General features: G+C 44.6%; 3 protein-coding genes across 4 annotated transcripts; 1 reads left to right on the top strand and 2 right to left on the bottom strand.

Moving 5' to 3' along the window:
• Positions 1-17687: 17687 nt before the first annotated feature.
• On the bottom strand, positions 17688-110304 carry LysRS (Lysyl-tRNA synthetase). 2 transcript variants are annotated; one of them, XM_084588560.1, is made up of 14 exons: positions 110168-110291; positions 98835-98968; positions 93128-93278; positions 87419-87678; positions 84409-84491; positions 69928-70031; positions 64113-64238; positions 63769-63888; positions 57014-57176; positions 43159-43332; positions 37602-37750; positions 29648-29797; positions 23030-23177; positions 17688-17819 (listed from the first exon to the last, which is right to left on the bottom strand). In XM_084588560.1, the coding sequence occupies exons 2-14, from the start codon at positions 98960-98962 to the stop codon at positions 17731-17733; spliced, it is 1845 nt and encodes a 614-aa protein (XP_084444686.1). In that variant the 5' UTR covers positions 98963-98968; positions 110168-110291; the 3' UTR covers positions 17688-17730. The 2 variants fall into 2 exon arrangements, with proteins under 2 accessions (XP_084444686.1, XP_084444687.1); XM_084588561.1 differs by lacking the exon at positions 98835-98968 and having other exon boundaries at positions 110168-110304.
• Positions 110305-110407: 103 nt separating this feature from the next.
• Positions 110408-112760, top strand: AIMP1 (aaRS-interacting multifunctional protein 1). Its single transcript, XM_084588563.1, has 2 exons — positions 110408-111380; positions 111907-112760. The coding sequence occupies exons 1-2, from the start codon at positions 110568-110570 to the stop codon at positions 112027-112029; spliced, it is 936 nt and encodes a 311-aa protein (XP_084444689.1). The 5' UTR covers positions 110408-110567; the 3' UTR covers positions 112030-112760.
• A 3798-nt stretch (positions 112761-116558) lies between these two features.
• Positions 116559-118650, bottom strand: LOC146203201 (cellular tumor antigen p53-like). Its single transcript, XM_084588562.1, has 2 exons — positions 117810-118650; positions 116559-117726 (listed from the first exon to the last, which is right to left on the bottom strand). The coding sequence occupies exons 1-2, from the start codon at positions 118557-118559 to the stop codon at positions 117427-117429; spliced, it is 1050 nt and encodes a 349-aa protein (XP_084444688.1). The 5' UTR covers positions 118560-118650; the 3' UTR covers positions 116559-117426.
• Positions 118651-122772: the final 4122 nt, after the last annotated feature.

The raw sequence follows: 122772 nt of genomic DNA, 5'->3' as shown, positions 1-122772 counted from the left end.
AACGCCGTGACAAATTATTGGAAAGATTACCCTCCCTTCTACTTATAATAATTAACGGTGAATTTTCAGCCCCAAAACATTCCTTTTATCATTGATGTAAGTTAAAGAAATAATACGTTGGATTAGGGATAACGCGCACATTACCTTGAGATGCCGAGAGAAGCTCAAAAGCTGGTTTCCTTGTCCACACAGTTTCTTGTCGCAGTGAATGCATTCCAAGTTTACCGTGCATTTCGTTTCTTTTGCGTGGCTATTGTAACGGAAATGGCCTTAGATGTCTTTCAATTCGACAACTGCGCGCGCGCACATCATCGTCGGTATATTTAGATTTTTTTTCGCTATATCTGCCATAACCACACCTGCCATAACCGCAACCATGTCATGCACCCTCGACGCCGAACGCAACAGTGCCATAGACCTCGAAGGAGAAGGGCAGACCTCAGCTGGAAAGGGCGGAAACTTCCGTCATAAATTACAGCAAGTCGCCGACCATGGCATGGCTGCGTGTCTTCGCTTGAAAAAGACGGCCACGGTAAATGGCGAAGAACACAGCACGTTGTTTAGATGCTGCCTTTTTTTTTTTTTTTGACGATTTCGGGCGGCTCACCGACGCCGTTTGGGGGCGACTTCCAAGCAGATGTTCCAGGAACGATTGGTGTCGATGAGAACGTGGGGCTGAGACACCAGCTTCTAGTCGCGACGAAAGAACCACGCCCACTGGGAGAATGAAGCGCGAACACTTAACCCATGCTACGGGAGTTGTTTCGTTTTTCTTCGACTGCACGATATCCGTCAAGAGAGGAAGACTAGCGGGTGGTGAGCAGGGTGGCAACGCGTCTACACGGAGGAAGAGCAGAGTTTGAACACTGACTCGCGTGTCCCTCCTGCGAAACGATGAGATGGCTGCATGGTCGACAAGCGACAGAAGTCCGCGCAGCCGCCGCGGTGTTCCGAGAAGCGAGAAGGGCCTGTCTTTATATTTATTTAGACCAACAGGAATACGCCAGTCGGAGGAATAGCGCACAACCAAAAGCTAAAGAAGCAAAAAAAAAGAAAAAGAAAAGAATGTTGCCAGAGGAAAAATCTCAGAATTGTATCTTCTGACTTTTTTTTTATTTTTTTTCTTAGGCGGAGGGAGGGGGGGGGAAGGGGGACGACTGGCCGTACCGCAGAAAAGCGGCCGGTTGCGAGTAAACGCGGGTGCACAAACGCGAGAGGGGGCACTGGTAAGTGACCACACAAAACGAAACTAAGAAGTGAGGAAAAATAGGGGTGGTGCAAGTGTACTGAAAAACTAAAGAGAAGAGGAGACGCAGATCTTCACTCGCGCATTCACAAGCTCGAGCACCGCGCACACATCTCGCTCTCTCGCCCACATTGCCACTGTCCTTGTAACTCTCGGCCCCGTTGACAGAAACGCACTTAAAAATACCTAAAACTCACAAACTCTCAGAAGCGCGCGTATGTGCAGTGGCTTACTTTCAAAGAAATGCCGAGGGGTCCCCGGGTCCGCGCTTTGTCCGCTAGTTGAGATCGGACACCGGCTGCGGAACCGAAAGAGCAGAAGCCAGCTTACGAACAAAAGGCGCGCCCGCCACTAGCTGCAAGCTGTAAAACGGAAGGGAGGCTCTCGATAAACAAACATGTAAATGAAAAAGGCGCAAGCTCATGTAGGGTATGAGAAAGGAATGACTGCAAGCAGTCGTCAGTCACATGTCTGTTCTTCAATTATTCTTCGAGAAGGGCACATTAAATTTATATTTTTATGTAAGGGTTAATTTAATGTCTAGTGACTAATAATAATAATAACAATAATAATAATAATAATAATAAAAGAGTGGATTGCACTGATACAACTACGATCTACCGTCCTATTGCTTTTTTTCGTTTTAACTCGTACCATATACAATAGCAAAAGCAGATTTTATTTACTAAAATACAGTCTTCGTGGGGTGACTTCTCGTCAAACCATTTATCTCTGGTCTCTTCTGCATCCTTGTTCTTTCCATATGCCTCCCTGAAACCTCCTCTCTCGTGCCATCCTCCCCAAGCAATTCCTTGGTTGCTGGATCTTGCGCTTCCCACTTTTCTACTATTCTAGCTTTTTTTTTCCCCCGAGAAGCCGACACACCCACGGGTCTGGAAACCCTTCGAGTTTGCGCAGACTCTTTACTTCCCAAACTCGCTCGGAATGGTGGCGGGATCTTGTTTCACCTTCTTTCGAGTCTGCAGCCGTCGTCCGACCCTACTCGTTTGCCGCGCTGCACTTTACGCCCCCCCCCCCTCCCTTTTTTTTCGTGTCGAACGCAAGCGCACAGACGCAAACTGTTAGTTACGTGCGCGTTGGTAGCCAAAAGAGTGACACGACACGCATTATGAAATGTGTTTTGCGGGCTATTTTATCGCTGTGGGAAACAATAATTTCGACCTCACAAGCCGACCTCACTAAGTTACGACCTCACTCAACCTCAAACTCACGCATGAGGTTGAGGTCTCATTTGCTGACCTCACTCAAAAATATTTCAGGTATTGCTGACCTCACCTCAACCTCACCTCACTCCGTGAGGTTGAGGTCATTTTGAGGTTGAGGTTGACCTCATGAGGTCGAAACCTCATGAGGTTGCCCACCTCTGCCCAGCAGACGTCCAGATCATCCAGAGCACAAACCTCCCAAGAACATATCGCTCGAGGGTCCACGTCGCCCCAATTCCTAAAAACATGTCGTGCGGAGCCTAATCCGGCAGACGATCAGCCAGAATAAAATACATTGCACGGACTGCGGCACGCAGCCCCCACACACTGTATGTCGACGCAGCAACAAACAGCGAGATCATGAGGGCGACTGCAGTTGCTATGAACTCATCCCACAACAAGGTTGTCAGCGCATCGTTGAAACACACAACGATCACGGAGGCATAAGTTGCAGCGATCCCGTTAGCGATTGCCTAGGTCAGTGTACACGTCATGACAGACTCCCAAGCAGCCTGTCGGCTCCTACTTGCAGGAAGAGTACCCAAGAAACTTTTAGGCTTAACCACCAACTCTCTGAGCGCCAATTCCTCCCTAAAACATCATATCACGTGGGTGCCTGGTCACGCGGGATTACAGGGTAACGAGGTCGCGGACGCACTAGCTCGGACATACCAGCCGAGCGAGCTCCAACGCCGACTCAAGTTATCTTCCCGAAGTTTCCGCTACTTACAGCACACGATCCACTTCCTGAGACTACAGCAACAGAACTCTCCCCCCCCCCCCCCCCCCCCCCCCCCGCACAAGAAGTTAAATGCTCAGGAAGCTCGGGACTGGAGGTAACTCCAGACAGATACATTCCCCAATCTCCGCAAACACAGCATAATTTTTTCCGAGTGCCATAAAGGTGAATGTCCATGGTGTGACGATAGGCCCGAAACATACCACATCGCATGGGGATGCAAGGGCCTGAAACTCCCGGACATCAAAACATATAAAACGAAGGAGCAATGGGAGACCACTTTGCTAAGCTCGGAGCTTGAACTGCAGCGCGCACTCGCTCGCCAGTGGAGTTCTCAAACGAAAACTCTAACCATTAAAATTTTTCCTCGAGTCTTATTTTCCTGGCTAATAAACGTTTTCTACTACTACTACCCGGTCGGCCCCTATAAAGCGAGTTTTTTTTTTTGGTTCCTGCCCGCTCCCTGCCTGCTCCCTGCTAGCGAGCCCCCGGCCCTGCCTCGACGGACGGCGTCGACAAAATCTGTAAAAATGTTTCTTTCACGGGCCGCTGTGTATGTGTGTTGTGTGTGGCTCCCTCGGGCAGAGGAATCGCCCACAGCTTTCATGCAACTACAATGCAACGCTGTGCAGGAACCAGGCAGCTGTGATGATGATTACCATTATCACAGTTCTTATGCAGCCGTCGTTAGCAACTGTACCCAAACCGCCATAATTTCTCTGCACAGATCCCGATTACTTTCCCACAGCCACTTCATTCAAGCGCGCGCCCTGACCAGGCGGCTGCGACCACCGTGGCTGCGACTTTAACAGCAAACCTCCGGCGCCCACTCGTGGTGCTGCCTGTTCACTTCGATCGCTGCCCGCTGGGTTCCTGCACGGTGCTTACTATCGACATTACGCGCTCGTTCGTCAGATGCGCGAGTCGCCATGGAAGACGACGAAGAGGTCGTCAACAAGCGCACGTACTCGGAGTGCATTATGACTTCATTCTTTATTTCATTTCTTTCATCTTTTCATTCCTTTTCCTCTACCCCTCTATTCACTTTCTTTTTAAACAAACATACTTTTTCTGCTGCCCAATTCTTGGCCGATCCCCCTGTGTGGGTATGCACCATATGTTATTTGGTTAACAAGAACAACTCAACGGCACCAACGAAGGCTGCGAGAAGCGCCGACAGACCCAGAAGTCATTGCATGGCACGAGGCCATGCGATGACAAGTCAATCTGCAATAGAGGCTCTACAAAAGTTAGCGCCATCTAGTGAAAGAAACAGAAACTGTGCGCGGCGGCCATGTTTTGCTCAGTCCGCCCACGCCTCCCATCGAGTACACTGTCAACGTGCGCCTTTGTAGAACCTGTGCATGCACCGAAAGGTGCATTGGAATGCTCACAAGCGATTGTTTCATTTCTTAACATCACAGCAGTCTCTGCTAGCTACAAGCTCTATTCGGAATGATGCCAGCATGTTGTTGCGTGCCCTTCTGCAGGCAGCGCACGGAATCAAGGTATACGCGTGTATGCGACCGTTCGTTTGCAGTCCTAATCGGCTCTACAAAGGTGATGTAAAGCATTACTACACGTCCCTCTGACTGGGAGCTAGCTCACAGAATGTGCTATCACCTAAAACAGCAAGGTTGTTTTGCGCGCTATGGAGCCTTGTGAACTTGAAGGATAAGCTTATGCTGCGATGGAAGACACGGGAGAAGGAGCAATCCATGTATAACGAACGCTATTCTGCAAATACGTTCTTTGAAACATTTTGTACGTAGGTGGCATTTACCATTGTGTATTGGATTTAAGATACGGGCATGATTACCGAAACTACTTTTCGCAGTCGCACGAAATGGTAGTGCTTGGTGCAGAGAGCAATACGGTTGTCTAGTGTGCCCGAGGTGCGTGTTTCACGCTGCAAAAGCAAGCGGCTGCCAAACCCGCGGCGTCTAGAAAAGCATGAAAAGATGACATCCCACTAGTGTGTTGTAATATGCTCACGTGCAGCCCGTTTCGACCGGTCCACGTCCAGAGCGCGCAGCTCAGGTTTTGTACCTGCCAGCGCGGCCAATAAAATAACGAAGCGTGCGCTTCACTTTTGTCTATTTTTTCGAGTCACCCGATGGTTCGCTAATTCACAGCTACCTGAAATTCACTGGAATTTTAAAATATGTCGATTTCTTGTTTATTCCTTCTCTCAGAAAGTAAACATTTGAAGCCGTAATCTCATATGAAAGCGCTGACATTGGAAGCTTCGAGGAACTCTGAGGAGGAGGAACTCGGCTGAAACGAAAAGAAATCTGAAAAGTCAACTCACATTACTGCGCAGTGTTTGTGCCTTGTGCAACTGGCTGTGTTCATAAAATCAGATTTATATTATATCATATCGTTATAGAAAAATTAGGGGGTCACTTTAGCTCCGCCGTTAAAGGTATAACGCGATAGTGTCTCTCTCTCATACACACACACGCACGATGTTTTCTTTGTTCACGTGTTATATTTTAGCTCTCTTATTTATTTTATTTACTAAATACTGCAGGTCCTAACTGGGCCCTAGCAGGAGGGGCGAAAAGAATACAATGCAGTGAAATGTGTATTCATCAAAAGTAACATACTACACACAAGTGTAGTATGTTATATGTTGTTATGTATGCTATATTTCTATGGTATGTATGTTATGTTATATTTCTATCATTTCTTTCTTTATTTTTATTTTATTTGACGTTTTATATTTTTAACACCAATACGCATGTGTCAGCAACAATCGGCTTTCCATTCTGAGCAATTTGACACTTTTGAAAACATTCTTCAATTATTTCAATTAATAAATTACACATTCTAAATTTCCTTCCTTAGCATCACCAAGCACTGGTTTTTCATTCTGTCACCTTTAAACCCTTACTTTACAATTTTTCCTTTTTTAGTTTCTTTATTTCACCAATTAATCAATTATTTACAAAGATTTTATTAACTCGTCATCGCCTATCGCACACCAATCAATATTCAATCACTGGAAGCACAAATTACCATGGCACTTTTTTTTTTTTACGCAGACCCCGATTATTTTCGAGACTAATACTGCGTCGACGGCATGGGAAGGAAAGTGCTAAGCGCCAGTCCAACTTAAGTCAAATTACGCAAGATCCTTTTATCATAAAATAAAATGCATCCTGGCTCATTTCACCAACCAAGTATCTTCCAGTGGGATGAGCGACGGTGATTGCGCAAACCAAGCAAACATACTCGCGATGATCTCTCATAGGCATTTAAGTAAACAGCAAAGGCGCACAGATAATAAAAAATCCACATTACAGAACTCTGGATACTGTACCTGGACAGGGATGACGCTGCGGATTGCCGAGGGACTCATACACGACTCATAGAGCAATTTGTAACTGCGCTCGGCAGCGCGGCCGGTGGGCCCCGCCACGTCTCGGCTGTCAAAATACGCTTCTAGGCGTCGCTAACAGAAACCGCCAGGGACCGAAGAGAGGTCCAAGCACAGCACACTAGGTTAAAACGTGAAAAGCGTGAACAGAACGGCGAGCGCTGACGGACGGACACGAAGCGAACGGATGAAGCGAACAAAATATGGCGGCCAGAGCGGGATCAGCCGCTCATAGTTGCCAGACGTACTTTTGTAAACCCTCTATTGTCCTGCTTTCGCTACGCATACCCTGGCGTACGTAGCTGAGCTACGCCACGGATTTTTTTTTTTTTTCAGTCATTTCATAGTAGGTGTTGAGTCGTACAGAACCCAAAGGATGACAAAATTCAAGCACTTGATACATGTGTTTAGCAGCGTGTATAGCACTTGTTGAGCACTTTCTCTATGTTTTGGACTTGTACCGAAGTGCTTAGGCTTTGTGGTCTTTTCATCGCATTTCAGCTATTTACGACTGTGGATGATATGAAACACGCTCTTGTATGGCAAAGTGACTATTTATGCGGCGATTGTGAGCTGCGCGTTCCAAGAGAAAGCATGGAAGCCCATTTAAGCTTTTTTTTTTTTTCCTTTCAGAGAAAACGCGATTGCGTCACCGGATGCCATTTGCTTCGCACAGCATCATAGAGTCGACAATTGCACACTTCGAAACAAATTAGCCTTTGTTTTCAATGAGCAGCGTGTCCGCCTCGTAGTCCGGAACTACTGGGTTCGGTTCCCGCCCCAACAAATCAATTTTCTTTTTCGCTCAATTACTTTCCTTTGGCTACAGGAACCTCGCTGATACGTATGACGAAAATCCGAGAATTTTAACCTGTTGCTGAATTTTATTGTCAGATAGGAATTTTCCTCTCACGGCCAACGACGACGCCGCAGCCGCCAGATTTTCCGAGCCAATGGGGCCCCTAAAATGCCACGGTCCACCCTCTAATCGAAAATATTTTCTTCCCCGGTGAGTGTGAGGCTTGATCCTGAAACGCATGGCCGCAAACATGTTTTTAATAGTAATTAATAGCGCAGTTACAACCACTGCAATCAACCGATTTAGCGCCATGTCCCTTTTCTCACGTTCCCTCTCAAATTTTTTTCACTCTCCTGCCTGGCCGTCTAGCCTCCGCAAGCCAAATTCCTCTACCTCCTCCGCTTTTGGCATGGTATCTGTGGGAGGCTGTAAGAGCGGCGCAGCGACACAGGATTCGGTCTCGGAGCAGGGACTCCGCATGCGCGATAACGAAACGGGCGAGAGCACGCAGCTGGCGGCCAACACATTTAGTACTAATTGTCTCCGCCCACCCTTTGCTCGCCAGTCAGAGCAACACCACCTGTCAGACAGACCAGCGGTACGGCCGCTCAATGGAAGCGTACGCTACCATCGAGCGGCCGTGCCTGTGGATGCAGTCTCCGCTTAATTGTGACGTCACCGCCGAGGATAGAGAAAGCGAGGAAGGGGACCATGAGAGAGCATTGATATGTTTTGCTGCTTTCCGGCGCGCACATCGCTGTAGTATTTTGCAGATACTATATCCGATACCTTATAGAAGCACTGGGCTTGTTTGTTTAAAATACCGTACACTGGACAGTGGCCCTTTTATCGATGTCGCGTTAAAATCTTGTTGGCACGATGCAGTGGCGAGCGGCGCAAAACAAGACATCAAGTCGAGGCGCCTCGGTATGCGCACGTCAAAGTTGCTTGCGATGCAGAATCATGTTTAAAAAACAAAAGCGAAAGGACCCGAATTTCTATGTTGAAGTAATTGAGAAGCTGGGCTCCACATTGCAGCCACTGACGCACATATGAATTAGTTTCTCCCTGATGGCTGCCGCGTTACCAATGTTTTCATTTATGCGCCTTTTATCCTGCAGGTCACAGTAAAGAAAAATCACCAGGAGCCGGAAATAAGACATCGCTGCAGAGCGTCGGCGAGCTTTGCAGCGACGGATGAGCTGCGGCAACTCATTTCCCGGAAGCATGGGGCCTAATATTACTAACTTTATGTTGGAGCACCCCCAAAGAGTTCAGCGGTAACCGTGAAACGAACCCTAAAGGCTAGATGGGCCGTGAAATATTTTGGAGATTCTTAACTCGGTTGCGGGCACTGTCTTAGGCTAAGCTAAACCACCTTTAGCTTGAATTACACGCCGAGGCCACGTGGTTGTGGTGTCACGAAACAGCTAGCCAATCAAAGCGACACCACACGATGTTCAATTCTCATCTCACCCTTCCATATAAATCTTGTGATTTCACACAACCAGCCTACCAATAACACTTCCGGCCTTGTCACCTGCCAGATGCATGCTCGTGACTTCTTGAAGCTGCAAGGTTCAAAGTGGGGTGCTATAGGTCCCGGTGATTGCTATGGCAAAAGCTAATCATGTCATACTAGTATTAATGAGGTCTTGAAAGAGCTTAGCCAATCAGAACGACGGCACATGCAATTCCGATGCTTGGCCTGGGGGACCATATAAGTACTTTTGCTCAGCACTCTAAAGGCAGAATTTGGCAGAAGTCTGATAAAAGGCTAGAAAAACTTAATAGGTGTCGTATTAGTATCTTCATTTTACAGCTCAGCTTAATCGGCTCGTTTGTCGGTTGGGCGTCAGTAGCAGTGTAGCTGCTCGCATGGCCACCCCTGCATGTGCTTCCCGCGACCTGGGGCCAAGTTACGCTCTAATCACATCACAAAACCTGTCAAAAATGTCACAAACCAGTCGGCTAGATCCGTACCTATTGGTCGATCCTGACCGGTGGAGCTGTCGACCAACAGGCGCTGGGGCTGAGTGACAGGTTTGCGAAAATTTCTTGTGATGTGATCGAAGCACAATACGGCCCCTGCAGTCTTCCAGTGAGACGCACCCACGCTCTTTGTCACGTCAGCACACGTTGCTATTGCCCGCGACCGAGATGAGCTTGCTTATATGCAGGCAGTGCCTTGCGAATATAATCTTAGTTTTCATCAGGCCGCCAAACGCGAAAAATCGAGTGCATGCATCTGGCACTGGAATAAAAAGCCTGTCAAGTTTTCTCGGTGTCATTTGTCTTTAGAAAGAGTTCCAAACTGGGAGGATTTCATTCACACGCCTTGCAGCCCATAGTTCATCCATAGCTGTTGATGTGGAAGGTAAAACCTTTAATGAAATTTACAAATGTACAACGTGACCTATTTACTCAGAGATAAAGTATATTCTCTTCCTTTTTGAGACTGCCTTGCACATAATGCATGAAGGTGGCGTATCAGAATGTAAAGGGCTCTACATGATAAAGATAGTTGAACTTCCATATAACGTACGCAGTCGTAGTTTAAAACTTCGTTATATTGCGAACTTTGCTGAGTCGAGGTTTTTGTCTCCCCGTGGCGCAAATGATATCGCGCATGAGTGAAACCCTCCTGTTCTACTTTATATTACCTAAATGCATTCGTGAGGCTAATACAAAAGATTTCAGAATGTAGAAGAAACACCAAGCAGAGCAGGCGGTGAGAGTAATACAGAAGAAACACCAAGCAGAGCAAGCAGCGAGAATAATATGATAAAGCTTCGTTCACTCGACATGTAATATTTCAAAATATTGCGCCAGTACAGAGAGAGAGAGAAATATAATGGAGAATAAAAGGTGGAGAGGTCGGCCGGCGGTAAGGAGACCTTGGCCTGCTACTACACACTGGGGAAGGGGGGAAGAGGATGTTAAAGGAGAGTTAGGGTGTGAATGAAGGGTGATGATGTCATAGTACAGTGAAGTTTCACTTGCGGTCAGAGTTACTGAGGAGCCCATGCACACAACTCATGAAACCCAGCATGCCACACGTCTTGGACACACACCACTTGTCATTGAACAAACACCGCCACAAATGCAAAAAGCTCTGCACTCTCACATGCCAGCCCAAATGCAGGAACACGCAACAGAAAACCTCAAAGTACCACATACACGTGTGGTACTCGCTCACCTAAGGAGACCATGCACACTCGCAGAATGCAACGTGGCGCATATGTCTTGCGCACACACCACTTGTCACTGAACACACATGCAGACACAAATACCGAAGCACGCACACGAGGCACTTCAGCAGAAAAAGTTCAAAGTGCACTGACACATGTTTCAGCACAAGCGCGTATGCACGCATGATACTCATTCACTTCACAGCACACGCAAATGTCACAGGCGAGAATCTTGGCCCGTTTCACTTAAAACATAATGCACCAGTTATCCGTTTGTTTCGCCCTGGCACCTAGAGCTTTTTCCTCAGAGAGAGGGCGGCTGTCCAGCTGCTTGAGTGTATTTTCCAAAGCCCTCCTCACGTCACTATAGTTAGGGCACTCACAAATAATATGAAAAATTGGTTTTCTCCAGAGCTGAGCAGGTCCCCATTGGCGCTGTGTGCATTTAGATATGACCTTCAAACTATTTTCTGACCAAATTATGTATTTCGAATACTCGAGTCCAGAAAATTATCACGAGATTCGCACGTTGATGCAACGACTGCCACAGAGCAGTGATGGCTGTTTTGTTTATTACGCTTAACTACCCAAATTAACCCTGGCTATGAAGGATACCGTAGTGGAGGGCTTCAGAAATTCCGACTCATGATGTTCTTAATGTGCACTAAGTTTCAGCACACGGGCACCTTGTATTTCGTTTCCAACGAAAAGCATTCTCTGTGGCCAGTATCAAATCCGCACCCTCCGGATCTGCAGCCTAGAGCTCTAACCACCGTTCACCGCGGCAGGGCGAGATGGGCTAATCTCAAGCATATAAGCATGAGCGCAACGATTACAAGAGATCGAAATGACGGTCTCAGCGTGTCTTTGCCCAAATTACTCTCTCTAGACAGTGTTGCTCCAACCAAAACGTCATTCGACGTCGTAACATCCCATGCGCTATTTGAACCTCCAAGCACTTACTCCGGACGTCAAAACAACACATTCTGTACTTGAACGCCCGGGCAGATGGAGATTTGCGGAGAGAGAGAGAGAGAAATAACATTTATTGCACCCGTCAAAAGGTTGGTGAGGATCCGAGGCGAAGCTCTGTCCCAACCATGTCCTCCCTCTCAGCCGTCGACCTGGATCCCTTGGATCTTAGCAGCGGCCAGGGCAAGACGGATGACTTCTCGTTGCCCTTTTTTGTCCTGCTTGAGAAGTAGTGCCTCCCAGGACTCATCGGTTCGGTCAGGTTCTCCAAATCTAGGACACGTCCATATCATATGGATCATGTCCGCTATGCCATCGCAACGTTTGCACCTGGGGCTAAAAATTTCCGGGTGCCACTTGCTGTAAAGCTGGGGGTTCGGGAATACTCCAGTCTGTAGCTTACGCCACATAACCTCCTCGCTTTTGGTGAGTTGCTTACACGCTTTTGGTAGTACTGATCTGCCTAATTTGTAATGATTTAGGATATCTTGGTAGGTGTTAAGGTCATCGTCGAACTGCAGGGGCTCCTCATCGCGCAAGGGGTACGGGGTTGCGCATAAGTCGTCACTGAGATCCCGGTATGTAGCTAATCCTCGGGCCAGTACGTGCGCTTTCTCGTTCCCCTTCAACCCCTGGTGCGCCGGTGTCCAAATGAGCGCGACCTGCTCTGCCGGTGGTGAACCACTGGCAAACACTCTTGCTGCTATAGCCGAAATGCGGCCCGCGTCAAAGTTTCTAATCGCTGATTTCGAGTCTGTAACTATAATTTTGACCTGTTGTTGTGTTAGAGCTAGCGCGATGGCCACCTCTTCCGCCTCCGTTGTGGTCGAATTTCTGGTTCTGCGGCATACTACCGAGCCCCCGTCTTCTCTAGTTGCTACTGAAACACGTCCCCTACCGTTCGCGCATTGTGCGGCATCTGTATATAAGACGTCCTGTCTTCCCTCAAAACAGGCTTTTGCGGAAGAAAATTTTCCTATTGCATTTAGAGGAGTCTTAGCTACCTTACCAACATGCTGCATGCTTTTGCGATAAGTAAAAACAAACAAAATTGCTTCCAAGTGGTATTTTTTCAAAATTTGCTTTCTAAGCTTGCAAAAACTTTGCTGTATTGGAACTCCAATGCAAAACTACTTCGTTACATTGACGCAATGAAAGCAAGAAACTGAAACGAAAAATGTTCATTGCATTGTGAGCCTTGTTATATTGAGGTTCGTTACATCGAGGTTCAACTCCTTGTTTTAAGTGTTTTTACTTTGCAACAGCAAGCTCAAATGATGCTGAAAAACGAAAATTCTGAAATTGATAATGAGCATCTGCTCACAAACATGGTTCACAATTGTCCTTATAAACTCCTTATGCCCCAATCAGTGCTTAACAGAATACGTTTTTAACAACTGAAAAAATCTGCAAAACTCTCGTACATATTGCAGTTTTTGAAATTCCATTTCATACCTTTACCCACCCTTGACTCAGCGAAAAAAAATTATGCTGGCCACAATGATGTACCATGGTGACATACTAGTACAGTGCCTAGAATATACTGGGTAGCGAGACGACAAATGGGACCTAAGTGGTACCAAAAGCAATGACTGCCATCAGCTGCCACTGTCATATAAGGGCGCTGAAGACTGCGAGCATATGGAAAGCTTTTACAGCGGCTTTAAAAGTGTAAACTTCTGCCAGCCAGGCAATGGAGATGCTTAAAATTGAATCCCGAGACCCTCTTTCGGCATGCGAGCGTCTTCAATATGCCCGCTCAACATGTCTTTTCCTAGTCTGCAAGTCGTACGGGTCTGCTGGGGCAGTTTCCTTTTTTTCGCTGCTTGCGTAATGTCCCCCCCACACATTAATACAACGCATGCTCATTTTTTGTAAGGCCGCATAACCTGGACATTCTTGCTATGTGACACTCAAATGAGTGATCACTCAAAATATAAACAAACCATGACACTCACCAGAGAAATGACACACACCGACAAAATTATTCACTCTTACACACGATAACGGCAGCTGTGCTAAGCGATATACCATCTGCTACGAGATTGTCTGCTGGGGCTAATATGGCTGTTCCCCTTTGCAGCGAGAAATCATAAAATACTGAAATAGGATAAGAAAAAAATATAAAAAACAGAAAAATTTTTACACCAAATATTGTGCACCAATTTTAAATGATAATCTAGTGCTCACACTGTACGCAATGCCGCCAGTCGGTGAATAGTGGTAGTCACTGCAAACTCAGCCAACCCTTCCTATGGGGTACTGCCACCGCACGGCCCAATAGCCAGTATATTCTTGGCACGACCGTACTAGTGTGGACCGCTTTTCCAGCTCTGCTGTACCCCTGAGCACACTCAAAGAGCAGAGGAAGCATGTGGATACAAGAGAGAGATATGTGAAGTCCTTACAACGGACATCCCAAAATAGAACTGCCTTTACTGGTCGTACCTCAACGTGGCCATTTGCCTCAGTATTCCGAAGTGAACCTGTCCACGTCCGAATTATTTCACACCATAGACTCCCATGGGCGCCAGCCAGGACCGCACTCGTCGTTCCGATTATCTGAATTTTAGATTGAGGGGGATGTGGGAATGTGATTGCGAAAATCTAGAAAAAAAAAGTTGATTTCAGAAAACTCAGCTTTTAGCATTTACAGCACCCATTCGCTCTTGTACTCAAATATTTCACCCAAAACAAATTTGAACTGCTCCCAATAAATATACAGACAACATAGTCTACATAAAATATGTATGCTAGTTTAGAACTTTAAGGCTTTTTTTTTTTTTTCAGAAGTTTGTTTAGAGAATCTCCCCTTGCTTATGGAAAGCACAGCACCACAATTTATACACGAATTTGAATGCTGTTTGTTTAGTTGCAATTGTTGACATATGCAGATTTACCATCTAGGCTCACATTTTTTTTTATTAACGAATAATTAGGCCACGATGCATTCTAAACATTCCCTGCTCTTTCTTTAAAATTAAAGCATGGTTAGACAGCCAGAAGAGTAAAGAGTAAATGTTGGGAGCAGCTTTCCCGATATGTTATCAGCACTCGTTTTTCAGCCTTATTAATTTTAGTATACAAAGCGTGTGTACAAAGTGGGAGTAAACTCATCAAAATAATTAATTTCAACTTTCAGAAACAAAAAATCTGCTTAACATTTCACACAGCATACATTCAGCTTCCCATTGCACAAAATTTACAAGTGGTCGACAATGTATGTTTTGAGAAAAGAGTAAAAAAGAAATGGCAGATTATTTAAGGGACATTTACTGGTGCAATTACTGGTGCAATGCACACATTTACAATTTAAGATGGCTAGAAACCTTCAGAGATGTAGTCTCTTTGCTTTCCAACGTCCAAGTGTCACCTCCTTCATTTTGATTTGCAGTTGTAGCATGTTCAGTTGTCACCTTTTCGGATGCGCGTCACATGCAGGCAGCAACTTTTTTTTTTTTTTTTTCACGTATGTCGTTTTGCCATGCTCTTGCATCAAGATCGTGGTGAGGGACGTTTACTGCGGGAAAAAATATCATCCAGAGCTGCTTGCTGCTTCCCAGTGCTCTGCATTGCACGGGAAGCAAGCGCGTTCACAAGGAACTATGAGCGCGATCCGATCGGCGTAAATGTGCAGCGAGCTCTATGAAGACTACGTGTCTCCGCAGTCTACGCACTGAAGAATAAGTTTGACGGCAATTTCTTATTCACGCTCATCTTTTTCAACGCGAATATCACCACTGCATGTTTTACATTTCACCAGTCTCAGCAAACTGTTTACATCTGACGATCGTGAACTCCGCCTCGCCAAGCGGACTGTCCGCCGTGCTGCCGTCATCATCACGAAAACAATCCTACTACCGCTTCGTCGCTAGAGTTGCCGCGAGTTCAAGCTTTTTCTGTTTGGAGCTTGTCTTTCTGTCCATCTGCGGCCTGCGATATCACTGAGTCGCGGTGCGTGCGACCGCTGGCAGTAGCAGTCTCCCGTGCTGGGGAACACGCTAGGCCTACTTCGGGCTCGTATGCATTTTTCGGTGCACAATTTTCGCCGGCCTAAGCGCACACAGCCGGGGCAAGGCATCACTACTTGAGATAACGAAATAAAACTGCGCAAGGAACGGGACGAAACACAGAAGAAAAGAAACAAGGACACAGGCGCTGACTAACAACTGAAATTTAATTTCGATGCAGGACACATATATAAAGGTACAAAGAGGGGGGTGTAGCCAAGGCAATCCTGCACAATCACCGAAACAGTGTAGTCACGTCCAAGAGGAAAAAAGATAAAAAAGGTGAAAGGGAAAAACGACTAAAAGCGATAAAAACCATGGTTTAAGAAGCCGGGACGGAAACTAAAACCGATAAAAACAGATATACACGTAGCCAAAAAAAGGCAAATAAAAGCGTAAAATATAACGGTGAAAACACGGGACTAAAATCGTGGCACAAGGTGATTAACAAAAAATGGCAGACAGGGGCATTTATGAAAAAAATTAAACATTTACCCTGCCTCTCAGAAATTCCAATTCTTTTTTCAACAAGCACTGACAGGCTCTTCACACAGGATATGGGCAGAGAGTAGACGATGCCGGTTTGTAAAAGTAAATGTAAAGTGTAAATGTAAGGATGATGATCCGGACGAAACCTGCTACCCAGATTTCAATTGCTGCACAATTCTTGGTAGAAGATGGGATAGGGTATCCAGGAAAATCGCAGAAGCTTTCGAAATCCACAGCGCAAAGGAACAATGTGTGAGGACACCCTCCCTGTGTTTGTCGCAAAAAGAATCGGAATTTCTGAGAGGCAAGGTAAATGTTTAATTTTTTTCATAAATGCCCTTCTCAGCCATTTTTTGTTAATCACCTTGTGCCGCGATTTAGTCCCGTCTTATCACAGTTATAACGCTTTTACTTGCCTTTTTTTGGCTTTGTGTATATCTGTTTTTATCGGTTTTACTTTCCTTCCCAGCTTCTTACACCGTGGTTTTTAATCGCTTTTAGGCGTTTCACCCTTTCACCTTTTTTTATCGTTTTTTATCTTTTATCATTTTTCTATTGTTTTTACTCTTGGACGTGACAACACTGTTTCGGTGATTGTGCAGGATTGCCTTGGCTACACCCCCCCTCTTTGTACCTTTATATATGTGCCCTGCATCGAAATAAAATTTCTGTTAGCACCCGTGTCCTTGTTTCTTTCCTTCTGTGTTTCGTCTCGTTCCTCGTGCTGTTTTATTTCATTATGCAGTACCAACCGGCCCGGCATCTTGCACTTCTGTTACTTGAGATGATTAAACAATTTTTTTCTTTTTTCCCTAAATTCTTGCCGTGAATGCACCTCACGGTTTGGAACCAAGCATGGCCTGCATCACGTCTCCGCCGAATCCCCCCAAGCGGCTCGGGCACGCCGAGGAGCAGACACTGCCAGCCAGTTCCACCAATGCGGTGACGCTCTGCTGTCACGTGCACACCGAAAGCCAATGGGATTGCGAATGTCACGTTTTCTTTTTTTGCTATTTTTTATGCAACCAATGGGCAAATGGATACAGCAGAGGCAGCAGAGGCGGCAATTTGAAGACGGAAAGCGGCTCTTTTGAATGAGACCAAGATGGCTTACAGTGCCGCGCACGAAATGGGAGCTACACCTTGCAGAAAATTATTGTTTTGGGGGCCATTTTCAGCCCAAATTCGGGCGACATTGATTATATAAATTGGCACTGACTAAAATACTGATCCTAGAGATGAAAAACTTAGCAGACAGGTAGATAAAGAGCTACTGACTTCGAATGCCACATTTTCTAAAATGCGAGTTTTTCACAATTTTCTGGTCCGAAAGACCAGTGTCCCCCCTTCACTGTACCCGTGGCCAGTAATTGAAATATTATAGAGCGTAAAAATAGGGTAATCGAGAAAAGTGGCTTACAGTGTAGAAAAAAAAAGCCATTCAGAAGCAATTTCATGGTGTACCAAGGGGCACTACACAAACAAATGCAGCGGCTGTTGCCAATAACACATTTTTTAGAAGCCAGTGAAAACAGGTAAATTAGTTTCAGGCCTCCGAGCATCATGTCCCAACTTGTGTAAAGAGCAGGTGATGTATAATGGCTTTTGCAAACAGCAGCAGCATTGCCAGATGTGGCTGGTTCAAAGAGCACTAAGGTAAGGGATGTGCTCTGGATTTATTTTCCCAGTGCATTGACAGCATCAGCCCCTTCCTCGGCACGGTGCTTGTTGGGGTCATCTGGCTTCATAGCTGGGAACAGAAGTACTTCCTGCAAGGGAATAAGGGAATGCAGCCTTCCTCTGTGAACAATGCAAATTTCTTTTTTTTTTTTTCACAGGCTGAGTAAACTTCACCCTTCCATTATGTGCCCTAATTCTGGAATAATTTCAGATATTAAATTCTGTGAGATGGCACAAGCGAAATTTGTGGGTTAGCTGCAAATTTCTACAAAAGCTTACCACCAAAAATATACTGTAGGTCTTCTGTATCAGCCAGACGCACAGGACTCTGGCCGATAATGATTTTTACATAGCCATAATGCACAATTATACTCATTACTAGGCTGTTATGTTAAACTAAGCACCTGAAAGGAACAGAACACAGGCGACACACAGCACAAAGGGTAGCACAATTAAGTATAACGCTTTTCAAGTTTAAAAAAGAAGAACCGAACAAGGGTAAATAGGGTACCCCTCAGGTCGCAGATGAGCCAACGTTTCGACAAGTGGACTTGTCTTCGTCCCCAGATGAAGACAAGTCCACTTGTCGAAACGTTGGCTCATCTGCGACCTGAGGCGTACCCTATTTACCCTTGTTCGGTTCTTCTTTTTTATACCGTGCAAACCATCTTCTTCCTTTCGTTCTACCTGGCTTTTCAAGTTTGGCAGTTTACTCTGTTGATTTCTTTTTCATGACGAAACATAGCAATTCAACTAACATTTACAGCACACACAGCTTTGCCACGTGCAATCACCGAAAAAGTCTGACAGCTGAATGGCTAGCAAGGAAAGTCAGAATCCACATTCTGCAAACTTTTGCCCATGAATGTACATATATTATGATGAGGCTATCCAAAAGTAATAAAAAATAATATGCCTCAGCCCGTGCCACTAGGTCAATGTATATTGAAATGTAGAGGGAACAGCAAAAACATGGACAGAAGAACGCAAAAATATTACCCACTAGAGAGGAAATACAGGCAGGATTGAATAAAAACTTCCAAAGAGCAGTAACCTCATTTTTAGTATAGAAGTGCACTAGCATACAGCTTTGCTTAACAGACATCTTCCTGTTCTACAATTCAGAGTCCATTGTCGCACTAGCAGTGATTGCGACTGCCTTGCTTGTGATTACCCTGATTACATAAGCTTCCATTTGAGTAAAGTACACTTCGTAGCTCTATTATTGATAAAGAAGTTACACCCCAGGAGCAGAAGTTATTGAATGTTGTTTATAAAATACTTGTTAGTTGTACTCAACGTTCTTAGATTTAAACAGTTAAAAAACTGCGCTGTGCGAAGTGGGCCAAAACGATCGCCGGTACGGCGTGAGTTGATCGCAAAGCGACTGCAGCGCCCCTCTCCCCTGCCATGGTAGATGGGTGAAACCAGTTAGCTAATACACAGGCGAAAATTTTAAAATACTAATAACCCTCTTCATTCAGCAATGCAACAGAAAATAAAATTGTGTTTGCGTTTTTTAAACATCTATTTGAACGCATGAAACGCCACCACGTTTGCAGACTTATCTCAAGCAGGCAGTTAGCAGACGACACGCTTGAGTCTCGTCTGCAACCTTCTTGTTTCAAAAGTGTGTTAAAAACACAAACACAATTTTATTTTCTGTTGCACTGCTGCTAGAAGGGGGCATTTTAAAATGTCCGCCTGTGTATTAGCTCAATGGCCTCACCCATCTACTGTAGCGAGGGAGAGGGGCGCTGTGGTCGCTTTGCGATCAACTCACTCCAGACTGGAGATCGTTTGGGCCCAGTTCACAGTGCAGCGTGCCAGCACAGTTTTCCAACTGTCTATATCTAAGAATGTTGGTTGTACTAGACAAACATACTACAGCCAGTCACAATCAATCCTTATTGATGCACTCACTAGCACCAAAGCTCCATGGTATGAGCCCCTCGCATTAAATTCGAAAGTTTCACTAATACACTTATGATGCTGGCTTGAAATTTTGTACCCCCATAATGACTTCTTCTCCACGGAATATAGAGCAAATCATCTTCAACGTGTCTGTCCTACACTACACATTTCTGCACAATTACACTGTTTGTTTTTTTCATACAGTTACAACACATTCCACCTTAGTTTTAATATTGTTTTGATTTAAAATTTCTTGGCATCAATAAATACAGTTAAACCTCGTTACAAGAGACACTCAAGGGAACCCAAAAAAGTGTCTCTTGTAACCAAGGCCTCTTGTACCCAAACATTCCTATCAACTCGTATGTGCGACAGTTTAGATTCCCTTATCTAAATTCTGTTCCATATCAGTGTCTTGTTTTGTTGCAATATGTCAGGAACCAAAAATGAGTGCCTCCTTTTGACTGGGAAGTCAAAATGTCCTTATTGTTTCAGCCACTGCCATCGCATTCCTGTGTGACTGAAACAATAGGGACTCCTCAGTAAAGAGGAGGCTCTCCTCATTGGTTCCCGACATATTGCAACAAAACAGGACACTGATATGGAACAGAATTTAATTAAGGGAATCTAGACTGTCGCACATACGAGTTGGTTCGAGTCAGCTGCATTGCATGAGTGTACCTGGGTTAATTGTGTCTCTTATACAGTCACCGACTGATTTTTCGGACTCCAAAAATTCTGACATACTCGATTATTCGGACTGCTTCACAGCACCGTCACCCTTTCCATAGGCTGTAATGCATAACAAATACCGAAATTTCGGACACTTCGCAACCTCTCATTTGATTTTTCGGACCCTACTCGAGCCAACTCGATCGACAGCAGCTACCCACACAGGCGCTGACTGAAGCATAAAGCGTCATTTCTGTTTTGGAATGAGCCTCCTTACCGCCCCACGAGGTGGCGGTAGGGGCGGAATCCGCTCATCATCATCGTTTCTGTGTGTTCCGGCACAATGGCTAGTTTCAGTCTCGCCCATCCAAATCCAGGTCAAATCCAGTAGCCGCTGGCCCAGTCGTCTCTCCTTTCTTTGTGACGCCGTGCGGTGTAGTTATAGTGTGCAGTGTTCATTCTACTTGTGTTCCTTGTGTGTTGTGTACGCCTAGCAGTGAGACCAACGAAGCATGCGGTAATGGCGCCAACATCGGGGCAGTCAGCGCCGGGGAATTCAGCTAAGAAGCGCGGCAAGTACGCAACGATGACAATGGCGAAGAAGATCGCCGTGATCCATCAAGTGCAGAATGGCCGCCTGCAGAGCAAAGTAGCCCGGGAGTTCGGCATCTCGAAGCAGACTGTGTCGGGCTATATGAAAAACAAAATGAAGATTTTGAACGGATCATTGAAGTCTTCTTCCCAGTGCTTTAAAGAAAAAATTTCAGAGAGGGCAGCCACCCGAAGCTCGAAGAAGTGCTTCACATGTGGCTGTGTGCGACAGTTGCAAAGAAGATTGCAGTGTCGGGCGATCTTCTGACACAAAAGGCGGAAGCCCTCGCACTGCAAATGAGCATCGAAGGCTTTAATTTAAGTTTAGCAATGACTGGCTCCGTAATTTTAAGAAGAGGTACGACCTCACTTTCAAGAAGATGTGCGGCAAGAGTGGTGCCGTGGACCAGACTCTTATAACAAATCACCGCTTCGACAGACTGGAGTCACTGCTGGACCGATTTTCGCCTGATGATGTCTTCAATTGTGATGAAACAGGCCTTTTTTATAAGATGTTACCCGAGAAGACACTGTCCGTGTCTGGCGACCCCTGCCACGGCAGAAGGCATAGCAAAGACCGGGTCACGGTGATGACTGGCAGCAACATGTTGAGAAACGAAAAGCTCCCGATTCTTGTGATTGGGAAATCAAAGAGCCCGAGATGCTTCAAGGGGGTAAAAACATTGCCCATGTGGTATGAAGCTAACTCGAAGGCTTGGATTACGCAGGATCTTTTCGCTGCCTATGTACGCAAGCTGGACCGGAAATTCAAGGCCCAGAATCGCAAGGTGTTACTCTTTGCGGACAATTGCGGTGCACATGGCCACATTGATGACCTGGAATCCATTCAGTTGGAATTCCTGCCACCAAACACAACAAGCGCCCTTCAACCCATGGACCAGGGTGTGATTAAAAATTTGAAGGTGCTATACAGAGCACGCTTGCTGAGCCGCATGGTTCTGTGCATTGACGCCGGCAAGCAGTATGCTGTAACTCTGCTGTCGGCGATCAGCATGCTTGCTGACGCCTGGAAGGCAGTAACGGCAGCCACACTCCGAAACTGCTTTCGGCATGCTGGATTTGTTGGAGTTGGTGAAGCGGATGCCGCGGCCCAGGATCTCCCGTCTGACATGCTTCCCACAGATGGCGAACATGTGCTGCAAGACTTGCGCAGTGGCAGCAGGGTGATCCCAGACGCAGTCATCTTTGAGAACTTTTCAAATGCCGACAGTGCAGCACTCACATGCGCGGAGCTGGACGATGACGAGATAATTCGTCAGGTGTCTGCTGTCCCGCCTGACGACGAATCTGAGTCAGAGGACGACGCACCACCTGTTCCGCTGCCATCGCACGCGGACCTTGTGAATGCGGTGACAGTGCTTGCAGCTGCCTACAGTGACAGCACGACCCTTTCCGAGATTTAAGCAGATCTGACTGCTCGCAAACGGAGGAGCGTCCAGCAGCATATTCACGATTTTTTCCAGCCAATGGCAGGGCCTGAATAAGTGCATAGGGCATGCCAGTGCATAGAAATAGTTTTCTTTTTTTTTTTTTTTTTTCTGATTTCGTTTTTTCGGACTCCTGTTTATTCGGATTTTTCGGCTATCCCCGTGAGGTCCGAATAATCGGTCGACGACTGTAAATAGTGAAAAAATTACTTTAGGGACCTGGAAAAGTTGCCCTTAGTAACAGAGTGTCTCTTGTAACCATGTCTCTTGTATGCAATGTTGTTAACATGGCAAACATAGGAAAACCAACCAAACCATTTTCAAGTGTCTCTTATAGCCGAGTGTCTCTTGCAACCATGTCTCTTGTAACGAGATTTTACTGTATTGCTTAAAGATCTGCCATCACCTTAAAACTAATATTGAAACGGCCTCAGGTACAATGATATTTTTTACCGATCATCACTCGCTATAATTTATGAACTGAGCTGAACGTACCAAATGCTACAAGTTTCAAATGAAATTTAACCTTGCAATGCACAACAAAGGCAAGAGGTAAGAGGAAGAAGTACCACAATTAAGGATCCGTGCATTAATAACAGGCATTTTAACCATGTTTAACCATGCGTCTCATTCAGACATATTGCCCTGATGTGAATAACAGCAAAAAAACTTGCCTTGATATTGTAAGAATCGGTGAGGAACATGACCAATCGGTCAATACCCAAGCCCCAGCCGCCTGTGGGTGGAAGCCCATATTCCAAAGCAGTGCAGAAGTTTTCATCCACAAGTTGCGCTTCATCATCCCCTGCTGCTTTATCCTGCAGAGAACAAGTCACACCTCTTTGCTAGGAGAACAGTAGAACATCACTAGAATAAAACTGAACCGCAGTCACATTTTGCCTTCCATAGATAACAGTACTTTTTTTTCGTTTACTGCAAAAACATCTTTAATATAAGAACACCAGGCCACATGCATAGCAAAACAAGACATCGCGGCATGCACGCAGTCTAGAATACCGTATTTACTCGCATAATGCTCGCACTTTTTTTCGCGGAAAATTGATGCTAAGGTGGGGGGTGCGAAATATATGCGGGAGAAATTTTCGAGCAAAAGTTTTGGAGCGCTAAAAGCAAATTTAAATAGGTGCGAATTGGAATTCTTAGGTGAGCTATTGTAAATATAACCCAAGCATTAATTTCAAGCAGAACTTACCCTTGTTATAAATGTACAGAGTCGCCAAAAGCACAAATTGCTGAAGCACTTTATTTACCGGACGCAGCCTCATCATCACTCGCCGTGTTCCGTGGTATAATGCTCACAGCAGACCATACAGTTCTACTCTTGATCAAAGACGTGATCCGAGTCCGTATCGACACTGCAATCGCTGTCTCCAGTAGCGCACTACACAGAACTCACTGACGCCGAAGTGCCTGCCAGCAGCGCTTGCTATGCTGTAGCCCGTACTTGCAAGCTTTCAGCTTAAAAGTAGCTGTATAACATGCGTACAGCCCCACTGCGATGCGGCACCAAGAACACGGTAGACGGTGAAATAAAGCAATTAACACGGACGAAACGAAGGAACAATGACAACAAGATGCAGACACCTCGCAAAATGGTGACGAATACGCACATCTTGAAGGTAAAAAAAAAAAAGACTAGCATAACCGATTATGATATACCCGAGCACGCTATCGCCACCTGGTAGCGCATGCACACAACGAGGCCAGCTAGGTTCAGTAGCGCTCCAAAGATGGCACTTGTTACTATTAGCAGACGACTCTCGCGGTGGTAATATTGGTGGTGCGATGATTATGTGAGTAAAAAATAAAAAATCAAATTTTTGACGCCCAATGTTGGGGGTGCGAGTATTACACGAGTGCGAGCATTATGTGAGTAAATACAGTAGCTGAGCCAACACTTGGAAGTAAGCAGATATCAAAGACGAATAACTGGCGCTCTATGAGATGGCTTAGTAACCATGCTCTTTGCCAACTTAGCGAAAGCCTTGGGGTTGCGAGGCTAACCACATGTTCGCAACACTGGGCAATGCAAATGATAGGGCAGTCACGGCAAAAGGCGGAGGCGCAATGGCGCTACATGGGTGATTCTGCTGTGCTCAATTTTACCATGCTTTTCCTAAACTAACGCCTCTGAAATGACATCGGGACTGCAGAAGGTGATGCCTTGTTTTCGAAAGGCTTTAGTTTTCACACGGAATCAAACTAGCATTACATCTGCAGCTGCGGCACATCCACAGAAATGTGGTAGTTTCACCAGACGCAAACGCCACTGAAAATGGGATAACATGACAACTGAAAATAAATAATTATTACAAAGAGATGATAAGAGGAAGATACTCCCGAGTTTTTCTTATATAAACGAATACTATGACATTTAGTAAGTACTAAACATCGTCAGAGTCATGACATTACCAACAAGTGATATGGTAAAGATTTCTGCTGGTCTGAGTAACTTTACATTGAGGGATTCCATTCAGGTCCTCATATTTGGGGTCGTTCGTTTTCGGGTTTTATATTTCTTTAAATACAGAAGTGGAGGGGGGGGGGGGGGGGGAATAAAAATCAGGTGCTATTTTACAACTTGATGATAGGGGAGAAATCTGGTTCTTCTTGGAAACATTCCAAAACTCAGTTTTTTTCTAGATTAACATTTACAAACATAATAACTTATTTCATTTTTTTTTATTGGAGGGTAATGATTAGAGCCATGCTTCGGGCTGGTAGGAAGGGAACAATCGGAGTTCTGAAGAAAGCATTAAGGACTTCCATGTTTCTTTGATAATTAATAATTTTGTACTGGCAGTAAAGAGTCTGGACTAGTTTTGGCACATGAAACATGTACACAAGCTGGTCATTGACTTTTTAAATGTCCTTGTTAACATATATAATAATCTGCATGCTCAGCATTTTGGTTTACACATGAGACCTGTCCAGTCCTTGAAGGTATCTCAGCCGAGAGAATGACCAACATCACAGCCACCATCACCTAGGCACAACAAAAACAATGGGGCATTTGTTAGCCCGTGGTAGCACACAGTTGCATCGTGCCAATAGTCCATTTCTTCAACTCCTGCATTACTGGAGCCTGCTTCCAGCAAGTACTGGCTAAACTCCTCGCGCAGTAAGTCTACATCATCGGTCACAAAAATAAAGAGGGGTCTGTAGTTACGCAAACTAGGGCAGAGCAGCTCCGAGGGCACCAGCTTTTCTCGAAATCGTAACGAAAAATTGGGTCTTACCTGATTTTTCAAGAACATGTTAGGGGAACAAGAATCTGGTAAAATTGGGTTCTACCCGAAAACAAACAACCCTACTTATAATCAGTCTTACAAGCTGTTTACAGCACTGTGGAAGCAACAGGTGACCTGGGCCAAGCAGGATGATGCGCACTACATAATAGTGTTCCAACACGCATGTTGTCCCATCAATCTGACAGTGGCTCCACCTATGCTCATTAAAGGTATACCAGCAAAGCTCACCTGGGTGAGCATTGCCATCATCTTGATGAGAGAATTCATGCTGCCCCCACACACGAGGTGGAGTGTTTCAATAGCATCATCATCAGCAGCAGCCTAACTATACCCACTGTAGAGAGAAGGCCTCTCCCATATTTCTCCAATTAACCCGGTTCTGTGCTAGCTGCATCCACTTGACTCCTGCGAACTTCTTAACCGTTTCGCTGTCGGGCGTTTCTGGCCGTGACGCACCCCCATTGTCGGCTTCGTTTCAGGGAACTAGCATAGCTGGGAACGAGCATAGATTTATTTTTGGTTATGATTGCTATACAAATAACATAGTCAACGGAATATGCACATTTCAGTGTTCTGTAGGTGTTGTTAATTAACATCATCATCATTATCAGCCTGATTATAAATTAGATAAATGAGAATAATATAAAAAAAAAAACAGCTCGTTACTTCACTAGAGACCGAATCCGAGCTCGACACTCGTACTTATAATCAAAAGATCAAAAGAGCCATCGCTCCAGTCTGAAGTCGAAGGTCCCGCACGGTCAGCTATATGAAAGTAACCACGCGCACGGAGGGCGTACTTTCGGTAGCCAGCACAATAGAGATAAACAGCACGTTGTGAAATCAAGATGATAGAGAGAGATGGACAGAGGGTAAAACAGCCTCCTTTTTTACTGCTAGCCGCAAGCAAGAGCGCGGCAAGAAAGAGCGAAAGCAGCGATCTAGTCACGTGTCGAGAGGCAACGGCGAGAGCCCTTGAATGTGAGGCGTCGTAGCAGACACACCAACAGAATAAAAATAAAAACCTGCAAACCTGCGGAATATGGCAGAACAACCCTTGAACCCGTAACCGCACGCACGCGCCGCAAGATCACTTAGCGCGATAGAGTAGCGCGCCCAGAGCGACCGCGCCCCCCAGCAAAGAAGGTGGCGGGAGTGGGCGCGGTCGCTCCATACTTTTCAGTGTATACGTATCAACACAACGTGGGGCAAAAATACAAACTTGTAAAAAGATTTGACAGATGGCGCAGCCTGTCCAAGCGCGCGAGCTTCACGCTCAGGCACGAAGTTTTGAATACACGATAGAGAATGCACCGGTACGTCGGTGACAATGTGGGGGTGAAGCGCGAAAACGTACCGGTATGTTCATGACATCCAAAGGGTTAACCTCATCCACCTACCTAACTTTCTGCCGCGCCCTACTACGCTTTCCTTCCCTTGGAATCCAGTTTGTTACCCTAAGCGACCATTGGTTATCCTCTCTTCGCACTACATGTCCTGCCCATGCCCATTTCTTCTTCTTGATTTCCACTAGAATGTCAGTAGCTTGAGTCATTTCTCTGACCCAATCTGCACGCTTCTTATCTTTTAATGTTACCCCTACCATTTTTCGTTCCATAGCCCTCTGCGTTGTTCTCAACTTAAGTAGAACCCTCTTGGTTAACCTCCACGTTTCAGCTCCATAGGTGAGTACAGGTAAGATGCAACTGTTGTATACTTTCCTCTTGAGCGATGCCGGTAAGCTGCTAGTCATAATCTGCGAGTGCTTGCCAAATGCGCTCCATCCCAATCTTATTCTTCTTGTTATTTCCTTTTCATGGTCCGGATCTGCGGTTACTACCTGTCCTAAGTAGACATATTCGCCTACTACTTCCAGTACTTCGCTACCTAATGTAAACTACTGTTCCTTCCCGAGGCTGTTGAACATTACCTCAGTCTTCTGCATGTTGATTTTTAAGCCTACCTTTCTACTTTTCCTGTCTAGGTCATCAATCATTATTTGCAGTTCATCCCCAGAGTTACTTAGCAAGGCAATGTCATCAGCAAATCGCAGATTACTGACATATTCTCCATCTACCCTTATCCCTAACTGCTCCCATTCCAAGTCTCTGAATACTACTTCTAAGCAAGCTGTGAATAGCACTGGGGAGATCAGTGTCTCCTTGCCTAACACCTTTCTTTATGGGAATTTTGTTACTTTCTTTATACAGAACTATGGTTGCTGTGCAGCCACTATATATATTTTCCAGCACTTTCACGTACGGCTCGTCTACCCTCTGATTTCGCAATGCCTGCATCGCCGCCAAGGTTTCTACTGAGTCAAATGCATTTTTGTAATCAGTGAATGCTATGTATAAGGGCTGGTTATATCCCGAGCATTCTTCTATCACCTGGTTGATGGTATGGATATGATCGATAGTAGATTACCGTTTCCGAAAACCTGCTTGATCCTTTGCTTGATTGCAGTCTAAGGTTGTCCTGATTCTATTAGCGATTACCTTAGTAAATACCTTATACGTAACAGACAATAAGCTGATTGGTCTGTAATTTTTAAGGTCCTTAGCGTCCCCTTTCTTATGAATGAGGATATTGTTTGCATTCTTCCATGGTTCCGGTACCGTCGATGACACCAGGCACTGCGTATACAGGGTGGCCAGTTTTTCTAGCACAATATCCCCACCATTCTTGAACAAATCTGTAGTTATCTGATCCTCTCCAGCTGATTTCCCCCTTTTCATAGTTTCTAATGCTTTCTTGACCTCGTCCTTTGTCACTAGTGGGACGTCTGACTGTTTTTCCCTACCACCAATCTCATTACGGTCCTAACTACTTTTGCTACTGCAGAGATTTGTATAGAACTCCTTGGCATATTCGTGATGACGTTGCCCGCATTGTCCCTTAATGCATACATCTGGTTTTTGCCTATGCCCAATTTCTTCTTTACCGCTTTAAGGCTTCCCCCGTTCTTACAGCATGCTCAATTTTCTCCATGTTATACTTCCTTATATCGGCCACCTTGCGCTTATTGATTAGCTTTGATATCTCGGCCAATTCTATCTGGTCTGTTGGATTGGAAGCTTTCATACTCTGGCGTTTCTTAATCAAATCTTTCGTCTCTTTAGGCAGCTTACCGGTATCCTAACTAACCTACTGCCTACTTCTACAGCACACTCAGTAATGATATCGCTGAAATTATTGTTCATTGCTCCTAGGGTAATGTCGCCATCCTCGGTTAGAACTGAATATCTATTCTGTAGCGAGATCCTGAACTCTTCTGCCCACGTTTAACGCTAGAACCCTAGCTAGTGAAGCTAGTTTAGCAGTGCTGTTAGAAGAACTAGAGGGTATGAAATGGGATGTCATGGAGCTTAGTGACGTTAGGAGGCCGAATGAGGCATATACTGTACTGACTTCAATAACATTCAAAGCTAACTGCTTCGCCTGCATGGTGAAAGAAACGAACATTTAACGGACAACCCTCAGGCGACACAAGAGCATCGACCGACGACATGCTGACAAATGGCGGCGCATCACTGCTTTGCATCAGCAGCCTTCAGTGCAATCAAATCAAGTGCAGTCTTCTTCACTTGATTTCACCAATGAGTATAGAACTGCCAGAACGCTCTGCGTCCTTTACCCATCCAAATGATATATATGCTTTAAATTGCTGTGTTTTTCTTGAAGAATACACATACACTGTTGAAATTTTGATGGTTATTCTGCGTTCCTGCAGCCCTGATTGGAAGAGAGAGAGCTCTACCTTCCACAGTGCTGCAAACAGCATGTGAGATTTTTGGAGGTATAAGTTTCTCTCATACATGACCGAGGGTTTTAAATTCCAGAGGTTACTTCAGTCAGAGCAATACAAAGTTCACTAATATCCAATGTCCAACACGCTATGAGAATACATCAGCTTAAAGTAAAATGATGCCAGTTACATAGACAAATGCACAAAAGAGAATGCTGATGGCCCGCTTGACATACAGTGTTAGAAGCAACCTTAACCACACACTTACCTTGGCCTGTTGCTCAAATCGCTGCCTCTGAATCAATGGGTCGTTCAACTCGGTGTATGCATTGACGATTTCCTTGCGAGCAACAAACAGCTCAAATCGTTCCGTGAGGCCACGTACACTACGATGCCATTTTGACAGCGGGCTCATCAGCTGCACCAAAAGAGTGAAAGTAAGCTGTTTACTACTGGAAGAATTTTGTTTGCAGTCATATCAGCTGCATTAGCGATGGGCCATGTTGAAGAAAAGAACAGCATACAGTCAAACCCTTTTTTAACAATACCGCTTAGAACAATATACAGTCTACCCCGGTTATAGTGAAGCCACTTATAGAGAAATATTGGTAATAATGAAAAAAGTTTAATTTCCCACTCCCATTTTGCATTTTCAATACAATTTTGGTACAGTTTTAACAAAGCAAATAAGCGCATGCCAGCAGATATAGCGAAGTGATTTTGTACTAAGTGAAAAATAATGTATCAATCGAGAGATTTTTACGCCTTCAGGAAAATTTTTGTGTGAAAATAAAGACAAAATTTGGCTGAAGGCCGCATTCACAGCGTCATCTGCACTCCCACGAAGCGAAAGGTTGCTTTACTGCCTCGCTTGGCTTGGCGTATTCGCAATGTGGCGCCCCGTCGTGCCGTCGAGCTGGTTGCGCAGGAGGTAAAAAAAAGTAAGAAAATAAAAGGCAATTTTCGATCACATCACAGAGCAGCAGTTAACTTGGTGAATTGCGATTCTTGAATTTCTCTCCACTCAGTTCTGGGGCTAGGAGAGAGAGAGTCAAGGAGAAAACGTCGTGGGAGTGAGAGTGTTCCCTCTGCTTTCGTGCATCTTTGTATGAGCAGCAATGTACTCCTCTCGCTAATACCATTATGCCTTCCTGCCTTGTTCCGCTTCTTATCTTTGATATCTCGTGAACCCCGACTTCACCTGGACAATTTTTAGACAACGGACCTACAGTCGACCAATTTTTCGGACCCTCTAGGGAACGCAAAAACGTCCGAAAAATCAGGCAGGCCGAAAACAACGAATGAATGAAAAAGATGTACCATTTTACTAACATTTCTGGGATCAAAACAGTCAAGGACGAGGTATTAGGCTTCCGAAACACCAAAGCATGAAAAAGAGCCGTTCAAAACAACTGCCGAGTGACCCATGCCTTTTTGTTGGCTTCGTACAACACTGACAGCGATGCCCCTTTAAAGCACCACAGGTTCTTCGACTTCCCAATTACAAGCAAGGGAAACTTCTCGCTGCCAGACATGTTGCTGCCAACGAGAACGGTCAGCCGCTCTTTACTGTGCTTGCCACCGTGACATGGGTCATCAGCAAAAGCAAGCATTCTTTCCGGCAACATCTTATAAAATAAGCCAGTTTCGTCGCAGTTGAAAACATTGTCAGCACAGAACTGCTGCAACAAAGACTGCAGTTTTCCGTTGCGGTACTGCTCAATAACTGCATTGTCGACGGCGCCGCTCTCATCGCACACCTTGAACTTCAGGTCATACCGATGCCTAAAGTGTCTCAGTCACGAATCACTGAACTTAAAATCGTCAATGCCCATTTGAAGCGCGAGTGTTTCCGCTTTTCTTGCCGCCCGAAACCAGCAACCGCTTTGCAGTCATTGAATCAAGCCATACGATGAGGGCTTCCTCAAGCTTTGGGTGAACACCTTGGCTTGCATTCCTTTTTTTGGCACCAGATGGTTTTTTGGCCGCTTCCAGAATCTTGCCCTTGTTCTTGAGAAAATCCGTGACTGTTTGCTTTGAAATGCAAAACTCCTTACCTACGTCGGCCTGCGATCGGCCACTCATTACTTGTTTAATAATGGCGGCTTTCTTCTCCATCGTTAACCGACGGTACTGTTTTCCACGCTTCGATGCCATCGGCGAGGACGACGAGGACGAAGTGGGGGCCATCGCGGGCAAGCAAAATCCTCTTGTTGCGAAGTGTCGAAGCACCTAGGCCTAGCATCGCAGAGCAAACTTGACACAATATGTAGCACATAGCAAAACCATGCACCCGCGTAGCGAAAAAACACCATGTGGTCTGCGATGAGTCTGCGCAAAACGGTCGTGGCATCGACGCCGCTTCCGAAAACTCCAGAAAAGGCGCTGGTAAATATAGCCAGCGTGGCTAGACAAAATCAGTGTGTGACGGCTAGGTACGGCTAGTACGGCTAGTTGCTCAAAGCTGTGACATGGTTAGCAGACTGGAAGATAGCCAAAATGACGGCTTTGTAGGACGCAGTTGCGGTTTCAGACTTTCCGTCGCGTCAAAAAGTCCGAAAAATTGGATGGCGGGGGGTTCAAGCATCTGAAATTTCAGATGCCCTTATACATTGATTCTATGGGGCTCGTGGCGGTGCCGCGAAGATGTCCAGAATATCGGGCATGTCCGAAAATTTGAACGTCCAAACATTCGGTTGTTGACTACTCAGTTATCCCTTTCTCAAACCCAACCCTTCGATTTCTTGGCAATGTCGAGTCTCGCGAGCCCCAGCACCTCAACGGGCAAGAGAAAAGTGTTGTCATTGAAGACTAAGCACGCTGAAACGTGAAGAGTGATATCGTACGGATGTATGAAATCGCACAGTTCACACTCTCAAAGACAATCAAGAACAGCAGCAAGATCGACGCCATTCTCGACAACGACGTTAGGAGCGGGGACCGAAGGAGGGTCCGATGCGCCATATACGCCGACGTAGAACCCGCACTTTACAGGTGGTTCTTGGATGCCCGATAAAAGAACATGCTGCTCAGTGGACCCATCATGCTAGCGAAGGCTAAGAACTTGGGCTTCACCAAGTTGCCAAGCTGCACCGTATGGATCAAGGAGTTATCACTAACTTTAAGGTCTACTACTGGCGCCGAGTGATCGAGCACCTTCTGATTGATGCTCGCTCTGCCAACAACGTGGCCGAGATGAAAGTCCCTTTGGTGAAGGCCATCCATTTTGCAAGCGGAACCTGGAGGGATGTGAAGCATCTAACTATCGCTCACTGCTTAAAGAAAGTTGGCTTCTCTCGAAGCAGCAGCGTGGACAAGGCGCCTCTAAGGATGAAGCTGCAACGGTTGACATCGCTGCAATAGCTGATGGTGCCGCCACAACAGCCAGCTTGGAGCAGCTATGGGAGTCCGTTAACAAGTTGAACCTTGTGCCTTTAGGTCCATCCCACATGGACTTTATTTCCACCGACGATGAACTTGTTGCCACGGAGGGGACAGTCATGGAAGGGACGGACAGCGCCTCCAAGAGTGGCTGCGACGATGCTGGTTGCGCCCCTAAGCCGGTGACCTACGCAGCGGCCAGCACAGCTGTTGACACACTACGGATGTACCTTGGGAGTTCGGAGTAGAACTTAGGTTTGCAGTAGGATGGTATGGAGATCCTGAAGACCGCACTTGCAAAATGTGTTCAGGGAACGTTGGACCATTTCATCCAGCGACGATAAAACAATTTACTCAAATTCGTCTCATTTTTTTCATAGTTTAGATACAACGAAATAGCGGATATAGCGAAGTAATTTCCAATTCCTGGCTACTTCGTTATAACCGGCTAGACTGTACTGGATATAACAATGGGCAGCCGTAGCACCGTCAACTTTGACATACATTCTATGGTAAAATAACCTGCATGTAACAATGCTGTAGCAGTAGATTACTAGTTATAACAATTACAATTGGTTACTGAGAGCAATTCTTAGCAGAAAAAAGCTCACAAACACTGCAACCATGCCAACAAAACAACATCACAAAGTCCTAAGAATGGTCAATTCCCAGCGGGACATCATTTGTGCAAAAAATCTTTCACTCAGCTTTGTGCACCAGTTGGACGCCTTGCACCCTGCAGTCAACAATACTGGTGTGAAGCAGTTAAATTAAATTTAAGCTTAGTGATGATATATTTTTGCCTGCAAATAAGTGAAAAGTGTAAGCTGCTTCCTCTTTAATAAACTTTCTCAAGTTTCTCATATTTTCTTTGTTGTTATGGTTTAGCCCAGTTATAACAATGATATTTTCAAGGCACTGCAATATTGCTATAAGTGAGTTTAGCTTTACAAACATATCAAAGAAGAAACAACATAGAGCATACAAGGCTATGGAAGCAGCCCTCTTTTGGTGCAGTAGTTTCTCCAAAACACAACACGCAAGCCGGCACGTTGCAGCAAGGTACTGTTTTATGTACCTTGTGATGCTAATGGAAAACTGTAATTTGAAGCAATTTTTGGAACATTGAAATTTCCAATTTGGAGAGCTTTGGAGCACTAACACAAAGATTAAGGAGCAGTCTGGAATACTTCGGACCAATAACGCATTGATTTAGAAACAATCTGGAGCATGGGGCTTTTGGTTTACAAATTTCTTACGTAACCAAATGGTGCTGAAAAAGTCTGAGTTCAATGCAAGCACTTCTACTCCATTAAGTTCGTCATTATTGCCATAAAACAGAACCTAAGCGGTCTTCAATAATAAGTTTTACACCACGTAACTAATATCAAGACTCCTTCAAGGTATACAACAGACAAGGGACCAGGGCACAATCAGAACTCTGAGTTACCAAAAGTACAACACACTTAAGACTAAATGCAGTTGGCTTTATGGATATACCTATGCAAAAAAAGAATTTTGAAACTTCTTTTTCTACTCAAGAGCTATAAACAAGTTCAGCATACCAGTGTTCCAGCTAAATGTAACCAAGGTTTTAAAAATATGGTGGTCCTTAGCCCAGTGAAACTAACCGAGAGCTATGGGAAAATGCGCTAAAAGACATAACACACAAGAGAAAGACACATAGAGCATGATGCCTTACCTGTTCTATCCATCTTTCTCTTGCGCATCAACACATAGAACATAATGCTTTTCCTGTTATATCTGTCTTTCTCTTACGCATCACATCTCTTTAGCAAATTTTCCCATGGCTTCTGCAGATCATCACCAGCAAGAACGACAAGAACTCTTGTTAAAGCAACTAAGAGCTCTTCGGAGTCACCTATCCTTATTTGCAAGATGATGACTGAATCTTATTCAAGAGAAGAAGGAGCCTTCTTCGTGGACGCTGCGGGTCCTGTAGCGGGGACATCAACAATATCAGTGGTGCGCCAAATGCAGGTCGTGGACGGCTTTCAGTTCGTAACGGGGATATGCAGGCTATGGAGGAAGTGGCGATAGCCTTAGCCGCAACGCACTCCGCATCGAAATACATAGTTACAGATTCCCAGGCAGATTATAGAAACTATATGCGTGGCAGAATCACGCCGCTAGCCTGTAAAATTCTGAGTCAATGTAGGACTTCAGCTGCACAGAAGAAACTAATATGGGTACCAGGTCACCAGGGAGTTGAAGGAAACGAGCGCGCACACGCTTCGGCCTGATCTTTTCTTCCCAAGAATCCTTTAACGTCCTCCCTTGCTGATTTAGGCTCCCCCTCTCCGTTAACAACATATTCAGAGATATTACAGCATTTGCACCTTGAAAGGCAGACAATCCCGAAGCCCGCTAAGGTCGCTAAGGGTCTTAGTCAATCAAAAGAGTGTCACCTTCGAAGGTTACAAACTATGACATTTAATAATCCAGCAACATTTCACGTCATTGAGCCCGAATCCTTTTCAGCGCAGTGCAAATTTTGTGGCCAGAAGGCAAACTTATACCATATGGAATGGGCTTGCCAACAAAATACCAGTATTGACATAATAAATCAGCCAACATGGGAAGGTTGGGAGGCGGCCGTGCCCAGCTCAGACCGCGAGGTACAATGAGCCCTCGTCGAAAGAGCACGGGCAGCGGCTTTTACCAACGGTGTCCCGGACTAGGGACCCGACCAGGCTTCCCTTAATCTAAGCCAATGTCAATAAATGTATTCATCATCATCATCATCATTCATCAAAGTTAATTAATTAGTACAGACTAAGCAGCTATCTCTATAATTATTAGCTTGAGAAGAAAGTGTTAATGCAAAAGTTGTATGCAAAAGTATATTACATGAATTTGCGAGCAGATGTTAGAAAAAAAATTCTTTGACTCGCACACTGATGGTTCACACGGTTAATGCTACACCACAGCACTTTAGTGAATTTCAAATCAATGAGTGCAAGGTGACTCAGAAAGCTCACACTTAACCCTTTGACTGTCGAATAGTCTGAAAAAAATTCACCCCCAGTGTCAAATTTTTTTAAACACTATGCGCTTAGCGTAGTACCCATACAGAAAAAGCACCGCGGGATAGAATGCGACCGCAGTACCCGTATGCCATTTGAAAAAGTAAGCACAGTAAAAGCTCATTGGCACATTCCCGGACATACGCGCAGCATCCCAGGGAGTAAAAATGCATCACTGAGATACAGTAAAAGCTCGTTAATTCGAATTTCCCGGGACCAGGGAAAAAGTTTGAATTATCCGATGTTCGAATTATCAAATGACCTAAAAAAAAAAAACTGACAAGAACCATTTGCATTACGGTAAATTTACCGTATTTACTCGTGTAACGAACCCCCTTGCATAATGAACCCACCCACTTTCGATTTTCGCCGAAGAATATGAAAAAAATAAAAATGAAAAAAAAAGGCGTTAGCGCGTCCCTCCGTTTCATGCCATCACAACCCAGAACGCATTTCTTGGCAGTGCGCCAAGATGCTGCACAGCAATAACATCACGATGTGTTTATCTTTTGAAGTTAGCTCTAGCAAGGGGGGAAGAGAACTTGGCAGAGTATCAGCGCTTGTACGGCTCTGCAAGCCTCGTTTTCAGTATTTGCTTTATCATGCCATGGGCGTTTGGGGCGGGCGCCGTCTACTGCCACCCAGTTATTGGAACACGCGCGGTAGCAGCAAACGCCTTTTGAAGCAATGATTCTAAAAGTTGTTGTCATAATCGCTGACCGCGTACTATTGTTTACGACAGATGGCTGGAAGAATGAACGACTCTTACCAAAAAAAAAAAAAAAAATTTCTCGCCTGACTCGTAGCGCGCACCCGTCCAACGTAGCTTTTTATGGGCGTTGGCAGGGGCCGTGCTGACAGTACTTACCCGTATTTCGAAATTAACAGGGTTCGAATTAATGATTATTTAGTTGCGAGTTTCAGAGGTTCCGCGGAAGAGAGAGCAGGCAGCCGCGGCCGCCAGCCGTCGCACCGGTCATGGCGCCAATTAGGCTTTACCCACTCTGCCATGGTTTCACATGGTTTTGTCTTCTGTTCCTGTTTTGGACACGCGCAGCCTCTAACTATGCCGGTCTTTCGCGGAGGTGTTCGTTTGTTTTTTTTTTTTTTTTGGCCATGTGCTGTGCGCCAAGCCGCCCAGAGGCGGCGGCGTGTAGTTTGAATTACCCGTAGGAGAACCGAGACGCGTTTAAAATAACTGGCTTTTGTGTACACAGATCTCTATAGAGCTTGGCCGGAATTCAAATTATCTAGGTTCGAATTACCGAGCTTTTGCTGTAGACTATTTTTCTCCCAGTTGATATGTTTCCGGATAACACAACTCCCTGGCTACTATGTTCAAAATTTCTACAAACTGCGGTCATATAATATGTTAGCAATCAACCACATGTACTAACACATGAGCCAGCTGAATCTGGAAACGTTGCGGCACGAAAAGCTAGAAGCAATGGCACTCATCCACCGTGGTGGCTATTCTGCAGTGCCTAATGTACACCGACGAAGCATAGAAGAAAAGACAATTTGCTAGCTGAGGGGGTTGTTCCCGCGGAGACGCAACATGAATAGGAGAAAGGCAGAGGCAGCTTTGCTGTTCCTAGGGGCATGATGGGCACATCTGGGAGCTACAACAACCTCCCCCCGAATTCATTATAAGCATACCAATGAAGCTCAACTGTATTGAAGTGTCGGAAGTGCAAGCAGCACCATACAATTGTGAAACAGTGCCCATGGGCTAATCTACTATACTATACTCAAAGCGGAAGTTCAAGCAACGCAAGCTTCAATGCCACTTACCTCTGGGTGATCACAAAGGAAAGTGGGATTAACAAACTGCTCTTCCAGGAAATGTCCCACTAGCTTATCCAACAGCCGAGCAGCTGTCCTGGGTGCCGGGCACTCCACCTCATGCTTGATGCACAAGTCTGACAACAGGGCCACCGACTCTGCATAACAGCAGATGGACGTATCACTGCCCTGTTTAAAACAGGCCGCACTAAAATAAGTGGTAAAATTGGTGCATTAAACACCACAGAAAGATGAACAGCAGGGCCTGTTCCACCCAACAACACAGGACACACATGAAGATACGCTGCCACAGAAGCAAATTATGAGGCAGAAGCGCAAGTCTCTCTAAAGGCCTGTTCACACTGGCGAGTGCCACAGAGGTCACACGACCCAATTCATCACAGAGAAGACTCGAACAAGCCGCCAGGGGCTAGAGGGTGTCGCTCTCTGACAGATTTCTTGCAATGCAACTTCAAGTCGCAGAACTCCTCAGCCAATCTGCAGTGCTTCAGAATGTGATGTTTTTCCACTTCTACCTCCTTACTTTGGCAGGGAAATTCAAAAGTGCATGTTCGCATGTGTACGACTTGCTGTGCATGCAATTGTTGGGTGCACATCAAGGATTACTGTGAGAATGACACCTACTCATTCGTGTTTGTACTAGTATTTTCTGTCATGAGCTTGGGTATGAAGCGATTTCGTGACCTGCTACTTCACGAGACCGCAAACAAGGGCGCGCCCAGCACTGCCACTGCTTTTGATTTCGTCGAACTAGAGTGCTTTCAGCTGTCGAAACAGCTCTCCCCATGTGAATAACTATGAGAGCTTCTTCCTCGCTGAAATAATTACAGATACCCATGCCTGAATGAAGTCCAAACTGATCTACATCAAGCGCGATAGCACATAAAAAGGGCCGAAAATTTGTGAAAGTCGGCTCTTCGTTCAAAGAGAGGGGTGTCGTGAAGAGAGTTGCATGCCGGTGTGAACACTCGGTGTCGATCTGCGCTTGTCCCGCGTCGACGAAACTCTCTCGCGCAACCTTTACAACTCGCCAGTGTGAACGCGTCTTAACACCATCAATGTGAGCTCTTCAAAGAAACCATTCTAAGGAGCTCTTGGCTAACCAGACATCCCTATTTGTCTGAGAATTTCTTCGGTGCCCTGAAACCTTTAAAGTGAGCAAAGAGAAGTATCAAGTAAAGGTATGAATAGCCATAACAGATATATTCAGTTACGTTCCAGGCCCTGAAATCTTATTTTTAAACAAGCTATAAAAAAGATAATCATGAAATTTTTTTTCCCCACCCCTTGAGGAAGAAACGTGAGTGTAGCAACCCGAACAAGAGCTCAGACTCAAATGCCCCCACCTTGATCATGTCGCCACTGATGGCAAGCATACTTTCATCTTTCTTGAGGACACTAAATGGCCTTAGCTGCATACCTTGATGCACCATTTCTCCTTCTTTCACACATTTTACTCCAAACTACAGAATATTAAATGTGTTAGCATTTACAATATCATGTTTGAGCAAGTTATATGGCTTGCAATGCACACGAACTGTTTGAAGCCACCTGGAATTTGCCCGGAATGACAGCCAAAACATGTCACTTTTGACCTCTGGGACAAACGCAGCATGCAGGTTCAGTATGCTTGAACACAGGCTCAAGCAGGCCTTGCGGACATCAGGCAATTTTGTGAACTCCCGTCAATATTCCCCTAAACCATGCACTATACCTATTACTATTCCTTCCACCTTCTCTAGCATGATATGAGGCAACCTTGGTGCCCCGTCTGTGATTCAAAGTAGCATTTACAAAGCATTATCAATTTGCTGGACCACCCCAGCATGTGGCTGCTGTGGGACTTGTGGAAAGAGAAGTGCTGTGCTGTGCTGTGCATTTGACCTTGCTAACCCCTTCCTGCCGAGAGGACAGCAGCATGGCAATCATCAGTTCTGTAGGCTTGTCATAGCCATATACTGCTCCACATACTAAGGGCATTCGCAATAAGCTGTGACAGCACCAAATGCCCTTTGTGTCTGTCAGTCATGCCTTTAGTCTTTACTTCCTTCCATATTTATCCCTTCCTGCCTTTCCTTATCTTGTTTACCACCATTTTCCTTCACACACACTAAAAATTGCAACTGGATAACAAAGGAAGCAACCGCACATGAGATGCTGCCAGATAAGAGTAGAACACGGTGAATGAACCAGTAGCGAAGGTAGGCGCTCATGCTGCACTGCTGGCATACTGGCTGCCAGGCAAGAGAGAAACTATCGAAGGATATCTGGGACTGAAAAAAATACAAAGAAAGGTAAAATAAACAAAGACATGCAGCCAATATCCAAGGCTGTTCCCAGCACTGCTATGTGTGTGAAATGTGATTGAAGGATCGCCATTAGGGGAAGTGCCACGTGTAAGGGCATGGCGCATGTTTTGTTTGCGGGAAGCTTGACAGACACATTTGGCATTTTTATACTTTCGCACAGGATTTTCGACTGAACTTTTGAATATAAGCAGCATTTTAATATGTCCAGGTTATTCTAGTGAATTTTCATGAATGGCAGAATGCAGGCCTGAAAGAAAAAAGCAAGGATGAATAGACAACGACGTGCAGCCAAAATGTGGTTACCTAAATGTTAAAGGTGCGCTAAACAGCACTGTGAAATTTTGTTTTTGCTTTTGTTTTTTAGGTTTCCATGAATAAGTAGTTTTAGTCACTCAACATAGTGATAAATTAAGCCCACTGTAGTAAAAATAGGCCCGCACTCTTTGCTTTCGTGAGACTCAACTTCATCACTCTGCAATGGCCAATGAAAATCCTCTAATCTGTGACATCCAAGGTAACCTTTATTGGCGTTTTTGGATATGATGCAAATACTATTTTGATAGGACCACTATCTATTTCTCATTCCAAGAACATGCCACCGAAACAACAAGCCTGATGAAAGTGGACTGCATTCACAGTATCACTCCACGCATTACTCCACTAACTGCAGAGCAGCAAGCCGCTATGCAACTGCTGGAAATGAACTCCATACGTTGGGTGACTGTCTGGTGATTTAAAAAAAGAGGCAGGAGCTGGAATGTTTTATCTCATTTTAACAGTCAATTCTGCCACACAGGGCAATAATTAAAAAGTTTATAAGAATACTTGGAGCGTGTAGATCGAGTTCCCGCTGTTAAAAGATGCCCTCAAAGTTCTATTCAGTGCACCTTTAAGCTTGGCATCAAGCCTGATAGCAATCTGATAAACTGTCAGCACTTCTTCGTCTTCTAAACACAATTTGGCAAAAAATGATGCAAATCAAGCATTATGAAACCTGATGCATCTCCAAGCTGAATTTTATTTTAAAGAAATCTCGCTTCTCCCTGTTGCACTTATAGCTGATGACAACAGGAGCCCTACAAAATAAAGAAGCCGAGCCAGCTCCGGAACGTTGGGTTTATTTGAAATATCGTAAAAACCTGTGTATAATACAAACCTGCATATAATGTGAGATGTAATTTCGGGATATCAAAAACGGGCAAAAAAGAAGTTTTCCTCCATGTATATGCGAGAGACAAAACTTTGATCAGCAAAAGTATTTATTTGCACTACATTTCAGTTGCCTCGCGAGGCCTACGCATTCCGTACTTTCGCGTCCAGCACTACCTCGCACCAGGCGTCAAATAGTGCCATGAACCATCATGTGCCGGTGCTGGTTCGCTCCCCTTTACACACAGACATACTTGATTAGAGAATTTCACGCTGTTCTAAAACCAGTAGGCCACTTCCAGCTCGGATGCGGGACACCGACAGCACAAGCTGCCGGCCATCATGCTCCGCACCGCGCCAGTTCGCGTCTAGCATTGCATGCAGGCACGCGGCATGTGAACCCAGGAAGTGTTCTCAGATTCGGGGTCTTCGCAATCGTTGTCGTCCGGCACGGGTATCGTCTGCCAAGAGTCCCTTGCTAGAGACATCTTTCAGTACCAAACTCTTCTTCGGTTCAGTACCTCTAAACAAGTTTAATCCCCCCCTTCTGCTCGAAAGTATGACCGATGCCCTCCTTGTGAATACTGGTGAAATGCCCGTGATTCAGCTGCCGGGCATGGCTAGCATGACTAGCATGGCTGGGGAGGCCCATGAGAGACCCGTGCAATGTGCCAAGTGATCCTTTCACCATACCTACATAGTGCCCTACATCGTGCGAGGTGCGATCGACTTCCCTCTGGTCGCGTGCGCTTTGCAGGCACCACAGTCATGAGGATCGCGAGGTTAGCGTAGTGAAACCGAAACCACCAAAACAGCCGACCTCACCGCTAGACAGAGCCTCCTCTCGCTGGAAGCCTGATGCTGAGAGCACTGATTAATAACAAGGCCGGACTGCGAATTTAGGATGTGTGGGGTTGTAATAGGGGGGATAAATGCGTTTTCCTGGCTTAGTCGTGGCTGACAGTCCAAACCATCAACCCCACCCAGTGATCGCATGCACTACTGAGTGCACGCCGACCACTGCGGGCCGTGCTCTTGGAAACAAATGAACAACACGTGCTGACAACAAAGAGGCATTTATTGCTGCAGTAACAACACCAGCTAGCAATAAAACACGCCAATGAATCATCATCATCATCAGCCTGACTATACCCACTGCAGGGCGAAGGCCTCTCCCATATTTCTCCACTTAACCTGGTTCTGTGCTAGCTGCGTCCACTTGACCCAAGCGAACTTCTTAACCTCATCCGCCCACCTAACTTTCTGCCACCCCCTGCTACGCTTTCCTTCCCTTGGAATCCAGTTTGTTGCCCTAAGCGACCATAGGTTATCATATCCTCTCTTCGCACTACATGTCCTGCCCATGCCCATTTCTTCTTCTTAATTTCCACTAGAATGTCGATAACTTGAATTATTTCTCTGACCCACTCTGCACGCTTCCTATCTCTTAATGAATACAGGTCGTCTGACTCACCAGCAAGGCTGCAGGTGAATGTTCACCCACACTAAGGCAGGAGATAAACTCCGAGGCCAGACAGGGCGAGCAGGCAAGAAAAGTCCAGCGAGGCCTTCGCCCCGCCGGCGAATGCGGAGTCGCACAAGGATACGTCCGCTCACGCAGAGTTCCTGATGCCGAAGAGAGCTGGCTTTCCGGCATGCACAGGGGGAAGGCTCCTGTGGTTCCCCAGCTGCTGCGACGCTGGCGCCATCTCTTGATAGCTAATGTTAACCACCAATGTTCACGCGATTTCACAATAGTAACCACCGCGGGGGGAAAGCCGACTTTAAGGGGACGATGGGAGACCGTTCCCCACAGATGAAAATAGTTCGGATCCACATATAACACGAGGCGAAAACCTGCCATGATAAAATCGGAAGAGCCTCATATTATACACAGGTTTTGAAAGTAAGGAATTTTTGTTGGACATTCATCAAGTTTCACTTAGTTACCAAACCCAACCAGGCAGGCAATAGTAGTGTCAAAATGTTTTGTTTTCAAACCAAACTGTAGTACTAATACAACATACCTATTTAATTAAATTAAGCATTTGCAGCAGCATTTAGAATACTGACGAGAATGTACTCACCAGGTGTACTTAGCTGCTCAGGGGCAGGCAGCTTAACGCCCAAAGCTTTCTCCAAGTCAGGAAGCATGTTAACCCTTCGGAAGGGTGGTGTAAAGTCAATCTCCAAAGCAGGCCCATCAGCCCCCTCCGGGTGGTAGGCGATCTTGTATGATCCAGTCAGAAACTTTACCATGCCTGCAGTAACAAGGCAAATGCAAACTTTGTTCAGTCCAAAACACACAAACTATTGCTTCTACCTCCCACTGCAATGTATAAAAAAGATGTTGAAGTGAATACTGTATTCATGCGAATCTACGACGGCTGCAAATGTAAGACAACCCCCTCAATTACCAACAATGAAATCGGAAAAAATCTTTTTTTTTTTTTTTTTTTCTCCTTTATTGCAACAAACGAGTGCAACGACCATCACTCTCTCTCACTGCTGCTGCTGGCCTCTGTCGCTATCTTCCCACATGTGATCCGCTGTGCTGTTGAGGTTGTTGGAAATATTTCTTGAATGCATGGACGACCATTTCATCTGGAATAGCGTGCGAAACGTCCAGGATGCACCACGCAAGCTGGGACAACAATGCTCGCTTTAACCTCCCGGTAGGCGTCAGAGCGGGTCCCCCTTGCTCCATCCACTTACAGTAACATTCAGGAGCATTGTCCTTCAGAGGCTTGTTCAGACAGGCATCTAAAGGTTGCAGCTGAGACTGGTTGCCTGCCATTAAAGCCGTGCTAGCGTCAATGGTGCACCCCTTGAACACATCCACAATCAGCATCGAACGAAGCCTTAGCAGCACTCCTGGACGACGAAACCAAACGGTGCAAAGCCAGTTGTTGAACATGTCCACAGTCATCCACCCCTTTTCATTACAGCGGATGATCACATCAGCAGGAAAATCTTCTCTTTTCGGCAATGTCTTCCAGTTGAAGATAATGTAGGGGGGAAGCTTTCTACCGTCCGCAGCACAAGCTAACATTACGGTCGCCTGTTGCTTCTCATTTCCCGTCGTACGAACTTTCACGTCTTTAGAGTCAGCTTTTTGGATAGTGTAGTTGATCGGCATGTCAAAATGCATCGGTGTTTGATCGGCAGTGCCTATTTGTCCCAGGTTGTAGTCGTGTTGGCACTGCAGCCTGATGACGTAACGCTGAAATGAAACTAACTTCTCTTCTAAGTCTTCCGAAAGCCTTTGACACAGTGAGGTCCGGTGGTGGAGCGAGAATCCCATGCGGTTCATAAAGTGCTTCCTCCAGCCTTTGCTTGTTTTGAACATTGTGTGACTAATCCCATGCTCACTGGCCAATTCCTTGGCTTTCATCTGTATCATCTCAACGTTGACGGCGACACATCTGTTCCTGAGCTCATTCACATATCGAGCCAAGTTTTCCTTGAGCTCTGTGTTGTGATCATGTAAAGGCTTTCCGTGAACTTGCACACACTGCCGAACTGCTGGCATTTCACAGCCCCCTGTGCACGTTCACCTCTGAAACATCGAAGTGCCTGGTTGCTGTTAGGTTGTTTCCAGTCTCGTTCACAAAAACAATAACTTTTCGCTTGAACTGTGCTGTATAATGGCACCTGATTTCACTCATTACAAAGCATGTGCAAACCGCAACGCTCACATCTGCAAACAAAGAAGGCGTAAACGAAGCAATGGATGCACCATAGAGCCTCCTGCATTGAGAGAGAGATGACTCACGCGCTAGCGCTGATTTCGCGGCGGGTGACATCATTTCGAACCAATCACTTGGAGCCACTCTGCTTCTTTCCTCGCCTCTTCGTTCTCTCTCCTTTCTTCATGCACTGAACAGAGGGAGCATGCGGGCAGAAGAAAAGTAAAAGAGAACGACAGAACAGAGGACGCTACCCAGTTGGGCCCTAGGCTAGGAGCAGCTAGGGACATGGTGGCTAGAGGACGTGGGTAACCTTGAGTGGGTTTTAAGAAACCACAGCCGTTCCCTTTTTTTTTTTTTTTTTTATCGCCAGACTACCACCATAGCCTCTCGTGCGCTTCTCAGGTAAGCTTTTTTCTTTCATCGCACGGACCGATCTTCTCAGACGGCCCCAAAGCTAGGACAACCGCCCACATTGTGAACCAAATTTTAAAAAAGAACTGTCGTCTTAGATTCGAGTCAATACGGTATATCAAGATTCTGAGATCAGAGTACTATACCGACAGGTGTTGCAAAATTTAGTAGAATTACCATGAGTGTTTCAGTCGCCCACTGAAGTACCAAATGTGCTACATGACTGGATTTCAAATGAACATTACAATTTTGGGACACAGGATTGGTTTGGTTTGTAGGGTTTAATGTTTCCAATGCCACGCTGGCTGTAAGGGATGCCATAGTAGATGTCTCCAGAAATTTCACAACTGCCTAGTTAGAGTTCTTTAAGGTGCACTTATATTGCCCAGTACATGGGTGCCTTGAGTCTCGCCTCTGAAATGTAGCCGCTGCAGCAGAGATCAAACCAGCTTTGATGGATCAGCAGTTAAGTGCCTTAACACTTTAAATGCAACTCCCGAGATATCTCGGAGACCACACAGGCACACACCTGGCCACTCCGGAGTATACTTGTGTTGCCTTTATAGCTCCCTCTCTACCACTCCTGGTATTACTAGTGTACAAATAATGATGTGGACATGTCATGCCATCTGTGAAGAAGCCACATGAATGCATAAAACTTGCAGGGTAAATATGAAACAACATATGAACCGGATGTTTCTCCACCGCATCATCACCATCGTCAACACCGCGCTGCTTTCTCGTTGTCAGCAGTGCAGCCATAGTGAGGCAACGTACCACACGCATCCTCTGTTTGAAAGGCAAAAAAAATAAAAACTGCCGACGAATTCTGACTCAAATGAAAGTGACAACGATGAAGCAGCTTGTCAAACGAAGACAGTAAGGAAGAGATCCTACCACCTACAAATACGGGCAACAAGACGAAACTTGCCGATTGCAATAAAAATATTTAATATGGTGAAGGCTCGTCAATTCAAAGCTTGGTCATTCAAATTATCGGATAATTCTAACTGCGCTGTTTGATCTGGCCAAGCTCCATAGAGGTGTGTTTACAAAAGAAGCCCGGTAATTCAATAGCAAGTCGGTTCTACAATGAATAATTCTAACTATGCGGCATCGCGTCTCGGTGGCCTAGCACCCAGCACGTGGCCAAACGCCCCCGTGACAGGACGGCATAGTTAAGATGTTGCGCGCGTCCAAAACGAGGACAAGCCTAAACCAGGTAAACCCAGTGAAGAGTGGGTAAAGCCTGACCCATAACTGGTGCAGTGGCCAGAGGTGCCGGAGGGTACGGGTGGCCATGGTGTTGGAAGAGTTAGGTGTATGAACGAGCCTCGCCGCTGCAGCGCGCCACTGATCGTAGTGTGCCCAGCCTCCTACAGATGACACGACTCTGTTAGGGGCCATCGAAGCCAAAGTGCAGTGCTTGTAAACATGCGGGTAGACTCGCGCGGATTCGAGAAGAGTACAGCCAGTGTGAACCTTTCGCCTTGCCATCAACATCATGCACTATTATAAATTCATTGCAAAAGAAAATATTAGTTTAGGACGTTTACAGTTGCCAAACACACCACGAAATGAGTCAGCTCTATTGCTCTTCTAGCATTAAACGTTGCCAGGGTCAGTTTCCAATGGCGGCCTGTCCAGCGGAGCCAGGCTTTCTTAGCACCCCATGCTGCGTCACAGGTCTGACCGCTGCCGTGGTCAGTTGTTCCGCAGCCGCTGGTGACTGAGGGCTGGGGTTTTATGGAGCTAATCATAGGAGGTTGTGGCCAATTACTGCACCAGGGTGGCCAACTCCTGTTCTGGTGAGGGAGTGCTTTGCCGGAGGTGTTCACCGGCATCAGGTCGCACCCCAAACCTGTGTATGCAATTCCATCGACACGTGGATTTTTTTTTTTTTTTTTATCCGGTGGAGAATTGCGCGGCACCGGGATTAGAACCCCGGTCCTCAATATAATATATAATAAGTATATAGCGGGTAATATAGATGAATTCTATAGTATTAATGAGAGGGTTGCAGGCATCGTAATTAGGCTTAATAAGCGGTATAAACTGAAGGTTGTACAGGCCTATGCACCTACATGTAGTTATGATGACCAGGCAGTTGAAAGCTTCTATGAAGATGTAGAATCGGCAATGCGAAAAGTCAAAACGCAGTATACTGTACTAATGGGCGACTTCAATGCCAAGGCAGGGAAAAAACAGGCAGGAGACAAGGCAGTAGGTGACTATGGCATTGGTTCTAGGAATTAGCAGGGGGGAGTTACTAGTTGAGTTTGCAGAGCGCAATAACTTACGAATCATGAATACCTTCTTCAGCAAACGGAAGAACCGGAAATGGACATGGAAAAGTCCTAATGGAGAGACTAAAAATGAAATCGACTTCATAATGTGTTCAACCCCCGCCATTGTGTAGGATGTAGAGGTAATCCGGAAAGTGCGATGCAGTGACCACAGGATGGTGAGGTCCCGAATTAGCTTAGATCTGAAGAAGGAACGCAGCAGATTAGTAAGAAAGAAACCCATCAACGAATTAGCGGTGAGGGGGAGGGCAGAAGAGTTCAGGATCTCGCTACAGAATAGGTATTCAGCTCTAACTGAGGATGGCGACATTACCCTAGAGGCAAGGAACAATAATTTCAGAGATATCATTACTGAGTGCGCGGTAGAAGTAGGCGGTAGGATAGTTAGAGAGGATACCGGTAAGCTGTCTAAGGAGACGAAAGATTTGATTAAGAAACGCCAGAGTATGAAAGCTTCCAATCCAACAGACCAGATCGAATTGGCCGAGATATCAAAGCTAATCAATAAGCGCAAGGTGGCCGATATAAGGAAGTACATAACATGGAGAAAATTGAGCATGCTGTAAAGAACGGGGGAAGCCTTAAAGCGGTAAAGAAGAAATTGGGCATAGGCAAAAACCAGATGTATGCGATAAGGGACAAGGCGGGCAACGTCATCACTAATATGGACAAGATAGTCAAAGTAGCCGAGGAGTTCTATACAGATCTCTACAGTAGCCAAAGTAGTCAGGACCGTAATGAGATTGGCGGTAGGGAAAAACAGTCAGACGTTCCACCAGTGACGAAGGACGAGGTCAAGAAAGCACTAGAAACTATGAAAAGGGGGAAATCAGCTGGAGAGGATCAGATAACTACAGATTTGCTGAAGGACGGAGGGGATATCGTGCTAGAAAAACTGGCCACCCTGTATACGCAGTGCCTGGTGTCATCGACGGTACCGGAACCATGGAAGAATGCAAACATTATCCTCATTCACAAGAAAGGGGACTCTAAGGACCTTAAAAATTACAGACCAATCAGCTTACTGTCTGTTACGTATAAGGTATTTACTAAGGTAATCGCTAATAGAATCAGGACAACCTTAGACTGCAATCAAGCAAAGGATCAAGCAGGGTTTCAGAAACGATACTCTACTATCGATCATATCCATACCATCAATCAGGTGATAGAAAAATGCTCGGAATATAACCAGCCCTTATACATAGCATTCATTGATTACGAAAAAGCATTTGACTCAGTTGAAACCTCGGCGGTGATGCAGGCATTGCGAAATCAGGGGGTAGACGAGCCGTACGTGAAAGTGCTGGAAGATATATATAGTGGCTGCACAGCAACCATAGTTCTGCATAAAGAAAGTAACAAAATTCCCATAAAGAAAGGTGTTAGGCAAGGAGACACAATCTCCCCAGTACTATTCACAGCTTGTTTAGAGGAAGTATTCAGAGACTTGGAATGGGAGCAGTTAGGGATAAGGGTAGATGGAGAATACCTCAGTAATCTGCGATTTGCTGATGACATTGCCTTGCTAAGCAACTCGGGGGATGAACTGCAAATAATGATTGATGACCTAGACAGAATAAGTAGAAAGGTAGGCTTGAAAATCAATATGCAGAAGACTAAGGTAATGTTCAACAGCCTCGGGAAGGAACAGCATTTTACATTAGGTAGCGAAATACTGGAAGCAGTAGGCGAATATGTCTACTTAGGACAGGTAGTAACCGCAGATCCGGACCATGAAAAGGAAATAACAAGAAGAATAAGATTGGGATGGAGCGCATTTGGCAAGCACTCGCAGATTATGACTAGCAGCTTACCGGTATCGCTCAAGAGGAAAGTATACAACAGTTGCATCTTGCCTGTACTCACCTATGGGGCTGGAACGTGGAGGCTAACCAAGAGAGTTCTACTTAAGTTGAGGACAACCCAGAGGGCTATGGAATGAAGAATGGTAGGGGTAACATTAAGAGATAGAAAGCGTGCAGAGTGGGTCAGAGAAATAACTCAAGTTACCAACATTCTAGTGGAAATTAAGAAGAAGAAATGGACATGGGCAGGACATGTAGTGCGAAGAGAGGATAACCGATGGTCGCTGAGGGTAACAAACTGGATTCCAAGGGAAGGAAAGCGTAGCAGGGGGCAGCAGAAAGTTAGGTGGGCGGATGAGATTAAGAAGTTCGCAGGGGTCAAGTGGATGCAGCTAGCACAGAACCGGGTTAAGTGGAGAAATATGGGAGAGGCCTTCGCCCTGCAGTGGGTATAATCAGGCTGATGATGATGATAATGATGATGATGATTGCTCTTCGCTTCTGCTGAAAGGCGGTCAGTTCGGCATAGTGAAACGAAATTGGAGGAATATGGGAAAGACCTTCGCCCTGCAGTGGCTATAGTCAGGCTGATGATGATATGACGCGCTAAGAAAAAAACGCAAGGTCTTATTGACCTATTTATTCACGTATTACCGCACTGCAGTGGCTTTGTCATTAAGGCTCTCGAGTACTGATCTGAGATATCCTAGTTTGATCCTAGCGGCAACGACAGCATTTCGGTCGAGGTGGGCAGCATGGAAGGCATGTACTTAGTGATGTCAGTGCTTGGTGAAGAACACGAAGTAGCCGAAATGATCCTGAGAAATCTGCTAAGGTATTCTCACAGCATGAGCTGCCTTGGGACCTTAAGGTTTGACGATCTTCAGTTTTTTCAGTTGCGGGGGCTACCTTTTGGCGTGTCGCTTTCTATATTTCGAAGTCTTCGAAGGGTAGACAGGGCAGGCAGGGAATATTGTGGGGACCGCATCCTTTGCCAGCAAAGAGCGACGTGGCACGCTTTGCAGCACACAACCACTGTACTCCGCCGCTCATGTTTTGGACACAAACCTGGGTGCAAAATGCCTCTCACAAACATAGTCCGCTGACTGCAGAGCTTGGTCCTTCGCTGGTATGGCCCGCTGCCACAACTCAAGCGACTCATCATCTTTTAGTATCGAAAAAAAGCGAAAAAATATTTCTTGTAGGATTTGTAGCCCATACTGCAGTGGGAAACAAAGCACTTTTTCCCCCATCACATGAACGCAAAGTATACCATGATCGAAAAAAAGGAATGGAGCCTGGGCATCACCGACATGCACTGTGTAATGAGCGAGGCAGACGAAACGCACGCGCGATGAAAGTTGAGAACTGACTGCCATTCATTGCGGCAACCAGCAGACCCTCGGCCACCAACAGTCAACGCCACCGCTTGGCAGCCTGCGAAAATCCGAGCGTTGGCGTCGCTCGACACTTGCTCTTCGCTGTGGAGCGGCCCGTTCACACACCTCCTCTATACTAACACCATGGGGGTGGTGGCCGTGGCGGCGGCTACTTCCTGCCTGTTCCGCATGATATCCGAGACTTGCTACTCAATACTCATTAAATCTTTGCCTACCGCGCCCATTGAGCATCGTTAGCCCACTAACGATGACTTCGAGCGCCAATTCACACTATACTATCTAGTGCGTAGTTGGATAACTCAAGTTTCGATTTTGACGCTGTTTTCATTTTTTCAATGAAGCGGCTATTTTTGAGCACGCTCCGAATACGCGGCAGGTTCTCAAGTCGCATGCGAGAATGGCGGCATCCGCGGCGACGACGCGCGCTTAGAAACGTTGCAAATCTAACAACTACGCACTATGATTGATTTTATCGACCACCCAAGCAGAAGCGACTCTGAAGATGCTGCCAATTATTGTCAGAATTCAGTTCCGACCCCACTGACGACGGAAACCGGTCCCGAACGCCGGCGTCCGCACTCCTGCCCGCTAACGATGACTTTGCGCGTAAATTTTGAACTTTTCCACATCGCTCACGAACACACTACGCCATCTAGCGTGTAGTCGGGTAACTGAAGCTTAAATTTTATTGCTGTTTACATTCTTTCCTGCGAGGCAGATATTTTTTGAACACGCTCCGAGCACGTGGCAGCGTCGGAGCGGCGGAGTCTCATGCGAGAATGGCGGCATCCGCATCGACGACACGCGCTTCGAAACGTTGCAAATCTAACAATTCCGCGCTGTCTACGACCGATTTTATTGATAACACAAGCAGCAGTGACTCTGAAGGTGCTGCCTTATCGTCAGAATTTAGTTCCGACCCTGATGACGATGGAAGCCAGCCCGGAACATCGGCGGCAACACTTTGTTGGCCTGTTTTGCATGCGTCTGGGACCGCTCTGGATGTTTTGTTTGTGTTGTTGGTGTCATTTATCTCATTCCGAGGGTGTCAACATCATTTGGGCACGATATCTTGCCTTCCGAAAAACAGGGAGTGGCATTCTGCCCAAGGAAACTGGGCTGGCACTGTGCAGCGGCCCTCACTGATTGCTCATTATGCATCAAGAATACTATTCAATACTGACCATTAATTTCTTTACAGGGAGTGGCCAATATAATGAATGCTCTGCATTTTGTATATCTTGAAACATTTTTAAAATTTTTGTCGTTTCATTTACAAGTGAATTTCTTCAAATTTTGTTCAATTTTTTTCTAAAATCTGGTTTTTGGGAAATTATATTGTGTGTTACACACCCACAAGTTCATATTCAAAATTGTATGCCTAAACAGCGAATCTATTTAGCTTTTTGTTTTGTATATTGTATAAAATTTTAGACATGATAGTTCTCACAGCAAAAAAAATCTACTGAAACCCACAAAAACGACCATTTTGCCCACGGTAGGGAAAAAGTTAAAGGGGCGATGACAGGGTCGTTCGATGTATTGCTGTTTTATACTTTGTATGAATAATATACAGGTCTGCGATTCTACTCGCAATGTTTTAGTGCCTAGCGCGCAGCGTATATTATAAAAAAATACGATAGGAATCGGGAAGCCCCTCCCACCTAGAGCAACTGCCATTTTGAAATGCTCGTGTGACGTCACAGAGGATACGCGGCGGGGTGTCATCTGCAATACAGGCTGCAATATCAAAAAACACGTCATTTTTTTTTTTTTTTTTTCTGTTACGATTGACACAGCGGCCAACTCTTATGCAGAAGTGCTTGCTGAAGATGTTACCGCACGAAAGCGATATAGAGTAAGGCATATTCTCTTTAGCATAAGGCACGGTCACAGTCAGTGGGCTGCACGGTTATAGGTTCCTCAGCTTATCGACGCACTGATCTTTCGCATTACACCGGCGATGACGCCAGCACGGCCAACGGTCACCTACCATCGTAGTGTGAGGTTTTTGGCCCCGCGACGCCGACGGAACTGATCAGCGGACGGTCGTCCGATCTGTTTTGGTCGGATAGGAGGCCCAGCGAGAACTTGACACCCGATGAGTGAACGGCCTGAACAGCTGCGCTTGTCTGTAGCTTAACCGTGTTAAAAAGAAGGAAAACAAGAAGGTACATTTTATGTAATCCCCTTTGTCATCAGCAATGACCTTGGCCAGAGATGTTTCGGCGCCGAACTGCCAACTCATTCAGCGACGAGTAGGACTGATTTTTTTGATGACGGACTGATTTTTTATGGCGCAAGGGTATCTTTGGCCAAAGAGCGCCAAACACAAGGTGAAGTGTCAACTGAAGTTAAAAATGTCCGAGATGAGGTGTTTAATGATGTACTTAAAAACAGTGGTGTATAGGGCCTAAAAGATATTTCAGAGTGTATAGTCTAAACGCAGTGGTGTATAGGGCCTAAAAACATTGAATTACGGTGTTTAGTGGTCCGAGTAAAAATGAACAGGAGACATGTACGTGTTAAAAGGCTAAGCTGCCTCAGCAACAATTTTTTTTAAAAGAAAGCCTTTTAATTAAAAGAAACAACCTGACACCCATGTTGATAAATAATTCCATATAAAAAGCCTACTTTTAATAAGTATTTAAAAATTCTTTCTAAAGGAAACATTGGATGATCGCCAAGAAAGATGGATGAATGTGTGGGTATTTGTTTGATGTATAATTCGGGAAAATGACATCTCCTATGCTGTTCAAGTTTCGGACATTCAATTAAAACATGGAGCACTGTCAGCCGGTAACCGCTTCTCGAACAATGTGGTGCAGGAGAGTTTGTTAAAAGGTATGAATGTGTTCTACATGTGTGACCTCAGCCTTCACAGAGCTACTTCTTTGAATCTGTTTCGTTTTTCTGTAGTGTACCTGGCTATCCTTGGTTTTATTGTGTGTAGTTTATTCTCAGTTGCTGTATCCCACTCCTCTTGCCATTGTTGTCGGATCATGTTTTTGATGTGTGGCTTGAGATCCTGATATGATATGTTGTCAATGTCTGTAGTGTTTCGAAGGGCAACTGATGCAGCAAGGCTATCAGCTGCCTCGTTACCTGGTATACAGCGGTGGCCTGACACCCAACACAGTGTAATTTTAAGTTCTAGTTTATGGGCAGACATAAAGGTGTTATAAAGAGAATTCAGGACTGGGTTCTTATTATGCCACTTCCAAAAGCATAGGGACGTTAAAACACTGAGGGAGTCTGTGTAGATGATCAATGTCTGTATTTTCTTTTCTATAATGTGTCTCACAGCTAGCAGGATTCCATGGCATTCAGCGGTAAATATACTTGTATGTCTGTTCAGTGTTTTTGAAAGTGAAAATTGTGGTCCATGTGCTGCACAGGACACTTGAACAGACTTCGAAGCATCGATGCAATATTCATCGCAAGTGTACTTTGCCTGAAGTGACATGAAGTGCTGCTGTATAGCAATAGGAGATGCGTGCTTCCCCACTTCAAGAAATGACAGGTCACAATTAACATCATGCATTTCCCAAGGAGGAATTAAGTCTTTTATGGAAGTTGTATGAAGACTGGTAACCGGAACGTCCAGGTGTTCAATATGCGTGGCAACTCTGATCGGATATGGTGGTGTTAGAGATGGTTTTTTTGAGAAAAGTGCTGTGCTAGTTTTGTCAAGCAGGAGCCGGCGACATGGATTATGGCATAGCACCTTCATAGCACCGTTTAGTTTAATGTGAAACCATTATTAGCTCCTTTACACACAATACTGTCCGAGACGGTTGCTGGTCGTGATGGTTCCAAAAGATGAGCTATCACGCCATCCGACGGGCACAGCACAGCTCAATAACACGAGACATGCGGCCAAGCGCAATACAGAAGGATCAGATGGCACGATGTTTGGGCAAAGCTGTAGAAATAGTCTTTCACTGCCAAGTGCGCTAAGAGGTCGCCCTTTAGCTGAGATCGAAGGCGAGGCCAGCGAACTTCTACATCTACTGCGGCTGTGCACAGCTGCCAGCTACCGTAGATTTTGCCGCCTACAAGGAATGATCGACCACCATGTCGCCGTGAATCCAAACCGACACAGCCTTCTTATACAGGCAGAGACCACTTATGGGAAGATTCAGGGTAATGATCGTCTAAACTGAAAGTTCGGTCAAAAATCGAAAGTCTTCCATGCAAATCGGAAGGGTTGGCAGGTATGCACTAGGCACTTAAAATTTTATATTTGATCCAGATGTAGTCACCTGGTGCGATACATTGATAACGACAAAGTTTCACTACAGGAAAACACTTTAATCTGTCTTATGCGATTCTCAATGTCACATTAAAATTACTCATATTGTACATATTGCACTGGTCTTTAAAGGGACACTAAAGAGAGAAAGGAAGTGGGTTTGCATCGATAGAATGCCAGTTCCTGATTACAAAAAGAACACTCTTACTGAAAATAGAGCTGTTATAAGGTAGTAAAGAAGAATAACAGAAATACAGGTATCGCCACCACAGCCAAACGGCCAAGGCTCGCAACAACAAATCACGTGACGTGCTAGGGATCCCGGAGGCTGACAAATGCGAATTACGTTGCATGTTTGAATGCGGTAGTACGTTTTTTCTCAAACATGATAACACGCTTTTATGATACGTAAACGACGGCGAAAAGACAACGTAAACGTTGCAAGGCAAATACAAAAATATACTTGGAGGCGCCACAGGCGCCCACTTCAGTTTTGGTTATGTTTCGGCTCAGGCATTTCGTGCGCACTCGGATAGTTTGTTTGAACCTGCAGCGCCTGAATTACGAGCTTGGAGCAGCAGATGCGCCTTGATGGTTCCCATTTGAGCATTCGGAGGCACGAGCGAGCGAAATCCGTTACCGCCGACACACTCCTTCGTTCACACTTCTGCGCCAACAAATCGCCGCCGTTGCCGCTTCGACTGCGACCTGACCGCTTGACTGCAGCTACGTACGCCACGAAAAGCATACATATGCTAAGTACCGAAGGAAAAACGCATTATCATTCAATTGTTCACTAAATCATGGCACATCTGACCAACATATAGTACTGCGTCAACAAGACCTTCAACGTGCTATTTGCAGGCGTTGTAAACAAAAGGGGCATACTTGCCGCTCATACCAAGGAGAGCGTCGATATATTGCGCTCGTCGCCCGGCGAAAAAAAGGGCCTCGGGTAAAATGTAAAAACTAAAAATAACGAAGCACCAGAAATACATTACAAAAGGTTAAAAAAAAAAAAAGAAAGAAAACCGGCAGAAGCGGCAAGACTCGAACTCGATACTGCTTGCTCCGTAACATTCGGCGCTAACCGCTCAGCTACGCCGCGCCACAAGAACCTTCGAAATATTTCTGGTTTTTATGTCATGGCCCCATTTATAATAAAGTGTTTCTGCCGCCGGTCTAAAAATTACAACTTCTTGATCATCGGCGCATGCTGCCTGCTCTCACGTCTTGCAACTAATGTTCTGGATGCCTATGCGCACTATATTGTGCACTGGATCCATTTTAACATGTGGAATTTCAAAGCGCTGGCAAATGTAGTGGCGCTGGCACTTCGGTCATGTTCTGCTACCATGGACGTAATTTTCGCTGAACACGGAGCTGTAGCACAAACCTTGAAGGAAAAAAGTGTGACGAAGCTTCAAAACTGACAAGCGCAGCAGCGAGGACACTATTTTGCTGGTAACTAAATCTTATTTGTATGTAAACATGTCAGGAAGCGTTGCGATGACCGAGGGCTCGGTTTGTTTATACACAGTGCAAGAAAGAGCGCGAAAGCTTGAGAAACATGTAAAGTATTGTGCATTACAAGCGCTCTATGTTTTTTTTTTTTTTCTTCCTTTATGAGCCCATCGCTCGGTAAATTACTCTCTTCATCGTTTTATTTATTTCGGCTGAGGCCGTCATTGCGAGTACGCTGTTGCCAAGTTGGCCCTTGAGGGATGCGACGCCGCGGGCCGCGCCGGCTCGCTAGCTATCACGGAGTCTCCGCTTACGTCATAGTGTGCGTCACTCAACTCCAACTACGTAGTTGGAGGCCACAGTTTGAATTCCACCGGCGGGAACAAGAAAAAACCTCAACTTCTTATCGCAATATCTCAGCAATTATTCAATTTTTTGCTGTCGGATATGCGGCGACAGTGTCACCGAATGTAGTTTATTAGATTTTCATACCATCTTTGGCTGTCTTTAGTGTCCCTTTAATAATACAAGGGATGATCTTTATTCCCTTTTTTGGTTAGTTATCAGTCCCTCTAACAACCCATTTGCGACAAAAAGGAAATGGCTTACCTGACAACAAAGATTCCGTGATTGTCATCAAATCATTGTAATCTGCATACGCCATGTAAAATTCACATGTAGTGAACTCTGGGTTATGTGTTAAGTCAATTCCTTCATTGCGAAACTGGCGACCTATCTCGTACACACGATCTAGACCACCGACAATCAGCATCTGAAAGGAGAAATGTGTCATTTAAATTTTAAATGACTGTTTTACTTCTTGTAATAAACCCATTCACACAAGCAATTAACCTTAAATACTTTCAGAGAAAAACCAGTAAAATAGTTATCCGTAAGCATTCATTGAGAAAGCACACCTTTTAAGATTAATTCCGTTAAGTGAGATTCTTGGATTAAACTGCACACACTGGGAGCTGATGTCAGTTTATCATAAAAATAACTTAAAAGAAAAGAATGCACCCCCTCTAAGTTCTGCAAAATGGTTAATGCAAACTTGAAACTAAATTCGTTAAATCAGAAGCTTTGTTAAATTGCACGAAGAATTTCGCAAAATTCTCTGGGTAGAGTAAAATCTGCAAAAGGGGCAAAAACTTTTTGCATTTTGAACACTCTCCCATGGCACAACGGGTGACAGGAATGTGCTAGCTGCAACCACACACTTGAGCACAAAGCGATGCTCGCAGATCACCAACTTGCGGTCGCCAGTTGTGCAATAGGCACCACAAGCAGCGAATGGCGACATGTTTGAAGTTTCGTTCATTGTAGCAAGAAATATGTTACAAAACACAATACAGAGAGAGGTCCCAAAGACAAGGATTGTTGACAGGCCCTCATGTAAGGACTACTAATGAAATATACAGTGAGCAGTTGCAAAAACTATACAGTTTTTAGCGCCAATGGGTTGTGCAGAGAGAAATGTGAAATTATAGCAATCACTTCTGTTTGCACGAAAACAATGTCACACCAAATTACACACAGAAAACACAAGAATAAATCATAATACAGTCGAACCCAGATATATCGAATTTTGGTTATATCGAACTCAAAGAATATCCCCTTGAAAATCCTATGTAAAAGTATAGGAAAGCGCGTCATATATCGAACTCAATTTCACCGGTCGTTCGATATATCGAACTCCGCACCATGCACTGGAAAGTGTGCTTTCCCCAAAGACGATCGCATCACCCTCGGCCGTTTGCCGCGTGACGTTTTCAAGTCACGCGCGGAAGGAATGAGAGGGGACAGTTCAGCTAGGGCAGCGCCGCGCCCATTCCCCAAAGGCGCGTGCATCTGCGATTATCGTTTCCTGCGCGCCAGCACGTGACGTTTGCAGGTCATGTGCGTGAATGAACCAGAGAGAACCGGTGGGAACGAGAGGGGAAAACGCGATAGAGCGAAGCGCAAGGGTGTGCCCATTCTTTTGCCGAGCTATCTCTCTCCTTCCTCTTTCCCGGCCTTCACCCCGCCGGGGTGGCGCAGTGGTTACGGCGCTCGACTACTGTTCCCAAGGACGCAGGATCGAATCCCGGCCTCGGCGGCAGCTTTTCGTTGGAGGCGAAAAGCAAGGCGCCCGTGTGCTGTGCGTTGTCAGTGCATGTTAAAGAACCCCAGGTGGTCGAAATTTCCGGAGTCCTCCACTACGGCGTCTCTCATAGCCTGAGTTGCTCTGAGACGTTAAACCCCACAAACCAAACCAAACCAAATCTTTCCCGGCCTTCGTTCGCAGTAGCACGCGCTACGCATGCGCCAAGCCAGCTCAGCCCGTTTTCAGACAGAACGTCGGACGCCATCTCCAGCGTGTGTTGTGAACCCTCTGCGCGCGGCAGTTGACGTGGCTATGGCGCCTGCGGAAGTTCAAAACCGGCAGATCTATTTTTTCTTTTTTTTGTGAGAGTCGTTTGTTCTTATCGTTGTGCTGTACGCGCAGCGTAGCGTAAGATAAGGCGTTACGTCACGGCTTTTTCTTCTTTTTTTTTTGCGGGAGTCGTTTATCCTTGCATGTATCAATCAACGAAAGCACGCGGTCAGCTGCGATCATGACACCGGCTTTTAGCATTTTTCGCTTCAAACAGCATTTGCAGCTACTTTATCACGCTTTCCAATGATTTTGTGGCAGTAGACTACGCCCGCCCCAAGTGCGGCGTGATAAATCGAACCAGGCTTGTGCAATCAAGCCATCACCGGCAGTCTGCCAAGTTCGCTCCCCGCCGCAGCAGGAGCTATCAAAAGATAAACACACCACGGCGTTATCGCTGCGCAGCATCTTGGCACGCTGCCAAGAAATGAGCTTTGGATGAGACGACCGAAACGGAGTGCGACATGCAAGCAATAACGCTGGCGACTTCTGCCGCGGCGGCACAGAAACCTTGTTTTGAGCTGCCGCGGTGGCTCGTACGGCAGAGGGAGGCAGTTCCAACAAGTTGGAAATTTTTTGCTCTGTCGCTGCCGCTCGTCGCTGAGATCACTTAATCGCTTGCATGTGAGCGAGCTGGCCTTAACGCTTTTTTTTTTTTTCCAAATTCTCGAGTGCAAAAGTGGAGGGTGGGTTCATTATGAGAGTGAGTTGATTACACGACAAATACAGTATCATTTTTTCGCATTGTAAGTGCCGTCCCAAGCAGATTTCTGTATATCGAATTACCGATATATCAAACTATTTCGCGATCCCCTTCGAGTTCGATATATCCGGGTTCGACTGTATGAAATATAAAGCAACACAGGTACAATGTACCTTGCAAAATGCATTTAGGGTGATAGTAAAAACTGACGAAGAGCGGATTTAAGGACAAAGATTTAATGATTGTTGAACAGTAAAGGGCAATGAATTCAAATGTGTGGTATCGAAAATCGAGCTGCTTGTTTTTCGTAATTAGTATTTGGCTTAGACAGTAAGAAATTATTGCCGTAGGCAAAATTTGTGTCGCTGCGATGCGGCATTTGGTGATTGGTGAAAATTGAAGTAACTCTTTAACAGATTTCTACATTAGGGTACATAAACTGTAGTTGATTATTTTGGGCCCAGAAGGAATACTGTGGGATTGGAGGAGACGAAGGACATTTTCAGTGCGGTGACTGTAAGTAATTAATACATATAGCTTGATTTTGAATAATTTTAAGGGAAGATAGATGCGAACGGCATGAGTTTCCCCAAGATGGTGATGAAATATCGAATGTGGGTGTAAAAGAATGAGTAACAAAGAGAAATGAGTGTAAAAATATCAAAATATGTGTGAATTTTAATTTATATACCATACCCTAATGCCATAAGCCATTTTGCGCAAAATGAATGTGATGCGAGTCCGAAACTTAAGATGTTTATCAAGTTCCACCACAGAAAAGACACATGGTTGATTGATTGAGTTTGAGCCGATGCTAACAGACAGAGGTTAGCAAATAAATTTGTGAGGATTGAGTTTGAGCCAAGCTGACAGAGGTTAGCAAATAAATTTGTGAGGTGAGCTGAAAGCTATTAACCTTGATGTGGCTGCATTAATGCACAGCAAATTATTTAAGCACCAGTTCAATAAATTCTCTGCATCTGCATTAAGGTTTTCTTCCAGCTTGTTTATACAGTCGAGTCCACTTATAACGATACCGGTTTTAACAATATATTTGTTACAACAATGAAAAGCTGCTGCACCGTCCACTTTTGTATGCTTTCTATGGTAAAATAACCCGCTTACTACAATGCCCCCATGCCGCATTATCGGTTATAACAATGAAGTCAAATCCTGAGTGGTCGTGCCAAAACGTAGTAGAATGCGAAATCCTTGAAAAGAAAAAAAAAGAAAGAAATTCCAGCTGCTGCGCCCTCCCCGCCGCGCGCTTGTAAAATACAACCTGTTTTCTGGCCTTCTCCGCATTTCCAGCCTCGCACGCCTTTCTCCCGCCTCCCTTCCACCTCTCCGAACACAAATGGGCTGCGCCCATAGCTCTACGCCGCGCCACCCTCCGAAACACGAATGGACTTCGCAAACACACCGGCAGCTATGATCTGCTTGCTCGCTCCTCATTTTGAAGGCAGTTCTGCTGGTTCTGCCAACGGATTTGGTTGTTTGTGCAAGCTGATTGCGTCGAGGTCGTTCCTGGCCACGTGGTTTCTTTGTCTCGTTTGAATCACCACCGAAAAGGAAGATGGCTGATCCGCCCGCTGATTATCAGACGACGTTGCCGGTGAAAGGAAAGCGCATGGCTAACGATTTGGAGACAAAGTGCAGTATCGTGAAGGACTACAAAGAGGGTAAAAAAGTGTGTGACTTGGTTAAGAGGTATGCACTATTGCAACCGACAATGTCGATGATCATCCGGTCAGCTGAGAAGTCCTCGCTTGACAGTGGGCGCAAACGCATTCGACAAGGTGCCTATAAGGAAATGGAGGAGGCCCTCTACGAGTGGTTTCTTGGCGCCTGTGCCCAGAACTTGCCTATCACCGGGCCGATTCTGGCCAAAAAGGCGAAGCAGTTTGCCCTGCTAATTAACAATGTGTACTTCCAGCTAAGTGACGGCTTTTAAATAAAAGTTCTGTCTCTCTCCCTTCACCCCACCATTACTTCGGGATTTCTCAAGTTGAGAAGCGGCTGTAGCAACCTTCTCATATTTTTCACAAGGCCCCTTTCAGGGCCACCAAAACGATGTCTCGCAGAGCTCGCATATCCCTTGCCGTCCGTGACCCCTCTTTGCAGTTATGATTTTTTTCGTGCAAACCGTTTATAACAATTACCGATTATAACAATGGAATTTTCGTGGCACTTGAATATTGTTATAAGTGAACTCGACTGTATGTGAACTCAAGGTTACGACTGTCGTGTCATCTGCATAAAGGAAACAGTTCTAATTATTAAGGCACATGGGGAAGTTATTAATACAGTCGAACCCAGATATATCGAACCCGGATATTTCGAATTTTGGTTATATCGAACTCGCGGAATATCCTCTTGAAATTCCCATGTAAAAGTATAGGAAAGCTGCGACGTATATCGAATTCAATTTCATCGGTCGTTCGATATAGAAGTCTGCACCACGCATTGGACGGTGTGCCTCCCCCAAAGACGATCGCATCACCCTTGGCCGTTTGCTCCGAGCCGTTTTTAAGCCACGCGCGGAAGGAATGAGAGGGCGCAGTTCGGAAACAGCTGGTTTAGGGCAGCGCCGCGCCCTTCCCCCAAAGCCGCGCGCATCTGCGGCGATCGCTGCCGCGGTAGCACGTGACGTTTGCAAGTCGTGTGTGAAGGAACGAGAGGGAACCAATGCAGCCGTGGTGTTCGGGAGAGGAGAAAAACGCAATAGAGCGAAGTGCAAAGGTGTGCCCTCTCTTCTGCTGAGCTTCAATTCCCCCCTTCCTCTCTCCTTCCCGGTCTCGTTCGCAGCAGCACGCACTACGCATGCGCGGACAAGCCAGCTCGGCCCATGGCAGACGCTTCTCCAGTGTGTGTTGTGAACGCTCTGCGCGACGGCTGGCGTGCGATGAGCGTCTCGTGTTGTCGTGCTGAACACACTTAAGCTTCGGCGACCGCGGACGCTAAAAACACGGCAGATTTTTTTTTTTTTTTTTTTGGAGTCGTTTATTCTTGCTGTCGGGCTGAACGCATGCTATGGCGGCTGCGGATGTTAAGAAACGGCAATGTATCTTTTTTTTTTTTTTTTTTTTTTCGCAGTTCTTGTTGGGCTGAACGTGTGGCGCAGCGTAAGCTATGGCGGCTGCGAAAGTTAAGAAACAGCAGTTTTGTTATTTCTTTGTTTTTTTTGCGAGAGCCGTTCATTCTTGCATCTATGAACCAACGAAAGCACGCGGTCAGCTGCAATCATGCCACCGGCTTTTAGTATTGTTCGCTCCAAACGGCATTTGCAGCTATCATGCTTGCCAGTGATTTTGTAGCAGTGGACTACGTCCTCCCCACCCCAAGCACGGCACGATAGATCGAACCAGGCTTGTGCAATTAAGCCATCACGTGGGCACTCTGCCAAGTTCGCTCCCTGCCACCGAAGGATCAATGAAAAGTGTAGTTAAAAGATAAACACGTTGTGGCGTTATCGCTGCGCAGAACCTTGGCGTGCTGCCAATAAATGAGCTGTGGATGCGACAGTCGAAACGAAGAACGCGCCACTGAACGTTTTTTTTTTTTTTTTTAAATTCTCGGGGGCAAAAATGGGGAGTGGGTTCATTATGCGAGTGGGTAGACGACGCGACAAATGCCATATCATTTTTCAAGATTTTCAAGTGGCGTCTCAAGCCGATTTCTGTATATCGAATTATCGATATTATCGAACTATTTCGCGATCCCCTTCAAGTTCGATATATTCGGGTTCAACTGTATATAATGAGAACGAGAGAACCAAGGAGTAAACTTTGCGGAACTCCGATGTTTGTCGTAATGAATTTTGAATAATTCCCTGATAAGAATAGAGCTTGTTTTCTATTGAACAAATAGCTTTTGATAAGTATAAGTGCAGGTCCAAATAATCCAATGGCATCAAGCTTATTGAATAAAATAGCACAACTGAGAGTATCAAATGCTTTGGAGAGGATTAGTGCACCAGCAATGTTACCCGCGTCAATGAAGGATTTAATTTTATCAGTGAGAGAGATCACAGAGAATTCAGTCGAGAATCCCATTCTAAATTCAAACTGGTTAGGTGAGAGAATGTTTACTCTAAAAACAGTAGCTTTATCAATAATTCTGCAGAATAATGACAGAATGGCAATGGGGTAGCAGTTGGTAATGTTATGCTCGTCTCCCCTTCTGAAGATCGAAATAAGCGTAGCCTTCTTCAACGCAGTGCTTGCAACGCAGGCTGCAACAAACCTTGAGGTAGAGTTCTGGGGCCACGCGCATGTACAGATCCATGTTGAGCTCGTTGTGGTGCGTGATGAAAGGCTTAGCAGTGGCACCGCCCGCAATCATATTCATCATTGGTGTCTCAACCTACACGAGGAGCAACAAATTCGTCAGTTTCACTACGGTCAGCCGAAGTACTATAATAAGTTCCACCAAAACTGGTGCAGAATGGACAGCGCTTGCAATAAAATATTTAGTAAAGTCCCCTGCAGGTCAGTCAGAAGCAGTCAATACTGTGGCCATGAAGGCAACAAGGTACTGTTCACATGTGAGAAATGGGCCACACAACAAGACAGACACAAATAGCTCACCTCAAGGAAGCCCATGTTATCAAAAAACTTGCGTACATAGTTGACCACTTTGGAGCGTGTGATGAACTTTTGCCGTGTGCTTTCATTGAGAATGAGGTCCAGGTACCGCTGCCGAAAGCGGGTTTCCTGAATTGGTGACAAAAAATGTGAACAACAGTGTTATACTGACCAACGAAAAGAAATGTCTGGGATAAAAGCAGAAAACACACTGAACAGAATTTATGGCATTGTCTCACTGAGAAGCAAAAAAAAAAAAAAAAAGAACGATAAAAGTAAAATGGACAAATGAATTAATTTCACTTTTGTTTTACAAAAAAACGTTGCAGACAAAAAAATAAAAAGGTTCTTGATGACCACTTGACAGGCTTTGCCACCTGTAAAAGTCAATGATTACAGCAGTGGCAGTTTATGTAGTGTACTAAAATGAACAAGTCACGCTTTACAGAAAAGAAAGTGCTGTAATACAGGAGGAAGAAATATTACACAATGAGAAGGAAAGAAAAAATAATGGTAAACAAACGCGCGTTTCAGTAGATACAACCTAATCAATGAACATTTCTCGAGGGGCAGAAGAAGCCATTTTGTTTAGGTTGCTATAAAGACAAGAGCTCAAACATATTGGTTATATACTTCAACATAGCAAAACCATAGTTTGTTCTACATCTGGGTAGCACAGACATTTCAGGGTTTCTAGTAGTGTAGGGCGTGGCATCAGCTGCACAATGCAGGACAAAACAGGGTCATTTCGTGCCACTGCTTTTTATTGTGATAACTGCGGCAGGTTTCGAGACGTCGCGTATCCCCGGCGGACGCCACGCTTGACATTAACAGCAGAGCCGAGCAACCGCTTCAGCCGAGCTCTGCCAGATGGCGGCACCGTTGCCGTGCCGCGCTAAAGCCCTGCGCGGTGCAGCGGCGTCGCTGCCACACCGAACAGATGGCTCGCCGTTGCTTAGGCCTCGCCGTGACTGTTTTGCTATGCAGGCTGCTAAAGAGAGGTGTCAACAAGCCGCAGCAAGGAAGCGAAAACGTGCACAAGAGATAGTGGAAGAACGTGAAAAATGTCGTGCTAAGCGTCGTGCACAAGATGAAGCTCGGCGACTACGTTCTAGCTCTCCGAGTGCTTCCACCTCGTCGACTATTGATGGACACATGAATGCGCAGGAACGCTGCAATGCCACTAAGCGAAGACAGTGCACTGAAGAATCGTCGGAAGAACAGTCATAACCACTGTGTGTCATGTGTTCCTCTATAGCCAAACTATTGAACCACACAAGCGTAGCCATGAGGCCATTGCTAACGCAATTTACCAGGCTTAACCAGAGCTAAGCCACTGCCAATTTTTGTAAAAACAAGCAAACCTGCATTGAAACACATTAGGAAGTGGAATTATTTTGTATTTTATCTGTATGGAATGAGTTGTGGAGTCGTAGGAGGAATTTGTAATGACTCACAGCATGGTCTTCAGCAGTACAAAAAGCTTTTACAAATTGATGATAGCGGTATTTCCCCATGCCAAGTAACAATACCCAAAAAAAAAAATGCATAATAAAAGTAAAGTTCAATTTTTGGAGATAGAATATATTTATTTCAAGAGGAAATACCTACGAATTTAAAAAATATGGTGCAGACCCTGTTTATGTGAGCATCTCATGACACTGAAAGCGTAAAATCTATGCCGAGTGATTAGCCATACCTGATTTTTCTGCCGCTGAAAAGATAAGCGGAGCGTTCGCTGCCAACTTGTTCTAGCATGAAAAATTACTACTGCCTTTGGTTTTCCTTTGTTTACTGTTTTTTGATTTGGTTTGGTTTTGGGGTTTAACGTCCCAAAGTGACTCAGGCTATAAGAGACACCGTAGTGAAGGGCTCCGGAAGTTTCGACCACCTGGGGTTCTTTAGCGTGCACTGACATCGCACAGCACACGGACGCCATGCTTGTCGCCTCCATAGAAAAGCAGCCACCAAGGCCGGAATTCGAACCCACATCCTTGGGCACAGCAGTAGAGCGCCCTAACCACCATGCCTCCCCGGCAGGGCGTTTACTGACTTTTTTTTTTTGTTCACTCTGTTTGCTGTTTTTAACTTAATTTACACTCCTGAAAAGAAACATTCACGTCAATGCAAACTGCTTGCGTCAGGAGTGTAGTACAGCTGAACTTTGCAGTTACCAGTAAAAATTTCTTTGAGAAAAAAAAAATATATATTCAGATAGATGGACCTTCCTTCCTGATGTTAGCAAAGGTTGCTAGATCGTTTGGCTGGTATGACGAAATTCAGTTCACTGATGACACACACAGCCTGCTACAAATTAAGCAACATCACAGGGAAACGGCATAATGTTAACCACAAGCTCTGATGAAAAGGATACTATTCATAATTTCTTCAGGGTGTCTAGCAAACCACTATTTTCAAAATCCCTGACTTTTCCACGTTTTCCCCGACTATTTCAGTTCAAATTCCCTGACGAGTGAAGAGGCTCAAAAATGTAGCTGCTGATGATAATGAGCATAAATGAATAATTTCCAACAAAAAGCTATTTATTAATCATATTCTGTAATTTACAATAGTGAAAGGCCGCTATTGTGTTAATGGCCAGTAAAAACGTCAAATGTTTACAGAAAATTAAAACAACACTGATGCCAGCCTCAGCAGAGTTCTTTGATACTAAATAAATCTCGCTACAAGAGACACTGTTACAAGAGACACTTGGTTATAAGAGACATTCAAAAATGGTTTGGTTGGTTTTCCTATGTCTGCCACGTTGACAACATTGCATACAAGAGACACTCGGTTACTAAGGACAACTTTTTCAGGTCCCTGGAGTAATTCTTCACTACCTATTTAGAAGAGACACAACCCAGGTGTGCTCATGCAATGAAGCTGAAGCGTACCAACTCGTACATGATGAACTTCAGATTCCATTAGCTAAATTCTGTTCCATATCACATCCTTTTTGTTGTGTATGTCAGGAACTGAAGTGTGCTTCCCCATGACTGGAAAGTCAAAACAACCCTGCTGTTTCAGCCACTGGCATCGCATCACTGTCACCTACGAAGCAAATCAAGATGCATGAATGACATCCAGCATTTTTAACTCCTCGGTGTTAAAATTTGATCACAAGATAAAAGCTCAGAATCCTGGTGTCTTTCTCTTTGTGAACAATGCTTCTTGCAGCACCAAAAGCACCAAAGTTATCGTGCTCAAAGCCACCAAAGCTATTTTTCCCTCCAAACTTCACACCCTACCTTCAACCAACAGACAAAGGCATTATGCACTATATCAAGTTGCTTTACAAAACAACAATGGTAGAACGCCTGTTGCTCGACAGGCAGCAAGACTGTACAATAGTAATTGATGCGAAGTTTGCTTTTCAGGTGTCTGGAGTGGCCTGAGAAGTGAAGCTGTGAAAAACTGTTTCAGACAAGCAGGCTTTAAATGTGGTGACATGGTGTAAGAGGGCCCATATATGGTTACTGTGGAAAGCTTCCTTGAAGATGAAGCTTGAGCGAGCATCCAAGAGACTGCTGAGGTACCAGAATCTTTTGAGGAATTCGTATCTGCAGATGTGGATCTTGCGTGCTCCCGAAAAGCTTACAGACTGCAATTCTCGCGCAAGTAAATGGCACATGTTCTACAGAAGATGACTACGAGGACATTTCAGAGAAAAAGTGTCAGCATCTGAGGGTGACGAGCATGTAGGAGTGCTTCAAAGGTATTAGAGCAACAAGAAGGCTTGCAAGGTGAAGTGCTTTACCTCCAGAATTCGGGAAGGAATACACTCTGCACTCACAAAAATACATACTAGTATGAATAACTTCTTTAAGCTTTCCTGAACAATTTCCTGTTAATGCGTGTGAATGCATTTATATGCTGGTGCACAGTGCACTGATCAACACAGTGCATTTAGAATTTTTGGTTACAAGAGACCTTGCTTACAAGAGCCATCTTTTTCAGGTCCCTTGAGTGTCTCTTGTAACGAGGTTTTACACCAGTTGCGAAACTTCCTTTCGTCCCTATGCATCAAAGAACGGCGATTTTGATTGGTGAAAATTCAGGTGTATAGTGTCTCGATACAAGACACCCTAGGTGCATAATAGTGGCGGAACCCGCGGCCATTAAAGGAAACTGCGTCTTAGTTGCAAACTTTCAGATTATTGATAAATGCACAATCACCTGGGAAATAAAATTAGTTGAACTTTTTATAGCAAACATTCTTAATATAACAGCCGTAGCAAAAATTCTTAAATATAACAGGCGTAGTGTTAATTAAGGGGAATGGTCGAAAATGGTCAAAATTCGATTTGGAGAAAAACTCATTTTCGAACTGTTTATCCTTTCAGGCATCTGCACTCAAATTATTAGCAAAACCCATCCAGTCGTTTTGTGTTCCTTTATACCCTTTTTTTGCACTGATCTTTTTATGTGCTAAGTACGAACATTGGTATGAACCGATTTGCCCAAAGAGCTATTTTGATCAAATTATTGACTCTAAATTCAGTCAGGAAATGCGATAAATTGACTTTCAAAATGTCACGGCAGCCACGAAATGCCCCCTGAAAAGTGGAAATTCGCAAAATTCCCAAGCGCCGCGGTCGTTGCAGCCGGCCTATTGCCGCCATCTTGGGCTTGGTGAAACTGTTTTCTTTGTGTGCAATTTGTGCCATCTCGAAATGGCTTCACTCAAGTGGACTGGTTGCACGTGCCGGTTTTCCGAAGACTGTTTATGGCCTCTGATTAGCTCTCACGCAGCGCGCTTATCAAGCGCACCGGTCCGAGTCTCCCATTGGATGGCATGATCAGTGCGTCATTTTTTTTTCTTTCTGCCTTGCATTCGCCACTGTTGCTGCCGTTTCATGCGCGTCTGCATTTGAGCTCGTGTTTCTCGATGCACCGCTTTATGCAGAGATTTTCGTTGCGATCGAGATGCCGGAAAACAGTAGATTGTAACCATGCCCGCAACGAGCCCTTGGAAGCCGTAAAAAACGGCCATGGAATGAAAACCAGAAGACACCGGCCACAAGCGTGCTGTCAGGACCTGCGTTACAGCCGATGCCAGACTTGTTCGATGTGCAGGGAACATCGACCCTGCTGTCCGATAACGATACCGCGAGTTCAAATTACAACGCAAATGGCATCCCGGATCCCTGTACACTTTGACTGGACGCCGACGCCGTGTACTATGCTATGGCAGAGCCAGTGCACTGTGTTGAGTGGTCGGCGCAAATTCCGTTCTCTCAGGGAAGTCAGCGACCCAACGCGAGGTTCACCTCGCCGTCAGCACGGAATGCGACACCAGCACCGAGTTTGTGATTGTGGGCAGGGAAGTTTTAAGCACGGCCGCGGTGGCGCCGCGCGCTCAGCACAAAAAAAAAAAGAGAAAAAGAAATCTACATAAATAACATACTTGCTGTGTGCCACCTTAAAATGAAAATGCACTGTAGAATATGTCGTGCCATTTTTCCTGACTTTGCGAAATTTCTGATGGTTTCTCAGACATGTCCCTGATTTTTCCCAGTGCATGAAATTTCCCTGACAATTCCCAGTTTTCCCTGTCGCTAGACACCCTGTCCTTAATACATTCAGAACATACAGATACTTCCAAAAGCACAGGCACTGTTTGAGTTGAATCGAACACTTTTTCAAACTGCTAGAAAATTGGAACACACGCACACTACACCCAGTAACAGTGTGTAAAGATGCAAAAGAAACCAACAGCTAACAAGTGCACAATGCCACAGTTCACAACGTGCGAACTCATGGTGCGATTGTCCCTTTAAATTTACACCATGCCAGAAAAGCCATGCGAGCCTACCTTGTCTTTGAGCCCAAAATGCAGGTGGGGCAGCATGTGCAGACAGGGGGCAAGAAGCACCATCTCCACTGGCACAATGCTCAGCTCACCTTTCTTCGTCTTCCCTGCAAAAGAGAGAGACAAACGACTATCAATGCAGCACTGCTAATGTTTTCCAAATCGCTACTAATTAAAACAACAAACGGCCAACTAACTCGTTACTACGAACACCACAGTAACAAAATTTTCAAATTACCAACTGTTTGAAAATCCCAAACTGATTTGCAATGTTTTCACTGTAAAATTATTTCAGAACTATGAATTTCAATATAGCGCATATTTCAGAATAATGTACGAAATTTATTGTTTCTTCTATAATCAAGGAACATCAGTACTACGAATTCACTCTCACGTGAAACAGAAACCACCATTTATGTGTGTATGCTGGGGGGGGGGGGGGGCTATAGCTATCATCATCAGCATATCTAGTGCCAACACCTAGCGCCACCAGAAGGCTGTGGTTTTAATATGCAGTAGCCAGCAGGCCTCGCCACCTGCATTTTTTTCTCTCTTTGTTGCGTGGCGTTCGCTGGTCGGTCATCCGTGCCATTCACGCGTGCAGGCAGGATTTTTTGTTGCAGATAAGTACGTCCGAGAAACAACGATGAACACAGCCAGCAATGACGCAAAGAAGAAGCTAAAACAGTTTTCAATGTAGGAAAAAGTAGCCATATTGCAAGAAATCAACGCAGGGAAAAACAAATCAGCCTCTGCAGAGAACTTGGCATTGCCCCATCGACCGCCGCGGTGATTTTGAAAGACCGTGACAAGATTAACACTGAAGATGAGGTCGTATCGAATTCTGCATTTTATTATTTTTAGCACTCTGAAAATTTCAACCACCTGGGGTTCTTTGGCGTGCACTGACATTACACAGCACACAGGTGTCTTGCATTTCGCCTTCATCGAAAAGTGAACGTCGCGGCTGGGATTCAATCCTGCATCCTTGGACACAGCAGTTGAGTACCCAACCACTGCGCTACTGCGGTGGGCAATAATGCTGTTTCGGTCTGCGAGGGTTTTCTAGGCTCATGGTGAGTCGGCGGAAAGCGACTGCCGGAATGTCAACAGGAAATTTCCACCATGTGAAAACAGCTTAAAGAACAAAAAATGATCGATAGTGATAACGATTAAGAGAGGTTATAATAGTGATTGGTAGAGGTTATAATGACTACGAATGGCTTGCAATGACCCATATGTCGAACGACTTGTAACGACCACAATTGCTTAGAAATGACTAAAATGCTTAGTGATGAGTAGCGACTAAAATGACTACTAATGACTTGTAATGACCAATATATCTAAAGACGACTTGTAGCGACAATTGATTATAAATAATTAGAAATGCTCAGTAATGTGTAGTAAGGACTAAAATGCCTACTAATTACTACTACTACTACTACTAGGCTTTCGCTGTTCACCTGTTGTTTTTTTCTATTTTGCTATGGCTTCATTTCATGTCTTCCCTGTGTGTCCCAGGGGCCAGGAGGCCCCCTTAAATATAAGAGATACAGCTTCAAGCTGCAAAACAAGATGACGCCACCAACGCCATTGCTGTGGCAGCAATGGATATTCATATGTGCAGAGCACAAGATTGCTCCCCGGCAAATGACCTGTACTGACCAGCATGCACACGCACAAAATCATGCTCCGGTGAATGTTATGGAGGGCTTCACTGCCACACTTTACTGGTGTCCCCAGGAGAGCCCCTTAAACCCGAAGAGGGGCAGCTCACGCTGCAAAAACATCTGGCTTTGTGCTGGGTTGCGTTTGGCTTGAGGTATTTAGGGAGAGGGAATAAAGTCCTTCATTCCTGATGATTGTATGAATTCCATAAGCAAATATTATTAGAGTACCTATTGCAGTCTGCTCCATGGTGGTCAGTTATATAGAGTGGCGCGTAAATGGAGGAGGAGGAGGAGGAAGAACTTTATTATGTGAAGCATTCGAGGCACACAGGCCTCCTGGGTCTCCGCCCGACTCCACTCGTCATCGATCTAAACGTTCACGTGATGTTGATCCATGACGTACGCGGCCCGGCTGACGACTATCTTCTGCCTGACCGGGTCGTCCTCCCAGGTTCGGAGAGGCACCGGCCCGGCGGGGGGAGGAGACACCGGGCAGGATAAAAGAATGTGAGTAAGGGTGGCCTTGGGGTGGGAACACAAAGTGCATAGGGGGGATACTGGCTCAAATTTGGAAAGTAGAGCTGGTGTCGGCAGCGTTCGTGTCTGCAGGTGACGCCAGACTGACTGTTCTCTGGTATTGAGGGATGGGTGGGGTAATGGATAGATGAGGCGCTCAGCGCGAGAGTTTGCAGTGAACTCAACAAACGAGCGCATACGCTCCTTCGAGAAATCCCCCACGAGGTCCGCCTCTGCCCAGTTTCTAGACCCTCAGGCGAAGGAATCAGCGGCTTCATTGCCGGGATTTCATGAGTGCGCAGGCATCCAGATGAGCTCAACACGTCGGGGGAGGTGGGGGGTGTTCATATGCAGTAGGTGGTGCGCCGGAGGATGAACCCTGCCCTTGGCATAATTTAGAATGGCAGATCGTTGGCTTCTCACTAGCGTGACAACACATTTCTGAAGGCATGCTGAGATAACAGCTGGTCTCTACGTTCTATAGCTTTTCCCTCTTGCAAAATTAAGAAACATTCTGAATGCTCTGCGCTACGGTCGTCTAAAAATGGCATACTGCTGCATGCCTTTGACACGTGTATTTCCTGCCACTGACCATCATGCTTAGTCGATACATACAATTATCAAAAAATAAGAGTGACTGCAGCACTGTTTAGTAATACCATTTCACATGTAAAAATTAAAGCTGTTGGTTCCAATGTTGTGTGTCATTTGGCGTTGCCTCAGTTCTGATGCTGTCCGCATGGTAAAACTGATAGAGTAGTACATGAAGATTTTAAAAATTTTGTTTCAAGTGCAAATGCCTGGTCCTTTGTCCTAACTTTGAGAAAAACAACTATACCATACAGCATCAGCCTAAAAAGTGAACCGGCTTAGTGCGACGTGAAAGCTGGTTATCATGACTGGCAGTGCAACAGTGCTTAATTAACACATCTCGGCAAAGATTGAAAATCCTTTGTGCACGATGTCCTACAAAAACATCTTTCTCCTTATCTCTTTGAAACCGCCCATAGTCAATATGTGCTCACTATAGTAGTGGCACTGCAACCAATAAAAAAATCTGCTAGCTACGCAATTCATACCAGAAATTAGTTTCACTACACATAGTCTACCGGAGGCAGTTCCCAATAGTACTTTACAATTCTGTAAAGCAGATCCTAAATAGTAAGAGCCAGAATGACGCATGTGTGCAAGAATACCTAACCTCAGTAAGCTCCACAATACACCTGAGTGGAAGAAAACTATAAAGAAGGGCGTCCTTGCTGTGATTAACAGTAGGCTAATTAAAAAAATATGAATGCTCATTGGAATAAATAAAGCTGTCAAATCGCCAACATGCAGTGATAGTTTGGTCAGACACCTCAGAATGGGGCATGTCAATGTGATCGTAAAGCTAAGTGTGCAATTGGACCTAGCACAAGCAGTCTCATAGGATCCCACTCCCTCAACAGATTGTATCATAAGTAGGAACTGGCCAAAGCAAAAAAAAAAAAAAAAAAAAAAAAAAAAAAAAAAAAAAAAAAAAAACCAGTCCCTTTTTGCCTATGTTTCCAGACTGCCACCTGATTGGACCATGCACAACATTCACTCCTGCGTACATGTACAGATATATTCAAACCCAGATAATTCAAATTTTGGTTGTATCAAACTTATGGAATATCCCTTTGAAAATTCCATGTAAAAGTATAGAAAAGCTGCGCCGTATATCGAACTCAATTTCACCGGTCGTTCGATATATCGAACTCCACATCACGAACTGAAAGGTGCACCTTCCCCATAGACGATCACATCACCCTCGGCCGTTTGCCGCGTGATGTTTTCAAGCCGCACATAGAAGGAATGAGAAGGAACAGTCCGGTGACGGATGGTCTAGGGCGCCGCCGCGCCCTTTCCCCAAAGATGTGCGCGCATCTGCGGTGATCATTTGCCACGTGCCAGCAGGTGATTTTTTTCAAGCCATGTGCACATGGAGGAAAAAAAAACTACAGAGGGAGCATGCGGCGATACCCTTGAAACCTAGTAATAATAATAAAAAATAAAAGGGAGCGAGTCGGTCCTTCCACAATTAAACCACGTGATAGCATGCGGTGATATCTACTACAGCTCCGTGCGCGCATGCGCGAATCAGCGCTGTGCGGGGTCCGCCGCGCACTCAGCACCGCAATCTGCACTGTAAAACCCGTGCATACCCATGCTTACCACGGCAGACAGCCGCACGCCCATGCCAGGACAAATGCGCACACTAGAACATACCAGTATCAAAACATTAGGGGTTCTCTGAGAGCAAAAAAAACGTCGGAAGGAACAGCATCCTGGGGCACTTGGCTTGCGAAGATTGGCTGCGTGACGTCACGCTCTCTTATTTTTTTTTTTTTACCTCCATGCATGTGCGTGAAGGAACGAGTGGGAACCAGTTTGGCAACGGTTGGTATGAAGCTGACGCAGCCAATGCAGCCATGGTGCTCGGGAGAGAGGAAAAACATGATAGAGCGCAGTGCAAGGGTGTGTCCATTCTTCTGCCAAGCTTTTTCTCTCCTTCCTCTCTTTTCCGGTCTTCATTCACAGCTACATGCACTACGCATGCGCAGACAAGCCAACTCAGCCCATGGCAGACCGAACGTCAGACGCTTCCTCCAATGTGTGTTGTGAACCCTCTGCGTGCGACGGCTGACGTGCAGTGCATGTCTCGTGTCATCGTGCTGAAAGTGCGCCGTAGCGTAAGCTATGGTGACTGCAGACGTTAAGAAGCGGCAGTCTTTTTTTTTTTTTTTGCAAAAGTCGACCATCCTTATGCTGAACGTACAGCACTACGGCGGCTATGGACGTTACAAAGCAGCAGATTTTTTTTTTTTTACAAGTCGTCTATCCTTGCATCTATGAATCAACGAAAGCAACGCGATCAGCTGTGATCATGACACCGGCTTTTAGCACTGTTCACTTCGAACAGCATTTGCAGCTATCACACTTTCCAATGATTTTATCGCAGTGGACTCTGCCCACCCCAAGCACGGCGTGATAAATCAAACAAGGCTTGTGCAATCAAGCCATCATGGACACTCTGCCAAGTTCGCTCCCCGCTACCGCATGTCATGCCGTGACATTATCGCTGCGCATCTTGCACTGCCAATAAATGACCTGTGGATGGGACAGCCGAAACGGAGGGACACGCCGCCGACTGAAGGCTGTTTCACATGCAAGCGAAAACGTTCGCGATTTATGACGTGGCAACACAAAAACCTGTTTTGCGCTGTCGCGGCAGTTCGAGCGACACAGTTCCAACAAGTTGGAAATTTTCCACTCTGTCGCTGAGTTCGCTCAATCGCTCGCATAAAAACTGGACTTAACGCTTTTTATGGGGTTTTTTTGCAAATTCTTGGAGGGCGAAAGTGGAGGGTGGGTTGATTAGGCGAGTGGGTTGATTACGCGACAAATACGGTATCATTTTTCACGATCACAAGAGACGTCTCAAGCCGATTTCTGTATATCGAATTATCTGTACGTACAATCTCGTTACAAAAGACATGGCCACAAGAGATACTCGGTTATAAGAGACACATGAAAATGGTTTGGTTGGTTTGCCATGTTAACAACTTGCACACAAAATACATAGTAACAAGAGACACTCTGTTACTAACGGCATCTTCTGCAGGTCCCTAAAGTAACTTCACTATTTAGAAGAGACACAATTAACCCAGGCATGCTCACACAACGCAGCTGGCTCATATAAACTTGTATGTGTGGCAGTTTAGATTTTCTCATCTAAATTCTGTTTCATATCAATGTCCTGTTTTGTTGCAATATATCAGGAACCAAGGTGTGCCTCCTCATGACTGGGAAACCAAATGTCCCTGTTGTTTCAGTCACACAGAAATGTGATGACAGTGGCTAAAACAATGGGGACATTTTAACTCCCCAGTCAAGAGGAGGCACCCCCTCTTGGTTTCTGACATATTGCAACAAAACAGGACACTGATATGGAATAGAATTTATATAAGGAAATCTAAACTGCCACACATACGAGTAGGTAAGAATTTTTTGTTACAAGAGACCTTGGTTACAAGCGACATCTTTTTCAGGTCCCTTGAGTGTCTTTTGTAATGAGGTTTTACTGTATATCGAACTATTTCGCAATCCCCTTCGGGTTCGACTGTATAGAGTACATGCATGCATACACACATGCATATCTGTGTTTGATCCTTATCGCTGGCCTAGACTGTTTGTAACACAAGCTTTTCACAAGCTAACAGAAAGTATACTGCAATGTCTTTGAGTAGATCAATACTCTCTAATGCTCTTTACATCACGGCCTCCAGCATACTAAACCACCCTAATCAAGCTATAACATGAACGGCTTCCCAGTAACTTGCCAATTAATCTTAAAAAAAAATGTTATGCACACATGATAGCACACAAATTGTACTCATCCTCTCAATCACCCAGGTTGTAAGATAGGCATAGCACTTATAGTCAGTGCCTGCTGACTGTCACAGCTGCCTAGCAAACAAGACAAAGCACAAGTAGTATAGTACAGATGCCATCTGACTTTTGGGATTCCAATCATTCGAACTAGCACAATATTTCACACATTTTTTGAAACTGTGAACGTATACACAACCAATATTTTGGACTAAAATTGATGCCAAACATACTGTGCAGGTTGTTTTTTGACCAAAAGTTAGTTTTTTCAGCTTAATGAAACACCGAGCAGACACCACAGGGGCAAGCGGGCACAACTAAAGCCCCTCTATTGTTCTTTAGCGCTTTTTTCAAGTAACGCCAATCTCTAAAGAGCCTTATTCTTGCATCTGCATATGGCTTTACCTGTTCCGATTTCAGTCTTCCACCGGCAGCTGTCATTAATTTTTACTTGCTTATATTCGTGCCTACATGCATCTGCTTGCTTCGCCTCAGTATCTTAGTCGCCTCGATGCAGCCCAATTCAAAGTTTAAACAGACACTTGTATCATCACGCTTCTACGCTGTCAGCTACAGACTCACCCCAAAATACAAAATTGCAGCGCCTTCGTTCAAAAGCAAAAAGAGGAAAGCTATATGAGGAGGAAGAGGTGCGGGGAAGAGGAGGTTGGCACTACTTAACCTGGCTGACGACAGAAAACATTAAGAGGTAAGGGAGAGGTTCAGCACAACGAACTAGTTCTTAGCCATCGTGAAAAGTGCAATTTTAGATTTAATCAAAGTCAAATGGATAGACTGGCTTGGATGTAACCGGCCATTATTTCGTCGTTGCCACTCGAGGTAATGGTGTGCATGGTACACTTTTTATTGCCATCAAGGTAGCTTACGTAGAAAAGCTTCTGATTGTGTTAATAACAAGACAGCTGTAGCATCCACTGCAGCTCAGATGACAATGATCGCGATGTGAAGCAGATCAGGACCATGGCAGATAGAGGTAGGAGGCATGTTTGGAGGTGTTTGCTTCTACCCACAAGTTCTCTCTGCCAGTCATCATAATCCTCAGTGCCTACTAAAATAGGCTGTTCTTGCTTCGCTCGATGTTTGCATTCATTCGAGGCATGACCTGCGGCCACATCGCATGTCTGGTATCATGACAAGAGGTTATGCAAACATGACAAAAGCATGCTTTTAGCTCTTATACAGTCTAATACTGTATTTGCATGATTGTAAGTCGACCCCTTTTTTAAAATTCGAAAACCCAGAATGGGCAGGTAGACTTACGATGAAAAACAAAGCATGGCATTGTTAATAAGAGTAAGATAAAAACTATATCAGGGAAGCTACGGTGAATTTATTTGCTCTACGGTTTAAAGGGAGGACTCTGGTCTTAAAACTATTTTCCTTATTTACCAATCAAAATTGATGCAACTTGGTGGGTTTGTGCAGATTCCAAAACTGCAATTATTTCTTTTTTCATCCAATTATTTCATGAGATAATTACACCAATTAGTCTAATTCTTACAAGAACAATTACAAAATGACCACTGAAGAAAAACTTCAGATGAACACATTGCTGGACACTAGGAAGAATGAGGAACACAATGTTGCAAGCAGTTTTTTGATTGAGCAATTATTTCTTGTTTATTGCATAACAAATTTCAAAGGTCAAAATAAGCACTATAATGGTCACAAAAAAAAAAAGCCATTTTAAAAATTTTGAACAAGAAATTGAAACATCTACTTAAAACATTGTGCTGCATTGATGTACCTTTGGCGCCTCCTACTTATTGGTGGTGACGTTGAACCCAACCCTGGGCCCATGAATAAAGCACAAGAGGAAAAGTTAGACAGCGTTGCTCTTGCGGTCCAAAGTATGGAAACTAGCCATACTACCATCTTGGAATCTTTGAATAAGGTCCTTAACATTCACATCAGCCTGAAGAATGACTTGGATGCACTAATAAAGCATGTGGTTGAATTGAAATCCAAAATCGAATTGGCGCCATCTGCACAGTCCTCATTAGCCCCTAACCTAGAAATATCTAGAATGCAAGACAAAATTGATGACTTGGAAAACCGATCTAGGCGGTCAAATGTTCTTTTTTACAGAATCAAAGATACAGACGATGAAACGTGGGCTACTTCGGAGCAAATTATAGGTGAATTTTGTTCCGTTAAGCTTGGTGTGGTGCCAACTTCGATCGTGAGAGCACGTCGTTTGGGTCGTTTTTCGACACAAAAGACGCGACCTATCATTGCTAACTTCTATAATGATAAAGACGTAGAATTAGTGCTGAGCAACGGTTCCAAGCTGAAGGACACAGATTACAGCATCTCTTGTGATTACTCTGAGGCCGTCCGACAAAAGCGCCGTAATCTCTGGCAGTACGCGAAATCTGTAAAAAAGGAAGGTGACTGCATTCGTCTCGCATTTAATAAGCTGCACATCAATAATGACGTCTATGTGTGTGGGACACTCAGGCTGCCCGCGTAGTCTGTGTTTTTCGCCAATCCACAGAAGAGTGACGTTTTTCTTTTATCCCAGATAAAGCACCAGCTTCCCATTCTTCACAAACATCATCATGTAATACCAATAAAACCATTGCTTTTCTTTACACTAACATCAGAAGTGTTGTATCAAGGGTTTTTGAAATATCTTCGCTGATCGACTCATGCTTCGCATCAGTAATAGCACTAACTGAAACATGGCTCACTGACTTAGTTCCTGATAACACCATTTTTGTCACCGAAACACGGTTTAGTATTTTTCGAAATGACAGACAAAATCGTAGAGGAGGTGGTGTACTCTTGGCGGTAAAAGACGATTTGTTGGCTGTACCTGTGATGGTGAATTCTTTTCTTGAATGTGTATGGGTTTCTTTAAAGTGCTTTTCAATTGATGTAATCATTGGTGCTATCGTCCTCCTGATATGACTGTTTGCTTTTCTGCTGAATTTAATCGAATCCTGTGTGAAATTTGTACGCATTTCCCTACCTCTACACTGCTCATATTTGGAGACTTCAACTTCCCAGCATAAACTGGTTTACACAATCCGTCACAGCGAGTGAAACCGAAGCTCATATGTTTCTTCAATCACATCTTGATTTTTCGCTGTCGCAACTTATCATCAATCCCACACGTCGCACATTGAGCACCACCAACATTCTTGATTTATTACTAACAAATAATCCTGATATTTGTTCAGACATAATTCATTTAGACGGCATTTCAGATCACGACGTAATAACAGGACGCATTACCGATTCTTTTAACGAAAACTACTGTTAAACAAATCAGACGTTACAACAGAGCTAATTATGAAAGAATTAACACTGAATAGATTATTTTGCTGTCCAGTTTAAAAATCAATATTTATTGTGCAATGTTGAGCAAAATTGGGATTTATTCAAAACTACCCTTACTAACCTTATCGACAAATTTGTGCCTCTTACGTCCATTAGATGTAGCAGCAATACACCATGGTTTAATCACAAGCTGCGGCGTATGAATAACAAAAAAAAGCGACTTTATCGGCAGGCCAGAAAAAATGGTAGTTTCGGCACGTGAGAAAAGTATAAGAAATGCGACAGAGAATACCAGTTATTATTAAAATCCACTCAACGTCAGTTTTTCAATCATGACTTGTCCTCTCTGTTAACCAACAACCCTCGTAAATTTTGGCGCATCATAAATCCTAGCTTTCATCCTGACATTTTGCTTTCCGACAGTAACGGCGTCATAATCAATGAATCCAATTGTGCTCAGGTTCTTAACGTTACCTTCTCATCAGTTTTTACCAATGAAGACATTAGCTCATCTCTTGTCTTAAATACATTTCATGACATCTGCATGCCTGACATAGTTATTAACGAAGCAGGTATTTCAGCTTTATTAAACAATCTCAAAATTACAAGTAGCTCGGATCACCTTGGCTTTAACAATAAGATACTAAAGAATACATCCAGAAGCATCTCCGCTATCTTGTCCTGTTTATTCTCGCAGTCGTTATCGAACGGACTAATTCCTAATGACTGGCGTGTAGCAAAGGTAATACCTATATTCAAATCAGGTGATCGTTCCTCCCCACTTACCTATCGACCCATCTCGTTAACCAGCAACTTTTGCAAACTTCTAGAGCATATCATTCATAGCCAAGTCATTAACTACCTCGAAGATCATAACATTATTTTCAAATATCAGCACGGTTTTCGCAAGGGTTTTTCATGTGACATTCAACTAGCTGGCTTTGTTAATGACTTACAATCATCACTTAACGCAGGCTTTCAGGTCGACTCAGTTTTTCTAGATTTTTAAAAAGCATTCGATCGGGTCCCTCATCACAGACTTTTACTAAAACTAGCACAGCTTAACATCCATCCTAATGTGCTCGCCTGGATTAAGGACTTTCTTTCTTCTAGATCTCAGTATACCTCAGTTAATAATTCTAACTCTTCTTCGACTTATGTGACATCTGGTGCACCCCAAGGAAGCGTGCTTGGTCCTTGCTTTTTCTAATCTATATTAATGATTTACCTGCCAGTGTAACATCTAGAGTTCGCCTTTTTGCAGATGACTGCGTAATTTACCGTAACATTATTATAACAGTGACCGCCAATTCCTACAATCTGACCTGAACGCAGTAAGCTCATGATGTTAATCCTGGTTAATGACTTTAAACGTTTCTAAAACAAAACAGATATCTTTCACCTGTCGTACCGCTCGCATTTCAACCACTTACATGCTCAATGACAATGCTGTTGAACTAACAAAAACTTACAAATACCTTGGCGTGCACCTTCAGTTTGATCTAACATGGCATCACCATATCGACCTCACCCTAGCTACTGCTAACTGTTCACTTGGTCTTCTTAAACGTACTCTCAAACACGCTCCTATCCATCTTAAAAACCTTGCTTATATCACTCTAATATGCCCTAAAATTGAATATGCTGCGGCTATTTGGGGCTCTGATCAAGCCTATGTTATCATCAACATCGAATCCTTGCAGAACCGTGCTGTGCGTTTTATTTTTTCAGACTACTCACCTTTCACTAGCGTCACAGCATTAAAACAACGTGCTGAACTGGAAGACTTATGTCATCGTAAACATGCCCGGTTAACACTTTTCCATAAGCTTTATCACCATCCACTACTGCGCAGTGATTTGTTTCAGTCACCTGATGTCATTTTTCCACGACTTGATCATGCCTTCAAAGCTAAACGCGCAAAGTGCTATTTATCATCTTATGCCAATTCATTCATACCTCGCATTATCATTGAATGGAATAACTTGCCATCGCACATCGCAACAGAAACTAACATAAAAAAAATTCCAAGAGCTACTTCGCTGTGACGGAAATGTGTAGAATATTTGGTGTTTTTCTTTCCTCTTTTGATGTTATATTTAATAGTTCTTATTGGAATTGTTGCTAATTGCATCGTGTTTTTTAGAATTGTATCCCCCCCTCTATGTAATACCCTCCTTTGGGGGGCCTTTAGGGATAACCTGAATAAACAAATAAATAAATAAATAAATGTGCTTCACATATTTGGCTTCATGCTGAAAAAGAAATTATTGCTCTATCTGCAATAGGTGCCGATATATTAAGGCGACAAAGCTGCAAGTGGTCGATAATGCATGTTTTAAGAAAAGAGCAAAAAAGAAACAGGGGATTAATTTAACGGACATTCACTGGTGCAATGCACACATTTACAATTTAAAATGGCTAGAAACCTCCAGGAATGTAGTCTCTTTGCTTTCAACATCCAAGTGTAGCCTCTTTCATTTTGATTTGCAGTTGCAGCACATTCAGTTGTCACTTTTTCGGCTGCGCCAATCACATGCAGACAGCGACTTTTTTTTTTCTTTTACATACATTGTTTTGCTACGTTCTCGCATCAAGACCGCGGTGAGGAATGTTTATTGCGGAAAAGAAATGTAATTTGGAGCTGTTTGCTGCTTCACAGTGCTCTGCATTGCACGGGAAGCAAGTGCATTCACTAAAGACTATGAACGAGGTACGATCGGCACAAACGCGCGGCGAGCTCTACGAAGATGTGTCCCGCATCGGAGAATAAGTTTGAAGTCAATTTCTTATCAACATTTAAATGCCAATATCGCCGCTGTATGTTATACACTTCGCCAATCTCGGCAAACTGTTTAGATCTGACGATCACGAACTCCGCCGCGCTGCCGTCATCGTCACGAAAACAATCTGACTACCGCTTCGTTGCTGAAGTTGGCACGAGTTCAAGCTTTTTCTGTTTTGAGCTTATGTTTCTGCTCATCTGCGGCCTGCAATATCACTGTCGCGGCGGGTGCGACCGCTGGCAGTAGCAGTCTCCCGTACTGGGTGACACGCTAGGCCTACTTCAGGCTCGTACACACGATCAATTGGCACACGACTTTCATCGGCCTGAGCGAGCACAGCCGGGGCAGGGCATCACTTGAGATGATTAATCAACTATTTTTTTTTCACTTTTTTCTCAAATTCTTGCCGTGAATGCACCTCGCGGTTCAGAACTAAGCGCGGCCGGCATCACGTCTCCGCCGTCTCCCCCGTCAGCCAGCTCCACTAATGCGGTGACGCCTTATCAGCACGTGCACCCCGAAAGCCAATGAGATTGCAAATGCCACGTTTTCTTTTTTGCCATTTTTTATGCGACCAATGGGCGAATGTAAACAGCAGAGGCGGCAATTTGAAGACGAAAGGCGGCTCTTTCGAATGAGACCAAGATGGCTACGGTGCCACGCACAAAATGGGAGCTACGTCGAGCGGAAAATGGTTGTTTCAGGGGCCGTTTTTGGCCCAAATTCAGGCGACATCAATTATATAAATTGGCATTGTGACTAAAATACCGATCCTAGAGATGAAGAACTTAGTAGATAAGTAGATAAAGTGCTACTGATTTTGTAAATCACATTTTCTAAAAAGTGATTTTTTTCGCTATTTTTTGGTCCCGTGCCCCCCTTAAGTACAAAATTCAGTTACTGCGCAAACTTTTACTGCGCAGCACAAACTGCAAGTGCGAGAGTGTTGATAGTTTACGGAAGAGCCGCGATTCGAATCACGGCAACAGTTGTTTTTTGCACATCAGTTGCGTCGGGTCACGTGACACGACGGCACTTCCAGGGAGTGTCGATGGTTGATGGAAGAGCCAACACCGTATATTCGTTGAGTTCGCACGTTAGCACTTTTGACTTTACGTCTGGCCACATGCTTCGTCATGAGCTCTCCAGTTAAAAAAACATTCGGCGCTTATTCCGCGCAGCATTCAAGGAGCCCCCCCCAGCTATCGTTTATAGAAACAACTGCGCTGTGGGCCGCAAGTTCGAAGCTTCTAAACAGGTTACGCGGGAGTGGTGGTGGCAGCAAGACAAAATTTTCAATTGTGATGTCAAACGAAGCGGTTACAGTTGGTATGCTATCCAGAGCTAGAGTCCAATCTTGCAGCGTATATCACCGAAATACATGATTTGAAGTGGAGGCGAGTAGTACAGCCAGGCAATAAATTTTCGTTTTTGAAAGCATCTACCGGTATGTTGTTTTTTTGTTTGTTGTTGTTGTCTTTTTTGTTTTTTTTTTTCGGGACATGCGATTTGTGCAGGTCGACTTGCATTCAAGTCGACTTATAATCATGCAAGTATGACATTGTCGCTTGCAAAGGGAATGTTGGGAGAGCCAAAATTTGCGATTCAGAAAGGTGGTTTTTTGCAAACAAGACATTTTTATGAAGGTCATCAATTTTTTCGACTGCTCAATTAGTATCCGGGCCATTTTACAGGCCCCACGACTCAGTAAAATCAGTAGGCAACTGCATCTAGAACTGTGCTGGTCTTTCATTTTCTAGTTTGTTGTTAATGCTCAAAACCACAAGCCTTACCTGGGTGACCAATGCAGCCAAGTATGTCGCCTCTCCTGAGTTTTGAATTGACCTTGGCAAATGCTTCTTCTGAGCTATAATACCTAGAGAGAGAGAAAGCAAGCCATTATTGGACATGCTCAGAAAAATAATCATTACAAAAAGATGCCCATCTGTGGCAATTAATTTAACGTTCAGCTGCCCGCAGCTGTGAGTATTTAAGTGTGGCATGACAGTGACACTGACGGCGCACTCAAATCGAAAACACTTGTGGCTACACATGATGCTTGAATCAGTGCGGTAAGCGTCACTTCAAAGTAATGAAGTATGCTAAAGGTCCTTTTGCACAAGTAGTCAATGGCATCGATATTGCTAGTCATCATGTACAGTATGTTAATCCAACGTTGGTTCAACATCTTTCTCTTCTTTCTTTACCTCTACAGACCTCAGAGCAACAAATAGTGTGACCTAACCTTTCATGAAGCAAATGTACGAAGTGGCTCCATTTGTTGATTTCTGCATTTGTTTACCTGTGACTAAATCTAAATCCCCACTTTAATCCCATCGTCTCCTCCAAGGAAGTCACACCAGATGTTTATTTGTGAGCAACAGCAGAACCTCCTTAATTCGAAGCATGTCAGATTGTGCAAACTAATCAAGCAAGTTTTGAACTGATTTGAAATCAAAGCGAAACAAATAGCTAAGCACAAAATGCTGTTCAAGTGACTGCAGTATGTCTAAGCCACTATTACTACTACGAAAAAAAAATGTAGACATCAGGGAACAATTTACTTATAACGAGAGTTCTTCAAATTCGTCATGCTTGTTGCAGCACTCCTTATCGTCCGAAATTTGACTACACAACTTTGACATTTGCACAGCATCACTGCATATCTCCCTCTATCTAACTTAATTAGTGGCAAAGCTCACTATTCACTAGAGCTTCTACAGCAAAAACTCGTTAAATGAAACTTCAAGGAGTCAGAATATTCAAATTACCCTAAATCTGAATAACTGAATCACTCCAAAAATACTGCCAAGAACTGCTCACATCACGGTAAATTTACTCGGCAAATAACCAGGCAATGGTTGCCCAATTGAGACGAGAACAACGCAGCAATAACTGTTTTTCAAGCTTCCATCAATGCTTCACTATGTGCATAGTGTCGGGAGCATCGCAGCAGAACTGCTCCAAAATCATCAGAGCCTCTCATATCCTTCATAGTGTGACCGCTAAAGAGTTGTTACCGTGTCCCACTCATCATAAGCGACACCTTAACATACAATGCTGCTTCACTGTGCAAAGAGCAAACAATAAGTGATGAGTGTGTAGTTTTGGCGTATGGATGCAAGCGAGGAAAATGGCGCTGAGGCAGCAAGACAAAATCATTGGGGAAAGGGGGGTGAGAGTGAAAGAAAACACCAGTGACATGCCAATCTCAAGCTCTGCGCTCAGATGAGTCTGGTTAGCTGCCTGATGTTGGCTGGTCGAAAAACCGTCATTACGGCCCAGCAGGAAGCTCGGAAAAGAGAATCTGGAACTGAGTTGTCACACTACTTGGGGCTGTGATCATCATCACATCTGCTTGTTATCGCACCTGCCATCGCTCAGCTTTTCAGCAGGGCTATTTCAATGATCTCTTGCCTTCCCAGTCATATTTTGATGTCACCTGCCATCCAAATTGGGTGGAGTGAGGCCTGTAATGTTGGAATTAGAAAATTTCTGACGTCACAGAGTTATACATAAGCTTTGGCTGGGACCGAGCCAGCAGTTAGTATTATCCAGTAATAAGGGTCGAACTAGGCTTATACTGTGAAACAAGGGGATGGTCAACATTGAATGCCTGAACTTGGTAATGCGGCACAGGTCTAAGGCATGTATCGAGCATGTATGATACCTATCAGTATACATAACCTAGCTCCAGTTGAATGCATCACAGTTTTCATCTTTGCTAAGCATCTGTTATTTTTCGTGACTGTGAAACACTCCAGAAACCGAGGTTCCCACTGTTCCCCCCAAAAGACAGCACCACATCACAGTAATGATATGTTTCGTGACCGTAATAGTAGGTGTCCCAGCTAACTTGGACCAAGGGTTTAAAAAATATGGTTTGCCCTAGCACAGTGAAAACAATTCAGAGATGTTCAAAGTCGCTTATGCTAACCTCCAGCATTTTTTTCGTTCACTTCAGCTGATTATTTAGGACTAATTAGCTATTTTTTAATTACTGGCTTGAGAGAAAAAGTGTCAATGCAAAAGTTGTAGATCTTCTTGATACGTTGTTTCCATCACTCTACGACTTTCACCACCCTATTCATAGGCCTTCAAAAAATGCTGTCACATGACCAGCTGTTATTTTAAATCATTCGCCAAGTGCGTACAACCCGGTTCTTCGTAGAGCACGGCCCAGAAAAGCGGGTTTTGTTATCTCGGACGTGTCTCGAGACTTTTAAGTGACGCCGCAGTCACAAGGAAGTTCTTTTTATTGCGCCAGGCGTCATTTTCAGCTGGTAAAAATATCACTTTACGTAAAAGCTAGTTTGATGGAAACAACGTAGCTACCTGTTTTTCGAGAAGATTTACAGCTTTTGCACTGACACTTTTTCTCCCGAGCCAATAATTAAAAACAGTTAATTAGTCTTTACTAATTAATAAACTGTAGTGAACGAACAGAATACTGGAGGTTAGCATAGGCGACTCTGAACATCTCTAAATTTCTTTCACTGTGCTAAGGCAAACCATATATTTTAAAACTTCGTCCAAGTTAGCTGGGACACCCTACATATACAATGCATGCCGCAGTAGAGAATACTGCATTAACTTTAATCACAATTTCAACGTGTGCACACATCTCCACACGCAGGCACTTTTGCATAAAAATGCCACCATTAAACCTGAGAGAGAAGCCATGAAATTCTTCTCAGCAGCACTACAAAAGCATCAAGCAAGGGAAAGCCTAAACCTTGGAAGCATAACAGAAGCCCAGCAGTTGACAGAGGGCACCACTAAAGAAACTGAGAAAGGACTCACGAGGCATTGGCCATGACTTGAATCTTGGTGCCCTCGCCGCGCAGGTCGTAGAAGATGAGCTTGGCACCTGACTGACGCTTAGCATGCACCCGGCCGGACACTGAGAGCCGCTCATCGGTCAGTACCTGACCCGCCTGCAGGCCACTGTAGCGCTCGACAAACTCCGTTAGGGAGATGGACACATGGAACTTGTGCGGGTAAGGGTCCTCGCCAGCTTCACGCAACTGTGCCACCATGGCCGATCGGATCCGGAAGAATTCCTGAACAAGCAATAAGAAGCCGGTGTAAGGTCAGACACTTCAGTTTTCTCTGAACACTAATACCCGTGTCACACGAACAATCAAAAACTCTTTCACCTAAGCGGTCTTTTAGCGAGTTGAAAGACTTTTATTCAAAAGGAGTTGCATAGCCAACACAGGGCGCTGGCGATCTCTTTTTAGTGTTTCCTATCGTGGACGCTATCGAAAGCGTGGCGCTAGATCTTGAAACAAAACCACTCAGAATAAACCGACGTATCACAACACATAAATGAAATACGTGTGCTATTACACACTGCCCATTGTAAATTTAGCTACACTATGTTCACAAATGTTAAATTAAACAAGATGGTGCGCATCCGCATCGGCGGTTAGCGTCACATGATATCTTCCAACTGCTTACAAAAGTTCTGCAGAAAAACAATATTATTACGCCTAGTTAACCTTCTGTGAAGCATAAAACTCTTTTTTATAACGTATAAATGTGGCACCAAAATGCCCTTTTGCTTCCTTTATTTATTAAAAGATAATTACTGGTGTCCACAGGGTTGGAGGCTACACCTTTTCAGTCATAAAATCTTCGCTTACGGAAAAGACCACTTCCGAAAACCGGTAATCGACGCCCACCTCTGGACGCAGCACCCAGACCCACGCATCGCAAGAGGTGAGCGCATTCACAGTGTCAACAGCCGCTCGCTGACTCGGCTGCACCGAGCAATGATCCTCCGTGCACGCATTGGATATGTGTGGCCTGGGGAACGACAGATGCGCCACGGACTTGCCACCAGTGACGTGACGGCTGTGGCCAGGTAGAAACTCTCGAACATCTTCTACTGCACTGCGCCGGGCTAGCCGAACCACGACGTGAGTTGCTGGCGGCTTACAGAGCACAGGGGGTAATCCCGGACAGCGTAGATGTGCTCCTGTGGCCGCCGGGCAGTGCACGCGTCCGCGAGCGAACACACATGAGCCTATGAGAATATATCGAACAGACGGGCTTGATGACCTGCCTATTCCACCTCGCCAGATAGTGCGCGCTGTGACTGAACGCTCCACGTGTGCTGTTTCGGACAATATCGGCCGATCGCCCATGACTGCCATCAGTGTTTTGTACAGTGTGCAAGTGCATGCGTAGTGAACAGTTGCCTGGACGCAGAGCTATTGTGGAGACCCGCCCGATGTGCCGAGTGCTCAGTGAACTAAGACATTTGCGGGTGGGCCTCAAGCAAACTACTGTATACTGTACCATAGTGTATATATTTCTTTTATTTTTACCTACCCTTTTCTTTCTCCCTATCGCTCACCTCTTTGATTTCCTCTACCTTTTCCTCGCTATCTCTTTAATTCCGCCGCCCCAGTTCAGGTGCTTCAGATATCAGATAGCAGATACAGGGGCTGGCAAACCTCCTTTCTTTCCTTTTGTATATACAATAAATAACCACTACTACCACCACCACCACTTCTGAAAAGGCGGTCGTGTGTCTGCGGATGAAACTCTTTTTGAAGAGGAGTCTTTTTATTCAAATGCCTTTACAGTGCCTGTGTAACATGGGTATAAGACCCGTAAAAGGCCCATCACGCAGGAATGCAGCCTGAAAATGAATGACTCTACAACAGCTCTTGTCAATTGTAAGAATGCACGCATGTTTCTCTAGCAGGTGTGTAGTATCAACCAGGCTTACACAAAGAGAAAAGCAAGCAAAGATAGATAAGAAAGCAATACAGTCGAACCCGGATATACCGAACCTGGATAATTCAAATTTTGGTTATATAGAACTCACGGAATATCCCATTGAAAATCCCATGTAGAAGTATAGGAAAGCTGCGTCATATATCAAACTCAATTTCACTGGTCGTTCGATATATCGAACTCTGCATCATGCAATGGACGGTGCGCCTTCCCCAAAGACGATCGCATCACCCTAGGCCGTTTGCCGCGTGATGTTTTCCAGCCACGCGCGGAAGGAATTAGAGGGCACAGTTCGAGGACAGCTTGTCTAAGGCAGCGCTGCGCCCTTTCCCCAAATGCGCCTGCATCTATGGTGATCGCTGCCGTGCACCAGCATGTGACGTTTGCGAGGCATGTGCGTGAAGGAACGAAAGGGAACCAATGCAGCCGTGGTGTTCAGGAGGGGAGAAAAACGCGATAGAGAGAAGCGCAAGGGTGTGCCCACTCTTCTGCCAAGCTTTATCTCTCTCCTTCCTCTCTCTTTCCTGGTCTTCGTTCGCAGCAGCACGCACTACGCATGCGCGGACAAGCCAGCTTAGCCCGTGGCAGACACTTTCTCCAGTGTGTGTTGTGAACGCTCTGCGCGCGCGGCGGCTGACGTGCGATGCGCGTCTCGTGTCGTCGTTCTGCACGTGCATAAGCTACAGCGGCTGCGGACGCTAAGAAGCAGCAGTTTCTTTCTTTTTTTTTTTTTGCGGGAGTCGTTCATCCTTGCCGCCGTGCTGAACGTGCAGAGTAGCGTATGCTATTCCGGCTGCGGACGTTAAGAAGCTGCTATGTTTTTTTTTTTCTTTTGCGAGAGTCTTCCTTACTTATCGTGCTGAACATGCGGCGCTGCATAAGCCATGGAGGCTGTGGACATTAAGAAGCGGCAGGCTTTATTTTTTTTTTTTTGCAAGTCATTCAGTCTTACATGTGTGTGTGTGTGTGAAAAGTTTATTGCAGGGAGCAAGCTTGAGATAACCGGGGCAACCTCTCACAATCGCTAGGTGGGCTCCTCATTAAAAGCTCGCGGGCAGCTGCGATCATGACACCAACTTTTAGCATTGTTTGCTTCAAACGGCATTTGCAACTATCACGCTTCCAATGATTTTGTGGCAGCGGACTACGCTCGCCCCAAGTGAGGCGTGATAAATCGAACCAGGCTTGTGCAATCAAGCCAGCACGGGCAATGTGCCAAGTTCGCTCCCTGCCATCACAGGATCTATCAAAAGTATAGTCAAAAGATAAACACGCCATGACGTTATCGTGGCGTAGCATCTTGGCGCGCTGCCAATAAATGAGCCGTGGATGCGCCGATCAAAATGGAGGGATGCGCCTCCGAACTTTTTTTTTTCAAATTCTCGGGGGCAAAAGTGGGGGTGGGTTCATTATGCAAATGGGTTGATTACGCGAGACAAATACGGTATCATTTTTCACGATCGCAAGTGGCGTCTGAAGCAGATTTCTGTATATCGAATTATCGATATATAGAACTATTTCGCGATCCCCTTCGAGTTTGATATATCCGGGTTCAACTCTATTCCTATGAATGAAAAGCATACCATCACTGACCTAGTAGCTGAAGGTGTTTCACCACATCTCCATGCCCATGCAAAATAGTTGTAAGTAAAAGCTCGTTAATTCGAACTTCACGGGACCGGGAAAAAAGTTCAAATTATCCGATGTTCGAATTATCGAATGGCCTCGAAAAAACTGACAAGAACCATTTGTATTACAGTAAATGTACCGTAGTTAGTCGCGTAACGAACTCGCTCGCATAATGAACCCACCCAGCCCCGATTTGTGCCTACGAATCTGAAAAAAAAAAATAATAAAGGCGTCAGTCGTTAGCGCATCCCTCCGTTTCGCACTGTCACGGTCCACAACACATTTCTTGGCAGTTCACCAAGATGCTACGCAGCGATAACGGCGTGTTTATCTTTGGACTTCAGCTCCAGCAGGGGGGGGGGGGGGGGGGAGTGAACTTGGCAAAGTTCCAGCGCTTGTCCGGTTGTGCAAGCCTCCTTTTCAGTATGTTTGCTTTATCATGCTATGAGCGACTGGGGCGGGCACCGTCTACTGCCACACTCCAATCATTGGAACGAGCAAAGCAGCAAGCGGCTTTTGAAGCGAACGGCGCTAAAAGCCGGCGTCACTATCGCGGCTGACTTGCCTGCTTCCGTTGACAACTGATGGATGAAAAGATAGAAGACTATCGCAAAAAAAAAAAAAAAAAAAAAAAAAAGTTTAACTTATAGTGCCCGTTCGATATCATAGCCTTTCATGGGCATTGGCTGGGACCGCGCAGACAGTACTTATCCCTATTTCCAAATTAACAGGGTTGGAATTAACGAGTATATAGTTGCGAGCTACGGAGGTTGCGCAGAAGAGAGAGCAGGCAGCCACCGCCGCGGCCATGCCCTCCCTCCAATGCCACCGGCCGCCGCGCCGGTCATGGCGCCATTTACGTTTTACCCACTCTTCTATGGTTTTACCTGGTTCCATCATCTGCCCCTGTTTTGGACATGCGCAGCCTCTAATTATGCCTTTCTATCGCGGAGGTGTTTCTTTACCTTTCTTTCTTTTTTTTTTTTTTTTGCCGCGTGATGTGCGGTGGCGCGTAGTTTGAATTATCTGTAGCGGAACCGACTCGCATTCAAATTAACGGGCTTTTTTATACACATATCTCTATGGAGCTTGGCCGGACCAAGTAGTGTAGTTCGAATTATCCGAAAACTCGAATTATCGTGGTTCAAATTAACGAGCTTTCATTGTATAGCACTTGGCATGTAAAACTCCTTTCAAAAGAGCATGGTGGTAAAAATTCAATTGCTTCTTGCTCTTTCTTTTTTTTTTTTTGCCTACTGCAGAACATATCATTAAAATCGTTATATATACTTTACGTTATTTCAGGAGTGCTTGTTTTGGATGTATAAAATCAACATGCAGCAGCATAACTTCTTGGCAGATAAAACTCCAGCACATATCACCAACAGCTTTCTTGACAACTTATCAATACATGGTGAACGAATCCAGAAAGCAATGCCCCTTTGTTTTCTTCACTTAGAGAAAGAAATTTAAGAAATGCAGCACTTGACTAAATCAAATAAAAAGGACTACTAATGACAAGTGAAAACTAAAAATAACAAAAAAAAAGATATTGCGGCAAAGTAATAACTTCTGCCACTTTAACTGCACCTTGTGGATTATAAGCAAAGAATGGGAAGTGCTTAACTTGAGCTCATGGCAATCATGCACTGTCATCACCGTACTCCTGCAAGGTTTAAATCTAAAAGCTTAAAATAAGATAAGCCTGCAGCCCAAAAGAAGCTGCACAAACTGAGGTTTGTGCCATGCCTCGAGGAAAGGGGTCATTACTGCCAAGTTGTGCACACAGCTGCCTCCATAGGGGCGCCGCACAACTGACATCAGATGAACAAGCTCTCCATGTTGTCCATTTCCAAGAGCATGGCATCCAGCAGTGCCTGCATGAAGCTTTACAGGATTCATCCCAAAACATGATCACCACTCACATGCAAGGAGGAGCAAAGATATGTGGAGGTGACATTCAATTTTGAACATTAACATGCAAGCATTAGATGATGCTGCAAGACTGCACACGTTATGCACTTTGCAAGTTTCGAGTTAACTGACCAAGTAGCTAATCTTGATGGGTTATGGAAACCAACTAGTGTGAGCCAGACAAGTTCCAATCTTCAGTACGGAGCATCAGGCACTCACATTCGGATCCATGGTCTCCTCATCTTTGGCGTCAGACAGCGCAACATTGTTGGCAATCGGGGCAGCAGCAGCTGCAGCAGCCTTCAAGGCCTCAGCCCGCTCAGCTTTCTCCTTAGCTTTCTGCTCGGCCTTTTGCCTGCGCTTCAGCTCACTGCACACAAAAAAAAAATATTCCGCATCAGCCGCCAGGCAGGAATGCAAGAAGCCATATGAATAATGCAAAATGTTCGCTCCGTACCTGCAGCACATGACCCAGCAGAATGGAATCAACCACCACCAGGTGAGAGCCACTGACAAAGCCAGCAAAAGGTGACAAGACATAATGCCGTAACTAGGACACCAATTTTTCCACAATTCCGAGAAGAGTTGCAGAACGAAGCATCTTTTTTTTTGTAGGATTGTTTGTTAGCAGCTATATTTTCCGTGGCTATTAACGGGAAAGACGGAATAATAGGAATATGATTACTAATAATCTTAATTCTGGTAAAGCTTACAATTTCTGCTGATGCTTTGACCCTCCTGCTCCCTCCCTTTGCTTGAACAAGCGAGCACGCTAAGTGTGGCAGCTCATGCTTGCACCCTTCATAACACATGTTACCAGAAGCGACAAAAATATCTTTAATTTGAAGTTTTATCCACAGTCCGTTTCGGTGGCTTCCTCTTTTGTACTGATATCAGACGCTCTGAGAACAAGGGCGAGTGGGAGCCACCAGAGCAGATGTGGAAATCACTTCAACACTCTCAAGAGACCACTCAATCACCATGGGGGCATTGAGTTAAACCAGAATGAATCTTCAAGTGAAGGAGACGCCAAGCACTACCTAATGCTGAATAACTGTCACCTTAATTTTAGTGGCTGCAAAGATCTGTAGCAGGCAAGGCAAGTTTCAGAGATAAACTTATTTTATGCATGTTCAATTTCCCATAGAATTATGACAGCTCCTTTAACATAGACCTTATAGATTTTAAAAGTTTCCACTGCAAAAAAAATGTAAAAAGAAATCATGCAACTATTACTGAAATCACCGAATAAAAGGCAAATGCCACAAGCAGGATTGGAAGCAGGCTCAAGTGTTTTAGGAAGCGCTCAGGAAGCAGTAATAACGCCATTCTGGACCAGCTTTCGAGCAGGTTTTTCTTGCCTACACCCACATATCTGACAAGACAAACGGCCAAAACCTGTAAAGGTGTCTAGAATATCTCAGATGACCCGAGCAACAATTAGAAACAGATTCGCAGAAAGCAAAATGGTTGCTTGCGCACTTCGTAACTAATAACCAAGTTTAACCTGAAGCTCTTGACAATTTTGATTTGACAGATTCAAATATGGAATCTATGACTTCTACATACTGAAGTGCCACTGCCAGGTCTGATTTCGCAACAACGAGCAGCACATTTCCGGCCTTTATATTAACCATGTTCTTTGATCCTACTCCTGTGCTTAGCACTAGTGCTTTAAGAGAGGATAGACAGCACTGAAGAGTAGTATTTTCTTTTTTCAGCTTCTTTACCTCACTGCCTTCTGTCACTAGCTACCGTTTTTGCCTTAGAGATGCTGAGGCTTTCTGAATTTCTATATGTTGACAATAGGCCCTGTATGACTTTCCAACACCCTTGAGAAGGTTTCTAGTGATTGGCACCTTCGATTTATCACCCCCATAACACTTCAAATATGCTTCAGGCTGATGTAGACTTGACCTACTTGTTACTGAGAAGGAAGTTCGAAGGCAAACTCTGCTTGTTTTCACAGCAGAAGCATTAGAACAAGCCTTGTAGTTCATTGTCGCCGCAGAAATTTTGCTATGGCTTAAGGTATTTTGCAGTGTTTACTTCGCTCACTACTCTCGAATTGGTTTATTGGTTTGGTTTGGGATTTAATGGGTCCCAAAGCAACCCAAGATATAAGAGACACCAGGCTGCGGAAATTTCAACCACTTGAGGGTTCTTTAACATGCAGTAACATCACACAGAAAACGGCCGCCTTGCTTTTCGCCTCCATCGAAAAGCAGCCGCCAAGGCTGGGATTCGATCCCGCATTCTTGGGCAGAGTAGTCGAGTGCTCTAACCATTGCGCCACCACGGCGCAGCTCGCTACTCTCGCTTCCTTCCCTATTGATGATTCTGAAGGCTGGGAGAAGGTGCTATGTCCCACGCACAGAACATCAGAACATTTTTAATGTAGTAGCATTACTACCTGCATTCCTGGATTTTACGGAGGTGGCTCTAAACCGTTCTTTGAGCAAAAAAAATATTCACAGCCAGTGGGTTCCGAACCCAGGTCGAGATAGATCAGCTTCACTGGCCACTGCATTAAAACACTGCCTCATCTTGGTAGCCAGTTTCCTCAAGAGCAAAGCTGACAGTCTCTCATGCTGCACCTCAGATAACATTTCCTTTGTCACCTTCACCCACTCTGACAAAGTTGCACTAAAGACCTTAATCAAGCTTCCTCCATATTAACAAAAGCATAGAGCACCTACAGCTACCCTCGCATGAAGTTGGGGATGGCAAATAAACGTATCAGTTCCGAGCTCAACACTGAGAGGCTAGTTCTATCCTTGCCGCAACTCCAACAGAATTTAAATACTTCGCTAAATATGGCAAGATGTAGCAGAGCAAAGCTACACGAAGCAAAACTTAGCTAAATGGGTGCTAAATAATGCTTCTCCATGCACGAGGGTGAGTAAAAAATTATCCACAATGTTTCTGTAAATCTTGCATTCTCCACTGACCTCTGTTAAGTTATTGTTATGCTGTTGTAGTCCTGCTATAAAATTTCTACCATATTTCCTCCATTTGTCTTCCTTTTATTGCAAATAGATCATGCCTGCTCCATGAGAAGCTTGCACCAAAAAGGAACAATGAGCTGTGATACAGTTTTTGCGGTCACAAGGTATATAATATCAGGGGCTGCAGTCCAGCAAAGTCTTTTGGCACAACACAGGAACAGTGTCTTGCCACGACGGAGTGTTTACGAATGGATTCAAAAATTCGGAAATAACTTAATGAATGTTACGCATGAGGAAGGAGTCGGACGACTATCTGTGGCCACAAATGACAACGTTGAACATGCATGCAACATGGCTCTATTAAGACTTTCGAGTGACTATTGATAAAGTGGCACACTGTCCGCAAATTAGTCATTGTTCTCCCTACGAAATCGTCCACAACAGACTTGGGTTTCATAAAGTCTGTGCAAGATGGGTCCAAAATCAACTCAAAGTGCTGCGTAAACAAACACGCTTGAACACCTGCCAAAAACATTTGGATCGCTAGGTTAATGACAGTGATGGCTTCTTAAGACAGAATCATCACTCCGTACAAAATCTGGATGCACCAATAAAGCCAGAGGGCCAGAGGGTAAACAGCAGAGTACGGAATGGAAACATCAAATATCGCCCAGCAACAAAAAGTTCAAAACCTAATCATCCACAGAAAAACTGATGTTTACCGTATTTTGGGACGTAAAAGTACCAGTACTGGAACATTATAACAAAAGAGGCACAACAATAAAGAGTGCGCGTTAGTGTGATGCTTATTGACAAACTAAAGCCTGCAATTCGAAGGTAGCGTCGATGACTACAGTCGAAAGGTGCTGTGCTATTGCATGACCCTGCCCGTCCACATTCTGCTGCCCACATCAAGAAAAAATCCGGAAGCTAAAGTTTAAATCAATGGCTCATCCTCCATATAGCCCTGGTCTTACCCCTTCTGACTACCACTTGTTTAATCCATTCAAAAAGGCATTAAGAGGCCGTCGATTCACCTCGCACCAAGTGAAGGATGTGGTGTACGCGTGGCTCACTGTTCAGCCGAAGACATTCTTTTCTGAGGGCATCAGGGAGCTTGTGTAATCGTGGACTAAGTGCGTTGAAAGAAAAACAAGAAGACTATGTTGAAAAACAATGTCGGGTTCAGTTTCTTCTTTTGTATTGCAACAGACATTATAGCTACATTGTGGATAACTTTTTACTCAACCTCGTATATCCGTGTTTAGCCAAGATAAACCCCTGCTTAACTTTTCCGCAATTGATTCCCTCTGGTTACTAGCGGCTTGTTTTAAATTTACTTGCGAACAAATGCTTATTATGCTCCATGCTTCTCTAGTTCATTAAAATTTTGTTGGTATTAAGCCAAAAGTGAGATGCATTATACTTCTACCACCAGTATGCTGCATCATTGCAACTATGGTGGCTCCCATAGCGCGGACATGCATGCGCTTCTCATAATTTCTTAACTGAAAAATAGATCAGATCATATTTTTGTAGGCAGTAGAATGGTCCACTGTGCGGCAAAAAACCATGCTCTGCTAAATTTGATGCCAGAAAATCAAGGCAGCTGGTTTGAAGTCGTTATGGAGCAATATTTCATTTTGGAGCAGGATGGAGCAGAGACAGCAGCTTGGAGCAGAATAGAGAAAATGGAACAGCACTTGCACCCGTGCACAAGGATTGGTGACTGAAAATATTATAAGGCATGCGCAATAGTAGCATTATTTCGCTGCTGTTCCTGACAGCAAGAATTGCTCCACCACATGCGCTACTTGTTTTTTTTTTTCTTCTATTTCAGGTAATGATACCTGCAACAATGAAACTAATAAGCCACAGTCACAAATAAAATTAACTGCATTGTGCACATACTTTTGTACTGCATAAACAGCCTCCAAGTATAGGGGATTTATAAAGCAGCAAACAGCACTGCGACATACATGACCTCTGGACCTCATTCTACCATGCGTTAAGCTAGTCAAAGAGAAGAGCACACAAAAAATATGGAAATGATAACACAAGTGCCCCAACATTCAGATTCTTTCTCTAATAAAACATGTTTGACAAATAAACAAACTATTACAAGCCAGTACTCAATCTCCCTCCTACTAAAACTACTATACTTCTTGTGCTCATCAAGTGTACTGAAGTCAAATACAACTCAAGAATTAGGCAGCATGCCCCTCAAAGGATGATCTCAAATCAATGCTGTTGACCTGCTGTCATGATGCTGCTGACAACAGCCTTGCACCTCGTGGTCTGGCATCACGAGGGAACGGCAAGTGCAAGGCACGAGTAAGTCAATGCCCCCGCAAGTCACATTCATGTATACTACTCAGAAACGTTTGTTGAAACCCAACAATCTATAACTGCAACATGTCGCATTTATGCCAGTAATGATGAGAGCATAACAAAGTAGTGATTTCTTTTAATTATGCCTGCCTTCAGCTGAAAACAATTGTAATGATGACAATAGGTTTAGTGCATCACACAAAACAGCACCCGAGTTATAAATTTGCAATCAACACATCAGTAGTCCAAGGCAGTGCAATTTACCTCAGAGAAATTAGTTTTGTTTTAGTTAATTTTACTTCCATGAGTCCCATAAAGCTCCCTTAGCTGAGGAATTATTACAAAGCTATAAAGCAAATACACCAGTAAGTTGCTATTAGTTATGGCCCTCTATCTCTTCAGACTGTGCTATGATAATAGAAACAAGAACAGATAGTGGCTCCAAAATATGCTCGCAAACTGAAAGAATGAAACAAAATCTTTGCAATAAGATGAAACGTGTGAAGCTTTTGATAGGATGACTGAACGTTGACAACATGGTGGTTCCTGCCGTCTACTGTGGATACTGAAGCTCAAAAGTAGCAATTTGCCCCTTGGCATCTCCTAGTGCTCTAAAAAAATGCTGACACAGTGAGTCAGTCACCAACCTCGCACGAGCAGAAGCCACCAATGTCCTTGGTTTACATATGTGACCTGTGCTAGCAGAAGGAACCACTGGCAGCACCAAGGAACTGTGCCGTCGCAGTGTCTGGCAAAGAGTTCTCAAGGCCATCATCGTCACCTGGAGGCATGCCAGAAGAGAATGAATGGCTGGCTACGACTACATCCTTACAGCAAAGGAAAGCCTGCATCTAACTTCATATGTGAAAATAGAACACAAGCCGGACCATGCACACATTCAGAAGGGCGAAGATTATGAATGTGAGCCCACAGTGTTGCCTGCAGCAGCTTTCAACTCCCAGCGCAGGCAAGGCACAGGTAACTTGGCTCACGAGTCATCTTCTCGGCCACCCACTCAGATCCGATCACAATAATGGTGGCCTAAACCCACGTACCCTCACACTCGCAGCAGCTCGCTACATGAACACAGGCTCACTCACACTCGCAGACGCTCACATTCACTCACACTGGTCCAAGGTTGTCCATGTAAATTTCTAAATTTTATTATGTGGCCAACACAGGCCACAAGGGCAACAGAGGCTCTGAGAAGACCCTCCACAGTCAGCAATGTCAAAGCCAGTAACAACAATTATAGCAGAGTCAAGACTATAGCAATTCCTGGCTCTTGGTGGGATGTAGCTGTGTCTGTGCGCGCTTTTATTTTCTTTTGCTCGCATCTTGGCACTTTTCGTGGCACGTTCAAGGTTGTTTTAGCTTGTACTAGCAGCTACTGCTTTTAGTCACAATAGTTATCTAACAGAAACAGTATTGATTCAACCTCACACACATCTACATACGAGGGGCTCATATCCACTCGTACTCTCAAAAGCTCATGCTCTAGCAGACCACCAGTTCTCAGTTCTGCACACTAATGGCGAATTCGAGTGGGAGAGCAGGCGCACTCGAGAGCACTTCGAAAGTGCTCTCAGACAAGCGGGTGCCCTCCAGTAGTAGAGCAGGAGTAGAATCACTGGCTTCCAATGGTAGAGGAGGAGGGCTTTTCCCCCGGTGAGAGCACCCGAGAGCACTCCCGGCTGCTCTCTCATCAAAAGCGAGTGTAGACGAAGTCACATGGCATAAAGCGTCATATCCACGCTATCTTTTTTTATTTTTCCCTTGAGTCGGCGACGCTCAAAATGGCGGCTGCAAAGCGTCGCCGCTCGGCAAGCTCTTCGGAATCAAGCAAATTTGCGTCAGGAGTAGAAAGCATTGCTCAGGTGCTGTATACATGTTTGAGAGTCGTTGCTGGCGTCGAATGGGCCAAAGGAGGCAGATCGCCACGCTGTGAGAACAAAGGCATACAAAACAAGCGATTCTTTACGGAGCGTTGGCCACTCTTCGGGTTGCAACTGCCGCCACTGCAGGCAGGAGGAGAATGCTGGGAAGAGAAGTGCGGTCATGTGGTCGTGGTGCGCTGCTCTCGACATGCAGAGAGCGCTCCCGTGGGAAGACAGTTACACCCTCGCTCAGCGTGCTCCTGTACTGCTCTGCAATGCTCGCCACCTCTGCTCTCGTCCTCCCAACCGAATCCGCCACAAGTCCTTTCCACGCTTTCAAACGCAGCCAAAAATCCTGATTCTGATGCAAATTCGAAGCCCGGGTTGCACCTTGTGTCACTTCATGCTGCACCTATCACTTTTATTTCCACTGCTCGTGGCACAGTTCAAGCCTCCATTTCTGTCCTCTTTTTTAACATACTTAGCTAGTAGTGAAGTATTACCCAGTTATCACAGATATTGACAGGTTGTCTGGATTTATGAGATGCACATGTTCATAGTGTCACCTTTCAACAGCCCTGTGCACAGATTAATGGTATCGTGCATATGGTTTCAAGCCACAGCAGTTTGGCAGCTACAGCAAGCTAGTTTTGAGCTCAAAACTCCTAAGCACTAAAATATATTTTTGTACTTTTCGTAACGCTGGTTCGACAATAAAATGCGACCAAACAATGCTGTTTATGATGACAATCTTCAAAGTTCCCTTTTATAGAGAAAAGTTTGTTTCATGCAGCACTCCAAGAATAACAAATGAGAGCCCTAACAAAAAACTGCACAATACACCAGGCATCATGCTCAAGTTTCATATTCCCGCCTGTGCCTTCTGCAGCCAACCAAAAAATGGCAATTGATTTATGCCAGAAACAGAATACCACATAAGAGGAGTTAGCCTTTCGAGATCCCAAGCCAGGAACTCTAAATGCAGCTTTTATACTGTTTATAATTCTTAATGCTTAATTAATGCTTCACAAACTTTTCTCATACTGACAGCCACATGAAGCGTAGAACGAGTAGACAAGGTAGTATAGCAGCTTTTGCAAGGACAGAAGCTGTAGGCACAACATCCTCATCCAGCAGTTTGCAAAAACAAATTCTATGAAATGCCAGTTATGCTTCTGGTGAATTCTTAATGCCATGTGGTTACTGATGTAGAACAAACCAAGAAAATCAGTAAACAGAAATGGAAGCTATTTAATAGTGTCAACTTAATATACAACCAAACAATGTATTCTACTAAACTTGGTAGTCACAAGGCTTCCAGCTCTTATTTCACTCCCCCTAATGACACAACTCTGCATAGCAAATTTACGTATATTAACTGCACACAGAGAAGGTGTCTGCTTTATAACGTTGTTTGTTTACTGCAACTTTTCATAAATTAACAGCATCATTTATTTGGCTCAAAGTATGACATTCCACAACACTTTGCCATCATGGCCATAGGATTTTGTATATTTATCAGACTAGCAAAACGAGCGTATATGGAGAGGTGGCACTGCAAGTGCATTGAAACAGTCATTTCTAAGCAACGAAGTGACAGAGCAGAATATACAGCCACTGACAGCAACATCCTGGTATGTGCACTTCAAAGAATATGCAAACCTCAGGAGTCAAGAAGTAAACAAAGCCCCTAGCAATGTCTTTCACACTACTTGCTTCATGGCCCTTCTGTTGATCCAGTGTAAAAGATTAGGCCTACTCCTGTAATTTAAGAAAATTTGCCAAACAATTAGCCTTTACTAAATTATCAGGTGCCTGTGGGCTGATAATTTAAGGCAATCATATCTGCCGCAGATGAGTGGTGGCACTGTCACTGACTGGGCCCTGCAGTTAGTTTGCTGCATTAAGCAGGATGTTATGATGTGAGCCCTGTTATCGCGACCTTTCATAATCCACTTAATTCAACAGATCTTATGCTCAGTTGACATTAGCAGCTCTTTAAAAACTTAAAAAAAAAAAATAATAAGTAGTGCACTGTTTGAGAATGGTGGCAGCCATCCTGGAGAATTTTTCTGGCTCACAGAACAGATTACCCAACACATAATGGCAAAGTGTGAGTGTGTAAGCACTTGCAGAAAACAGTTTTACAATATGTTTAAGCTGCATGCAACAAGACAAACAATGAATGCCTAACCTACAAATGCATACAGAAATGCTGAAGAAACAAGTGAATATTTCTCTGCAAGTCCTGGTATGCAGGGCTTGAAGCCTGTTATGCGGAGCTTGAAGCGCTAACCACATATGGTGATGACGCGTGGCAACACATGGCGTGATAAGCCGAGAGCTACCAAACCACTGTCACTCATAGCGTCACTCAGGCCCTGTGTTTGAATAAAATTTTGCCCATCACCCAGATATAGCTCACATGACTAGCCAATACCAGAAGACATTGTGGGTAGTACATGTGTGTCATCTTTGAAGCAAAGTTTAGCGAAGTCTCAGCAACGAAACTGCCAACACCCACTTCATCATTAACTATGCAAAGACGGTTCCACAATTGTCAACGACTCATCTCATGGGCCCTTTTGCTCAGGAACCAAAGTGTACCCATTACTGGGGCCTGTCTGTACTACTGTGACATGGGCTAAAATAATTTATAAAGTCCCTAGACAGTTATAATACGCAATGCAATTTGCCTGACGAACATGAACCAGAAGAAAACAAAAACTTTTTTAAGCATTTCTCATGCATTGCTAGTCTCTCTACACAATACCCATTACTTCACAAGGCATGACAAAAAGGGCTCTTGGACAAAAACAAATCACTAGCCCACAAACCGAGACGCTATCCCCATAGCGACTAGTGAGAAGATGTCGTAGAATACTACAGCACTACAATTAGAACACTTTCACAACAAATAAATAGCACCCAATGCGCAATGTGGATTCTAGACTTGATGGGGCTCTTTATTATGCGCCGCCATCATAAAGCACACGGGAATCTTTAGCATGTCGCCACCATCGAAACACAGCTGGGATTTGACCTACGTCCCCAAGCTCAACAGCCAAACAACCACGAACCACCGCAGCAAGTTCCCAACGAGCTTTTTTGTTTCCACGTGATTTATGAGCTGCAGCAGGTGTTCACAGAAAACTAATACTGAAAATTTAACTGATGCCTCTCATAAGCAGTGTGTTGTCAAATTCTGAAGATCATGTCTTTTTTATTTTTTTTTACTTTGTGCATCAAAAATAACACGTCTCCTTTAAGCAACATTATACTTGTTGGTATTTAGCTGCACTACAAATTGATTTTACCTCCTGTTAGCTGCTTTCTTTTTACAATGAGAACAATTCAACCTGTGATGAAAACATTAGTACTACCGCCCAACTTTTCCCTTACAATATACGATTTTATTTTGTACAGGGCTAGTCAAAGGGGAATGATGGGGTAAACCAACCAAAAAGTCAATAGAGAGATTTAGTATACCGTGATCTGCAATCCGCCACTGTGACCTTCTACCGTGCGTGGGCAGAGTGCACAAGCTGATTGGTCTCGACGTGGCAAGTTTATGTGCCGACAACTAGTAAGTTGCTCCATTATCGGCTTCAAGGAGATCTGGGCATGTGCAGGGGAGCGCGCGGTGGATTGCGGATCACGGTAAACTAAAACTCTCTAATATTTTCACTTCATCACAAAAATAATACACACTGCGGCAAGCAAACCAGTGCAGCGTGCAGCATCTCTTCAAGCAGACACTGTATAAATTGACACTTGTGGTGCTGTGACTTACTATGGAAGAAGCATTATACGTCAGAAAGAAGCATTATATGCTGTCTTGAGAACATTCTACATCATACAAGATGTAGTTTGTCAGATTTCTCTCAACTGTCATGATAAGGAACATCCTGAAGATGCAAACCTCCACAGCTCCTCAGAGGGTAAGAAACAAAATAAGAAAAACCTTTAAGAACATTTGAAGAAGATGACAAGAAAAGCAAGAGAAAAGATGGGCTTATGCTCCTGATACCTATTGAACTATGCCCCGTCGCGATGGTGCATTGGTTATGGCACTCAGCTCCTGTGCCCGAGGATACAGGATCGAATCCCGGCCACGTTGGCCGCTTTTCAATGGAGGTGAAAAGCTAGGCGCCCGTATGCTGTGCGGTGTCAGTGCAGGCTGAAAGAACCATGGGTGGCCGAAATCTCCAGAGACCTCCACTATGGCATCCCTCATAGCCTGGGGCGCTTTGGGACATTAAACCCCATAAACCAAACCAAATCTACCGAACTACTGCTGTAAACAAAAAAAAAAAAAAACATAAAACTGAAATTTCCTCAAAATGACATTTTAGAAATGTTTCACCCTAAAGTACCTTTTCATAGAAACTACTCATGCAACTAACTACACAATAGTCTGAGCCAAAAAGCTTCAGAAAACAATTAGTAGTCTTAAAAGTATGATAAATGGTAATTGTTATAATTATAATTACAAATGATGACAACCGGGAGTATTTTGTTTTTCTGCATGGTGCAGGTTTGTTCTGCATGGTGCATGGTTGTTTTTCTGCATGGTGAGACTAGCATTAATTTAGGTTCGGTTTAAAGCTGCTAATATAAGGAATTCACACAAAAAGTTTAATTGGCCCACTAATTTCTGTTACTGAAAAAGTACATTTAATATAGCCGAGTAATTTTTGGTCCTTGAGAATCAAAAGGGACAACACCGCAGAATGACTTTAAGGTCACGAGCATTAACGATTTGCTTGCTTTAAATACAAAAATATGCTGTAGTTCATGAGAGGCAAAATTGAAACCAACAAGGCCCATTTACTCTACCATAGCCCCTTAAGCCATTGATATAAGAAACAAATAGGGCAGGACCTAATACAGAACCTTTAGGCAAGGCAACAGAACAATAGCTGATTTAAGAATTAGCTATAAAAAATTTATCCCATGTGTTCGATTACTGAGGTAACATGCCTTTGACACAATAATAATTAAACTTCTTAGATGGCATATGACAACTAACTGAACTGAATTCATTGCAGAGATCCACTACTAATCAACTCTTAACACAATTTAATATCAATAATTTCCCACTTTATTACCCTCAAAACAGATTCAGTGATACGGTTTCTCTGAAAGTTCCCTTCTGATAACTTTATGATAGTGAAGATATTCAATCGAAATGATACGAATTATATAGTAAGCAACCATTGAAGAAATAGAACCAAAAGATTTCTATAACTGTTAAATAATCATGACCTCCTCCTCGTAAAGTGCACTAACTCTAGCTATTTTACTTCATCAGGAAAACAAGCCACAGCCTGGAAGAAGTAGGAGCTAGTATTTTAGAAATATCAACTATAGATTAGCTGCATGCGGTGTCACAGGCGCCATCTTTGGTCAAAGCACAAAGACCACAGGAGTTAGCAACACGCGAGAAAAACCTGTTGGCTTTCCCAATGCTTCCGGTGTCAAATATGAAAGCCATCTGAAGTTTGTGCAAACTATGCATAGCTTGGCTCATCATCACCAGCAGCAGTAGCCTGATTACACCCACAAAGGCCTCTCCCACTACATCTCCAATTAACCCAGTCCTGGGCCAGCTGTGGCCACCATATCCAGAGAAAGCACTCACCCTGTTCATATTCTTTTCGCAGAAGGAATTGAAAAACATGGCCTGTCTAGGCAATGATGTGCAATTAGTCTCCTGAGCAATGTCATCAGCAAATCTCAGATTACTAAAGTAGCCTTCAGTAGCTCTTATTTTCAACTGCTCCCTATCTAGGTCTTTGCATACTTCCTATAAACAAGAAATCAGTAGCGCTGAAGAAATTGTCTTCGTATCTAACACCCTTCCTTATTGGGATTTTAACAGTTCTGCAAGTTCAATTCTGTCTTTTGGGTTAGTGCGTTTCATGCTGGGATAGACTGTGTTAAATTAACAGTGATTATGCACTCCAGCCACAGTGGCCACAATTGTACAGCACGGCCCACTTAAAGGGAACATGAGACTGCATGGCTGCCGCGCTTTACAAAGCCTTTCCGAGACAGCTGGCAACAAATGATCGCACAAAGTGCATGCACAGTAGGCACGGCCAGCTGCTCTTCCCAAGCATGCACATAGTGCTGCCCATTCTCACCATTTGTCGGTGGCAGCGCTTTGCAAAGTGTTTAGGCCACGCGATTGTGTGTCCCCTTTAACAGCGGACCTTACTGTACGTACATGGTGCACAGCTTGCACTGCTGAAGATGCACGCTGTACACAAAAGTAGCACCCATCATGTCATGTGATAACCAACTTTACAGGATGCACAACTATTCTGGAATGAACTTAACTTTGCAGCAGAAGTGCATGGAGAGCTGAACTTGCAAGAGGTGGCATGACGGTTTCTAAAAGTGCACAGATTGTGAATGACTCGTGTCGAAGATCAACGAAAGCATAAAACCACAAGAAACCAGCTGCCCTGTGCCATGCCAACACATAAGTGTTCAGAAAAGTTGTCTCTGAGAGCAGTACGGTAAGATGTAATTGGAGAGAAAGTGAATAGTATGAACATTTACAAATTATGCAACATTTGTAAAGGGGCCCAAAAACATGCTTATGAATTCCACGCTCTGGCTTCTCTAAACAATAAATGAGAAACAAAATTCATAGTCATGTGCCGCCCAATTGATCAGTAATATAATATATTGATATTATATTACTGATATTGATATTATATTACCCCACACCTCCACCAAGATGATACGGGGCAGAAGGCTAGCACAAGAAACCACAGCAGGTGATGAGCAAGTGTTCACAGCACAGCACAGCAGAACACAGCAAGTGTTCAGGCAAGCTCCAACAGTTTGTTCAGCTTCGTCGTCTCTCACTATATTTTCCATCACCGTCCTCTTCGGTGGCATATACGTAACTGTGTGTATATATATGTGTATATATATATATATATATATATATATATGCAGCACAGCAACTGTTTCGAGCAACTTATCCGCAAAAGTTGGTGCCACTCTGATGTCTTTTATCCATTTCAAGAGGCAGGCTTGGAGCCCATCAGAATTTTAATGGTGTAAGAGCGGCTCCCACCAAAGAATGTTATGGTGCACAGTGTTTTTGTTCTGCACGAGGCCAAAGACTCAAGGTCCATTTGATTCACCTGCACTACATGAACTGGCTGATGTGGTGCTGCTCTTCGCCATTGCTTTCAACAATCCAAAATGGCGACCTCTGCACGACACCATTCGTTTCAAGAAGTGCAGACGTCATGCAGGTCGAGTTCACGAAAAGTTCAGTAAAACTATGCACCACCTCAGCGGTTAGTGCCGAAATGATGCAGCTGCTGCCGCCGTATGAAAGCAGACGACAGCTTGCACGACGATGGTTTGCATGTTGTGATAAACAGGGGAGCGGATCTAGTAGCTCAACTCGCTAACAAGGACGGTGCCCGTGTTCGCCAAAGAAACGACGACGCATGCAAGTAAGCACATGTATGCGTTGATGCGAGCATTGCTGACTTCAATCGTGATGAGTAAGTTGTGTGCGCTTCGTGCCAGGTGCCGCATAGTGCACATGCATGGAGGCTGGTTCATGTCGATGCTTCATTGCAATGTGCTATTTGAAAATTCATCTTATTTGGTATGTTAGCGCCAGTTGATGTGGGTGGTGATATATTTCACAGCTAGCCGACCACATGATTGTGGTCGACTTTTACGATTACTTGTGCACCGCATTTATGAATTAATTAATCTTATCGGCTGTGTATATATAATGCTCAAATCAACAGCACTAATCATCCTGAACACGAATTTTTCAAATAACGCATCGCAATATGTACATGTTGTGCAAACGCATACATGCACCTTTTGCGGCAGCCAGTGATCAAAATGAACATGGTCATGACTGAAGTATATAATCAGCATGCGTGTTTACTTCTTGTGGAACGTCTAGCAATTTCCTTGGCAAACTAGATTGTGATCTCGTTGACAAGTGGAATAATAACCTCGGGTCTGTTCACAGGTTATTACAACGCACAGGCCAAAAACATCGCGGCTGGATAATGGAAAAACTTCGCTGTCATGCGCTATTTGGAAAATTCATCAAGTTAACTGAGACGTCGGCATCGGCCGACACGAGTTGTACACAGCCGACCACAGACTGTTGGCGACGCCAAGGATAGCAGACGGCCCGGCCTGCACTCTATAATTCGTTTAGAAAGCAGACGGTGCCGGTGCTGCACCTGAACTGCTAGAACTGACGCTGCACGCTTGCGGCACCATCTCACAACTTTACGGAACTGGTGCAGAGAGCGCAGCTGAATCGAACGGTCCTCCATTTTTCCAGCATTTCACACCCCAGAAGCCGAGCACCAGGCCTTGGAACCCAGTGGCGTAGCCAGAAATTTTTTTCGAGGGGGGCTGACATTGCTGCTCAGCCTCCTCCGTATCGAGATACCAATCACCAACCTGTCACCTCTCAACTGCGCCATAAATTCTGCATGCCGGGATGCAAAGATTACGCGGAAGAATAGCGTGCACCGTCTGGAGTTTTCGATCCATCAACTATCCTGCGCATGTATTGTTTCATACGAAACTCATCCGTTAAATTTAGCAAATGCGGAACTCAAAATTCATCATAACCAGTTTTCTAGCCAAACAATTAACATTAGTTTGAACACGTAGTCTTCCTGACAGGCCCGCAGATGAAATGGTGTCCTACACTCTTTCCAGTGTGCTTATAACTTTGATTAAAATGCAGCATCTGCACTCTAACAAACATAAGTGTTACGAACAGACGGGGACTCTCAGCAGACCACTTCGACAGACTTTTCACCGGAACATACATAGCGGCTAAAAACACCGAGATTCAGTGCGAACAAGAGGCCTGTGAGGAAGAAGACAGAGAGGCATCAGATCGAGTTTGGCCTGTGGAGGTTGCTCATGTGGCGTCACGCTCCCTCCTAGTTTTTTTTTCTTTTTTCTCCGCGCACTCCATATCTGCGTGCTTCGTCAGCTTGTCTCCTTCGTATGGTCCGATGAACGATTTCAGAAAACTTAATGCACCTTTCGCTTTTTTTATTCCCGCAGAAATCTTTTGGAGCCTGAAAAAGACATACTGGAGATAAAGTCCAGATTGATTTCCGGCTCTGGCGGTTGTTTTGGTCTGCGGTGTATGACAGTACGAAAACATTTCGTGGGGGGCTGAAGCCCCATAAGCCCTCCCCCTGGCTACGCCCCTGTTGGAACCCAATGAAAACCTGGCACCTAACCCCGCACTCACCCAATGGAAATGTTTTTAGAGTCCTGTCCATCCTCTTTCTTTCTTTCTTTCTTTTTTTTTTTTTTTTTTTTTTTTTTTTTGCGTTCTAACAGCTTGAAGTTAACACTTCAAAAGGTCCTAACGACTGGCGAACTCAACCTAGTAACTAAGTTATACTTTTTAATGATATAGTTCAGCAAAAAAATAACAGTTGTCCGGTTAGCAGGCCATACCGATTCTCATCTAGACTTCTCTGCTTTCGCAGAGTGAGAAGCGAAATGGCACTTGCAACGCTTCAATATGCCTTGCATCAGAACAAGCCCTACAAGTAGACAAAGCGAGCAGTTACGTTTTTGAAGCACTCTCCGAAGGGGGGTTAGAAGAGAAAACAGTAAGTATTCCACATACATCAGTTGTCGAAAGATCGTTTTTCTCCCGTGCGCTCCTAAGCTCTTTAAAGGCGCGCGTGGGAAGTTGCGCAAAAAAAAAAATAATAATAATAATAAAAAGATATGATACCAGCCATTTCCAGGCAACAGCGCTTGGTCGCGGCAACTATGACAAACCTAACGAAGCATTTCAAACAAAGCAGCGAATAGCAAAAATCCACGAGATAAAAGTTAATACCTGTCTAACGAAGCGCCAACATCAGCACTTCGGCAAGACAGAGCGTGGCGCATGCACGTGGACATGTATAATCGTTAAGGGTGTACACAGCCATCTGATTACCGTTATTTTAAAACAGCAAGAATCATATACCCTTATTTGGAAAAAGTGCAGCCGAAAAGCTGCCTATCAATGAAACAATGACTTGAAAACCTACATAGACACCACTCACTTTTTGCTCAACTTTTCACCGGCGTCTGCCATTTTTGGGCTGATGGGCAATGACCATGTCGATGCAGATAACAGGCGTTTTGCGAGTAAATATTGTACAAGTAGTTAACATTGTCTGATAAAAAACAATTCAAAATTTGAAATTCGACTAAATAATTGAAAAGCAACGCTTGTTCACAGGCGCATTTCGCTTCGCTATCGTTTTGGTCAACGTCGGCAACGCAGGCAACGTCGGTAGCCACCAGCCAGTAGCCAGACCCTAAGCCCTAACCTGCGCACGTGGGTCGTGGGCACTTTGCCTACAGTAAGTCGTGGTCGTGGGTGTGTGGTCGTGTAGCGTTTGCAAATTTTGCTTAATTGGGGTATTTTATTCGTTGGTTGTTTTATCTTAGTGTTTGAACATGGTCGTCGATAGTGCTTTAGCTCGGGTGATGAGCAGGGCAAAGCAGGCAGACGAATTGATTGCTATGCTTACTGCCCAGTTACAATCCTTGCGTGCTGCTAAAACAGAACAGTATGTTCAAGCAGAATGCGCCCACTTACGGAGCGAAAACCAACTTCTCCGCCGTGAGGTTGAAGAGTGGAAAAATCGCCTCGAGGCTGCTGAAGCTCGCAACGGTGCGCCGTCGGTGGCGGTTTCCACGCAGCCGACGAGGCCTCTGCATCCTGCTCGTCCGGCGGACAGTAGGCCAACAGCGCTCGTTATTTCGCCAAACACTTCCGACACGGGAGCTGGTGATCCGCCGAAAAAGCACGCAGGGCCTACTGTGGACGCGAGGGCACCTCTAACGAAGAAGGTCGACAGTAAGAAAAAGGTAGAAGACGGCGATGACTCGAAGCCGGTTGATGTAAGCCGACTTGACATGCGTGTCGGGCGAATTGTGAGCGCAGTAAAGCACCCTGATGCCGACTCTTTATACGTAGAGCAAGTGGACGTAGGCGAGGAGAAACATCGCACGGTCGTCTCAGGCCTCGTAAAGTTTGTGCCACTAGAAAAGATGCAAAACCGAATGGCTGTGCTTATGTGCAACCTAAAGCCGGCCAAGATGCGCGGCGTTACGTCAGAAGCCATGGTTATGTGTGCGAGCACTCCAGAGAAGGTTGAAATACTGGCTCCACCGCCAGATGCTTTGCCAGGTGATCGAATTGTCTGTGACGGATATCCAGGCCAGCCTGACGTACAGCTGAACCCCAAGAAGAAAATCTTCGAGCAGGTACTGCACCAATTGATGTTCTGTGCAAGTCAAACTGTTACTTTTCCCTTTCATTTGGCAGCTGCAGCAGGTTGGATGCTGTGATTGTTTTAAACTGAAATTCGATTTTGCTGAAACAAGAACTGAAAATACATAATGAGTGACATCACCTGCACAGTATGCATTAATGTGAAGAAATGGTGACACGTTGCCTTTCCAGTAATTTCATCTCATGTTAAGACATCAAACCTGCGCGTTAATTATACGTTCAGTGTAGTGACATATTTGTCAGCAAAATTTTTCAGGGTGGTTTCTGAAGGAGTCATCTTTACTTAATTGCTATTTAAACAAAAAAAGTCACATTGCTCGGCACACAAATTTGAAAAGTATGCAGCAAGGTACAATTTGTGTTACAGTTATACATTTTAATAGGCTTTTTCGTCTGCAGCAGTAACCTGCTCTACAATTTGGGGTGTAGAGTTTTGTTTTATGCAGCCATTGCTGACAGCATGTCATCTAAAATTAACATCTTTGTTCTTTTCTGCAGGTGGCTCCAGACTTGAAGACTGACAGCGAGAAAAGAGCAACATACAAGGGTCACCCTTGGCTAGTTGCTGGCCGTCAGGGCTATGTGACAGCTGAGACACTGTGCAATGTCCAAATAAAATAGTGCACTGTTTGCTGGAACTAAGAGCTGCAGTGTGGTGCTGCTCGTTCATTCAGAGTAGAAATGATGCCAAATAGCACCCCTTTCCACTATTAAATGGCAAAGACAAAATGGTTGGCAATTTTCAGCTTGAAATACATTTTCGTCATATGCAGTGCCCAAATAGTGTCAAAGTCTGGTAGTAATTATGCGCTACTGTTGAAATTGCAGTGTACTTATGATTGGATACAACTGAAGGATGCAGTCAAAGAAGGCCCCTCAACCATTAGGGTTGACTGATAATCATATCACGGCTAATTGCATTTCACAGGTGCATTTACCATTCACCTGCGATTTCATGCTATGGGATTAGTCTTAATGGCATGAGAACCGGTCATTGTCAATGGCTGGATAAAGCCAGAACTAACTTTTAAGTCTAACTTTCCCAAGACTGCATGCTAGTCTGCATGTTTAATCTTTATTTTCATAGGTAAATTTAGCTGACTTTCAAGATGGTAACAGTGTGTATATGGCAAAAGTGTATGGATATCGCTCTGCAAGAAGCATTCACCTGTCTCTGGCTGGAGCACCTTAAATCCAGTTTAAGGATAATTATGAACAGTTGAGCTAATTGGCAAAATATGGTTTTAAGGAAAATTTGGCAGATGTACTTGATTGCTCGTATGTATGAATTCAAAAGCATTTTAGCCCTGCCGGTGAAATGTTTCCGATGTATTAAATGTTTTCTGCTAGTATGCGGTGTGTGTTTCAGTATTTCACGTAGACTGCTATGCTCCATGCGGCTTCTGGGAGCCATATTTGCTGAAACTCGGGTTTCGAAAGCACGCATTTGGAGGCACATATGTAATTTGTTCAAATCCCTGTTGTAAGCTACGCTCCAATGTGACTAACACCTATATGCTCTCACTCTGAATGCTATATGGCAAATGCATCACAATTTTGATATGTCAGTCAAACTGGTGCCACATAGAGGCCGGTCAGCGGCAACTAATATATTGGAGATGAATAACATGTATAAAGTGGCAGTGACTTCAGTTAAGGACAGTTCTGGATGCATCCAGAGTGATGCATTGTGGATGCTTGGCTTGCTGTGTATGTCATACAGCTGCCTGATGACGTCATCCTATTCTTGCCATTGCTGGGATTTTTAAAAACATCGTGTGAGGAAACAAATGATGACGCTGGGTTTTCTAGTAATGGGACATACACTTTTGCATCAAGAGGTGTGCAGATAGAAAAGCACAGAAGATGCATTTTATCTTTTTCTTCTGCTAAGTGATTATTGTTCCTGGGTATATTAAATGTGAGTGCATGTCGTTAAAAATAAACTGTCTGCTACTGATTGTTCAAACTGCATTTGATCTAATTTAATCCAACTTCAAAATAAGCAATGTGACAAACTATGTAGTGCTTTACCGAATCGCTGGAGCACTAGCATCACTTGCGCAAAAACTACATCAAAGTAATAAGCAAGCAGTAAAGAGGTAGTTACAAGTATGCCACATCCTCACTCTGCCTGTAGTATCAGATTTGCAACTCGCATGGAATGCTTGTGATGAGCTGCAGTGCTAGGCTGTTGTATTGATGCAGCAGGTCCCTTGTGTAAATTTTATTTTGCCTTGATGTATGAGTACTGTGGCCAATGACTCCTCTTGTACTGGTTGACACAAGAACTCCATGCTTCACATATTCCATGTTCATGCAATGCCACTGCTTGCTTGCTGGAATATTATGTGGTTTAATTGAAATTAATGTCCATTAACTTGGCATGCATTTTGCTGTTTTCTCTGCTGAAATGATGCATAAAGCACAACACAAAATCTATTGCAATCACGTTGTGCTGTTTACCATGCAGCATAGACCTACTTAAGCATGTTGCTGTTACGTTTAATAAGTACCAGTCCATTGAGTAAGGCATGAACACCTCTCACGCAGTAGTGCTTGTAAGTTGGTTTTATGGATTTGTATTCATAGGATAAAAAATTAACTAGAGGAAAGACCTACCTACAACATAAACACTGACGATAAATTTTTACAGTGCAAGGGCAATTTTGGTTGAAAAGCACCATGGCATGAGTTATTTCGATTTTCTTTACACAAAGTGGATTCTAAAGGCCCGTTTCCCAAGCCATTTCACGCCATATAAACAAAGCATCAGGCCAGAAGAAAGCTTTTGAAGTGAAAGCTTCACTATGCCATGTATCAGCCAAAGTCAACCTGTCCAGCCACTTGACGTTCAAAAAGGTGGTGCAAGCCAAAAGTATGCTGCACCTTCCTTCCCCAAAACCTAAAGAAAGAATATTAAAAATTGACCTTGACCCGATTAAGCCTAGGTGTCCACATAAAGTATAATGTGCCTTCCTTTCCAAAAAACCTTACTTAAAGAAAAAATATGACAAAAAAGTTTGGATTGAAAAGGTGTTACAAGGGCTATCATGGCTACTCTCAGGGTGAAGCTTGAGCGTCCCCCTAATTCAAACCATCAAACCATGCTTAACACGGCTTTCGCTCATATCACCCACTGCACCCAACAACACTCTGAATTGAACCCCACACCTCTCGCAAGTGGGCTAGAGGCCTTTGCAGCAGTGCATAACACAGCTGCTATCGGCTTATCTTGAAAGAGCATAGGCGATAACTATCAGACACAAGCTCAAGAAAACCAGAACACATGGCGCTGTGTCCTGTCATTTTTCTTATGTTTGTGTTTCAAAGGTGGCACCTGCATATTTTCAAGTGAATGTATACCAACTAGCTCATCTCTACACTAGTGTAACCACCTCCTCATCTTGGGTAATCAACATTATAGGATTTATAAAAAAAATACAGAGCACACATCTTGCTTGTATGCTCGATTTTACAGCACTTGGCAAAAAAGCTGTGGTCTGTATGTGTATGAAGCCACCATTCCTTCGTGCCCTTTTGTGGATTGCAAAGGCATCTTCCAGGCTCAAGAAGTACACCCTCTGAGCACCAATCAGTAGAAAAATTTATCACCCACCTATAATCCTCCAGAAAGTCTCGGTGTGCTCACCTTTGCTGTCCAGAAGCCCATGCAGTAGCAAAAAGAAAAGGTGGCAGCAAATTCAAATATGTAAAGGAAAGGCTATCAGTATAAAACTGAAATATACAGGAAACAATGATGACATAGATTTTGCATCAAGCTATCTGATCAGCTTTGAATAAATTGAGTTTATTTAAGAACCAGCATCCATGTCATCTACCTTTTCCTTTACTGTTTTTTTTCCTACTGTCAAGATGAACTGTTGTCAACCTGCTCAGTTTTCTGTTGCAAATGGTAGAATGGAACTCTCAGCTTGGCCTTTAACTCTACTTTTAGGCGTCTTAATTTGAATTTGCAAACGAGGAATGCATGATGTAAAAGTAAGAGTGAATTAAACATAAGCTGCTCAACCGCCTTTGTGCTAGATAAAGAAAATGGATAGCGGCTTACAAACACTAAAATCGAACAGCGCTGTTTTCCCAACAGAGTAAAGTGACTTACTAATGCGAAATGTAAATTTTTTCGAAGAAAGGTCATTTGTTTGTCTAGCAACGAGGCTTTAGTTGTATATAGTCATGCACAACAAGAGCGCAGCAGAGAATGCTTCTTAAAAGAGGGCTCCAATGGTGTCAACAGGTTCTCGCAATGCCGTGGTTAATCCCCTCACGTGAAATCAAGGGCAGATGACAAGTACAATCATGAAATTGGATTATTCGCAACATCAGGACAACTGGTAAATGCTATTGGCTGAAGAACATGCTTTGAAGGTATTTGCTGCTGCATGCTTGAGTTGCATTCAACTAGTGTTCTTAGGAAAAATAACAAAAAAAAAATTGGTCTAGAAGTAGTATACATATGGCAAATGTTGCAATTTCTGGACTGTTCAACACAGACAGCCAGCTCGAAAGGCAACTGTCATCAGCCTCGTAATGAAAGAAAGAAAACTGAAAATTAAGTACATTTAACTCAGACTCAATGGAAACTGAAGTCTGTTCAAATTAGGAGCCTGTTTAATGCACTAGATACCAATGAGACAAATGTGTTGAAGTTAAATTTATTGGATATTCAAACGAAGTTCTTGCAGTATGTCCTTATGATTTGGAAATATACATATGTGGAGATGTGCAACTTCATAGTATACGTGCTGCTACACTGTTCCTGCAAGGGCAGATGGAGTGGTCATTGAATGCTCTTTAAACCACCCGACTGCTGCACGAGTGATGATTGGCACATTCTATTTTTAAGCTTGTAGGATGCTCAGTACTGCTAAGCCAACACTGACACTTCCTGTGCAATACCAGCACACCGAAATTACAAGTTCGGCTGAAAACATTAAACACTTTAGAAAGACTTTGGAATTCACTTTACTTGTCTCTACATGACAGATTATGGAAAGATCTTGCTGTGTGTTGTATTATATAGAACCAGCAGAAATATGCTTTAGACTGACCAATTCAATGTTCATTGCAAAGAAATCCAGGTGTTAGGCAGTCAATTCTTTCACAAGAAATAAGGACAGAAGAAGGTGTAAACATATTGGCAAAATGGCCCTTTAATGAACGTGCAATATTGCACTAAGGTAAGGACATCAAAATGTTGTACACTATCACAGATATCCAACTTTTTATATGGCAATGCAAAAGCGTGTATATTATATTATGATCATGCATAGGTATACTGTTAAATACATGAAAACAGTACAAGGACATTGGCAAAGATTACAATGGGTTGATCATGCATTCCATGTGGCAACATTACAAAAACCATTCACATAATTAATAACAACTGATTTAATCAGTGCACCTTTTAAGCGAGGTGCACTGACAATTCACACACACACAAGCACATTCATTCTAAAAACATAAGTGCGTTATCACACTATGAATTGACAGCACATTCTCATTTAGAGCAGATGTGTTCCTGCAGATGCAACAACAATAAAAAAAGCATGCTGTCACAGCTGATCAAGACATAGCATGATTGGCATAATAAAATGGCATCTGTAAAAGGCTGCTAAAATCTACTATTCTAAGAGTTGAACTGTGGAGGCTAAATGAATGGCTGCTAGGTGCTTGCACTGGACCATTCTGATATCTTCATGCAACCAGATTTTAAAACAGTTTAAGGCAACAACTTTCCAATAAAAGAGCACTGTAAAAAATACATGGGACAGATTGGTTGTTGCGAAAAACTCTTAACAGCTATCTCACTGCAACTCCATGAATTTATGGCCTGGCTGGTTGAAGTGAACGAGATGCGACAGTAAGCCGAAAACACATACCGCAAATTTTGGTATACAGCCCGCGGGCTCTACACCGGGCGCAGAATGTTTACAGAGCAAATTAGGATACTTTCAGCCCAAAACGCAACATGTTTCGAGTGCAAAAAATGTCTACCTAGTCATCCGACTCTGAAGATAGATCTCGCCGCGTTCTCTGGTTCAAAACCGAAAGTGCATGTGCATTCTCAAGGAAATGGGACAAAACTCGGTGCACATCGCGATCTCTCACACGAAGTGCCAGGGTACCGCCGCGGCTTTCACCTCCACTGTCCGAGCTGGACCCATCGGTTCCATCAACGTCCCGTAACATACTTGTAGACGGAAAGGCAGCTTGCGCCGACCGCATCGCGTGCTCAGGCTCTCTGGATAGCTCGTCGTGTCTTCGGTCGCGGCCTGGGCAGGCGCACACCTTGACCTGCACCAAACGTGGCCCGTTACCTCCCAGCGATCATGTAAATGCATGCATGCAATGCACACAGGCTGGCTTCATTCCCTTACCTGGACTACACTGCGCGCCAAGTCCTGGCCCTGGGGCGACTGCAGCAGGAATACAATTTCGATGGCTCTGCGGGCAGGTCCACCGGGACAGCTGTTAAGACAGCCAAATTTGAGGTTGAACACGTCCGATCCAAGCGGCAACCGAATGCAGTGCCGCCCGCCGTTTGCACTGTCGCAACAGTACTGCGCTCCGGGGTGATCACAGTGGAACCATTGATCCTTGAGTGTGCCGACGCTGAGCGCGTCCGCTGGCATGCGATGCGCCGGACACCGCAAAACGTTTTCTTGGCGGGAATCTGACTCTTTAAAAACAGCAACCACACATACAAACGACCCTTCTGGAGGAGATCGCTCGGTGGAGAACCTGACGGGGCACGGAGCATTCATGGTTACGTACAGCTTGCGAAGCTGCTCGGAATACGTCCACGATACGTTCTTGCCCACTTTCGCTTGGCCCTTGATGACGGCGCTGAAACCGAAGTCACCAGGCCACTCAGCCACACTTTGGTTAACACTTGAGGTGTTGGGAGGCATGCAGTAAGTCTGTACGACATCGGCGTCAAAAAGCTGCCGAAACATGGCATCTCCGGAGGGCAGAACTTCGTCTACATTTGCGGCCCAAAAAAGCGCGTTGTTCTGTTCGTTCCAAATGCTGCTCGGCAGTGTAGGCTCGTAAGCTCCTTCATCTTGGCCAACGCATTCACTGTCCCACGGCTCCAGCAGTCCAACGTGAGTCATCGCGAGTTGCATCAGCAACACCAGCAGCAGGCCAGCAGCTGACAAACGCCGGCCGGCACTCGAACATGATCGGGCATGCCCGCGAACCAGCGACCGCCAATCGCACAAACCGCAAAAACGAAGACGCGCCCCTCGGAAGTTGGTGACGTCAGGTTACGTCATTTTTTTGTAGCGTTGACGTTGCATGGTGCCTACACCAACCGGGGAGCTTCATTTTTAGAGGCGTGGCAGGGCGTAGCTGCTCGACGCGCGGGGAAATTTGAACGAGGGAGGTAAAAGGTGGGGGAATGTCGCATCAGAGAGAAACAAACCTGGGATGCCCTCATCCGGAGCCGGGCTCCGGAGCAGCAAGCTCGAGTAATCCGTCTGGCACGGGACGCTTTGTGAAAGACGTCCCACTGCGGGGCTCCCTCTCCCTTGGAGGCCCCCAGGGTCTTACTGAGGAAGCGGAGGGGCCTCTACATCGACGGCAATAAAGTTGTCTTGAACTTGAATGAGCGCGCTCCTCCTTGCTGCTACCACTGCTACTGCTGCTATCAGTGGCAAAAATTAAATAAAATGATCACGATAAGAAACACAAGCACAGTCAAATACACGCTAATACAGTTTTACGTCCAGGAGATTTGCTTTTTATTTTTATTTTATTTTTTTTTTTATTTTTTTTTATTTTTTTGCTTTTTGGTTTTCCAGAGCGTCAAATATTGTATTTCGTTGATTTAACGGAAAGAATTCAGACATACCGTGAGGGGCACATTAATGATCGACATCGTTACAACGAGAAAAAAAAATCAAAGCTGTTTCAACTTGTTGCACCGGTAACTCTCGAAATCACGAGATTATTTGTCGTCATCTTCAGACTCGCACGTTACCTTCCGCTACCTGAGCCGCCCAGTCATCTATCGCTCCGCAGGCCAGTGTCTCATATATCTCCAGGACAAGATCATCATCCCTCCCTCTCTGCCCCTAATTCCTTTGTGGGATAAATAATGCTGGCACGCACTCACTCAACAGTCCTGCCAAAGCACGGTTCACTAAGTGCATTTATGTTAATAAGTTTTCGGGTGGCCCGGGCCAAAATTTGGGAGAGGTAGTCCGAACCAACTTTCGAGATGACCATCGAACTGGGCATAGTCCATTATACCTGGATATCAATATCGGTTCAGTTTTGGCAAGGTCAATTTTGTGGTTAACCGGACAAAATTTTGTGGGTGGCGTGGCCCGAAATCTAGGTGAGAACGTCGAACTAATGGGATGGTCCATTATACCTGGATATCAGTTTTGGTCCAATTAAGCACTAGCTGCTGCTGCTTCTATGCAGCTGCTGCACAAGCAAGACAAGATTTTGCTTGGGGTAGTCGCCTTCGGATTAATTAGTGCTTTCGCACTAGACCGATGGGAAACAGCTGCATCGGTCTGCATGTTACCTGCTCGCTGTTGCTTCTTGGGAGAGCTCATGCGAGTGCCGAGCACATTAATGGTAGAAATAAGACGATAGGCGTACTTTCGGCACACTACTATTTGCCTGGCGCATTACTAACGAACGACATAGTAAACATTCTACGCGATGACACACGCCAAAAAATGCAAGAAGCCAAAAAACAAAAAGCCCAGCTTCTATGGGTCTCATGCACATCCAGCTGAACATTATTCCGACATTTTACGTACGTTGAGGCCAGAGGAGGTCGTGGTTGAGGCTTTGCTGGGCACCGTTCTGCAATGAAATTTACTAACTTTGCCAACCACTTAATGCAACGTGCTACATACACCCGGAAAATCTAAATAAGTGATGTCTACATTTCTTATAATTGGGGGCAGAACATTTCGCTAAAGGCAGGAACCGTATTAAAGTTCGTTTCGGATTGAGGAATACATGGGATTCAGAGCCGGCCCATCATATAAGAAAGTTCTGAAACGCAGCCAAAATTAATCAGTAATTGTTCACATCACAGCGCGCCCTGAGAACAACTCGCCATGAACAAACGAACCAGCCGAATGATGGTAACAAAAATCTCCCAAACGCTGTGGATCAAGCTCCTCTAATAGCACATGCGGTCGTCCATGGTACTTCCCTTCGTTCCTCACGTACCGTATCCCGTTACGACAGAGCCTGTTTAGGAACCGTTACCACGTCCGAGGAAGACCAAAAGGAAGCCGTGCCGTGGACAGTACTGCACACGTTAGAGAAAATGTGACCGATAACAACAAGAATTCCCGAAATGTAAGTGGTAATTATAGAACAGTAATAGATTACAATTGCGTTACTTTCTTCAAACTTTATTGCCGTAACACAAACTCGCTCAAACTGCAATAAGTGCGGCCTGCTTGAAATTTTCTTCACACGCAGTTAATTTTCACAGCTAGAAGTTATTTTTTTAAAGCTGTCGTCACGAATTTTTCAACGATCGTCAAGACATCAGCCGAGACACTGCACTGTATACGTGGAGTGATGCTGTACTGTTCGAACACCTTGCACACCCGCTCATACGTATATAGTTGCGCAAAGCTTCAATGCCAGTTTTTACATCGATCCTTTATGAACCGCCGCGGTGGCTAAGCGGTTAGGGCAATCGACTGCTGAACCCCTCAAATATCGACCGCGGCGGCCGCTTTCCGATGAAGGCGAAAAGCAAGGCGCCCGTGTACTGTGCGATGTCAGAACCCAGGTGGCGGAAATTTCCAGAACCTTCCGCTACGGTATGTCATGTAGCCAAGTTGCAATGGGACGTTACATCCGAACCAAACCAATCCAAACATCATCTATGAAGTTGGACGCTTCGTTGTTGGCCACTGCAGGTAAGGTCGCCAAAAGGCTGAAAAAATTGCGCCGATGTTTATTATTTGGATTAGAAACAGAAGCGCGTTGCAACACACCGGTTGAATTACACGGCCAAAAGCTGCCTTACTCCGTCCTTCACTAGACAACCCTTTGGTCTTATATCGATCGGATTTATGCAGCTGCCTGCAGAAGCTACACCAAGAACAAAGACCGCGGATAGCGCATCATGCCAGGCATGCCATGCGCACCAAAAGTTTGACGCAATCACATCAGCACAGACGCTTGTCCCCTGTAGCATTTTTTTTTTTTTACATGAGTAACTGATGACGGGTAATCAATTACCGAAAAAAAATATAATTCAGTCACAAGAAACGTTACTGTTTAAAAAAGTAGCCAGCTGGTTACAAAATTACTCAGAAATGGAATATATAATTACGAGTAACCGCCAACTCTGCTACCGAACGAAGATTGTTCAACGTTACTAAACTGTTTGATTAAAAAAATTTCCGACTCTTTACCTTCGGTTTGGCGAGCCCCGCCGTGGTGGTATAGTGGTAAGACGTACAGCCGACTACTGTGCTGGAGTACCCTAGTTCGATCCCGACCGCCGACGGCTACGTTTCAATGGAGGCGAAACGAAGAAGCGTCCGTGTGCTGTGCGATGTCAGTGCACGTTAAAGATCCCCAGGTGGTCGAAATTACTCCGGAGCCCTCCGCTACGGTACCCCTTTCTTTCTTTCGGCTTTCACTCCCACCTTCCTCCCTTCCCTTACGGTGTGGTTCAGGTGTCCACAGAGTAAGTGCGACAGATACTATATATATATATATATATATATATATATATAGCTCCATTATGGAATGACCGAACAGAGTTCTGAGCAAATTTTACAGTACGGACAGGCCATCCTAGTACTTCCACTTGGCAAAGAAGGCTATATGGCGGTCAAGGCGTGAAAAATGTTTGAAGACGTAACGGTCCATGTAATAATCGAATGTCTTGAGAGCTACTTCCTCACGCCAATACTGGCGAAAGGACACCGCCCGTCCGAGAATGGTCATGTTTATAACGTGAACGGTGCCGACAGCACCGTGAAGTGTGCACCGCTTGCGACGGAACAATTACCGTGAGCAGGACGTTGAATTTCGCGTGAATAAATGGAGAGATTTTATTTTGTAACGACATTTGTTGCCTCAGGACATCAGTGGGACATGGAATGAAGAATAATAATCATCATCGTTAGCCTGACTATGCCCACTGCAGGGAGAAAGCCTCTCCCATATTTCTCCAATTAACCCGGTTCTGGGCCAATTAACCCGGTTCTGTGCTTCAGAAAGAAATTATTTAAATGAATCGAAAATGTTGGCTGATGTAAGCGGAGCTTTTCATTTACATATACGTTCACACCTCATACCCAAACATTGAAAGTGCGGAAAGAACCTGAACAAAGA

Source organism: Amblyomma maculatum, chromosome 1 (assembly GCF_055883805.1).
Source record: "Amblyomma maculatum isolate TAMU_Amacu chromosome 1, ASM5588380v1, whole genome shotgun sequence".
Taxonomy (NCBI): domain Eukaryota; kingdom Metazoa; phylum Arthropoda; class Arachnida; order Ixodida; family Ixodidae; genus Amblyomma; species Amblyomma maculatum.
The sequence above is the reverse complement of the archived record's forward strand: the minus strand, read 5'-3'. Positions and strand labels throughout refer to the sequence as shown.

Excerpts from the sequence above, each read along its gene's own strand:
- LysRS (XM_084588560.1), bottom strand. The coding sequence starts at position 98,962 with ATGATGGCCTTGAGAACTCTTTGCCAGACACTGCGACGGCACAGTTCC. Across the intron at positions 43,333-57,013 it reads CACGGAATCTTTGTTGTCAG|GCATGGTAAAGTTTCTGACT; the intron begins GTAAGCCATTTC and ends TTGTTACTGCAG. Across the intron at positions 37,751-43,158 it reads TGAGCAGCTAAGTACACCTG|AGTCGGTGGCCCTGTTGTCA; the intron begins GTGAGTACATTC and ends GCTGTTATGCAG.
- AIMP1 (XM_084588563.1), top strand. The coding sequence starts at position 110,568 with ATGGTCGTCGATAGTGCTTTAGCTCGGGTGATGAGCAGGGCAAAGCAG. Across the intron at positions 111,381-111,906 it reads AGAAGAAAATCTTCGAGCAG|GTGGCTCCAGACTTGAAGAC; the intron begins GTACTGCACCAA and ends TCTTTTCTGCAG.
- LOC146203201 (XM_084588562.1), bottom strand. The coding sequence starts at position 118,559 with ATGCAACTCGCGATGACTCACGTTGGACTGCTGGAGCCGTGGGACAGT. Across the intron at positions 117,727-117,809 it reads TGGCGCGCAGTGTAGTCCAG|GTCAAGGTGTGCGCCTGCCC; the intron begins GTAAGGGAATGA and ends CGTTTGGTGCAG.